The sequence below is a fragment of the Pristiophorus japonicus genome, chromosome 10 (assembly GCF_044704955.1).
Source record: "Pristiophorus japonicus isolate sPriJap1 chromosome 10, sPriJap1.hap1, whole genome shotgun sequence".
NCBI classification, from domain to species: Eukaryota; Metazoa; Chordata; class Chondrichthyes; family Pristiophoridae; genus Pristiophorus; species Pristiophorus japonicus.
The window spans coordinates 94,234,418-94,378,596 of record NC_091986.1 but is presented as its reverse complement, the minus strand read 5'-3'; the positions used below and the strand labels follow the sequence as shown (position 1 = coordinate 94,378,596).

The 144,179-nt window shown below is 45.9% G+C and overlaps 1 protein-coding gene across 9 annotated transcripts; it reads left to right on the top strand.

Annotated features, from left to right (window-relative positions):
* The first annotated feature begins 35,355 nt into the window (after window positions 1-35,355).
* On the top strand, window positions 35,356-141,813 carry LOC139275031 (cilia- and flagella-associated protein 300-like). 9 transcript variants are annotated; one of them, XM_070891915.1, is made up of 7 exons: window positions 35,356-35,445; window positions 36,001-36,082; window positions 44,788-44,863; window positions 54,135-54,304; window positions 65,797-65,969; window positions 135,331-135,397; window positions 141,256-141,813. In XM_070891915.1, exons 2-7 carry the CDS (start codon window positions 36,005-36,007, stop codon window positions 141,385-141,387), a joined length of 696 nt encoding a protein of 231 aa, XP_070748016.1. In that variant the 5' UTR covers window positions 35,356-35,445; window positions 36,001-36,004; the 3' UTR covers window positions 141,388-141,813. The 9 variants fall into 9 exon arrangements, with proteins under 9 accessions (XP_070748016.1, XP_070748015.1, XP_070748012.1 ...); XM_070891914.1 differs by lacking the exon at window positions 35,356-35,445 and adding an exon at window positions 35,453-35,536; XM_070891907.1 differs by lacking the exon at window positions 35,356-35,445 and adding an exon at window positions 35,474-35,627 and having other exon boundaries at window positions 54,138-54,304.
* The last annotated feature ends 2,366 nt before the right edge of the window (window positions 141,814-144,179 follow it).

Genomic DNA, 144,179 nt, shown 5'->3' with positions numbered 1-144,179 from the left:
CCCAATGCCTAACTCTGACTAGGTTAAACTCGAGGGCAAACAGGGATTATGCTCACCAATCCTTTATTATCCATTGTCGGTGGTTCGCGATTTTGGGATTCGCTGGACTCTGTAGGTTCTGCTTGCTGTACCCCGAACATCGTAGAGGACTTCTGACTGCGTAGTCTTTAGTTGGGTGGTGTCCGCTGGTGCGGTAGGGCACGTATTGGACTTATGGGGTGAGTACCCACTTTCTTCCATTAGAAATAGGTTTTAAAGTCTTTTTAGGTAATGTTTTACCTGTTGGTAGCTAGGACTAGATTGTAGAGTGGAAACTTTCGAATCTTCGGTTTCTTCTTGAGGAGTTTTGGTTTCGGGATTGGTCGATCGCGGTGCTTTCAATGTTACCACATTGGCTGTGGTCAGTTTTGCCGCGATGGCGGTGTCCGAAGCTACTGGGAGCTGCTTTCTACCGTGATGATGTTCTTCCTTCTTCTTTCGGTAGTAGGGCAGTGTGGCCCAGGATTGTCGTCGAGGTTGGAGATATTGGTGCTCAGAAGAGCTGCATAAACTGTTGCGGTGGTCTTTCTCTGTCCTTCCCCTCTTCGAATAGATGAATGCCTGCTCGCTCTCTTGCCTTCCTTTTTTCGTTAAAAACCAGGCCCCAGTCATACTTTTGAAGCCATTCTAATCTTCACGCCAAATCAGCCCTGATTCTTTGTTTTAATTTTGGCGGACTAACCTGTCTCGGATGTGCTGATCGTTTTGAATTTGTTTCTCGATTGGGAAGAATTAGCTTTGGTATTTGCAATGTCTGCCTAGGCCTGGGTTTCCATGTGGGCTGGATGGACCATTAACATTATGTATGCGCTGGATGGGTTTCCTGCTCAGGGTGATGGCTGGCTATTTCTGGCTTGATTATTGCTATGTTAATGTCTCCCGGGGAGAAGGGTTTTCAAGTTTACACAATTCCCCAGACAATTTGTTTAGCTTCAATACCCCAGACAGCTTCAATACCCAAACTGGTTTCTTCTTGAAGGATAGTTATCCTTTCGTTTTCAGCCCTTTCCACACGGACTCAATCTGCTTAGTAGAATCCTAAATTTGATTAAAAGTCGTAGTTTCTTCCATGTGCACTCTAGGATCCCAAACTTTCTGGTTGACAGTTCCAAATTAAATTCCCTTTCCAATGAGTCCAAACACTGGGGGGGTTTTCCCACAAATTTTGCAATCCTACAACAGTGAGTCATATTTCTCTTACACATTCGCTGGATGACACTCTTGGTGCTGCAGCCCTTGCATACATAGTCTTTAAAGCGGCACTGGTGAGCCCTGTGATTCCCTCCGCAATGCCAGCATGGAGCTACTCGATTAGCCCCCCTCGACGGACTCTGAGTTAAGGGACTCAGAGGCCTGTTCTCTCTTCCCCGAGAGGGTTCGCGTTCTACAGTCCAGCCTCTAAAAGGCACCACTCGGTGCACAGTACCTGCCGGGTTTGAGTCCTGAGGGTGAGGCAACTGCCTAGAACCGTAGGTCGAGGTCATGAATGCCTGGCTCACAGGGATGGCCTTCTGCAGTGTGACTGTGGTATCCGCTGACAGTAGCTTATGAAGAAGGCCCTCATGGCCAATTCCAATGACAAAAATGTCTTGCAGCGTTTCATTGAGGTGGTCGCCAAAAACACACGGTGCCACCAGCCTCCTGAGGTCTGCGGCGTATTTCATGATTTCCTGGCCTTCAGGCCGTCGGTGGGTGTAGAAGCGCTGTCTGGCTGTGAGGATGCTCTCCTTGGGCTTGAGTTGCTCATGGATCAGTGTTACGAGCTCCTCGTACATCTTGGTCATTGTCTTCGCTGGTGTCAGCAAGTCCCTGATGAGGCTACAGATGGTGGGCCCAAACTGGTTAGCAGGATAGCTCTGCGCTTATCAACCAGTATGGCCAGGTCATCTCCTGCCAGGTTGTTTGCTGTGAAGAAATGGTCGAGTCTCTCCACAAAGGCTTCCCAATCATCACCATCGGCGAACTGCTGCAATGTACCAAGGGTAGCCATTTTCGCGTGAAAGTCCGTAATCTTGTCGCCAATTGTTATGTCCTTGGATGCTCTAATAATGACTCCATGAGACAATGTGTTGTACTTGAACTGTAGTGACTTTAGTCCTTTATTTGTTAACTGCAGAGGGAGGATCACACCTGGTGGCCTGCCTTTTATACTAGGCCAGGCATACCTGTACAGGTAACCTACAAGTCTCCCACTGCTGTGCCCTCTGGTGGCACACCTTGTGATAGTACAAACAGTAGCCATGTAGGATACATGACAAGAGGGAACTCAGGAAAGACGGGTCATGTTCTTACAACCATCTACAAGGGACATTGTTGGAGTGGATGATAACCAGAAGTCATAACACTGTCACGATTCACTTCATACCCAATAAACCTGTTAACAATCCGTACACAATGCCTGCCCATCTATGGTTGGGGGGGGGGGGCGGGGGGGAAGAGGAAGCACTTGCGATGGGGTAAGGCACTTTGGCTGGGGAGGCAGCACTTGGACTGGGGTAAGGCAGTTTGGCTGGAGGAGGTTTCGGGTGTGGCTTATCCTCCCAGGGAACCAATCATAGATAAAGGGTGGAGCATGGTGGCCATTTTGGCAGTACAAATAAGCACGTGTCCATTTAAAGCGAGGAAGGAGGAGCGATAATCAGAGGTCGCATTGAGTGCAATGTTCCGCAGAGCGTACAGCATGAACCTCTGACTTTAAAGCAGCAGATTTATCTGCCATTACAGTGTCCTTACAACTTGAATGAAATCATTTAATGGGTGCATTATTAGTTCGCCAGCGTTGCCTATACCATGATCTTGCTAGGCGGCATCAAGATAAAAGGGCTGTTGGCCATGTTGGGCCACAAATGGGGAGAGGCCATAGATGCCTGGACAAGAGGCCTTGCCCCCCTCATGGGTTTAAAGGCAGCAATGCTCATATCTCCACCTCTCTGAGGAGCAGTGTGTGAGAAGGCTGCACTTCTGAAAGGAAGTGCTGACAGAGATATGCCATCTCCTATATGCAGACCTGCAGCCTCACATCGACACCAGGACTGCGCTGCCGGTCCCAGTGAAGGTCACTGTGGCGCTGGCCTTCTACGCCTCCGGCTCCATCCAGGCTGCATCAAGGGACATATGCTGCGTCTCATACGCCACACATCGCTGCATTCGCCACATCACAAAGGCTCTCTACGCCCACAGAATGGACTTCATAATGTTTCCAATGAGCAGGCAGAGCTAGAATGAGCAGGCATGTGGGTTTGGCAGGATTGTGGGCTTCCCGCGGGTTCAAGGAGTCTATTGACTGCACACGCATGGCCCTGTGAGCACCATTTGAGAACGGCGAGGTAGTCAGAAACCAAAAGGGATACCACTCCCTAAACTTGCAGCTGATGTACGACCACACACAGTGCATCCTCGCCGTGAATGCCTGCTATCGAGGGAGCACACATGATGCGTTCATCTTGTGTGAGAACACTGTGCCATGATTGTTTCAGCCACCATAGGATGGGCGTGGCTGGCTGCTCAGGAACAAAGGATACAGCCCAGCCACATGGCTAATGACCCCCCTCAGCAACCCCACCACACAAGTGGAGCATCGCTACAATGACAGTCATGTGGCCAGCCGCAACATCATCGAGCAGACAACAGGGGTGCTCAAGCAACGTTTCCGATACCTGGACCACTCTGGAGGCAGCTTTCAATACTCCCCTCAACACGTCTCACAATTCATTGTGGTGTGCTGCATGCTACACAACTTGGCCATAATGAGGGGCCAAGCATTGCCAGTGGGGATTGCAGCCCCACACCAGTAGGAGGAGCAGCAGCAGCCACGGTGGAGGCAGCGTGGCAATGCTGCGGGTGCAAGAGCCACATGGCAGCGGCTCATAATGCATCAGTTCTCTTGAATGGAGGAAGCTGAGGGATGCAGCTAATACTGACTGTGCTATGTGCCATGGCACATCTCTGTGAAAGTCCACAATCATACACAAGACGCCAATGCTAAACGGTCAAGCTAGTATTTTATGAACGGCACCAAAATAGTCACCTCAAACTACACAACAAAACCCCTCACCAGCAATTAAAAAAATAAGTTGCATCATTCCATTGAAACACCATCACACACAAATCAACTTAAACAATGTCTGGACAAAGGCCCCTTCCATTAGTCATCACAGCAGCAGCCATGTGACATATTAGCACACACACTTACGACAATAGGATGCATCAAACAATGCAATGACATATTTACAACCATTATTTACACGATGAGGACATCTGTCCATGATGGCCAAAGTCTTCAGTCAGACTTCCTGTGGCATTTGCCATCCCTTACCTTGATCCCCCCCGCCCCTCCCACGTCTAGTGCTCCCCCTTAGTGCCTGCAGCAAGGCTGCTTGAGGGCTGCTGTGTGTGTGGGGGAGACAGTACAGACGGCCTCGCAGGATGCCCTGGACCAGCTCTGGGCCTGGAAGGCCCAGCTACAGACTTCATTGTCTCAGCAGTGGCGGCAGCAGTCTTGGATGACTCGGGTGCAGATAATGGCAGGTGCAAAGGCAGTGGCAGGAGCCGGAATGCTGTCATCTTGAGGAAGGACAGTGTCATGTATGTACATGCTGTTTGTAGCCACCAGATGGTGTCATTGTTGGAGGCCACTGAGCAGCATGCACATGGTGCTGCTCTGGTATAAAAGGCCTGCCATTTTGAGAGTCAGGCACTTTGGGCCTAAATAAAGCAGACAATACCTTCCATTTCCAGCGGCCCACAGCCACTCACCCGGGCCAGAGCATCAACATCCAGAGCAATATGTGTGAGCAGACATTGCTGGCCTGCTTCGGCACTGTCACTTTCCCGTTGGACTGTGGGGAATACAGAGAGGATGGCAGCAGTCAGTGTGTGCATGACATCACTCAGCGACTGACTGAGAGCACACTGAACCTGAAACGCAGCAGTCTGAGAGTTCAGCAATCACTGACAGCATCACATCACAAAGTCCTTGTGTGGCTTGGGCCTGTGATGCAATAGCTGCTGCCACGTCAACCATGGCACACGCCATCCCCTCTGGGACTCCACTGTCACTCGTTGAGTCCAGCTCCTTCTGTAAGCGGGCAAGGATGGGCTCAGTGGATGCCTAAGAGGCACGGGCAATGCTTGAGGCGGCCTCCCCCAACCTCAGAGCAAGTGCATCCTTCTCCAATGCACCCACGAGCTTGCGGTGCATTTGCATGGACTCCCTGGACATAGCCTCCAAGTCCAGGTCCACATCTGCCTGTCTCTCAGCAGGACTCCTGGGCCGACTCACCCTCCGGGGAGCTGGCCTCCAAGCTTCCCTCACACTGTGCTTTGTTGTAGGCCACTGGGGCCAGGAGCCTCAGACTCTTCGATCCCCAGGAATTCAAGGTCTTCGACCCATGTGGTGTCCCCATTTGGTGGGACTGATGGAGGGTCCCACTCAGTCAACAAACTTTCGTCCCCTCCTTCGCCATTTCCCCCTTTGGCTGCTGTTAACAGATCACGGGCAGACTGCTGCGCTTCTGGCTTATCATCTGTAAGCACAAAGTAACAGACGTGTGGTTAGCAGCAGGGGAGTGGGCAGGGAGGTAAGAGGAAGGTGGCGTTGGATATTTATATGTAAAGAGGGTAGGCCATTTGCTATCAAGGATAACGGATCTCACATAAGTCGCAAATGCCATTCACATACTGTCACTATCCACAGGGGGCTCTGCTTCGCCACCCGCCACCGCACGAACTGGTGTGCCCATGAGGGCAGACACTTGCGCCTCGACCACAGTGAAGTGCAGTCTTTCAGGCTCCCCACCTCTGGTGCGCTGCTGCTCTCTGTGATTGTGAGCCACTTTCACCTGCAATAAGAAACAAAAGAAGATGTGAGTGAGTGTGCAGCTCATCATGTGATACATGTGCCTTCCATAGTAGAGTAGTTCCTACTGTCTGGAGGTGCTTAGATGTCTATTAGAATCTGCGTGGCTGTGCATAATGCATGTGGGAGCGGTGGGATGAGGTGAGAGCCACCTAGGATTACGGATCAAGCCGACGTTTTGCAAACACATATCAGGAGTGAAAGGGTAGTGCGGGGAAGAGTGAGTAGAACAAGACAGTGTACGACACTTACATGTGCAGAGCATGGATGGTGAACTGAACCTCCATTTTCAGGTGGCTTCACCAATCAAGACCATGGCCTGGAACACATAGAGAAGGGGCAGGTACTGCAAATACTTTTGATTGTGTGGGACATTGAGGTTCACATTATGGCATTGGTGCATTAATAGAAAGTGTACTCACCCTGATGACCCTAGTGAGGTCGTTGAACTTCTTGCGACATTGTGTCACAGTTCGCGGCACCGTGTCTCTTGCAGAAACATCCTGGGCCACCATCCTCCAAAGTCTGCGGAAAACTTGTGGGATGGGCCTCCTTCCTCCTGAGAACTGTAGCACATGCCACCTCCTTTCAATTGCCTCTATCAAGGCATCAACGGCCATGGCCGAAAGGCAGTGTGCATGCTGGTGACATTTCTGCTTCTCTATTTTCCCGCTCTGCTCAGAATGCACAGTTGGAACAGCGCATGCGCATACTTATCGCACCACGCCTTTAAGAATCGTCTGGGCCCGGGATCGATAGCGGCCTTCGGAACTTGCTCATTTTGTCTTGCATTTTAGTGCAGAGATTTTCAGTTGGAATGCCTGAGGAGAGTTGTGGAATGCTTGATTTAGCGCCCCCTTTCCCTCGGTGCGATTCAACCAAATTTCTCAGTCAGAGGCACAAACTTTTGGGGGGCACTATACTTTCCGCCCAGTCACGAATAACGCCTCAAAATGAGTGTTATGTCTTTAAATGCTCTGATAATGACTCCACGAGGCAAAGTATTGTACTTGAACTGTAGTGACCTTAGTCCATTTACTATAACTCAAGAGTGAGGATACCAAATGGTGGACTCCCTTTTATACCTGGGTACCTGTGGTGTACAGGTGACCCCTGGGCCTCCACCAGCCGCACCCTCTGGTGGTGCCAGCATAGTGTATACAGTGTGAACCTTGTTAATGGTACCTCCAGTAAACAAGTCTCCATCTTATGCAGCTATACAGTGACTACACAGAGAGTATATCTATAGTATACATATATAACATCACTCTCCCCCAAGTCTTTTGTGACAATACCTTTGCACTATGTGCTCTGGCTTAGCTCTCCCCAGACTTAAGTGCCAATAGCCCTTGCACCTTGGCTGTGCTTTAACTTGGCTCAATCCCTGTTAACCCCCAAGTCCTTATTGCCACAACGTTGGGTAGTGGTTACCAGTTAGGATGGTTCGATGATGCAGTGGGCCTTCAGTGGGTTCTGGGTGCTGGGTGTGATCCATGGGTGTGTCCATGGCTACATACATCCATTCCCCCCCGCCCCCCCCACACATGTAGATCATCCCGGTGGCTCATCACATTCAAGTCCAGAAAAGGAAATTTGCATTTACATCATTGCATTTGTGGTACAGTTGTGAGGCAAGTACATTTGACTGGTGAGATACATTGATGATACATCTTTGGGATCGGTGCTGGAGTCAGCACCGGTGCGTGAGGACAAGCTAGTTCCAGGGCTGCTGGATGGTGTCCAGGTAGCCTGGTGGCAGCGCGTTGCCCGGTGCTGGCAGTGGGAACCCGGTTGGCTCGAGTTGCCTGCTCTCGGGACCTTTGCCGTTGCTCCGAGCATCGGGCATGTTCACAGATGCCTGTGACCTCCCTGTCCTCTCTTTGTGCCCCGGGTCGCTGCTGCTCCCAGAGGAGCTGTCATCTAGCAGTGCACAGGGAACTGCTAACTCGCTTGCCTGGGCATTATTTCGTTTGGGATGCTGGCTGGTCCCAGTCCCAATTGGGAAAACCGTTGCAGGTGACCCTTCGTTCCCCGGTGTTGCCTTGGTGGCGATGGGGTCTGGGGGCTGCGCCTTAGCACAGTTTGCTCTTTCAGACTCGTGGTGGTTGGTGCCATCGGGTGCCTGAGAGGTGGAACCGATCAGGGGCAGGGTATCGATACCAGTGCCGTTGCCCTCCTGAGATCGCTTGCCCTGCAGCTTGTCTATTTTAGCTGCTTGTGGCCACACCCTGTGGTGCATCGCTCTGGTCCCGGGGCGCAGGCTCCAGCATCGGGTAGCCCGCTGGACCTGTGTGCTTCCGATGGGTGTTTGCCTGCTACATTATCAGAATACAGTTGAAATCCTGCATCGCACAACGTTTCATTGCTTATTGTAGATAAACTGTAGCTCCGATCACAATCACCCGACTTTTCTTTTACACATTTGCTGAAGGTGGCCCTTTGTGCTGCACCCTTTGCACACATAGTCCTTAAAACGGCACTGGTGAGCCCGGTGATTTCCTCCACAACGCCAGCATAGTGCTAACCGATTAGCCCCCCTCAGCGGACTCAGAGTTAAGGGACCCAGTGGCCCGTTCTTGCTCCCCTGAGGAGATTCGCGTTCTCTCGAGGAGTCCTGCTCTAAAAAGCACCACTCTGTGCACAGTACTTGCCGGGTTTGAGTCCTGAGGATGAGTCATCCGCCTAGAGCCACAGGTCGAGGTCATAGACATAGAAACATAGAAACATAGAAAATAGGCGCAGGAGTAGTCCATTCGGCCCTTCTAGCCTGCACCGCCATTCAATGAGTTCATGACTGAACATGCAAATTCAGTACCCCCTTCCTGCTTTCTCGCCATACCCCTTGATCCTGCTAGTAGTAAGGACTTCATCTAACTCCCTTTTGAATATATTAAGTGAATTGGCCTCAACTACTTTCTGTGGTAGAGAATTCCACAGGTTCACCACTCTCTGGGTGAAGAAGTTTCTCCTCATCTCGGTCCTAAATGGCTTACCCCTTATCCTTAGACTGTGGCCCCTGGTTCTGGACTTCCCCAACATTGGGAACATTCTTCCTGCATCCAACCTGTCTAAACCCGTCAGAATTTTAAATGTTTCTATGAGGTCCCCTCTCATTCTTCTGAACTCCAGTGAATACAAGCCCAGTTGATCCAGTCTTTCTTGATAGGTCAGTCCCACCATCCCGGGAATCAGTCTGGTGAACCTTCGCTGCACTCCCTCAATAGCAAGAATGTCCTTCCTCAGGTTAGGAGACCAAAACTGTACACAATACTCCAGGTGTGGCCTCACCAAGGCCCTGTACAATTGTAGTAATTCCTCCCTGCCCCTGTACTCAAATCCCCTTGCTATGAAGGCCAACATGCCATTTGCTTTCTTAACCACATGCTGTACCTGCATGCCAACCTTCAATGACTGATGTACCATGACACCCAGGTCTCGTTGCACCTCTCCTCTTCCTAATCTGTCACCATTCAGATAATAGTCTGTCTCTCTGTTTTTACCACCAAAGTGGATAACCTCACATTTATCCACATTATACTTCATCTGCCATGCATTTGTCCACTCACCTAACCTATCCAAGTCACTCTGCAGCCTCATAGCATCCTCCTCGCAGCTCACACTGCCACCCAACTTAGTGTCATCCGCAAATTTGGAGATACTACATTTAATCCCCTCGTCTAAATCATTAATGTACAGTGTAAACAGCTGAGGCCCCAGCACAGAACCTTGCGGTACCCCACTAGTCACTGCCTACCATTCTGAAAAGTACCCATTTACTCCTACTCTTTGCTTCCTGTCTGACAACCAGTTCTCAATCCATGTCAGCACACTACCCCCAATCCCATGTGCTTTAACTTTGCACATTAATCTCTTGTGTGGGACCTTGTCGAAAGCCTTCTGAAAGTCCAAATATACCACATCAACTGGTTCTACCATGTCCACTCGACTGGAAACATCCTCAAAAATTCCAGAAGATTTGTCAAGCATGATTTCCCTTTCACAAATCCATGCTGACTTGGACCTATCATGTCACCTCTTTCCAAATGCGCTGCTATGACATCCTTATTAATTGATTCCATCATTTTACCCACTACTAAGGTCAGGCTGACCGGTCTATAATTCCCTGTTTTCTCTCTCCCTCCTTTTGTAAAAAGTGGGGTTACATTGGCTACCCTCCACTCGATAGGAACTGATCCAGAATCAATGGAATGTTGGAAAATGAATGTGAATGCATCCGCTATTTCCAAGGCCACCTCCTTAAGTACTCTGAGATGCAGTCCATCAGGCCTTGGGGATTTATCGGCCTTCAATCCCATCAATTTCCCCAACACAATTTCCCGACTGATAAGGATTTCCCTCAGTTCCTCCTCCTTACTAGACCCTCTGACCCCTTTTATATCTGGAAGGTTGTTTGTGTCCTCCTTAGTGAATACCGAACCAAAGTACTTATTCAATTGGTCTGCCATTTCTTTGTTCCCCGTTATGACTTCCCCTGACTCTGACTGCAGGGGACCTATGTTTGTCTTTACTAACCTTTTTCTCTTTACATATCTATCGAAACTTTTGCAATCCGCCTTAATGTTCTCTGCAAGCTTCTTTTCGTACTCCATTTTCCCTGCCCTAATCAAACCCTTTGTCCTCCTCTGCTGAGTTCTAAATTTCTCCCAGTCCCCGGGTTCGCTGTTATTTCTGGCCAATTTGTATGCCACTTCCTTGGCTTTAATACTATCCCTGATTTCCCTTGATAGCCACCTTCCCTTTTTTATTTTTACGCCAGACAGGAATGTACAATTGTTGTATTTCATCCATGCGGTCTCTAAATGTCTGCCATTGCCCATCCACAGTCAACCCCTTAAGTATCATTCACCAATCTATCCTAGCCAATTCATGCCTCATACCTTCAAAGTTACCCTTCTTTAAGTTCTGGACCATGGTCTCTGAATTAACTGTTTCATTCTCCATCCTAATGCAGAATTCCACCATATTATGGTCACTCTTCCCCAAGGGAATTGCTAATTAATCCTCTCTCATTACACAACACCCAGTCTAAGATGGCCTCCCCCCTAGTTGGTTCCTCGACATATTGGTCTAGAAAACCATCCCTTATGCACTCCAGGAAATCCTCCTCTACCGTATTGCTTCCAGTTTGGCTAGCCCAATCTATGTGCATATTAAAGTCACCCATTATAACTGCTGCACCTTTATTGCATGCACCCCTAATTTCCTGTTTGATGCCCTCCCCAACATCACTACTACTGTTTGGAGGTCTGTGCACAACTCCCACTAACGTTTTTTGCCCTTTGGTGTTCTGCAGCTCTACCCATATAGATTCCACATCATCCAAGCTAATGTCCTTCCTAACTATTGCATTAATCTGCTCTTTAACCAGCAATGCTACCCCACCTCCTTTTCCTTTTATTCTATCCTTCCTGAATGTTGAATACCCCTGGATGTTGAATTCGCAGCCCTGATCATCCTGGAGCCACGTCTCCGTAATCCCAATCACATCATATTTGTTAACATCTATTTGCACAGTTAATTCATCCACCTTATTACGGACACTCCTTGCATTAAGACACAAAGCCTTCAGGCTTGTTTTTTTAACACCCTTCGTCCTTTTAGAATTTTGCTGTACAGTGGCCCTTTTTGTTCTTTGCCTTGGGTTTCTCTGCCCTCCACTTTTCCTCATCTCCTTTCTGTCTTTTGCTTTTGTCTCCTTTTTGTTTCCCTCTGTCTCCCTGCATTGGTTCCCATCCCCCTGCCATATTAGTAGTGTACCTCCTCCCCAACAGCACTAGCAAACACTCCCCCAAGGACATTGGTTCCGGTCCTGCCCAGGTGCAGACCGTCTGGTTTGTACTGGTCCCACCTCCCCCAGAACCGGTTCCAATGCCCCAGGAATTTGAATCCCTCCCTGCTGCACCACTGCTCAAGCCACGTATTCATCTGCGCTATCCTGCGATTCCTACTCTGACTATCACGTGGCACTGGTAGCAATTCCGAGATTTCTACTTTTGAGGTGCTACTTTTTAATTTATTCCCCTCACAATTGAATCCCCTATCACTATCGCTCTCCCACTCTTTTTCCTGCCCTCCTGTGCAACAGAGCCAGCCACGGTGCCATGAACTTGGCTGCTGCTGCCCTCCCCTGATGAGTCATCCCCCGCAACAGTACTCAAAACGGTGTATCTGTTTTGCAGGGGGATGACCGCAGGGGACCCCTGCACTATCTTCCTTGCACTGCTCTTCCTGCTGGTCTTCCATTCCCTATCTGGCTGTGGACCCTTCACCTGCGATAAGACCAACTCGCTACACGTGCTACTCACGTCATTCTCAGCATCGTGGATGCTCCAGAGTGAATCCACCCTCAGCTCCAACTCCGCAACGCGGTCCATCAGGAGCTGGAGGCGGATACAGTTCCTGCAGATGTAGTCGTCACATGGTACAGGAGGAGCATATCACATGACCGAGCTCCCCTGCCATGACTTAATCCTTAGATACCCTTAAATTGACAACAACAATGTTAAAAGTTACTGACTGATATAAAAAAGAAAAAGAAAAGCTACTCACCAATCACTAGCCAATCACTTACCCCCTGGGCTGTGACGTCACCTTTTGATTTCTTTGTACTTCTTTTATGCCTTCTCTCCCAGCTGGAGCTGTACAAGCCCCGCCTCTCTCGACGCTCCCCGGACTGCCCGACTGCTGAGCCTTTATAGGCCGCTACCTCTCGCTGATTCCCGCCTCTCTCGACGCTCCCCGGACTGCCCGACTCCTGAGCCTTTATAGGCCGCTGCCTCTCGCCGACTCCCGCCTCTCTCGACGCTCCCCGGACTGCCCGACTGCTGAGCCTTTATAGGCCGCTGCCTCTCGCCGACTCCCACCTCTCTCGACGCTCCCCGGACTGCCCGACTGCTGAGCCTTTATAGGCCGCTGTCTCTCGCCGACTCCCGCCTCTCTCGACGCTCCCCGGACTGCCCGACTGCTGAGCCTTTATAGGCCGCTGCCTCTCGCCGACTCCCGCCTCTCTCGACGCTCCCCGGACTGCCCGACTGCTGAGCCTTTATAGGCCGCTGTCTCTCGCCGACTCCCGCCTCTCTCGATGCTCCCCGGACTGCCCGACTGCTGAGCCTTTATAGGCCGCTGCCTCTCGCCGACTCCCGCCTCTCTCGACGCTCCCCGGACTGCCCGACTGCTGAGCCTTTATAGGCCGCTGCCTCTCGCCGACTCCCGCCTCTCTCGACGCTCCCCGGACTGCCCGACTGCTGAGCCTTTATAGGCCGCTGCCTCTTGCCGACTCCCGCCTCTCTCGACGCTCATGAATGCCTGGCTCATGGTGATGGCCTTCTGCAGTGTGACTGTGGTATCCGTAGATAGTACCCTGTGAAGAAGGCCCTCGTGGCCGATTCCGATGACAAAGATATCCTGCAGCGCTTCGGTGAGGTGTTTGCCCAAATCACACGGTGCCACCAGCCTCCTGAGGTCTGCAGCATATTTCGCGATTTCCTGGCCTTTGGGCCGCCGGTGGGTGTAAAACCAGTGCCTGGCTGTAAGGATGCTCCCTTTGGTCTTGAGTTGTTCTTGGATCAGCGTTACAAGCTCCTCATACGTCTTGGTCGTTGTCTTCGCTGGTGCCAGCGAGTCCCTGACGAGGCCATAGACGGTGGGCCCACAACTGGTGAGCAGGATAGCTCTGCGCTTATCAGCCAGTGTGGCTGGATCATCGCCTGCCAGGTCATTTGCTGTAAAGAAATAGTCGAGCCTCTCCACAAAGGCATCCCAATCATCCCCATCGGCGAGCTGCTGCAACGTACTAAGGTTAGCCATTTTCATGTGAATCTCGTCGCCAACTGTTATGTCTTAAATGCTCTGATAATGACTCCATGAGGCAAAGTATTGTACTTGAAATGTAGTGACCTTAGTCCATTTAATATAACTCCAGAGTGAGGAAACCACATGGTGGAGTCCCTTTTATACCTGGGTACCTGTGGTGTACATGTGACCCTTGGGTCTCCACCAGTTGCACCCTCTGGTGGTGCCAGCATAGTGTATACAGTGTGAACCTTGTTAATGCTACCTCCGGTAAACAAGTCTCCAGCTTATGCAACTGTACAGTGACTACACAGAGAGTATATCTATAGTATACATATATAACAATGAGTGACACTGAATTTCCAGCCCCAAGTGCCTACCCTTGCGTGTTGTTAGTTGGTACGATTGGACAAGGATGAGGGTGAGTGTGAGTGGTGGCTAGTGAGATGAGGATGTGATAAGGTAGATAGAGAGGGATGGGTGGAGGTGCAATATAAGTTGGTGTGAGTAAGGATGTGCAGGAGTAGGGTAGGAAAGGCAGAGTGATTGGGATGTGATGAGTGGCACAGCAGGATGAGGTTGAGTGTGGCTTTGCAGTAACGTTTCATAATCTATTGAAAGGTTTGCACCACTGCAGCCAGGTCCTCGTGACGACGCCCTTCCTTGTGCCCTCCTGTGCAATGTGCAACCAGTCTGCGTTAGTGTCCTCGAGAGGTCTCTTCTGCCCATTGTAAGGGAAGAGAACATCCCTGTGTGCTGTGACTCCTTCCATAAGAATATGGAGGGAATCATGGGAGAGCCTGGGAGCAGCCGTGCACCTTTGTGCAGTGCTTTTCAGTGTTTACAGCACCTCACTGCTGTAGAACACTGACAGCACAACTTCAAGTGAATGTGGACATGGTCCCTTTAAAGAAACCAGCTGATGAGACATCATCAAATTATGTCATCAGAGCCGCTTCCTTTTAATTGGCCAGGAACCTTGCAGGGCGGACTTAACAAGCCTCATCAGGGGAAAATTGGCATGGAGATAGCAGAAGGTTTGCAGCACGCCACCTACCTTGGCTGCACTGAGCCTGGGCAAAATCACGGCCTGAGGATCACCCTTCAGGCTGTTTCTGCACTGCTTGAATATCTCTCTTCTTTCTTGGTGACTAGACTGGATGTAGAATTTTAGTGTAGTCTGACCAGATCACGATATAGTTCGATTACTATTGGCTCTGACTTCTATTCTACTGTTTTGACTATGTAGTTCAATATCATTTTGGCTTTGATGATTGGTGCCCTGCATTGAATTGACATGCTGAGTATTAAGTCTACTAAGAATCCTTGGTTTAATTCAACCTCAGTCTTAGCTATTCCAATACCATTCCTTTCTATATTTATCACTTTACATTTGTCTGCATTACATTTCATCTGCCATTGTACTGCCTACTTACATATCTTGTCCAACACATTCTGTAATTTCTGAGCTGCCTTTTCTAATTCCAGTACCCTTTTAGTTTGGGATCATCTGCAAATTTGATCATTTTGTATTGAGTTTCTGAATCCAGATAATTTATGTAAATTAAAAACAGTGGTCCCAGCACTGAACCTGGAGCACACAGCTCAGTATTTCACCCACTCTGCTAAAATTCCTCTAATGAGTATTTGTTATTTCCTACCCATCAGCCAGCTTCTTATTCACTCCCTGGGTTTACCCAAAATCCTCATGGCTTTGAGTTTAATAAATAGCCTTTAATGCTATTTATATCCTTTTTGGAAGTTGAGGCACAGTACAACATAGAGCTTACCATATGCCACTTGAGTTGTTACTTCCTCAAAGAAGTCAAGGTAATGGGTCACGCAGGATCTTCCCCTTCTGAATCCCCAGCTGACTGCTGTTAACTCAGTTATTGTTGTACTAATGATTACTCTTGATAATCAATTCCATTATTTAACATGGAATGGAAGCAAAACTAATGGGGTTGTCGTTGCCTGTGTCTGTTTTGTTACCCTTTGAGAATATGGGCACAATATTAGCCTATTTACAATCTACCGTTACCTCCCCAATGTGCGTTGACTCCCTGATAATTATCACTGTCTCACAAAGCTTCTCCCTTGACCCTATCAGCATTCTGGGATAACAACATCTATCCACGGAGATTTATTTGTTTTTAGCCCATTTAGCCTGTCTAGGACTTCCATCTCATTTATAGTGAAGTCATTGATTTTACTTGGGATATCAGAATTGTGTACCATTGTACTTAACCTCAGCTGCTCTTCCAAGGTTTGCTCTTTTGATCATCCTTTTAAAAATGTTTCTGTATTATCTTGTATTGAGTGCCTTTTCCTTTGATCCTGCAGGATTTGTATAGGCTATCTGCTTTTTTAACTCACTTTTTTAATTTGATAATCAAATTAGGGCCACATTTGTTTAATCTGAGCTTGTTGATTTTGGGAATATATTTTTCCTGATTGTTCAGCATTATATCCTTAAAAGTGTCCACTTTCCTTCTGATGAAGTATTATTGAATAATCTCACCAAATTTATTTACTTAAGCTGTTCCCTATTTCATCAGCTTTGTTTCATTTAAACTCGTAGGACTGCTCCTGGGCACAGCCAAGGGTGCCATCAGCCGGTCCAGGCAGCGGGTGGTCGAGGGGATCGTTCAGCCTGACTGCCTGCCTCTCTTCCGTGCCTACATCCGGGCCAGCGTGTCCTTGGAGATGGAGCACGCGGTGTCCACCGGTACGCTCGCAGCCTTCCGCGAGAGGTGGGCGCCAGAGCGGCCGGAGTGCATCATCACCCCCGGCAACCAAATTTTCATTTGATTTTATGTCTTAAAGTTTAATTTGTTTTAATTGCCGGGTTTTAGTGTCCCCCTCCCCTTTTATAGGGGGCACTTGTAAATTATGGTTTTAGAGCCCCAAAAAAACACACAAAAAAAAACTACAAAATACAAAAAAAAACAAAAACAAAAAAAAAAGGGCCTTCGGAAATGTTTGGAATCTCCCCCCCAGATCGGGGGGCACTTGATCTAATGTTTATTTTGTTTACTCTAAAAGAGTCGTTCCATTTAAAGTTACCTGGCTACTGGCCTTAGGTATATTTGACTTCCAGATCATGCTAATGTTATCATTCTGTGGACACTGTCCCCCGTGATGTTACGATTTCCATTTCATTTCCTGGGTGACTGGAGCACCAGATCAAGATGAGCATTACATTCTGTGGTTTCCTTGACACCTTGGGTCACTATATCTATTAACTCTGACACTAAACCACTTGAGTTTCCCCAGTTTATATTAGGTTCATTGAAGTATCCCATTAAAATAACTTTCCTGTTTTCACATGACCTACAACTCTACATGGAGCACGTTGTCCTTTTGATTCTGATCAGTGGTTGGACTTTTTAGCATCGGAGATGTCAAACCAATATAGTTCATTTTAAGTCTTTAATCTCCCACAAAATTTTTTTTACACATAGAAACATAGAAAGTAGGTGCAGGAGTAGGCCATTCGGCCCTTCGAGCCTGCGCCACCATTCAATAAGATCATGGCTGATCATTCCCTCAGTACCCCTTTCCTGCTTTCTCTCCATACCACTTGATCCCCTTAGCCGTAAGGGCCATATCTAACTCCCTCTTGAATATATCCAATGAACTGGCATCAACAACTCTCTGCAGCAGGGAATTCCACAGGTTAACAACTCTCTGAGTGAAGAAGTTTCTCCTCATCTCAGTCCTGAATGGCCTATCCCTTATCCTAACACTGTGTCCCCTGGTTCTGGACTTCCCCAACATCAGGAACATTCTACCTGCATCTAACCTGTCCCGTCCCATCAGAATCTTATATGTTTCTATGAGATCCCCTCTCATCCTTCTAAACTCCAATGTATAAAGGCCCAGTTGATCCAGTCTCTCCTCATATGTCAACCCAGCCATCCCGGGAATCAGACTGGTGAACCTTCACTGCACTCCCTCAATAGCAAGAATGTCCTTCCTCAGATTAGGACACCAAAACTGAACACAGTATTCCAGGTGAGGCCTCACCAAGGCCCTGTACGATTGCAGTAAGACCTCCCTGCTCCTATACTCAAATCCCCTAGCTATGAAGGCCAACATACCATTTGCCTTCTTCACCGCCTGCTGTACCTGTATGCCAACTTTCAATGACTGATGAACCATGACACCCAGGTCTCATTGCACCTCCCCTTTTCCTAATCTGCCGCCATTCAGATAATATTCTGTCTTTGCGATTTTGCCCCCAAAGTGGATAACCTCACATTTATCCACATTATACTGCATCTGCCATGCATTTGCCCACTCACCTAACCTTTCCAAGTCATCCTGCAGCCTCTTAGCATCCCCCTCACAGCTCACACTGCCACCCAGTTTAGTGTCATCTGCAAACTTGGAGGTATTACACTCAATTCCTTCATATAAATCATTGATGTATATTGTAAAGAGCTGGGATCCCAGCACTGAGCCCTGCAACACTCCACTAGTCACTGCCTGTCATTCTGAAAAGGACCCGTTTATCCCGACTCTCTGCTTCCTGTCTGCCAACCAGTTCTCTATCCACGTCAGTATATTACCCCCAATACCACGTGCTTTGATTTTGCACACCAATTTCTTGCGTGGGACCTTGTCAAAGCCTTTTGAAAGTCCAAATACATCACATCCACTGGTCCTCCCTTGTCCACTCTACTAGTTACATCCTCAAAAAATTCCAGACGATTTGTCAAGCATGATTTCCCCTTCATAAATCCATGCTGACTTGGACCGATCCTGCTTTCCAAATGTGCTGCTATTTCATCCTTAATAATTGATTCCAATATTTTCCCCACAACTGATATCAGGCTAACCGGTCTATAATTACCCGCTTTCTCTCTCCCTCCCTTTTTTTAAAAGTGGTGTTACATTAGCTACCCTCCAGTCCACAGGAACTGATCCAGAGTCGATAGACTGTTGGAAAATGATCATCAATGCATCCACTATTTCTAGGGCCACTTCCTTAAGTACTCTGGGATGCAGACTCAGGCCCCGGGGATTTATCGGCCTTCAATCCCATCAATTTCCCTAACACAATTTCCTGCCTAATGAGGATATTCTTCAGTTCCTCCTTCTCACTTGATCCTTGGTCCCCTAGTACTTCTGGAAGATTATTTGTGTCTTCCTTCGTGAAGACAGAACCAAAGTATTTGTCCAATTGGTCTGCCATTTCTTTATTCCCCATTATAAATTCACCCGAATCCGACTACAAGGGACCTACGTTTGTCTTCACTAATCTTTTCTCTTCACACATCTATTTCAGCTCTTCTTGATATATAGAGCTACATTTCCTTTTTTTGTGCAACCTGTCCTCTCTAATAACTCTAAGGGCTCAATTATCGGCACTGTTTTTTTGGCATGCACTGTTTTGTTTTGGAGTAAATAAAAATCTCCAAGTTTCCCCAAAGTTTCTGCGCCAGCGTAAGTCACTTAAGTACGATATTTTTGCGTCATAGGGGGCATAACCTGATGTCTGCGCCAGTTTTTGACATTTAAGCAAATTTGGCCAACTTACATTTTTCCGAGGACAGCATATGTGACCACTCCCAAAAAACCTTCTGGGCACTTAACAAAAATCAGCGCACATTAAAAAATTGCCGCAGAAAGGCACCATTGTTTTTAGCCAAAGTTTTGGAGGGAGTGAAGAAGGCAGAGAATATGCATTATAAATGATTTTTTTCACAGTCAAAAGGGAGAAATTGTAAGTGTAATGCAATTTTTGAATATTTGATTTTTTTTCGAAGTACCATCCCACCATCGAACGTCTCCTCGCCGGGCTCGAGGGTCGGAGCGTCGGCTGGCAGAATCGCTCCCTCGACCAGATACAGGACCTCGGGGCTTGGCTTCAAAAGAAGCACGGGGTGGGGGGTAGAAGCCATGCCCCTTTAACGATTGCTCAAGCCTTGCGCTAGCAGCTCATCCGTGAACGCTTTTCTGCCTGAAGGCTCAGCGGCAACTATTCAAAATGGACCATGTTTACTGTTTGGACCTGTTCCATAATGTTGTGTTGTGTTAATAATGGAACAAATAATGTAAATGATTCAGTTATAATTTAAAATATATATTTTATTCAAAATTTTAACTTGTTTGTACTTAACTTTAATTAAAATATTCTAGTATCAAACTTTAAACTATTAAGTTAAGATCACTTACAAACTTGTAAATTTACAGCACTTACAAAAAAAACTTTTAATGTGAGAACAGATACAACAGTAAGAACAATAATAATAACGACAACAGCAGCAAACAAAGGCTGCACCCATCTCTCTCCCACCTTATTCTAAGACAGCCCTCGGTGCTTGGTCTTGGTGACTCCACCCCTGCCCGCAGGCGGTAGTGCAGCGTTTCTCAGGTTGGTATCAAGCTTATTCTTTCGAGCTTTTTGGGTAATGCGCACATCTTGTGGGGCGGGCGGGGGGGGGGCATAGGCAGGCGGTAATGTGGAAGGCCCGGCTTGGGCCTCTTCAGAGGTTGGTCTGGGGATTGGAGTGGGAGTGGCAGTTGATTCCGTCAATGACCGCGGGGTCTGGGCGTGTTCCCTTTTGCCGCAGCTAGCTCCGACATTCCCTCACACTGTCGGTGAACATGGGGATCAGCTGCCTGCGACATTCCATCCCGAATGTGCCCGAATAGTGTTCCCATTTCTCGTGAGAGTGTTATTACTTCTTCCGACAGTCCCAATACCTCATCACCCACCCCACCGATGGTGTCTAGGAGTGATCGCGTAAGGTCAATGCTCTCCTCACTCATTGCCGTCATATAAACCACATCTGTTACATCCTGCATCTCAGGAGTGCTTTGTCGAGCTCTCCTTCCCCTCCTCGCCCTGAGTGTGGTTTGCTGCACCCCACTGGGCCCCACAGCCTTGGACGGTGGGGCCCTGGGTGTGGCTCACTGCATCCCACTGGAATCCGCAGCCTCGGACAGTGTGAAACCATGAAATGTCCCAACACTCGCACCACTCAGGAAAGGGGCTGGCACCTCAATGGGCGGCACCAGCACCTCCTCCAGAGTGAGTACAAGAGTGGGGGCTTTATCCTCACCCTCACCCTCATCCAATGCACTTGGTCAGATTGGAAGATGTTCTCCTCTTCAGGCTTGTCCATGTCTGAATCTTCTTCTGCATCGGCTTCAGCCTCGTCAGGGTTGGCCTCAAGTTCTGCAAAATATAACAGAACAGGCAAATGGTTAGCAGCAGAGGAGGGGGCAGGGTGACATGAGTAGACTCACACAGCACAGGCAGCAGGCTGATTTGAAGGACCACGATGAATGATAGCACATTGCATCAACCGAAACGTAGCTGACAGAGACAACCCCATGAACTGAAGCATGGCTAGCCCGCGCAGTATTTAACATTTAGCAAAGCCAGACTGTGGAATTTGCAGGACTTGCCCTCTCCCTCGAGTGTGGGTCCAGCTTGTGCAGTGGTGGTTATTTTCTCCAGGCAGGACCCATCAAAGCAGCGACCCTCTCTTCCACGGGTGTCAATGGATGCAGATTGGCTAGGCCTCCTCCTTTGTTGTGGGCCACCTTCCTCTGCAAAGGTGAAAATATAACTTTTTAGAAAGGGTGTCTTTCTGCTGGGTGGGACCTATACAGATGGTCACATTTACAATTGCAATTCCAGCGAATAAATGAAAATATTACTTACACTAACTGCTTGACCAAGGTGCTGCCACTTCTGTTTGCATTGGCCTCCAGACCTCTGGATGGTCACCATTGCACAGTAATCTTGTGAAAGATGGTTCCAGCGTTTCTTCATTTCTTTTGGTGAAATTTTTATTAGACCTCTGCTGGTGTCCAGCTCGTGTCATCTGGCCTCAATTACCAGGGCTTTCACTTTGTACTGTGAGAAATTCTTGGTCCTTGAGCCACATTGCATATTGTATTGCAGCTTCAATTTTTTCCACTCAGGATAAAAGTTTTCACATACAACTGGCTCTTTAAAAATGGCTGAATGCAGACCGGGAGGTGGTACTGGGCATGTGCGCCCATACCAGTCATGTAGAAAAAGCCTTTTTTTTTTCCATGCCTGCGCAGAAGGGGTGAGCCTCCTTTTTTCGGCGCAGACCTTAGATTCCACCCCCTCAAAGCAAAAGGACAGGCTGTGCGACAAAAAAATGGCGTAACTCTTCAAATGCGCAAAACAGGGCATTGGGGAAAATTGAGCCGTATACCCTTGAATTGTATATTAATTTCCATTGTTTGCATTTAGCCATGTTTCTAATATTCCCACTGCATTGTAGTTCACTACTGCAGTTCCGGCTTCCTATTTCCAATGTTTCTAGTGGGCATCTGCAATCATACCTGCCTGCTGACTGCCTTCTACCCTATGACATGTCTCGGCTGAGATTCTTCCGTGATCTTCCCTCCACCATTCATTTATATTCAATGATTTTCTGTTGCTACCTCTATGTTCCTCAGACGTCGCTTTGTACAACTTTAGTTTAAAGGAAGACCATTTTTGCTGTCGCAGTTCTTTTCATTCTGGAAGAATGCAGTTATTTAAGCTGTATATTCCAAAAATTTATTTTACTGGGATTAATATAATGAAGCTGAAATCACCACAGAAAATAGACTGAAAAAATATTGTTTGTGACTAGAGTTTACAAAAAGTTCCAGCAGGTCTAATTAGTCCCGTCCGCATCAGTCTTTCATGAAAAGCACAATAAAAGTTGGCAGTGTATCCGCATCTGCATGTTGTGCACTGTTGTTATTTTTGCAGCTTCTGAAACTTCTTGTAGCAGGACAGATAATGGGCAGAGGTGCAAAGCCACTTGGGAACGTGCTCTGCCATATACTCATTTTCCTGCTAATTTACAGGGGTCAGTCCAGTTGGGTCACAATGTGCTCACCTTATGGTAACGACATACAAATGAGGAAAACATGACTTCAACAGTAACATCTTGCATTTATATAGCACCTTTATATAACATAGTAGAATGCTCTAAGGTGCTTCACAGGAACGTGTTAAGAATGCCACTATGTTTCCCACCACTTTCACTCTTAAACCTGCAGTCTAGTGTCCAGAGCTTGGTGGAGGGCACCTTGGATCATAAAGTGAAGAGGTGCCTGTGCAAACACTCTGAGCATCTTTGTGCACTGAATCTTTTATCCGAATAAAAAAGGTTTATTGGAATAAAACAAATTTTGTACAGACAACTTTGTTCCACATGGGGCAGAGTGGGGCAGATGGAAGGAATGTTTGTGGACTACCACAGCAAATCTCTGTCTGCATGCAAATGACCATGGTGCTAGAAATATGGCCAGGGTCAGTTAATTAGCAAAACTGTCAGCAATTTGGGAAGCTGAGATGTAGAGCTAGTCTTAGTAGAGGAATCTGCAGCAGTAAATGTTGAGGAGCTGGGAGATACAAATCTGAGGCACTACAGTGCCACTACTGGTGGATGGGTGTAATGATAATGTGACAATATATTTTACATTAACGATTTGGACTCAGGAACCGGGAGTACAATTTCAAAATTTGCCGATGACGCCAAATTGGGAGGGTATAGGAAGAATGTAACAAAATACAAGACATTAATAAACTTGCAGAATGGGAGTATAATTTCAATATTGGTAAGTGTGAGGTGGTGCATTTTGGTAGGAAGAATAAATTCAGCCCAATTTGGAAGATTTGGAAGTGATTATTACCCATTTATAGAAAGTACCCTGTCGATGTGAAACTATTATCACAAGATTTGTCAAATGCATGAACATTGAAATGCTGGCATGAACTAGTTGGGCCGAATGGCATGTTTCTGTGCCATATATCCCAAGTAAATATTAACAGGTTGCTTAATTCATGATGTACAACCACCATTTAAAACTGTGTGTGTAATTTTCCTGTAAAAAGCATACTGACACATTCGATAGAGCTCCGAATAGAACAACTTGCATTTATATAGCACCTTTAATTTTTTTTTATTCGTTCCTGGGATGTAGGCATTGCTGGCAAGGCCAGTGTTTATTGCCCATCCCTAATTGCCCTTGAGAAGTTGGTGGTGAGCCGCCTTCTTGAGCCACTGCAGTCCTTGTGGTGAAGGTACTCCCACAGTGCTGTTAGGGAGGGAGTTCCAGGATTTTGACCAAGTGATGATGAAGGAACGGCGATATATTTTCATGTCCGGATGGTGTGTGACTTGGACGAGAACTTGCAGGTGATGGTGTTCCCATGCGCCTGCTGCCCTTGTCTTTCAACCCACTTAGGACCTGGACCATAGTTGAGCACAAACATCGGATCATTCACATCATTATCACGAATTACAGCCGCGTGGTCATGATACATGCTCTGCTTTTGCTGCCGGGTTTCCACATACTCAGAGGTCTGGGTGGACTAGGGAGAGCCTTGTCTTGAGGGCCCTCTTCATAAGAAGTTCGGTGGGTGGGACCCCTGTGAGTGAGTGGGGTCGTGTCCGATAAGCGAGCAGAACGTGAGACAAGCAGGTCTGCAAGGAACCATCCGTCACTTGCTTCAGGCTCTGCTTTATCGTTTGGACTGCCCGCTCCGCTTGGCCGTTGGAGGTGGGCTTGAAAGGAGCAGACCTGACATGCTTGATGCCGTTGCGAGTCATGAAATCGCTGAACTCTGAGCTAGTGAAAGAGGGTCCATTGTCACTGACAAGGACGTCGGGCAGGCCATGGGTGGCAAACATTGCCGTGAGGTTTTCAATGGTGGTTGTGGACATGCTGGATGACATTATCACACATTCAATCCATTTAGAGTTGGCATCCACAACTACGAGAAATATTTTCCCGAGGAAAGAACCGGCATAATCCATATGAATCCTGGACCATGGTTTGGACGACCATGACCACAGGCTCAGGGGAGCCTCCCTGGGCACATTGCTCAGTTGTGAGCAACTGTAGCATTAGTGCACGCATGATTCAAGATCTGAGTCGATGCCGGGCCACCACACATGCGATCTGGCAATGGCCTTCATCATGACTATGCCTGGGTGTGCACTGTGGAGGTCGCGTATAAAGGTCTCCCTGCCTTTTTTTGGCAAAACCACGCGATTGCCCCATAATAAGAAGTCAGACTGAATAGAAATGTAATTGCGGCGGTGAAAAGGCTTAAATTCTGTGATGTATGTAGCACTCAAATCACTGACTCCACACAGTCTGGTGTTGTAGTAACTGCTGTGACCTTGGTCCTTTATTGTGTGACTCCAGAGTGCCTCTCAGGTGTGGTGGGCAGCCTTTTATACTCTGACTCGCAGGTACTTTTGGGTCTCCCACCACAGTGCCCCTTGTGGTGCACCATTGTAACTATACATTTAATGTACATGGACAATACATAACATCTCACTCCCCCCCACCCCAGTTCCAAAAGCAAATTGCCGATAACCTCGGCCTTATTCGTCCTGGTTGATTTGTGAGTGTGAGTCCATGACCATCCACTTCCCTCTTCGCCCCGATGTAGAGATTATGCTTGCAATCCGGTGCAAGCATATGGTATTTACAGTCCTTGCATGAGTGATACAAGTACACAAACATAATCTCCAGTAGAAAGCAGGTACACATGGACAGTACATTAGTATGCATTGAAGAGTTATATCAAAAGGTTGCAGGTACACTGAACACTAATTAAATCTCAACTCCACTGGGTGAGGTGTGGTGGCGGTATACTGCCCCTTTTTGCCCGAGGTTATGGGCTGCGCTGAGACAGGGTATGGCAACTGGTGTGTTGCCTCTGTTCTCAGAAAATAGTTGCCTTTTGCGGCTTGTCTGCAGCTGCTGAACAATTGCATAAATCACATAAAATCAGAAATCGCATTAATCCATTGTTAGTCACAGATCCATTAACCCTTTTAACTGTGCATTGTGATATTAACTCTTTTCCCCAATCATCTCAATCATTTTAATCACAGTAATCATTTTAGTATCAAAATATTAACTCTTGTCTTAAATCACGTCATTATACAAATCACAGTAATCATTTTGATGCTAAAATTATTACAGTGATTAAAATGATTGAGATGATTGAGGAACACCAAAGTGCCCTTCAGATGTGGTGGTCAGCCTTTTATACTCTATCTCGCAGGTACTTTCGGGTCTTCTACCACAGTGCCCCTTGTGGTGCACCATTGTAACTATACATTTAATGTACATGGACAATACATAACAAATTCATCCTGCATTTCCTCGTGAATGGCTGACCAGTTTCCGCTTAGGACACAACTCTTTACTTAAGATAGCACAGGGTCCTGGCTGGTCCAGATTTTGATCTGGCTAGCCGTGACAGGTGACCACTCGCTCTCAAAAGCTTCCATAACCATTACCAAGTCTGCGGGCTGTTCCATTTCAACCCCGGTGGTGGGTAGTGGAAGCCGGCTGAGTGCATCAGCACAGTTGTCGGTGCCTAGTCTGTGGCGAATAACATAGTTGTACGCGGATAGTGTCAGTGCCCATCTTTGGATGCGGGCTGAAGCATTGGTGTTTATACCTTTGCTTTCAGAGAACCGTGAAATTAGCGGCTTGTGGTCAGTTTCCAGCTCAAATTGCAGGTCGAAAAGGTACTGGTGCATTTTCTTAACTGCATAAGCGCACGCTAAGGCCTCTTTTTCAACCATGCTATAGGCTCTTTCAGCCTTGGAAAGGCTCCTGGACGCATATGCAACCGGGTGGAGCTTCTCCGATACATTGGCTTGCTGCAGCACACAACCGATCCCGTACGATGAGGCATCACAAACTAGCACTAATCGTTTGCATGGGTCATATAGTACGTAACTTATTAGAGCATAACAGGTTCCTAGCTTTCTCGAAGGCTGTGTCTTGAGATTTACCCCAAACCTAGTCATTACTCTGATGTAGCAACATGTGCAAAGGTTCTAACAACGTGCTCAACCCAGGTAGAAAGTTACCAAAGTAATTGAGGAGTCCCAGGAATGAATGCAGCACCATCACATTTTGGGGTCTAGGTGCATTCTTGATGGCCTCCGTCTTGGAATCCGTGGGCCTGATGCCTTCAGCTGCGATCTTCCTTCCCAAAAATTCAACCGCTGGCACTAGGAAAACACACTTGGAGCGTTTCAGCCGGAGTCCCACTCTGTCCAGGCGATGCAGGACTTCTTCCAGGTTGTGTAGGTGTTCTGTGGTGTCACGACCGGTGATCAGGAAGTTGTCTTGGAACACGACAGTCCTCGGGACGGATTTTAGCAAGCTCTCTATGTTCCTCTGGAATATTGCAATAGCCGAACGAATCCCAAAGGGGCATCGGTGGTAAATAAACAGTCCCTTGTGCATGTTAATACACGACAGCTTTATCGAGGATTCAGCTAGCTCTTGAGTCATGTAGGCGGAGGTCAGGTCCAACTTGGAAAACGACTTCCCACGTTGCAAATAGGTCATCTGCCTTCGGTAGTGGGTACTGGTCCTGTAGCGAGACTTGGTTGATTGTCACCTTGTGATCGCCTGGGTGATCGTGATGGCTCTGCTCAGGTCTAGGTTTTCGGCAGCCAGCAGCTTGTGAAGAATAACCTCGTGGCTGATTCCCAACATGAAAAAGTCCCGCAGCATTTCCCCCAATGCAACTCCGAATTCGCAGGGCCCAGCAAGACGTCGCAGGTCGGCGACAAATCCCGCCACGTCCTGCCCCACAGCGCAATGGTGCGTGTAAAAGCGATACCTGGCCATGAGGATGCTCTCCTTCAGTTTTAAGTGGTCACGGACCAGCGTGCACAGCTTGGTGTAATCCTTCTGTGATGGTTTCGTTGGGGAGAGGAGATTCTTGATGAGTCCGTATATTTGGACCCACAAACGGTGAGGAGGACAGCCCTGCGTTTAACGGCGTTGTCGGCTCCTTCCAGTCTGTTGGCCACGAAGTACTGGTCGAGGCAATCAATGAAATCTTCCCAATCTTCTCCTTCAACAAATCATTCTAAAATACCAATGGCAACCATGGTTGCATGAAAGTTAATATTTCTTTACTCTTTGCCAATTATTGTGTATGAAATAATCTCACGAAGCTGAGTACTGTAAGCTGAAACTAGTATAACCTTGGGCTCTTTATTATAACTCCAGAGGGCCTAAACAACAAGGTAGCAAGCCTTTTTTACCAGCACAGCATGAGGTGTGGGTGACCCATAGGACTCCCGCAGTCATGCCTTCTGGTGGCATCTATATATAATTACATACATGACACAGATGAAAGGTCATCGGCCTGAAACATTGACTTTGTTTCTCTCTCTACAGATGCTGCCTGATCTGCTGAGTATTTGCAGCATTTTCTGTTTTTATTTCAGAGTGGTTGATTGGCATTGCATTTGTTGTGTATGCAATAACTGTTAGACTGAGTACTGTTTTAACTCCGAGAGGTATGACCTTGGCTCAGCTTTATTAAGGCCCAAAGTGACTAATATACAAAATGGCTGGCCTTTTATACTTGGGCTGCACACAAGTGCGTGCAGCCCAATGGCCTCCAACAGTGACGCCATCTAGTGGCTAGTGATCCCAAAAGTATGTCATGACAATATTCCCTCTGAGATATTGAGACGGTCCGGTGTTTTAAGCTCCCGGGTTGACCGTCTCAGTTCAACTCCAGCCTTGGGTGAGTGTTCAGAGTCTATTGTGACTGGTGGCTGGGTGGCTGACCTGGTGGGAGTGGCAATGGCCATGTCAGGGATTGAAAGTCCATTTTCATTGAACATGTCAGTGATTGAAAGTCCCGATTCACTGATGACCACTGAATCCTCTGATGACTGGGGATAGGTTGGTTGGTCGTCGATTATCTCTTCCTCTAACTGTTCCGGTTCATCTGTGTGCCGCAGCTTTGTCTGATCCATATGTTTCCTGCATGTTTGCCCATTTTTGAGATTGACAACAAATACTCTGTTGCCCTCCTTGGTCATGACCGTACCCGCGATCCACTTGGGACCCTGACCATAATTCAGAACATATACAACATGATTCTATATTCAACATGATTATTCAAGTCAGGGTTACAAGAAATAGCTTGGTCTTAAGACCTCTCTTCTTCATTAGTTCAGCACGCGAGACCCCGGTAAGCGTGTGTGGTCTTGTCCTGTAACTAAGCAGTATGCATGACAGGCAGGTCTGCAGTGACCCTTGAGTTACTCGCTTCATACTCTGCTTTATGATTTGGACAGCATGTTCTGCTTGCCCATTGGATGCAGGTTTGAACGGTGCTGACCTTGCATGTTTGATACCATTGAGTTTCATGAACTCTTGAAACTCCTGACTGGTGAAGCACGATCCGTTGTCGCTAACAACGATGTCAGGCAGACCATGTGTCGCGAACATGACACTGAGAATCTCAATGGTAGCTGTGGATGTGCTGGATGACAGGATTATACACTCTATCCACTTCGAATATGCATCCACTACAACTAAAAACATCTTCCCCAGGAAGGGATCTGCAAAGTCTATGTGGATCCTGGACCATGGTTTGGATCACAGACTCAGTGGCGATTCCTCTAGTGCTTTGCTGAGCTGCATGCAAGTGTTGCTCTGATGCACACATGATTCCAGCTCGGAGTCAATTCCCGGCCACCATACATGAGACCTGGCGATGGCTTTCATCATTACAATGCCGGGATTTGTGCTATGTAGCTCACGTACAAATTTCTCTCTCCCATTCTTGGGCATAATAACACGATTGCCCCACAGTATACAATCCGACTGAATAGACAGTTCGTCTTTGCGACGAATGTAAGGTTTGGTCTCCTCGCACATTTGCTTGGGTATGGCAGACAAATTACCTTTGAGGATGCAACTTTTCACCACCAATAAAATCGGGTCTGGCTGGTCCAGGTCTTAACTTGTTGAGCCGTGACAGGGGTTCCTTCACTCTCAAAAGCATCCATAACTAACAATAGGTCTGCCGGTTGTGGTGTTTCCACCTCCGGTGTGGGCAACGGCAGACAGCTCAAAGCATCGGCACAATTCTCGGTGCCAGGTTTATGGCGAATGACATAATCATAAGCGGATAATACCAGCGCCCACCTCTGGATGTGGGTTGAAGCATTGGTATTGATACCTTTGTTTTCAGAGAACAGTGAAATGAGCAGCTTGTGATCTGTCTCCAGTTCAAACCGAAGACCAAACAGGTACTGATGCATCTTTTTAACCTCATACACACAGGCTAGTGCTTCTTTCTCTATCATACTGTAGGCTCTTTCCGCTTTGGACAAACTTTTTGAAGCATATGTGACTGGTTGGTTTACCCGACTCATTAGCTTGTTGGAGTATGCAACCAATTCCATACGACGAAGCATCACAGGCCAATACTAAATGTTTACATGGGTCATAATGTACCAGCAGCTTGTTAGAGAAAAGCAGATTAGTGGCTTTCTCAAAATCTCTGTCTTGAGATGCACCCCATACACAGTTGTTGCCTTTTCTTAGCAGCATGTGCAGTAGTTCTAATAAGGTGTTCAATTTAGGTAGAAAGTTACCGAAGTAGTTGAGTAGACCCAGGAACGAACGCAGCTCCATCACATTCTACGGCTTGGGTGCATTCTTGATGACCTTGGTTTTCGCGTCCGTGGGCCTGATGCCGTCAGCAGCAATTTTCCTCCCCAGGAATTTGATCTCTGGTGCCATGAAGACACACTTCTAATGTTTCAGTCTGAGTCCCACTTTGTCCAGATGATGTAGAACCTCTTCCAGGTTGTTCAGATGTTCCTTGGAGTCACGACCTGTGATCGAGATGTCACTTGGAACATGACGGTTCTGGGCACGGACTTCAGTAGACTCTCCATATTCATCTGAAATATTGCTGCAGCCGAGCGAATTCCAAAAGGACACCTGTGATAAGTAAACAGTCCTTTGTGCGTGTTAATGCACGTAAGTCTCTTCGACGTCTCATGTAGGCCGACGTCAAGTCCAGTTTGGTGAACAACTTCCTCCCGGCTAGCGTTGCAAACAAGTCATCAACCTTCGGTAATGGGTACTGATCCTGTTTCAAAACCCTGTTGATTGTAGCCTTGTAGTTTCCACAGATTCTGACTGTGCCATCACTTTTCAGCACAGGAACAATGGGACTGGCCCATTCATTAAATTCAACCGGTGATATGATCCCTTCACGCTGCAGTCTGTCCAGTTCGATTTCGACCTTCTCGCTCATCATATACGGAACTGCCCGAGCTTTATGATGGACGGGTCTTGCATCCAAGTCCAAGTGGATCTGCACCTTGGCTCCCATGAAGTTGCCGATGCCTGGTTCGAACAACGAGGGGAAGTTGCTAAGTACTTGGGCACATGTATCTTTCTCCGACAACAAAAGCCTTGATGTCGTTCCAATTGCATCTGATTTTTTCAAGCCAGTTCCTGCCGAACAGCGTTGGGCCATTGCCTGGGACAATCCATAGCGGTAACTCGTGAACCGCACCGTCATACGACACTTTAATTGTGGCATTGTCAATCACCGTTCTGAGTTCTTTGGTGTATGTGCGCAACATGGCATTGACTGGACTCAGCCTGGGCCTCACAGCCTTAGTATCCCACAGATTGTCGAATGCCCTCTGGCTCATTATTGATTGACTCGCCCCCGTGTCCAGTTCCATCGATACCGGCACCCTATTAAATTTCACATTGATCATTATCGGTTTGCTCTTAGTTAGGAACGAGTATAGTCCATACACTTCTTCGTCTGGTATCTCGGATTGCGAATCCGGATCCGCGCTAGTCTGACCATCATCCGCCATGTGTCGCAGCACGCTTGCTCATCTGTGGACACTTGCGCTGGAGATGTCCCACTCTCAGACAGCCTTTGCAACTATATTGCTTAAATCGGCACTGCTGGTGCCGGTGATTTCCCCCACAATGCCAACACAGAGAAATCGGATGCCTCCCCGCTAGTGGACTTTGGGCAGCCACAGGTTTCGCGTACGCAGTCAGGTAGGCCCTGCCATGTGCTGCTCTGCCGAACGCCGAATCAATCATATTTACAGTACTTGCCGAGTTTCAATTTTTTACTGATATTTGCTTTATAATTCTATCCGTCGTCATGCATGACTGAGTGATCGTGATGGCCCTGCTCAACCTCTCCACCGCCAGTAATTTATGCAGGGTCACCTCGTGGTTGATGCCGATTACAAAGAAGTCCCACAGCAGGTCTGCCAACACAGCACTGAACTTACACGGTCCCACTAGACGTCTCAGGTCGGCAACGAATTTCGCCGCATTCTGGCCCTCTGAGCGAACGTGCGTGTAAAATCTGTATCTCAAGATGATGATGTCTTTGTCTGGCTTAAGGTGGTCCTGCACCAGTGTACACAATTCTTCATACGTCTTCTCTGTTGGACTCACAGGCAGGAATAGATTCTTTATCAGACCATAAATTTTTGGACCGCAAACCGTGAGGAACACCACCCGGCGCTGATCTGTGTCGCTGACCTCCTCCATTTTGTTAGCCACGAAGAACTGGCTCAAACAGCTCACAAAGTCTGCCCAATCTTCTCCTTCCACAAATCGCTCCAATAATCCAATTGTGCTCATTTTTGCATGCAAAGTTTCTTGTTGCGTTGTCACCAAATGTTGTGCATGCAATAACTGTTAGACCTGAGTACTGATTAACTCCAAGAGGTATGACCTTGGTTCAGCTTTATTAAGGGCCAAAGTGACTAATATACAAATGACTGGCCTTTTATACTTGGGCTGCACACATGTGCGTGCAGCCCAATGACCTCCAACAGTGACACCACCTAGTGGCTAGTGATCCCAAAAGTACATGCATGAAAGCATTAACAATTATGACCTTGTTAAGAACATAAGAAATAGCAGGAGTCAGCCATATGGCCCCTCGAGCATTAAAGAGGTACTTACGCTGTTAAGTTCCAGCTCTATTTATCTGCAGTGAGTTTAATGGACAATTAATGTGCAATTCCAGCAAGTTCTTAAAAAATAACAGGGAAGCTAAGGGCGAGATACCGTTTGGGTGGAACAAATGGTGGAACGGCGCAAATCAACCAACACATTCTGGAGATTCGCAACTCACGCTGTGTCTCTCAATCTCTTGAACTTGCTAGCCGATTGCATATTAATAAAGGCATGCGTCATTAACACGCTATTATTTTTCCAGCACAATTCAGGCCCATGTTTCTTTCCACAGGTGCCAAAAACATAAAAACATAGAAAATAGGTGCAGGATTAGGCCATTTGGCCCTTCGAGCCTGCACCGCCATTCAATAAGATCATGGCTGATCATTCCCTCAGTACCCCTTTCCTGTTTTCTCTCCATATCCCTTGATCCCCTTAGCCGTAAGGACCATATCTAACTCCCTCTTGAATATATCCAATGAACTGGCATCAACAACTCTCTGCGGCAGGGAATTCCACAGGTTAACAACTCTCTGAGTGAAGAAGTTTCTCCTCATCTCAGTCCTAAATGGCATACCTGTTAGCCTAAGGCTAACCCCTGGTTCTGGACTTCCCCAACATCGGGAACATTCGTCCCGCATCTAACCTGTCCAGTCCCGTCAGAATCTTATATGTTTCTATGAGATCCCCTCTCATCCTTCTAAACTCCAGTGAATAAAGGCCCAGTTGATCCAGTCTCTCCTCATATGACAGTCCAGCCATCCCAGGAATCAGTCTGGTGAACCTTCGCTGCACTCCCTCAATAGCAAGAATGTCCTTCCTCAGATTAGGAGACCAAAACTGAACACAATATTCCAGGTGGGGCCTCACTAAGGCTCTGTACAACTGCAATAAGACCTCCCTACTCCCATACTCAAATCCCCTAGCTATGAAGGCCAACATACCATTTGCCTTCTTCACCACCCGCTGTACCTGCATGCCAACTTTAAATGACTGATGAACCATGACACCCAGGTCTCGTTGCACCTCCCCTTTTCATAATCTGCCGCCATTTAGATAATATTCTGCCTTCATGTTTTTGCCCCCAAAATGGATAACCTCACTTTATTTATCCACATTATACTGTATCTGCCATGCATTTGCCCACTCACCTAACCTGTCCAGGTCACCCTGCAGCTCTTAGCGTCCTCCTCACAGCTCACACTGCCACTCAGTTTCGTGTCATCTGCAAACTTGGAGATATTACACTCAATTCCTTCATCTAAATTGTTAATGTATGTTGTAAAGAGCTGGGGTCCCAGCACTGAGCCCTGCGGCACTCCACTAGTCACTGTCATTCTGAAAAGGACCCGTTTATCCCGACTCTCTGCTTCCTGTCTGCCAACTAGTTCTCTACCCACGTCAGTACATTACCCCCAATACCATGTGCTTTGATTTTGCACACCAATCTCTTGTGCGGGACCTTGTCAAAAGCCTTTTGAAAGTCCAAATACATCATATCCACTGGTTCTCCCTTGTCCACTCTGCTACTTATGTCCTCAAAAAATTCCAGAAGATTCATCAAGCATGATTTCCCTTTCATAAATCCATGCTGACTTGGACCGATCCTGTCACTGCTTTCCAAATGCGTTGCTATTTCATCCTTAATGATTGATTCCAACATTTTCCCCACTACTGATGTCAGGCTAACCAGTCTATAATTACCCGTTTTCTTTCTCCCTCCTTTTTTTAAAAAGTGGTGTTACATTAGCTACCCTCCAGTCCATAGGAACTGATCCAGAGTCGATAGACTGTTGGAAAATGATCACCAATGCATCCACTATTTCTAGGGCCACTTCCTTAAGTACTCTGGGATGCAGACTATCAGGTCCCGGGGATTTATCGGCCTTCAATCCCATCAATTTCCCGAACACAATTTCCAGCCTAATAAGGATATCCTTCAGTTCCTCCTTCTCACTTGACCCACTGTCCCCTAGTACATTCGGAAGGTTATTTGTGTCTTCTTTCATGAAGACAGAACCGAAGTATTTGTTCAATTGGTCTGCCATTTCTTTGTTCCCCATTATAAATTCACCTGAATCCGACTGCAAGGGACCTAAGTTTGTCTTCACTAATCTTTTTCTCTTCACATATTTAAAGAAGCTTTTGTAGTCAGTTTTTATGTTCCCTGCAAGCTTCCTCCCGTATTCTATTTTCCCCCTCTTAATTAAACCCTTAGTCCTCCTCTGTTGAATTCTAAATTTCTCCCAGTCCTCAGGTTTGTTGCTTTTTCTGTCCAATTTATATGCCTCTTCCTTGGTTTTAACACTATCCTTAACTTCCCTTGTTAGCCACGGTTGAGCCACCTTCCCCATTTTATTTTTACTCCAGACAGGATGTACAGTTGCTGAAGTTCATCCATATGATCTTTAAATGTTTGCCATTGCTTATCCACCGTCAACCCTTTAAGTATCCTTTGCCAGTCTATTTTAGCCAATTTACGCCTCATACCGTCGTAGTTATCTTTCCTTAAGTTCAGGACCCTAGTTTCCGAATTAACTGTGTCACTCTGCATCTTAATAAAGAATTCTACCAAAGGGCCTCGCACAACAAGATTGCTAATTAGTCCCTTCTCATTACACATCACCCAGTCTAGGATAGCCAGCTCCCTAGTTGGCTGTGTCATTTGTAAAATGGTCGGAGTTGAAAAACTGGATTAATATTTTGAAGTTTCACACAATTACTTCAGAAGTTAAAGAGAAATTTCCCCTCGTTAACTTCTTGGAAGTTTTGCATGTCATGGACCTTCTTCCTCCACCTTAAAACAAACTGGGCACAATCTGTGCGGGCATCCCGCTTGCACTTTTCCTGTTACAAATACTTGCTTGAAATCTAGATGTGACTATGTGAACAGCTGAACAAAACAGACAACCAGGAACCGACAGGTTGGTAGCAGGAGTCCAGGGAAGTATTTGAGCGCAGCAGGACGTTTCCTAGCAACTCGCAAATTGGAGCAAAGCATGGCTGTGGATAGGGGTGCGGAACGAGCTTTTACTTTCAGGCATCTGAGTAACAAGAAGATCAACTTCATGGAAGATAATAAAATCAGAGATCTGTTTGCGAAATGGTAAAAGCTGCGGTAACGGGGGCCCCACGGCAGCGAAGTGAGGAGGGCTCAGGCTGGGGGTCAGAGTGTCCATTGAGCAGAAACATAGGCCAGGGAAGCCTTAGCAGAAAGTTCCCGGCTCATTCATTAAGTTAATAGGCTCATTTATTTATGTAACTAACGGATTATTATTATTATTTACATTTATTAACCGGCCAGAGGGAAGACTCTGAATTGAGGGCTTTTAAAGAATTGTGACTACTTTTAAAATAAAATCCCTGGCATTTTATTGCTTAAAAACGACTCAATCACCTTTTAAAAGCTGATATTGAAATGACACGCGTTGTAATAAACAATGTTCCCCCTCTTATTTTTGCATTTTCCGCCCTGTTAGGTCAATGCACGGAAGGATCACTGTCCAGATTTTCAGTTTTGATGAATACTTTCAGGCTTATGATAAGGATAAATTTGTACTGGTAAGTGCTGTTTTAACTTCCCGTTATTTTTTCATAAATGATCAAAGTACATATTTAGCCAATGGTATTTTTGTCGCTACGAAAATGTCTATAATTTATCTTCAAATGTCCTGCAACAGAATCTTGTTTAGCGATCATATAATTTTGAAAACCCTTCTTTGATTTATCGATCTCGTATCCAATAATTGTTTTGGGCTGATACATATCTAACAGTTTTTGTTTATCAGATCTCAACTCAAAATTGCTGTTAAAATTATCTTTTTAAATATAATTTTTAAAGCAGTAGTGGATAAAATAATCTCTTGAATGCTGTTATGAATATCAATGTATTATGATTAACCTGTTGCTATGATTAAGGCAAATTATTTATAATGGCTTTGATCTGTTCAGAAGTATATGGCAGTGTTAATGCAGAATTAGGCCATCAAATCACACCACATGCTGTGTGTAGAAATTAATGACGTTGCACTGCTCTAGATCACATGCTCTGACTATACTAGAACTTTTCTATCCTAGAAATTTTTGTCTACAAAATGAATAGTAACCTTTTATTGTTTGTCCTACTGAATATTTATGCCTTTCAAATTCATAGGGGTTTGTGCTCAGTAGGAAAATTGTACCAAAACTGTGCTTGAAATTGTACTACTGGTTAGGTTATAGTTCAAATTCCCAATCAAATTAATTTGCATAATTATGAAAAATCAAGGTAGTGTTTCCGCATTGGACGCAATCGACAATTCTGGTGTAAATTGGACCCAAAATTTCACCTGTTTTGAAAAGTGTTTCCCTCCCTTCCCCTGAGTTTCCGCTCAAACTTATTTGCATATCAGCCAGATACCTCCACAGTGCACCAGATACCTCCACCCTGTGTGGTGACATCATCCAGTGTACAACGCATCTTTGACGCCTCTGTCGCGATATTTGCTTTGTATGGCTGCCATACCGGCAGGCAGCTGTACAGCCTGAAAAAAGTGGCGGTTAAAGAGCGGTTTTCGGGCAGAATCGCTGAGAAAAGAAGGTAAGTTAATCTCTTTATTTATTTCTGCATGTTTTCATTAGTTTTAAGAGTGGGGAAGTGTGTGTGTGGATCGGAGAAGTTTTAGTTATTTTTTTTTCCCCTTCTGTTTTTTTTCCTCGCATGGCGGCAGCCTCCGGTTGTGAAATAAAGTTGGTCTCCTGAGCTTCTGCCCCGTTGGTGCCGAGGATGAGTGTGCAACACCACTTTTTAGCACTGCTCTCTCATCTTTGAGAGTTAAAACTGAATTTGGCAATTTGAGGCTGCACCTAACGCCCGGCGCTAAGGCGGTGACACCGCCTCAAAAATGGCGGTACTGAATTTTGACCCCTTTCATTTATATGGTGCCTTTCATGACCTTAGGATGTCCCCAAGCGCTTTATAGCCATTGAAGTACTTTTGAAGTGTAGTCACTGTTGTAATGTAGGAAACAAGGTAGCCAATTTGTGCACAGCAAGGTCCCACAAACAGTAATGAAATAACAAGATAATTTGCTTCAACAATGTTGATTGAGGGATAAATCTTCTTCTTAGACAGTCCCTCGGAGTCGAGGATGACTTGCTTCCACATTAAATATGAGTTCTGAGGTGACTGATGAGTTCAATGCGGGACCTACAGTCTCTGTTGCAGGTGGGGCAGGCGTTGTTTGAAGGAATGGGTGGGTGGGGTCTTGGGTTGCCGTGCACTCCTGCTCTCTACGCTTGGCTTCAGCTTGCTCCCGGCGATGAGATTCGAGGTGTTTGGCACCTTACCGGATGCTTCTCCACTTTGAGCGGTCTTGCGCCAGGGATTCCCAGGTGTCGGGATGATGCACTTTTTCAAGGAGGCTTTGAGGGTGTCCCTCCTGGGGTCCGCTTGCTGTGTCGGAGCTCCGAGATTTTAGGAGTCTCGTATCGGGCATCGGATGATGTGGCCCGTCCAACGGAGCTGATCGATGCTGGGGATGTTGACCTGAGCGAGCACACTGATGTTGGTGCGCCTATCCTAAGAACATAAGAAATAGGAGCAGGAGTAGGCCATTTGGCCTCTCGAGCCTTCTCCGCGATTTAATAAGATCATGGCTGATCTGATCTTGGGCTCAGCTCCACTTCCTTGCCTGCTCCCCATAACTCTTTATCCTCTTATCGCTCAAAGATCTGTCTATCTCTGCCTTAAATATATTCAATGACCCAGCCTCCACAATTCTCTGGGGCAGAAAATTCCATAGATTTACAACCCTCTGACAGAAGAAATTCCTCCTCATCTCAGTTTTAAATGGGCTGCCCCTTATTTTGAGACTATGCCCCTTGTTTTAGTTTCCCCTATGAGTGGAAATATTCTCTCTGCATCGTGCCAAAGGATTAGCAGGATCTTGCGGAGGCAGCATTGATAGTACTTCTCCAGCGCTTTGAGAACCTGCTGAACATAGTCCATGTCTTTGAAGCATATAGGAGGGTGGGTATCACTATTGCTCTGTAGACCATGAGCTTGGTGCTGGATTTGAGATCCTGGTCGTCAAACACTCTCTTCCTCAGGCGACCGAATGCTGCACTGTCACACTGAAGGCGGTGTTGGACTTAGTCATCAACATCTGCCCTTGTTGACAGTAGGCTACCGAGGTATGGAAAATGGTCCATGTTGAAAATAAATATTGACCAAGACACTGGGCTAAACTTCCCTGCTCTTCGTCGAAATAGTGCATGGGATCTTTTACGTCCACCTGAAGCGGAGAGAGGGGCCTCAGTTTAATGTCTCATCTGAAAGATGACGGGGCCGAAATTCAGGGACCCGATAAGGTTCTTTACCGCCCGTTTGTGGCAGCCTTGCGGTGGAATCCAATAGCCGCTGCTTTGCTGTCAACTGGCCGTCACGACCAAAATTTACCATGGGAGTTTTTGGGGCGTTGTCTGCTTCCGCACCGATCGGCCGACTTCCATGGCGGTATGGGGTTTGCGGCAGTGATGACGCAATCAAAGTGTGCTCCGCTGCTGCTCCGCCCCCGAACCTATTTTCAGGATAAAAAAGGCTGGCTGGTTTGTGACAGTGCCCCCGCCAGCTTTTTGGGTCGGTACACTGTTGGAGACCGTCAGCTGATGTGTTGCGATCGGGTTTTTGCTAATCGGAATTTTTCACGGATTTTTGTCCAACTTTGGAAAAACGGCAGCAGACTTGTGAGAACTTTTGCAGAGTGAGCAAACCTTTTTCACTCACTCATTAGTCGTGGCTGGTGGCCGTTATTCTCTGCTCCACAGAGGCAACGAAGTGAGCCTGCAGCTATAATGGGCTCAGTGTTGGCAGGGGAATGCCTTCTGCACATTGTCAGAGACAGGAAGGCACGGGTCCTGAGGCAACGAGCAAGGGAGGCAGCAGCCATGGCTGCCCAACACGTAGAAGGGCCTGCAGATGGCCACAGATCTCAACATCCAGAGGCTGGACAGGAGGGAAATGACGTGAGGAGGAGGATGAGGTACGCTGACCCCTCGCACCAGATAGTGGGTGAGGAACCTTGCCAACAGCAGACTGCAGAGGCTCCACAACATCAACAGGAAGAGGGAGAAGTTGCTCAACCAGCTGGCATCGGAGGGGCCCAGCACATACCTCTGACAAGGAGGCCCTTTAAGCCAAGGGTGTACCGACGTCCATTTTCCATCCTGCAGCTCAGCAACAAGCAATGTGTGCGAAGAACGAAGAACATCCTGACCGAGCTCTGCAGTATCCTGTGGTCAGATCTGGAGCCTCATACAAGGCTGAGGACAGCTCTTCAGCGTTGAGACAAAACTGACCATAGCTCTGAACTTTTACGCTACCGGCTCGTTCCAATCTGCAAGTGCAGATATCTCTAATATCTCACAGTTCTCCGCCCATTGTTCCATCTAGCAGGTCACTAATGTGCTATAAAAGAGAAGACTCCAATATATCTCCTTCCCGATGACCAGGGAGAAGCAAGTGGAGCGCCAGACCGGATTGCAGGGTTCCCCAAGGTGCAAGGGGCCATCGACTGCACACACGTCGGAACGAGGGCGCCACAACACCATCCAGAAATATTCATCAACAGAAAAGGATACCACTTCCTGAATGTGCAGCTGGTGTGCGACCACCAACGACGGATCCTGGCAGTTGATGCCAGGATCCAGGCAGCAGCCATAATGCCTTCATCCCGTGCCAAAGCAGTGTGCCCGCCCTCTTCACTGAGCCAAACAAAGATTGTGGGTGGCTGCTTGGGGGATAAGGGATATCCCCTGTCCACTTGGCTGCTCACTCCACTTCGCAACCCCAGGACTGCGACCAAGCATGCCTACAACGACGCTCATTCTGGTACCAGATGCATCATTGAGCACTGTATTGATATGCTGAAACAAAGGTTCCGTTGCCTGGACCACTCTGATGGAACATTGCAGTACTCGCCTGAACAGGTCTTTGTGGTCATCTGCTGCATGCTACATAACCTGGCTGTCATGAGGGGACAGCAGCTGGAGGTCGATCCAGCAGTACCACCGCAGGAGGAGGCGCAGGAGGAGGTGGAGGACTAGGATGCGCGTCACGAGCCACCCAGGAGGTGCCGTCGCCATCCAACCCTGTAGGGTAAGTGCAGACACTTCTGATTGCTGTTCGATTCAGATAATTTCATCCCCGAATGACCCTTCATCTTCTACTTTCCATGGCCATCCCAATGAGTGGCTTGATACATAATTGCCCACCGTCACATTATACACCTGCCCAGATATAGGTGTAAAAATGAAGATTTAATCATCAAAATCATTCCAAACAACGAACACAACAAAAAGCGGTGCAGAAAAGTAACAGATATACATCATTTGCCAGCCTTGTGCATTTCCATATAACCCCTCTTACGCGTGCCTATCCTACTACTGCGCCTCAGTGTCTCCCCTATGGCTGAATCATGGGTCTTTGAAGGCTGCTGTGTTCCCTGTGTGGAAGCTGCAGATGTCCTTCTAGGACGCCCTTGACCAGCTTTGGGCCTGGAAGGCCCGGCTGCAGACTGATCAGCACCCTCCTTGGAGGGTTCAATTTGGCTTGGCTCTGGCGAGGCCATGCGTGGAGTAACAGGTCTGGGGCCAGGAATGCTGTGATCCTGAGGGAGCACATCATCCGTATCCTGGTCCGAGGAGCCTGAGTCACTCACCGGGGGCGGCACGTTACCACCATCACCAATCTGAGGGAGCTCAGGTCGGTGCTGTGGCGCCAGACTGGAAGGTCCCCCGTGGCCCGTGGTGGACCCAGCTGCGAAAGCAACACTGAGGTGTCGGGTGGCATCGAGCTGAGACTGCATGAGAGCAGCCACAGTCTCCAAGCCACCAGATATGTCAGCACTTAGACGCTCCGCGGCCTGTTGCACAGAGTGCATAAGAGCATTCTGAGCTTCCAGGGCCGTGGCCAACTTCTCCATACCAGCCCCGATGCGCTCGTTCCCTTGCGCCTGTACTGAAATGGCAGCTGCCACATCACCTACAGGTTGCGGCATTACAGCTGGATCCACATGGACAATCTGGGAGTCCACCATCGCCTGCACACAGGCAATAATGTGCACAGAGCTGTCGACAATATGGGAGGCAGACTCCTCCACGCTCCTCACCGACAGCCTCTCCGGCAGCCTTGACATCTGGGAATGCATGGCCTCCCTTCTTTCATAAGCCCCAACATCGTTGGACTCGTCTGAGTCCTCCTCAGCAGAACTCCGGAGAGATTGCACCTGAGGTTGCCTATCCCCGTCACCATGCTGCAGCCCGCTAGGCCCCGGTGCAACACCCAATGCAGACCCCTGTACTATCTGAACTAGATCAACCCGTGTCCTCCCAGTATCTGAGCTGGCGCGTCTGGATGGAAGCAGTGATGTGGTGCTACCAGCAGTGTCCTCCTCTTCCTCTTCCTCATAGGACATGTCCCCAAAAGATGAAGTGAGATCCAGGGTGTCAGCAAGGCTGGATCCCTCAATGTCCTCAATGGTGTCAGGATGTTGATCTGTCTCATTGTCATCAAGGGTCTCCTCCAGGCCCCGCGACCATGTCTCAGCAGGAGCATCTCCCTCGCCTCGGCTGCCACTCGGCCAAGCACCAATGAGAGAAGGGCTGCCGTGAGGGGGAGGTAGGGGATTGACGCATGGAGGTTGCAACTAGCACACTTTCAGAAGGAAAGGCACAGTATGCGCTGTCGCTTTCAGGAAGAGATAGCATTGAAGGATGGCCTTCGCTTACCTATGCTGCCCACATCGGCATTGCCAGTACCGGAGGCCACGGTGGGGGGGGCTCATCTGCAAGCATAAATGGAAGAAAGGCTGCCATGAGGGGGAGGTGAGGAATTAACACAAGTAGCACACTTTCAGAGGGGAAGGCACAGTAGGTGCCTTCACAGAAAGATAGCATTAAAGAAGGGCTTTCACATCCTCCATTGGCATCGGCAGTGCCGTGGGCCACGGGGAAGACACCATTTCTGCTGACGAGCGCCTCGACCCTCGCCTCCAAGGTTGTGAGGATTTGAAGATCGGCCTCGCCACCAACAGTCCTCCTTTGCTCCATTCGATTGTGAGCAACTTTGGCCTGCAAAACAAAGAATGGTTGGTTTGTAGCACCATGATGATGCATCAGAAATGAGAGCACAAGTGTGTGTCCCTGACATGCAGCTGTAAATGTGAGATGAGAGGGCCGCCATTGCGAACATACACACACATTATGAGGCCTCAGCAATGAAATGCTACTTCAGTGACTAAATAGTGCAGGTGGGAAATAAGAGAAGGATGAAAGAGAGGCTCGCCGATGGAAGGTGAGCAGTTGGTGGAACAGATACTCACTTTCATCAAACGAATGATGTCATTCAGCCTTTTCCTACATTGGGTCGCCATTTTCCTACATTGGGTCGCCATCCGATCATAGATGGAAGTCCCTCTACACTGGAGTGACACCTCTACAGCGATCTCCCTCCAGCATTATTAAAGACTTGGCAACTTGGTCTCCCTGCATCTTGATACAGGACTCACCTCCTTCCCTCTACAGCCTACATGAGGGTCTCCAGCTCCACGTCCGAAAATCGGGTTGCCTTCCTTCCCACAGCAGCACCAGCTCTGACCTTCAATGCAAGGCCTTCCCGCCTCGTGGCCTAGCTGTAAACCTTGGCCTTTAAGAAGGCCAGGGAGCAGCTGCCTCAATGGTTGGAAATCACCATAAGGGTGAATTTCCCCATGTGAATAGCGCCCCAAATTAACCCAGCCACACCGCTGCAAAGTACCAATTCGGAAGGGTCATTACCGCTGGAGGCCATTTTTTTTTAAAAAGTGAAAATCTATACATTGGCCGTCACAACCATAGCGGCGGTAATCTGTCGCCACTGAATTTCAGCTCCGACAACTCAAACAGTGCAGCACTCCTTCAGTGCGTACTGGAGTGTCAGCCTAGATTTTTGTGCTCACCTTGGTCCTTAGAATCCCACCACGATCAGTCTCAACACCAACATCACGAAACACACCAGCATCACCACCAACAACACCAACCTTCTCCTCAATTACCTGATGCTGCACAGCATACAGAGCATCAGCACCCAATCACATTGCTGCCCAGGACGCCAGTGATGGCCTCACCATGGCTACATTTACTTCACTTCACGTTGTACACCCTGACTGTCACATGATGCGCCACGTTGGCACCACCCCACACCAGCTCCATAAAGCATTCCTGCAATGTCCAACCTATTCCTTTTACACTGATGACCATTGTGAGGGTTACCCTCATGTCTCGCCATTCACTACAACTCACTAAGCCATTTCCAAAGGTGTTCACAAATCAGTCCAAGAACCCAAAGTGCTGAAAATAAAGATTTCAATGTTTGACAACACAAAAACATTAACTACACATGAACATTGGCTAAAGGGCCCAAGTGTGGTGTTAGTTGGTATGATTGGAAAAGGATGAGGGTGAGTCTGAAGGATGGCTAGTGTAATGGGGAACTAATAATGTAGATAGGGAGTGATGGTGATGTGTTGAGTGGCACAGCAGGATGAGGTTGAGTGTGGCTTTGCAGTAACGTTTCGTGATCTACTGAGATCATTGAAAGGTTTGCACCGCTGCAGCCAGCTCTTCCAGATGACATCCCTGTGTGTGCCCTCCTGTGCATTGTGCAACCAGGCTGCGTTGGTCTCCATTGGAATGAAAGAGAACCTCCCCTGCATGCTCCATAAGCATCTGGAGGGAGTCATGAGAGAGCCTGGGTGCAGCCATGCACTTTTATGCAGTGTTTGTCAGTATTTGCAGTAGCTCAATGCTGCAAAACACCGACAGAAGAACTGTCAAAAAAAGTTGGCATTGGTCCCTTTTAAGGAAACCAGTTGATGACGCGTTATCAGATGAAGTCATCAGACTCGCTTCCAGTTAATTGGCCAGGAAACCCGCAAGTTGGGCATAATAAGCACCACCCACGGAAGATTGAAGGGAGAGGGCGGGCTGCACTACAGAGCGGGTTTCCCACGCTGCACCAATGCCGCCTGCATCAAACTCGCCCCGGCTGGAGTGTCAGCCTAGATTTTTGTGCTCAAGTCTCTGGAGTGGGACTTGAACTGACAACCTTTTGACTCGGAGGCAAGAGTGCTGCTAACTTGTCCAAGGCTGACACACTTATATTTAGAAATATCTGAGAAATACATATAATAAATATTTGCTGAATCAGTTTATTTTATTTATTCATTTTCTGTGTTTTCACCCCATAGGCATTTTTCCAGGATCCTAATGTTGTGACTAACCTGAAAGTAGTCTCGCCTTTTTCTTGTGAATGGACAACACTAGGTATGAATAGCATTGTATATTACTGCTGTCAAAGCTGCTGTAGGGAATAACTCCAATCAGCATCAATTGGTTCATTTCAATTTGATTTGATTTAAATGGAAGTCTGAATTGAGCTCCAAATTGCAGCAAACTATATATGCATTGAGATTACTTTTCTCTATATTTTAAAATACTGAATGTTTTTTCCTCTTGCAATGTTGTCTACAACGTTGGGAGTAGGAGGCATGGCCCATGTTTTGCCATTGCCACTGTTGAGCCAGCTGTTGGAAAGTGCTGAAACACAGCAAATAGCACCTTGACCTTTATGTGTTTTGCTTTGTCTACTTTCTCTCCTATTTGGAAATGACCCAAGCTGCAATCAGTAACTCCCTGGTACTGATGCACACAAACTGTCCTAGCTCTCATACAGCATCGGATTGAGATAACATGGGAGTTATAGAAGTTTCCAAGTGGCAGTGAAGATCTTCATGGTATAGAATGTAGGTAATTAAGTTTTCCTTTCATTTTCTCAGATTGGAACACATGGGTCCTGAAATTGGGATAATGGTATGAATGTTTGATGTGTTAATCCACTTAAAATAGTTCTTTTCTCGGTTATAACTTTACAATATATATTTCATTTTATATTAAAGAATTTCAATGTCAGAATTAAAGTTCCATTCATATAAGAACCCAGAGCTCAGATTCTGGTTCCACAATCAATTTTGTTTCTGTTATTGCTAACAGATGTGGTCAAATAAAATATAGTAGGCAACATGTCACCATTATATTTGGAGAGGTACTTCAATATGCAGCAACAGATTTCATTTACAAAGCTAAGCACCTTCAGAAAGAAAGACAATACTACAATGCAAGAGATTTGTTTTAAATAATATGAGAAGATAACTGAAGTTTTGCCTCTTACACAGCAGTCTGGGGATAACTGATCGCAAGTGGTGTCACAAGTAACTTTGTGATGTATTTTAAACTAAAAGTCATGCACACTGTAGAAATAAGCATTCTGATGCCTCTAGCAAAATGGGAGCAAATATCTTTATACTCCAAAGGCACTTTTATATTTAGCGTTCCTGTAGTTTGGATCACCAATGACAGACATCAAGTTGCTTGATTCACATGTTTATTTGGATAAAACTTTCTCCCTTGTCTTTTCTGTGTAAACATGGGGAGCTGGTAGATGGATGTCTGTCTAACTGATCTGAACCACAGAAGCTTTAAATGTAAAAGTGCTTGAAATGAAGCTGGTTTGCCTTTATTCAATACTGCTGTGTATATTTAGTGAAAAGCACTCTTCTATAACTTACTGATTTTTTTCATTTTGAGTATAAAACAACACCGCATTCTCAATGATTCAGTTACGGTTTTCATTGAACCCATGAATTCTGTTTGAATTTCGTAGAAAGAACTTGGGATAAAGATTGGAGAGAGACGTGTTTTGCACGTAGTTTAAACGTTATGGAGGACTGGATGGCACAGTCAGCTTCTGGGATCTGCAGTCATAACCTATTGAGAGTTCTGTGTGCCAGCCATGGCTCAGTTGGTAGCATCCTCTGTTTCTGAGTCAGAAAGTTGTTGGTTCCAGTCCCACTCCAGAGAATAGAGCACAAAAAATCTAGGCTGACACACCAGTGCAGTACTGAGGGAGTGCTGCACTGTCAGAGATGTTGTCTTTTGGATGAGACGTCTGCTCTCTCAGGTGGACATAAAAAGTCCCATGGCACTATTTTGAAGAAGAGCAGTGGAGTTATCCTTGGTGCCCTGGTCAATATTTATCTCTCAATTAACATCACTAAAACAGATTATCTGATTATTATCGCATTGCTGTTTGTGGGAGCTTGCTGTGAGCAAATTGGCTGCTGCGTTTCCTACATTACAACAGTGACTACACTTCAAAAAGTACTTCATTGGTTCGAAAGCACTCTGGGATGTCCGGTGCTTGTGAAAGGCACTATATAAATGCAAGTCTTTCTTTCTGTGCTAAAAGTGGTTTTGGCTGCAATATAAGAATTGTGCTTGAAGTTAATTTATGCAGTTCTCAAACCAGTGCTTATTGTACATGGGTGCACAATACAAAACTAGTAATGTCAACAATCTTGCAAGATAATAGACAGATAAAAGAGCCCATTCTGGCCATCTTAGCACATCCATTCAGAGATCCTAAAGTCCCCTCATAGAAACATCTAATTGATTCTTAAATGATTCCAGGATTTTTTGCTTGGACTACTCAATCTGGGAGTCCATTTCATGTGTTGATCACTCTTTGTGTGAATAAGAACTTCCTGATAACAGTACTGAATTTACCTTTTACTAGCTTAAACCTATGATCCCATGTTCCACAGTTTAATTTAAAACATTTTTAATTTACCTTTTTCCATGCTATTACCACTTTTGCAGAGTTTGATAAGATCACCTCTTAGACATCTGGGGGCCGAAATTCACCTCCGCCGGAAACTGGGCGCACCTACCTTTTTTTGGCGGTCATTACTGCCGCAATGGGTGTGGCAGCCATTTGAGCGAAATTCAGTATTTAAAAAAAAAATGGTGCCCAGCGGTATTGGTTGGTGGCAATCAGCAGTTTGCAGCGGTCTGGGTACGGAATGGTGTTTGGACTGCGAAATTCAGCTACTGCTGATTTGCTGCTAACGAGCTAGCTGCTCCCTGGCCGCCTTAAAGGGCAGCGTTTGCAGCTAGGCCCGGAGTAGGCAAGCCGTTTGAGTAGAGACCATGGCTGATGCACCAATTGCAAGGAGGGCAACCAGATTTTCTGACACTGAACTGGAGACACTCATGGAGGCTGTGGCATAAGGAGGTGCGTCCTGTACCCCGATGCAGGTAGACCAACTCGCGGAGTTTTCATGAATGCCTGGAGAGAGATTGCTGAGGAGGTCTCGGGGGCCTCCATTCATAACCACAACCCAACCCAATGCCACAGAAAGATGAATTACATCATTTGTCTGATGAAAGTGAGTACATGTTCCACTAACTCCTGACCTTCCATCTGCGAGCCTCTTCTTCATCCTCTTATTTCGCACCTTCACTACATAGTCACTGAAACAGCATTTGATTGTTGAGGCCTGCAAATATATGTGTGCGTTCTCACAATGGAGGCTCCCTTTCATGTCATAGTTACAGCTGAATGTCAGGGACACACAGTTGTGCACTCATTTCTGAGGTCTCATGACACTGCTACTCAGCAAGCCGCTTTTGTTTGCAGGCCAAGGTTGCTCACAACCGAATGGAGCAAAAGAGGACAGGTGGTGGCGAGGCTGACATACAGCAGCTCACTCCACTGGAAAAAAGGGTCCAGACGCTAATGGGCACAAATGCTGCCTTCCCTGTGGCCTCCAGTAGTACCGATCCCGTTGGGGTCAGCATGGGTAAGTGAAGGCCTTCCTTTAATGCTATCTCTCCCTGAAAGCGGCAGCGCCTACTGTGCGTTTCCTTATGAAAGTGTGCAAGTTGCAGCCTGCATGCGTCAATTCCTTACCTCCCCCTCACGACAGCCCTTGTGCAATTGTTGCTTGCAGATGAGAGGCCGGTGTGAGCCAAGGCCAGGGACATAACGCTGATGTGAGTGGGACGGCAAGCCAGGATGATAGCCTTGAGGGCACTGGGAGCTGAGGCCAGGGAGAGGCTCCTGAGGATATTGGGAGGCCAAGCCAGGAAAACACCCTTGAGGGCACTGGCAGCCATGGCCATGCGGAGACTAATGATATTGAGAGCCAAAGCCTGGATGAGAGCCAAGATGGCACTGACAGTCATGGCCATGCCAACACCTTAGAGGCCATTGGGAGCACAAGCCTGGATGACACCCTGGAGGCCACTCCATATGTTGGCGTGATGTCCGATGAGGCGGAGGAAGAGGGGGACACTGCTGGCAGCACCACGTCACTGCTTCCTACAATTACACCCGCCAGCTCAGATACTGGGAGTACGCAGTCCGATCAGTTAGAGATAGCAGAGGAGTCTGCACTGGGTGTTGTACCGGGGCCTAGTGGGCTGCAGCATGGTGAGGGGCAAAGAGAACCTCGGGTGCCATCTCTCCGGCAGGGGTGGTGGGGGGGCGGGTGTGCGTGCGAATTCTGCTGAAGAGGACTCAGACGAGCGCATTGATGGGGCTTATGAAAGAAGGGTGGAGGCCATGCTTTCCCAGATGTTCAGGACAGTGGCAAGGGTGCCAGAAAGACTGTCGGAAGTGGTCAGAAGCATGGAAGAGTCCGCCTCCTGCATTGTTAACAGCTCTGCGCACACCATGGAACCCATCATTGCTAGTGTGCAGGCAATGGTGGACTCCCAGATTGACCGTGCAGATCCAGCTGTGATGCCGCGACTCATTGGGTATGTGGCAGCTGCCATTACAGCACAGACACAAGTGAACGAGCGTATCAGTGCTGCTTTGGATAGGATAGCCGCGGCCCTGGAAGCTCAGAATGCTTTAATGACTCTGGGCAACAGGCCATGGAGCACCTTACTGCTGTCCTCTCTGGTGGCGTCGAGCCTGTGTCTGCTCTCATGCAGTCTCAGCTGGATGCCACACGAGAACTCAGTGTTGCCATCGCAGCTGGGTCCACCACGGTCCATGGGGGACCTTCCGGTGGCGTGCCATATCACCGACCTGTGCTCCCTCAGATTGGTGATGTGCTGCCCCCGGGGAGTGGCGCAGGCTCCTCGGACCAGGATGACGATGATGATGTGCTCTCTCGGGATCACAGCATTCCTGATCCCAGTCCTGTCACTCCGCCATTGCTTCAAAGTATGGACGCGCCCGAGCCAAGGGCAACTGGGTGCTGACAAATCTCCAGGCTGCCCTTCCAGGGCCAGAGCTGGTCGAGGGCATCCTAGAAAGACATCTGTAGCTTCTACACATTAAAGATCGCAGCCTTCCCAGACCAATGAGGAAGCCACAGGGGCGACAGTGCAGCATTGTAGCAGAATACATTTGCATAACAAGGAGATGCATAAGGTGAGAAATTATTGTGTATGTTTTTTGCACCTTTATTCTGTAATAAATCTTTATTTTGTGTTCCCATATCTGTGCAAGTGTATCATTTCACTGTGGGCAATGATGTGTGAAAGGACTCATTGGGATGGCTATGGAAATGCAAAAATGAAGGGTGAAGTGGGCATTAACTAATCGGAAACAAGCAGCAATGCGACGGTTTTGCACTTCCCTTGCAGGGTTGGGATGGCGACGACGCTTCCTGGGTGGCTGGCGACAAACATCCTGGTCCTCCTCCTCCTCCTGCACCTCCTCCTGAGGTGTTACTGTTGGCTCCACCTCCAATAGCTGGCCACTCATGATTGTCAGGTTGTGAACCATGCAGCAGACGACCACAAATAGGGAGACTCGCTCAGACGAGTACTGTAACCCTCCACCTAAGTGGTCCAGGCAACAGAACCTCTGCTTAAGGATCTCGATGCAGTGCTCAATTATGCACCTGGTGGCTGAATGAGAGTCGTTGTAGGCATGCTGCTCAGCAGTCCTGGGGTTGCGAAGAGGAGTCAGCAGCCAAGTGCACAGTGGATATCCTTTGTCATCAAGCAGCCAGCCAGAATTTTGGTTTTGGCCCGAAAACACGGCAGGTACACCGGTTTGGCGCAGGATAAAGGCATCGTGGCTGCCGCCTGGATACCGGGCATCAACTGCCATAATCTTGCGCTGGTGGTCGGACACCAGCTGGACGTTGAAGGAATGGAATCCCTTTCGGTTCCTGAACATCTCCGCATTGTGGCACCCTCAATGCGACGTGGGTGCAGTTTATGGCGACCTGAATCCTGGGGAACCCCGCAATGCGCAGAAATCCAGTCTGCCGTCCATCTGCTTCTTCCTGCTCATCGGGAAATAAATATATTTGCGCCTTCTCTTGTAGATAGCATCTGTAACTTGATGGATGGAGCGATGGGCGGAGAATTGGAAAATGTTCGAAATGTCTGCAGTGGCAGATTGGAAAGAACCAGTTGCATAGAAATGTAATGCTATGGTAACTTTGGTTTCCACGCACAGAGTTGTCCTCGGCCTTGTCTGAGGCTGCAGCTCTGGCCGCAGGAGATTGCACAGCTCCCTGACTATGTCCTTCCTGAATCGGAGCCTGCGGAGACATTGGTCATTCATCAGGTCCATAAAGGAAAACTGCTGCCTGTAGACCCTTGCACGATAGGGCCGCCTTCCCTCAACTCTGTTCTTGGCTCCGCCTATGGCAGCTGGCTCATTTGCCTTCTCCCTCATCCTCTTCATGCTCCTCGGCCTCTGTAGCCTGCTGCTGACAAGCATCTGCCTCATGTGCATCCTGCCTTCTTTGTATGTTACCCACTATCTGGTGCGGGCGGAAAGCGTACCTGACCCCCCACCCCTCCTCACGTTGGGTCCTTCCTGGCCAACCTCACTGCCTTCTCTATCTTGGCCATCCATGACTGCTGCCTCCCTTGCCCGCTGCCTCTGGAGCCATTGCTGATGGCGCCTCCTTCTCCTGCGTGCCTCCCTGCCGTGCACAATGTGCAGGAGGCGTTCCTCTGCCAGCATTGAGCCCATTGCCTCTGCAAGCTCAACCTTCACAATGAGACCTCTGTGGAGTACAGATTGAGGCAACCGGGCCGCGATGAAAAGGGCAAGTGAGAAAGTTTTCAGATGTCGGAAAAAATTTTGGGGAAAAAAATGGAGATGCACGCAATACCCCTTTGAACTCCGTTGGCGGTCTTGAGCCGGCACAGTGCACTAACACAAAAGGCTGTAGGCTTTTAAAAATGAATTTAGCTTCTAGGGCAGAGAGGCTGCAGTGCGCGCTCTGATGACGTTTTTAACGACGCATCTACAGGAGCGCAGCGGCAGTGGGGGGAACGGGACGGATCTCAACGTCGCTGCAGAAACTCCTGAGGAGAATTTCTTGAGCGACGGCCATTTGACAGCAAATCCGCGGCCACTCGACTCCACCGTGTGGCCGTCACTTTCCAGTCGTAAGAGGCCTTATCGGGAGGCTGAATTTCGGCCCCCTCATCTCAATATTGAAGGGCCCAAGTTTCACCAGCTTTTCCTCTTATTTAGACCTCTGATATTGTTTTATTGCCCAGGATTAAACACGTCACTCAAGGTGTGGTCTCACAGTTTGACATGACATTCTCTGATATGTATTCTGCTATTCTGGCTATATAGTTCAACATTCTATTGGCTTTACTGATTGCAGCTTTGCATTGGTTGGACATTTTGAGCCCCAAGTCCACTAAGACTTCTAGGTCTTTTTTTAACTTCATCCATATTAATTTCAACATCATTCATGGAGTATGTGTGTGGCCCATTTTTCCTTTCAATGTGTACTACTTTACATTTGTCCGTATAAAACTTTATCTACCATTGTTCTGCCTCCTTACATATTTTGTCTAGCTCATTCTGTAATTTTTGACTTGCCTCTTTTTCAATTCCTCTGACCCTCCTAGTTTGGTATATCTACAAATTTGATTAATTTGCATTGAGTTTCTGAGTCCAATTCATGAGTGTAAATTAGAACAAGAGGGCGGTGAGGGTCTGGAACTCACTGCCTGAAAGGGTGATAGAGGCAGAAACCCTCACCACATTTAAAAAGTACTTGGATGTGCACTTGAAGTGCCGTAACCTACAGGGCTATGGACCAAGAGCTGGGAAGTGGGATTAGGCTGGATAACTCTTTGTCAGTCGACGCAGACACGATGGACCGAAATAGCCTCCTTCCGTGCTGTAAATTTATATGATTCTATGATGTTTATTCAACCATAATCTGACAGTAAAGACCGCCTATATACTTCCCAGGTTAACTGCAAATCTGGCAAAACACTGCTGCTTGTATTGCTGACTGTATAGCCATATTGAATCTGCTTCATCTCAGAGGTGAGCCATGCAATATTTAGGCAATTTGGCCAAGTAACTATGGTGTTGTGATGCAAACCATATGTAACTTGTGTGAAACATGTACAGTAATCCTCTATTTTAAAAAAAAAATTGTTCACTCTGTGCACATTATAATTTTTATCCAGGTAATTATTGCTTATAGTGATATCTGCAACATCCTGACACAATCTCCTTGAAAATATACTTTTCACTAAGCATTTGCTAATCAAATGTATTTAAATTTATTTTCCTTGCCAATTTTTATGCACCAAATATGTTCCCTCAATTGAAAGTGAGCAGCTTATGTGGTGGTGCGCCTCTGGCAGTACTGCCCTTGAACTGACTATTTACAGGTGTGCATGAGTGGCCCCAAGGTGCTGTGTACTGTGGATTGTACCACCTCTGATAGCATAGTCTAAACTGGAAATTTCCTGCATGGACAATTGCATACTATCACTTCATGAGGAGTGGCTGGAATTTTCCTGTTAAAAATGAGTGAGTTTGGACTGTGGGGGCAGTTAAATTGTTAAAAATGTGAATCTTGACCTGATCCCGCCTCCAATACGCTCACTTCTGGTTTCCAGAGGTGGGACAGGGGAACAGGCGACCAACCCGCTGCCAGGGGGCATTACCTCAATTTAGATGTTGTAATAAAGCTGCAAGACTCTATTTTCCCTTCCATTTTGAATTTAGCTGCCTGTGGACGGGTTTCACACAATTCGTGAAAACTGGCAGTTAAAAAGAGTCAGGGACTGCTGCATCCAGGAGGCAAGTGAATTTATACGTACCTCCTGTATCCAGGGTCCCTATCTAACCCACCCCTGTGATCGGAGACCCCGCCACGAGGCTCCTGTCACCTTCCCAGGCTTCCCAGCCCCTCCCTCCTTTCTCCCCCCCCCCCCCGCAGTGATGATGATGAGCCCGGCCACAATCCTGTGGATCATGCAACACCATCCCTCCCCGCGATCCTCTCTGATTGCTGACCCCTTCCTGATCTTCTCTCCCCCTCTCGATTGCTGACCCTCCCCACCTGATTTCCGATCCTGTCCTGCTGATCCCGACCCCCCTCCTGCCGATCCCGACCCACTTCCGGCAATCCCTCTGCTGGACGCACCCTTCGCAACTGAGGCCTACCCGCCGACAGCCAGCCAGCTTCTTAATCTGGCTGGCCGCAGGCGGGAAGCTGAGGCCTCACATTCAGGGCCTGCGGGAAACCCGAACACCTGGGTTCCTCCCCGAACATAATTCCGGAGCCAGTGTGTTGGAGCATCAGTGGTGCTCAGTATGTTCTGTAGTTTACTTGCAGGTTAAAGCCATTGTTCATTGCAAAATCGAACAAATATTTTTTATGTAAATACGGGAAATGTATAACTTGGATTTATGAGATAATATTTCCATTTATCTTTAATTCTGTTTTAGTAGGAACGGAAGTTAAGAAAATAGAGGCTGAAGAAGTTCCCTGCAAGCAACTTTCAATGTTATTCTTTGACTGTTTGTATACTGAAGAGATTGTACGAGAAACAGGTCACATTACCAAGTGTTTGGATGAATTCTATGAGGATTTTACTATCTCCGACAAGCTTCGACAGGTAAGACATTCATGGAACAGAAAATGTCATTTTGTGTTGATGGCATCAGTGTGCAAAATTAATTCATTTCACTAATGTAAGTGGATGTATTGCTTGATTCAGCAACAAAATATTGCTGGTTTAGGTCCTAGTACTTGAATTTGCTTACCACAGTTGGGATTAATTTTCGCCTCTTAGCTTGGTTGCAGAAGCAGTGTGCTCTTCAGGTGAGAGGAAGTATTGATATTATTGATTTTAAAGAAGCATGCTTAATCCGGTCCAGACTTGTCGTGCTGTTCCCAGCAGTTACATAATTATACAGCTTATAGAGCCAGACTTTCCACATTGAAAAATAGCTCAGTTTTTTGGCGTTATTTCCGATTAATGGATGTTTTTTTAGGCTGAAATAACACCAAAAAAATAAGGCCTAGGTTTTGCCAAAAGTTTTTAAAATTTTGGCGTAGCCTTAAAATACCTTCGTTTTTAAGGACGGAGCTAAATTTTTTCACCTTAAAAATAACACCCGTTCTGCGCATGCCCAACACTCGAAGCATTTAGATTTCCAGGTTAACGTTGTTCAATGAAATGAGAGACACAATTGCAACTTGCCGAGTTTGTTCACAAAAAGACGGGGCTCTCGGCAATCTTAACGTATCCTTAAATTGCATTTTCTGTTTGCATTTCGCCCCAGCTCCTTAAACTAATAGCTATAGTAGCCTGAGTTAAACAGGAGGGATTTGTTCACAAAACCCTGAGTTGGAATGATTCCCACTGACCTGATTATGGATGGCAGAGATATCGGCCACCACAGAACTGTTCGCGTCCCATCTCCGAAACTTTCAATTGTGTTTTACTATTTCTAAATTATCTTTTGTATATTGGTTATACCTTTTGAATTAATTTGCTCCAGCAGTTATAATGGTTGACCGGATCAATTCATAATCAGATACAGGTCACGATTAACTGACTGCATTATTCATTAATCTTCACATCTCTAAATATCAACATATAGCATCTGGGGAATATAGATTTCATTGGATGTCTTTGCATAAGCAGAAGTGACACTCTATGGCATGTTTAGAGATCTCTGATTTTCTTATGTTTTTTCAGTATATCAAATCTATTTTTTTTACCACAGACTGGTACAAAATGTTGGATTTCAAATGAAGTTAAGATCCTTTCCACCGACGTTGTGGGATCACTGGTTTTCAAAAAGAGTTACGTTTAAATATTTGACAAATATGCTTTCGGTCTCAAGAGCTAAGCTCCAGTGTCTGTTTTATTTCAAAGCTGCAATTTTCTCCTGTTGCTGGTCTTGGGTGATCAATTTGCAATCCACTAAACATTGATTTTCAAAAAATCGCCCTTTAGTGACCCTCCATACTGTCCCAAGCATATCCAGCATTCATAAACACAATAACAGCATACTAGAATCTACAGTCATGTCTCTCTTTAGCTCTGTGTTGTACCATTTACTCCCTCTCAATAAAGAACAGCAACTATCTAGAATGCTGGATATACATTTGTAGGAAATGCTGTAAACATTTTTAAGTAATTTTTATATAAAATATAGGTTTTGCTCCCTCCAAAAGCTTTAACTTTTAGCTCAGTTTCCCAAGATGGCCCCGTTAACGCTGATTTCGATTGGACTCAACTAGGTAAGGCAAGTTTTTTAAAAAAATGGTATTTAGAACTGTCCTTTAAAAATATCCATCTTGGAGAAACTTGCAAAAACGGTGTTATCATTGGGTTTGACCCCAAGTTACATCACAAAAAATGGCCCTTATTTTTTAACGACAGCATTATAACATTGGCAAAACTAGCAAAATCACCGTAAATTTATATCGCTCCAAAAAAAACCTTTTAGCTCCAAAAAATGGAGCTAAATTGATCGTTACGGTGGTAAATTTCTGACCCATAGTGCTCACTGTTTGGACAGAGAATGTTGCATATCAAAGACAAGGGGATTGAACAGGAAAGTAATTTACTGAAGTGAAGTGCATGTCTGCATGACTACTAAACTGATTGTGTTGTAATAGTGTGTTCCTTGTTGTTAACACTGATTGATGCTAAGCTAATCATAAAAGCTTCCCCTTTGAATTCTCTGAATTTGATTTTTTGTTTTCAACTTACGCACAGTGGTAATTGTTCGTCAGATGAGATATTAGGATTGAAATACCTGTTTGGTGCAATTTGGGCTGGAATGCTGCAATGCCAGAAATTCCACCGACTTTTCTTGAATGGTTATTTCTCCCTAAAATTTGGTATTTGTGTGTTTTCTTTTGAATGGTGAGCCTCCATTCAAACAGCAAGCTGCCTGTCTGAGCAAGTCATGAATTTTAAAGCTCTGTATGTAACTACTTTAAAACGCTGCATTCTGCATTGAGAAACCGTTGAGGTGATGTTTCATCAAGTGAAACAAAGGAGGATTGCCATGTTTTGCACTCAAGGGCACGCTCCCCAGATTGGAGTCCTGAAAAATGCCTAGCAGCAAATAGCCTGTGTCATGAAGAAGACTTGGCTGCAAATGGGGATAGGTTACTCAACAGTTTCCTATATCAAGTATACACACACAAAATAGTTCATCTGAACCTCTTCCACTTTTATTGCTGCCCTACATAAAGCACTCAAGACAATTGGACAGAGAGGATAAAAGAATAGTATACATTTGGATAGTACATGCAAGCACATTTACAGATATTAAAAATATAAAAAAGCTTCACTTTATTTTTGTTTGAAATACCTTGCTAGGAGCAGTAAGGCAATTTAAATAAGGGGAAAATTGCTGTGAGCAAGGGCGAGAACAGTCATGGCAATATTAATCATGTGGTTGAGATGCTGCCTAGATGTTTCTCTCTGGCAAGATTGCTGCCAGAAGTGTTGCAGAATTTGTCTTCCGCCCAACCAAATGAACCTCCCCTAAATACAACATCCCCCAGTGAATCTTCCTGGGTCAGATATATTTAAATAGTTTTGGTAGACTCCCAGGTGTAAAACCGCTCTGATTAGAGGTCACCTGTTGGGACTGAGGGGGCGTGGAGTGGGCAGGCAGGAAGTGTTGTGTTACCTATAGCAGCTTAAAGGGCCATGCACACTGAAAACTAGCTTGGGACCAAATGAGGTAGAGGAAGGAGGCCCTGGTTGGGAAAACGTGCTGAAGACCCCTAACAGGGTCTGCTCAAGTCTATGGATGGGATTGTGCAATTGGTAGTTGCTGTCAGACCAGTGCGTGCCAACTACAGGATCCCACACATAGCAACTCGATGATGTAAGAAGTTCAATAGGGCTAGCTATACATAAATAATGCACTGTACCAAGCATGTCTGCCATTTACAATCACCTCCTTGTCACTGATAAAGTGCTTCAAGAGTTTACCCCCCATGCCCAATCAATCGTGCAGTGCACTTTACATTACCAACCTTCATCTGGAAGCGCTTTTTTATCTGCAGCCATACCTGAAGCAGAATTTCAATCCAGCACACAGTGATGATTTGCCAAGCCAGTCTGCTTCCACCCTTGCCAGGGCTGCACTGCTGAAGCATTCCTCACCCTGCCAAGCACCAAGTCAGAGACCTATATCTGGGGATATTAGAGGGTGAGCCAGAGGGGAGAATACAGTGTGATGTGCAGAGCACGAATGGGTATGGGGTGGAAGATGATGATGTAAACATTGTTGACTGGGAGAATCATATTATGTAGCCTTTGGCTGCAGAGTCTTTGAACCCAGATCTCACTGGTTCTGCTTTTAAAAGAAAGATGTTTGCAGAGTATCAAATGTATGTTCAGGCACAGGGGACATTTTTCTAGAATGTGCAGCAGATTGCAGATTAATTGGAGGAGCCCACTACTGGCATCTATGGCACCACAACAAATGCAGCCTGCAGCAAGTTCCTCTCGGGGCTTAGCTGCTGTTAGATGTCCCATGAGACGCCTCCGGGAGCTCAACAGCCACTTGCTCACACTCTCCTGCCACTCGGGTAGTTCCTAGGAGAAGCTTGAGGTGAGGTTTAGAAGAGCAGACATCATACAGTTGCACTAAGGGGAAACAGAGAGCGAAGAAACAGTGAACATTCATACAATATGATTTTAGATTAAAATTATGGTGTCACTATTTTTGTTGATGTAGGACCAATTTGGAAATTACCAATTTGGGATATATCTAGTAGCAATTAGTAGTCAGATTATTCTGACAGGTTTGACTCCTATTTGCAGATGCAAAATGAGACTTTGCAATTGAGTGCTGAATTATGAACAGTTTTAGCTCTTAAAATTGACTTCACTTTTAATGGATTGTCATTACTTAAAATAGCTTCCCTTAAGACCCTTATCGCCAGTAAGGAGAGGAGACTCTCATACTATCAGTCTATGATTGTATGGAGGGTAAATGCTGACAAATAAATTTGGGGCCAAATAGCCTATTTCTATGTTGTAACTTCTATGGGGCCGAAATTGCCCTTCCCCCCACCGACCAGAAAGTAAGTGCACTCACTGATTCCTTTGGTCTGTCTCTGCCCCAATCCATGGGCGGAGATTGGACCGATATTCACCTCTTTGGTGTTTATTTCCGGTCGGGGCGGTGTTGAGGGGCGGAAGTGCCATTGCAGCGGGGCGGCTGTCGCTCTGCGTTATCAGCGCCGCGCTGATGATAGCAGCGTGACACTGACGTGTCACAAAGGGAAACAAAACTGTGAACTCTCACCTCTGATCTGATTCTGCAAGGGATTGCACACCTGCATGAGGTTCTGCGAGACCACTGGGTTGTTTAGAGGTTGACCGAGCAAAAGTGATACAATCCTAGAAGTAATCTATGGAAGTAGTTGGTCCTGTTTTGCCTTGCTCTTGGCTGGCTACAGTTCTGGGAAAAAAGCTGGCATTTATTGCGTGTTTACAAGGGTTATGGCATTGGCGAAAGGGGCAGGTTGATATTTGGTGGAAGGGGTGTTAGCACAGCAAAATTCACGGAAACCAGGCCTGGCCTGCCACTCGGATTGGAAGTCAGTGCACGAGTGCAGGCTAGTGGTTGTCTGATTTGTTTTTTATTGGTGGGCAGTGAGAATGGCGACTTTGTACGGTCTTCAGCACTGATCCTGTAGGACGATGATACGGCCTCAGTTCTTGTTCTATTTTCAAATCATGGTCTGATCATTGAGGGTCACCAGGAAAGCACAGGTGAGTGTTGTTTGTGAGGAACATAATCTGTCAGCTTTCAGAACTCGATTTGGACATTTGGAACTGTGGATGGGACGAGAAAAAGACAAAACCTCAAAATGAAGGATTGAAATGAAGAGGGTTGTGAATCTTTGAAATTCTCTACCCCAGAGAGCTGTGGAGGCTCAGTCGTTGAGAATATTTAAGACCGAGATCGATAGATTTGTGGATATTAAGGGAATCAAGGGGTATGGGGATAGTGCAGGAAAGTGGAGTTGAAGTAGGCATGATCTTATTGAATGCGGAGCAGGCTCGAGGGACCACATGGCCTACTCCTGCACCTAATTCTTATGTTCTTAAAGCCCCTTCCCTTCAGTTAAAGTGGAGGTGCCGCTGCGAACTCTGCATGGGTTTCGTTAGGCCCACTAGGCCATCGGAGAGGGTTTCGGTCAGGCCAGAGGCCCGATACCCAAGAGGGAGTGCCGGGCTGCCTGTTGGTGGCCCGACCGAACCCGTGGGCACCATTGTCGGGCTGACCTGGCAGTTGGCCAACAATTAAAATAAGATGGTGACCGCGGCAACGCGCCCTCCCCTTTAAGGGTGAACGCACCGCCCAGCTACACACATCTTCCCGCAGGGAAAAGCTGTTAGTGGCAATGACTGACGGCGGTGCCGCTCCTGCAGGGCAATTTCCCACAGGGGTCGGAAAGGGGGTCGGCATGTAGCCTACGGGTGGCAGCCCTGATGGCGTGGAAACCCGATCCCGCCACTCAAGGCCTGGGGGCAATATAGGAAGGGTCTTGGAGGCGGTAATGAAGCTTAAGGAGGGGGTGCTATTCGGTCCCTATGTATTTCCATGGAACTTTGAATTGAAGCCTGGTTCCCCTTGTGAAAATGCAGTGCATTTATCTACTTTAGGAATCTCTTTCTTTTCCTTCAGCTGACCACATACACAAAGTTTGGAAGCATGTTTGTTTTGTTTTGATACTGTAATCAATTATTTTTCTCTCAAATGATGAGAAAGATGTACTCCAAGGGCTTACCCTAGGCTTTGTCACCCCCTCAAATACGGTGTATTCTTAGTTGAAACGGAAAGTATGCAGGACTCGAGAAGCGCCCTGTAAATGGAATTATTTAAAAATAAATAAATTGATCCATCCAAAAACTGACTGGGATTCATCAGGAGGTCAGTACTTCTCATTTCCAGTATGTACCCACTTCAATTCAGTTCCATTTTTAGTAGTTGGAAGCAATATGCCATGTACAAGACTGGATTTAAGAACACATCTATTTCACAACTGTATCCTACTAGTAATGAGTCTTAAATACTCTTTCACTTATGCAAGTAATGGATTTTCCCCACTTATCAAATAACTTAGTCATTAGTGAAGTAATGTACATTGATAGTGTTATGTCTAGAATAAAGCAATGTGACTGAGTAAGTGTGACCTTAGTCTCTTTATTCTAACTCCAGAGTACTGGTACAGCATGGGAGGCCTGCTTATATACAGTGCTCACAAGGGATGCTGGGATCCCTTGGGACTCCAACAGATGCGTCCTGGTGGCAGCAGAATGCTGGTTACATAGTGTTGCATACATGACATCACTCCCGCCCCCCCCCCCTCCCCCAAAAAGTCAACAGTACACTTATTTACAGGGTGAGATGCTCTGGGGCTTTCCGCTCCCTGGTCAATCGTCTCGGTACAAATGCAGGTGAGTTGGTTGGTTTTTTGCCGAGCTGCTGAGCAGCTAGCCTTGCTGGGCTGATGAGTTCAGCTTCGTGGTCAACCGTGATATCGGTTGCCGCTTGTGTGTGTGGCAGAGGATCGAAGTTGGTGGTGTCCCCTTCAGGTTGCTCGTGGCCGTCTGTGAATCGCAGTTTGGTTTGGTCCAAATGCTTTCTGCAAGTTAGTCCATTTGCGAGTTTGACTTGAAACACCCTACTCCCTTCTTTGGCTATGACAATGCCAGCAAGCCATTTGGGACCATGTCCATAGTTGAGTACAAATACAGGGTCATTGACTTCAATATCGCGTTACAAATTTGCGCGATCATGGTACATGTTTTGTTGATGCCACCTGCCCTCGACATGATCATAGAGATTAGGGTGGACTAGAGAGAGCCTTGTCTTGAGTGCCCTTTTCATGAGCAGCTCGGCTGGGGGAACCCCAGTGAGCGAATGGGGTCTAGTGCGGTAGCGGAGCAGGTGGGTTTGCAGGGAGCCTTCCAACACGCGTTTCAAGCTTTGCTTGATGGTTTGGACTGCCCGTTCTGCCTGGCCGTTGGATGCGGGCTTGAACGGGGCAGATGTGACATGCTTGATCCCATTGCGGGTAATGAATTCCTTGAATTCAGCGCTGGTGAAGCACGGCCCGTTGTCACTGACAAGGACATCAGGCAGGCCGTGCGTGGCAATCATGGCTCGTAGGTTTTCGTTGGTGGCAGTGGACGTGCTTACAGACATTATTATACACTCAATCCATTTTGAATAAGTATCCACAACAACCAAGAACATTTTGCCTAGAGACGGGCCAGCGAAGTCAACATGGATCCTAGACCACGGTTTGGAGGGCCATGACCACAAACTTAGCGGTGCCTCCCTGGGTGCATTGCTCAGTTGGGAGCAAGTGTTACATTGGCGCATGCAAGACTCCAACTCTGAGTCGATGTCGGGCCATCACACATGGAATCTGGCTATAGCTTTCATCATTACTATGCCTGGGTGGGTACTGTGTCGGTTGCTTATGAACGTTTCTTGGGCAAAACCACGCGATTACCCTACAAAAGACTGCCTGTATGGACATTTTGTCTTTACGCCACTGGAACAGCTTGATCTCTTCATGCATCTCTGCTGGGATGCTGGACCAGTTCCCATGGAGGACACAGTTTTTTTACAAGGGACAGTAAAGGATCCTGGCTGGTCCAGGTCCTGATCTGGCGGGCCATAACAGGTGACTTTTCATTTTCAAATGCATCCATCACTAAGAGCAAATCTGCAGGCTGTGCCATTTCCACCCCGGTGGTGGGCAATGGTAGCCGGCTGAGGGCGTCAGCGCAGTTCTCTGTGCCTGGCCTGTGGCGAATTACATAATTAAATGCAAATAGCGTGAGCGCCCATCTTTGGATGCAAGTAGAGGCATTGGTATTGATACCTTTGCTCTCTGAGAGTAGCAATATGAGCGGCTGAGGGTCAGTTTCTAACTCGAACTTAAACCCAAACAGATACTGATGCATTTTTTTTACCCCGTAAGCGCATGCCAGAGCTTCTTTCTCAATCATGTTGCAGGCCCTTTTGGCCTTGTACAAGTTCCTGGACGCATAAGCGACCGGTTGCAATGTTCCCGATTCGTTTGCTTATTGTAACACACATCCGACCCCGTACGAAGATGCATCGCAAGCTAGCACTAAACATTTACAAGGATCATACAGGACAAGCAGTTTGTTGGAACATAACAGATTTCAGGCTTTCTCAAAAGCTGTCTCTTGTGATTTCCCCCATACTCAGTCATCTCCCTTGCATAGCAACATGTGTAGAGGTTCTAGCAAGGTGCTTAAACAGGTAGGAAATTACTAAAATAATTGAGGAGTCCTAGGAACGACCGCAGCTCCGTCACAATTCTGTGGTCTCGGCGCATTCTTGATGGCCTCCGTCTTGGCGTTGGTGGGTCTGGTGCCATCTGCTGCAATTCTTCTCCCTAAGAACTCAACCTCTGGCGCCAGGAAAACACATTTCGAGCCTTTCAACCTGAGTCCCACACGATCTAGCTGACTTAGAACCTCTTCCAGGTTCTGCAAGTGTTCGATGGTGTCCCGACCTGTGATCAATATGTCGTTCTGGAAAACCACGGTGCGTGGAACCGACTTTAGCAGACTCTCCATGTTCCTTTGAAAAATAGCCTCGGCTGATCGAATCCCAAACGGGCATCTATTGTGGATGAACAGAACTTTGTGTGTGTTGATGCAGGTGAGGTCTTTCGAAGATTCCACCAGTTCCTGCGTCATGTAGGCCGACGTCAGGTCCAACTTGGTGAACATCTTTCCTCCTGCCAGCGTTGCAAATAGGTCGTCTGCCTTGGGTAGCGGGTACTGGTCCTGCAGCGAAAAATGGTTAATCGTTACTTTATAGTCCCCACAAATTCTGACTGTGCCATCGCCCTTGAGAACTGGAACAATCGGACTGGCCCACTCACTGAACTCCACCGGCGCGATGATGCCCTCTCGTTGCAGCCTGTCTAGCTCGATCTCCACTTTCTCTCGCATCATGAATGGCACTGTCCATGCATTGTGGTGGATGGGTCGTGTACCGGGAATCAAGTGGATCTGCACCTTCGCCCCCGAGAAACTTCCAATGCCTGGCTTAAACAACGACGGAAATTTGCTCAGAACCTGGGCACATGAGACGTCATCGACGGACGAAAGTGCTCTGATGTCGTCTCAGTTCCAGCGGATTTTTCCCAGCCCATTTCTGCCGAACAGTGTGGGGCCATCTCCAGGTATAATCCATAGTGGTAGTTCGTGCACTGCTCCCATCATAGGAGACTTTTACTGCTGCGCTGCCAATTACAGGGATCAGTTCTTTAGTGTAAGTTCTCAGCTTGGTATGAATAGGGCTCAGCTTGGGCCTGTGTGCCTTGTTGCTCCACAGCTTGTCGAAGGCCTTTTTGCTCATGATGGACTGACTTGCACCCGTGTCCAATTCCATGGATACTGGAATTCTGTTCAGTACAACTTTTAACATGATCGGTGGACATTTCGTGGTGAAGGTGTGTACCCCGTACACTTCTGCCTCCTCGGTTTAAGTCTCTAGTTCAGTTTGATCCGCCATGGATCGGTCCTCCTCTGCAACATGGTGGTTTACAGAGTTTGCAGCACGTCTGCACATTCACTGGAGGTGTCCCATTTTTCCACAAACTTTGCACGAATGGTGTTTGAAGCAGCATTGATGGGCTTGATGTTCACCTCCGCAGCGCCAGCAAGGTGACAATTGCCTCGCATTAACGCTTGATGGCGGATTCTGAGTCATTTGAGGTTGTGCATCTGCAGGCCTGTACGTTCTGCCATATGCATTCCTGCCTGAAAACGGGGTTACTTTGTGTACAGTACTTGCCGAAACATCTAAACATCTTTATGCTGCGAAATTTGTTTGGTGTTATCGCTGATGGACATAAATGCCTGGGCTATCGTTATGGCTTTGCTCAGGTTCGGTGTTTCAGCAGTCAATAGTTTGCGAAGGATAACCTCATGGCCAATGCCAAGCACAAAAAAGTCTCTTCGCATTTGCTCCAGGAATCCATCGAATTCGCAATGTCCTGCAAGGCGCCTTAGTTCGGCGATGTAGCTCGCCACTTCCTGGCCTTCAGACCGTTGACATGTGTAAAATCGATACTTTGCCATCAGAACGCTCTTCTTCGGATTTAGGTGCTCCCGGACCAGCGTACACAGTTCTTCATATGATTTGATTGTTGGTTTCACCGGAGCAAGATGATTCTTCATGAGGCCATAGATTGTTCCCCCGCAGACGGTGAGGAGGATCGCCATTCGTTTGGCAGCGTTCACACTCCCTTCCAGCTCGTTGGCCATGAAGTATTGGTCGAGTCGCTCCACGAAGGCCTCCCAATCGTCACCTTCTGAGAATTTCTCCAATTTGCTAACAGTTCTCTGCGTTTTCGCATGATGGTTCGTTATCTCGTCGCCAGTTGTTATGTCTCGAATAAAGCAATGTAATTGAGTACTGTAGATGTGAGTAAGTGTGACCTTAGTCTCTTTATTCTAACTCCAGAGTACTGGTACAGCATGGGAGGCCTGCTTATATACAGTGCTCCCAAGGGACTCCAACAGATGCGCTCTCTGGTGATGGTAGAATGCTGGTTACATAGTGTTGCATACATAACAGATAGATGCTGGGATTTTATTGAACCTGTGATTTGCTTTAGCTTGACAATATTTTGATTTTGTATTTCAACAAAATCATGCTATTTAATATTCTGTTACAAGAAAAATGAAATTCCATCTTAAACTTTTGTTGTCATAAATTAATATCATTAATTATTTTACAACTACTTGGAAATTAGGAGGAAATGTAGCTTTTATATTGTGATACTGGAACATTTAAGGAGTTGTCTAATTTTGTCAATAAACAAGTGAGCTAATTCTGTAAAAGAAACGAGGAGCCAAAATCAGTTACTATATTTTTAGCTTTAAATGACAGAGAAAGATGATGCACAGAATGGAAAAGAATGCTATTTGATAAATGTGTTAAATTATATCGTGTGTCCACCATTAATCATGTGGGCAGATGATTGAGATTTTGTTTGTTCCTAATTTTACTTTTAGTTTAACTAATGAGTATTCTATATTTAATTTAGGTATTACTGTTGGAAGATTCTGACAATTATCAAATATTCAGTAATACGGAACGTGAGGAATTTGTCTTCCGCATCTTCAAACATCTCTGCTTGGGTGGAGTACTCTGTCAATTTGAAGATAGGGTTGATCCTTATCTGGAAACGACCAAGACAATATACAAGGAATTAGTCAGGTGCGTATGATGTGCTCTCAGATTATTTTCTTTTAACACCACAGTATAAAGTTTTCAAGACTTCTCATTGCCTGTTGTGTACATTTGAAAAGTTCTTTAGTTTTCTGTTCAATGAAAACCGTCTGAAATGCTCTTGGATACATCCTGTATCCTAACAAAAGTGTAAGTATCTTTTCATGCTTCCTCATTTAACAATTCTTGTACTTTATTGTTGTTCCATATGCAATATACAAAGTACTCAGCAAAATATATAGGATCAGCAAACTTCACTTTTATTTTTTTGTTTTTAATGACTGATTCTATTGTGTGGGAGATTCAGGGAGCCATGAATTTGCAAATGCAAACAAATGCTGCATTAGAGAGGAGGAGAGCAGGAAACTGTCAGTGGTCCAGGAGGAGAAGGTGTCAGAGAGTTAGCGTCCAGCTTCTGCAATGTCGAGGTCCATTAACTAAACCACAACAGCTCCACCCTTGTCAGCAGCTTTAATGGCAATGTCTGGGTTGGACCTGAGAGAATGGATTGCTTCAAGTTCAGAAAGAAATAGATTGGAGCGAGGGGAGCAGAGAAACTGAGATGGCCGATTTCATGCTGGCCGTTCCCAATAAAAAGATCTAGAGAGGGTAAGAGTCTAGAGGGAGGGGTCGAGGTGGAATGAGAATTCTGAAGACTGGGGAAAGGGTCCGCTGTGCAGGGGATAGATTCCTGGCCAAGGAAGTGGGCGCAGAAGCAAAGGCAACTGAAGAAGAGCTCAGCATTATGACATGCCCAAAATTCGACTCGGTTTCAAATTTTACGCTGATTGGACAATTTTCCCGAGGCAGCTGAAGGGAGGCAAGGACTGCTGGATCCAGCATATTAGTACCTTTCCAATACTGTCTGTCTGTGGCCATGAGGAACAGGAGTGCTTCCTTCTGGCCCGTCAAGCTAACTTGCTTCCACACCACGCACCCCCTCTCCCTCCCGCGCTCACACCCCCCCACCCCCCCCCCCCCGCCATCAAGCCACAATCTCCCACCATCCCAGCCAATGTCCCACCCCTCATGGCCCATCTTTCCGATCCCTTCCTCCTCTGCCCTCCCTGACTACGGCCTCCAAGCTCCAATCTCCTCCCCAGACCCTTCCAATCACCCCGCTGCCGACCCTTCCGATCTCTCCCCGCCAACCCTTCCGATCTTCCCTCCCCTGACCCTTCCGATTTTCCCACCCAGACCCTTCCAATCACCCCATCACCGACACTTACGATCTCTTCCCCGCCCGACCCTTCCAATTCTCCCCGCCGACCCTTCGATCTTCCCCCTCCCAACTCTTCCAATCTGCCACCCCGACCTTTACGATCTTCCAGTCTTTCTCCCCCCGACCCTTCCGATCATCCCTCCCCCGACCCTTCCGATATCTTCCCCACCCCCCGACCCTTCCGATCTCCCCAGACCCTTCCGATCTCTCCCCGACTGGCGGGACTTGAGGCAAACTCATTCTTCCGGTTTTCCCGAATGCAAAACTGCAAACCCCTCTCCCACCCCCTCTCTCTCCCCGCCTCCCCATAAATATTGGGGCCAACAATTTATTTGTACTTTTTTCAATTTAGTATACTGTATTCGCCACTCATGATGTGGTCTTCTCTACATTGGAGAGACCAAATGCAGATTGGGTGATCGCTTTGCTGAACACCTCCGTTCAGTCCGCAAGTGTGACCCCGAGCTTCCGGTCACTTGCCATTTTAGCTCTCCTAACCGGCTGCGTTTTTCCAACATTTTCTGTTTTTATTGTATATTCCAGGCTCTCCTCATATCATGTACATCTTTTGGCTTTTACTAAAATTAGGAAACATTTGTTGAAATAATAATGGTTTTGATTTTGATTCAGCCTCTTAATATGTCTTTGAAGATTTCCTCTTGAGGAGAGGAAGTAAGTTCACCCTACTCAGTCGAAAGTTCCTTTAGTGCATCCAAGGAGACTGTCAGAACACAGGTCCTTGTGATGTGTATTGTATAACACTTGATTAGGTCTTGGTGTACTGGATTGGGTTTTGTTAATATTTTGTAGTTGTCATTGAGGAAAGATGTCACCTTTAGTATGTTTCCTTGTGAGGTCTTGCCATCTTTGTTTATCAACATGATTATAGATACTCTAAAAGTATCTCGGAGTATGTTTCTTTTCTTTTGACTCTTTACACACACCTCACCAGTATGGTGATTTATTTATATTTACTCTGGCTATGCTCTCTGACTTTCTGTTTTGTTTTCACCACCCAGGTTCTATGATGTAACCTGTAGTCTGAACAGTTCAGTTTATGCTAATTGGGATATAGCAGTTAAGCGAGAGGGACAGTGAGTAGTTTTTGTGTGAAGGAAGTAATGGCAGAGTATTTATGGAGACCAGAGTAGTGAGGAGTTGGAATATGCAGAGAGGAAGGCCTAGAAATTCACCTCGGGCGGTGGCGCAGAATGGGCAGCGCCTGATATTAAGCTCCATTGCAGTCCATTGTGGTGCCAAAAGTTGGCATAATTCACTGATTATCTCCGGAGAAAATCATAGCCTTCTGTGGGTGAATTCCATATTCCTTGGTCTGTAGAGCATCTTGCTTGCATAACCTATGTTTTAGGTGTGCCGACTTACAGGATACTTCATTCTCAAGGCTTCCTTCCTCTCCTCCTGCCTGCTCTTATCCTGTTCCTCCTCAAAGCATAGCAACAAAGGAATTCTACGAGGAAATTCAATTTTTTTTGTTATAGTGCATTTAATTTATTTGGAAGTAACAGCAACTACCTTAATATCCTGATGACGTAGTATTGCAGCATCATGGAAATCACCTCCAGTTTTCATTCTCCAGAGCTCTGCCCGTCATAGTCCTTTCATTGCAATGCAGGTATCATGCCAACTTCATGCTGCCTGCACAATTGAATGATCTCAGTGTGCAACCAGAAAACCGCACTGTTCATTGGCTGCACGCATCAGCAGGAGGCCTAAAATTGTGAGAGGCTAGCACTAGTCTTGTATCTGCAGGGGGCCAGAAGGCCCTACAGGCACACACTCAGAAGGCAGTGGGTGCAGATGGTTGTGGAGGTCAATGCCAGGAGTCCAGCCTTGAGGACCTGGATGGCGTGCCAAAGGAAGTCCAGTGACCTCACACGAGTAGTCAATATCAGTGCCACTAAAATGCCATGGGTCAGACTTTCCATTTTGTGCAGATCGCCCAAAAATGGATGTTATTTCCAGCATTGGTGGTAAATACGGGTTTTGAGATCGCCGGATTATCGCCCATTTTCAAAACCCCAACTTTCCATTTTATGAAATGAGCGTTACCGCGAGCGATCTGAAATGGACGTTAGCGTAAAACATTGTTGATCTTCTGCGTAAAGTGTCGCCGTCCATAGCAACGCCATGGCAACGGTTGTTTCCCATGTTTTCAGGAGGTCAAGGGTCATCAATACATGTGCAGAGCAGGAGAGAGAGAGAGAGAGAGAGAGGGAGCAGAGGGGAACTGAAAGCCTGTGTGGGTGTGTTGTGTGCTTGTTTGGCTGTTTTGGGAGGCAGGAGAGAGATGTACTAGCAGCAAAAGGCCTGCTGAGCACAAAGAACGTTATTGCCACCGAGTTTCTGCCAAAAAATAATATTTAAAATGGAAGGGATGGAGGAGGCGACCCAGCATGCTGTGGAGACTGACGCTGGCGAAAGCAGTGAGGTGGGAGAGGAACAAACGAGCGAGAAGATTCTCCAATGAGGCAAATGCCTCCCTCTTGCAGGAGTTGGAGTCACGCTAGGGTCAATTGACCCAAGGTGGGTGTGGGAAGCCCACTCCAAAGGTCTACCAGAGGATATGGGCCGACATAGCCGAGGTGGTCTCGTCGGCGACCAATGAGGTGCGTGAGGGCAACCAGTTCTATCAGAGTAAGTATTACATTTATCTACATGTACTTACATATTTATATAATTTGAATTGTAAGTGTAATGATTGACTAAAATCAGATGAGATGTCTTGCTCCTATACCTGGAATGTTTTACTCAAAGCCTGCGTTCACGGTGTACGTCTTTAGGTAAAGAATGATAATTATCATAATAATCATGATTACATCTGTCAGTTATGTGTTGTATCAGTCACTGTGACAGTACCTAGCAATGATCTCAAGTAATGATGTCATGCTGGTGTTACCTTTTACAGAAGAAGCTTTTGAGGAATAGGGCCGAGCAGCGGCGAACAGATGGCGGCTGCTGGCTCTAGTGGGGAGCCATCCCCGGTCGGCCACGTATGCAGCTGCAAAATCTGGTGTGATGTTACGTAAGTAAAGTATACACCATTGCGTGATGTAAAGTCAATAGATGCCACAGCCACTCAAATCCGACCAATAATATATGATACATTATTGATAAAAGTGTTCTCTAAATAATGATGGCCTCATGAAAATCATTGCAATGCAGAATTTGGTCATGGTCATGAAATGTGATGTCTGTGATAATTTTTGATAGCGGTGGTGCTTTTGTCGTGCATATGTTGTGTGTAGCATTGGAATCACCTTGTGACCCTAGCATCCCCTTCTCCTCTAATAACCTTATTTATGTTTTGTAGCTCAGCCGGCAGCGCGGCGCCATGCAACACCACCAAGTCCAGAAGCTGGGGAGCAGGGCCGGAGTCGCCAGACGATCATGCATCTGGTGCTGAGGAGCCTCGATTCTCACCCGTGGAGCTGCTGGGTGTCTTCTCCATGGATGAGAGTGCGGACTTCGAGGAGCCTCCATCGCCAAGCTCCATAATGCAGTCGACACCCATGACATCTAGTGCACCGGTGGCCATTCCCTCCTCCACCGTGGAGGTAGCGGGCCCAAGCACCTTGCCGCAGGCCACCCCAGGTGTTTCCAGGACTGCGCCGACCACACGGAGATTGGTTCGACGCAGTAGGTCTACTCCATGAGCGGCAGATCTGAGCGGCGACATGGTATACTTGTCCAGGAGGAGTGTTGACATAGGTCAGCAGATCCTACAGACAATGAGGGGCATATCCCAACAGATGGCCAGCATGTCCGCCACCATGAGCAAGTACGTGCGGAGGCCCTGAAGGTGATAGCCAGGAACACTGGTAGCAGAGGCCTCACAGTGGTCCCGGAGCGCGGCACTGGACTCCAAGGTGCCGCACCCCCATTGCCAAAGACTCATGAGAGCCAGGAGAAAGATCTTGCTTCTGGCTCGGAGCACGTTCCCATCTCGAGACCATCCTGTCCCGTATCCGTCCAAGCAGCGGTTCTGCCGTTAACCCCCCCCCCCCCAATGAAGCAGCACCTGAGGAGCCCCTCGGCCAGGCGGTTTGGAATCAGGAGGGGAAGGGGAAGGGGTAGAGGTGGGGAGGAGAAGCAGGGGGGGAAAGAAAATTGAGGTGCATGGCCGCAGGTGTTGCCTTGGTCACAGTATTTTAATGTTGCTGCTGCTATTTTGTTGGGAGGTTTGGGGTGGGGGGGGTATCTTGTTTCTTTGCATTGGGTTCTATGTTTATGAAGTGTTGTTGGAAATGTTCAACATTGAATAAAAGATGTAAAAGTTATAAATTTGTTGTGGGGTGGGGTGATTTTTACAGTTATAATTATGATTTCATACAAATGTTCTCATTAAATGTTTTTTATTTAACATAACCTTGTTGCGCATTTTCTCAGCTAGCTGCACTGTTACACACTGGTGATTCCTTAATATGAAAGGGGATAATTAAACTTAACTTCAATTAACTTAAACTTTAACTGTCACCAAGGTAATGCACAGCATCCATGTATGAGCTGCAGACACAGCAGTGTTGCAGCTTTGTAAATACGACCAACGTTATTTCAAGCAAAGCGCTCATTTATGAGTTGCTGACGTAGGAGTCTTGCAGCTATGTAGCCACCACGGGTCCTTTCCTGTGGTCTGGAGGGGGACAGGAGCATGGTTTCATCCTCAGCCTGATTGTCTGTCCTGAGGTCAGCGTCCACCTCCTTGTCCTTCTCTTCCTCTCTCTCCTGCGGTGGACCGGCAGTCCCTTCTGGCAATTCTTGTTCCCTCCTGATAGCCAAGTTGTGCAGCATGCAGCACACCACCACGAATTGAGCTACCTGCTCAGGATGGTATTGTAACTCATCTCCTGAGTGGTCCAGGCATCTAAAGCACTGCTTAAGCACTCCAATGGTATCCTCGACGATATTGCATGTGGCTCTTGTTGTATCGCTTCTCAGCTTCTGTCTGGGTGTTATGCAGGGGGGTTATCAGTCAGGTGACGAGGCCGTATCCTTTGTCACCAAGCATCCAGCATTGACCTTGTGGCTGACTGGTAAACATGTCACATACACAGAGGATGTGAGCATCATGGATGCTGCTGGGAAATTTTGCATTTACTGCCATTATAATTTGCTGGTTGTGCAACTCGTCGACTTTCAGGGAGTGGAATCCCTTTCGGTTCCGAAAAACCTCTGCATCCTGAAAAACCTCTGCATGGCGATGTGCGTACAGTCTATTGTTCCCTGCTCCTTGGGAAAGTTTACAATTCTGGAGAATCCGAGAGCCCTCTCAGTCTGTGTCTCCCTGGTCATAGGGTAGCTGATAAAGTCCGTTCTGCGTGCGTAAAACGCTTCAGTGACCTGTCGAATGCAGCAATGTGTGGAATGCTGAGATATAACGCAAATGTCGCCAGCTGAGGCCTGAATGGAACCCGATGCATAGAAGGCAAATGCTGCAGTGACCTTGACCTCGACGGACAGCGCGGTCCTGATGGTGCTGGCAGGCTTCACATCTCTCGTGATGAGCTGGCATAACTCACTGATAATCTCTTTGTGGAAGCGCATTCTCCTAAGGCACGTGTTAGCGGACAAGTTGAGGTAAGACCGCTTCTCCCTGTAAGTGCGTAGAGTGTAAGGTTTCGTCCTCCTCAGCAGTCTGGCACGTCTTTCATTGGGCACATAATGCTGCTGAATCTACCTTCTGCCATCTCTAATCTGCAGTATGTGCGTGGTCATCAAGACAGGCTGAGAAATTACAGGCCCATTATAATAACTCAGTATTATACCAATTGTTCACAAACAATAAATTTACCTGCTAAGACACCTAAAATAACTTCAAATCGTCCACAGTATGATGAGATGTTCAGAAGTTCAAATCATCTTAAAAGACCTCCAGAGTGCATCAAAACTCCCCAGATGTTGAAGCAGCCTTTTACATGAACCGACCTCCGATTTACAAAATGGCGTCCATACCGCTGGGTTTAGTTCAGGTGAGAGCAACTTCTCAGCGGCTTTTTCGGCGAGCGATATTTTCGGCGACATGTGGCCGAGGTGCCGAAAGTAACGCTTGCCGATATAATAGCCGTTAGTTTCGGCCATTCTGATCCTTACGCCAAAAAAAAATGGGCGGGCGATATTATTACATGCCAAAAGTAACGCTGGGCGATAAGTGGGCGTTAGTTTCCATTTTGTGCCTAAATGGCCGATATCTGGGCATTATACCTCATCTCAGCATTAAAATGGACATTAAGTGGGCGGTATCGATGCAAAAAAAGTGGAAAGTCTAGCATATCCCACCAACTTCACCACTAGCCTCACACACTGCTCAATGCTTCACACCCCCATCAATCACCTACCAACAATCTCTATCAATCAGGACTCATACCTAACATTCATAGCTTCATCTGACCCTCACACATTTAGCACTGCTGCAAGCCTCATCACCCACATGTTTCGGTGATGTGGCTGTCATAGTTGAAAGCTTGCACACACTGCCATCTATTCAACCAAGACAGGCACATCACCCAAACACATTGCACCTCACTCACTGACACGCTTACCCCTCTCTTGCACAACAAGATGGCGCACAACCGGAGGCAGCAGGGCTAACCGGCAGGGGATAGGCGCTAACCCCAATGGAGGAGACCGTGCTGGCTATTATTGGAATGAACATTGCTGAGGCCATGAGCAGCGGCGGGGCTGAAACCATCGAAGATGACGGTATCCTCATATCTATTTCTACCTCTCACATCCCACTTCCCACTCCCCCCTCTTCCCACAATCTCTTCTGATTTACATGCTGCAGATGGTGTAAGCATGTACTCTTCATTTCTTACCCCCGCCCCCTACTCATCTCACCACAGCCTTACCCTAATGGCATTTTCCTTTCAGATACCCAAGAACTGCAACCTGCCCAGGCAAGTGGTGGTAGAGCTAGAAAACAGTGATGATGAAGACACTCTGCCATTCAATTTCACACTTGCAGCCACCAACTCAGATACAGACAGTGCGCGTAATTTAGAGGATAGTATAGAGGCGGAACCTGCATGTGGTGAGACACCGGGCATGAGTGGCCTGCAGTCAGAACAGGGGGCAAGGACAGCGCAGGTACCAGCTCGCCGGAGGGCGAGGTCGCACATGAGTTATTCTGCAGTGGACTCAGATGATGACTTTGTTGGGGTAGGCTCCAGAAGAAGGCTGACGGGTATGCACAATGAATTGCTTGTTGCATTGGGAATCCTGCCAGAAAGCCTGCGTGCAACATCAAGGAGCATGGAGAAGTCCGGCACCAACTTGGCACAGGGCTTTGTGCAGCGCTTGGAGCCCAACTTGTGGACTGATGCAGCAGCTGCTGGCCGATGTCTCAGCTTCCATTGCAGCGCAAGCAGAAGCCACCCAATGTCTGAGTGTTGCAGTAGAGCTCAGACTGCTATCACACAAGGTCAGACTGCTGCCATCATGGCGGTGGCTACCAGTGTTCAAAGGGGCTTTCAGGGTGTTATATGTATAAACTTGTATATACCTTGTACAGCCACCAGAGGGATCATCCCCTGGAGTCCCAAGGGATCCCACAATCCCTTGGGAGCACAGGTACTTAAGGAGGCCTCACAGGCTGGAGGGGCACTTTGGAGACCTGCAATAAAAGACTACGGTCACACTTTACTTTGAGCTCACAGTATCCATTCAGACTCTTTATTCATACATGACACAGGGTGTCACAGCAGTCCAGCAATTTGTCCTCCAACAGATTACTCGGATCGCTGAGGTACTATCCCAGGGGAGTGGCAGTGGCTCTGTGGAGCACGAATCTGGTGCCCTCCCTCAGGATGGCAGCATTCATCCTTGCACGTCCTCGCCATGCGCATTGCCCCACTAGCGCCCCAGCTCCTAAATTGGGTTTTGTCCTCTGCAGTTGTACCGTGCGATAACGGCGACAGCTTCAGGGTACGCGTATCGGGCGGCTGACTGCTACCAGGGGTGAAAATTAAAGGGGAGGTGGCCGACTGCTGAAAAAAAACACCTTTTCGTTTGCTCTCATGATGTGGTTTCTTCTGATTGTGCGGCACCCCTGCTCCCCGGTGGTCCAGGCAGGTGCCGCCTTTTGCAGAGTATGCAGCGTGGGCCCTTCCATTTAGTTAAGGGAAGAACCCCTTGGACACGGCAGTGCTACGTGGCCAAGTGCAAAGCGCTGCTGAGGAGTGCGCTCCATTACACCGCCAGGAAGAAAGTGGAGCGCTTGAGCGGTCCAATTCCTTCCGGAGGCGGTAACCCAAATTTATCAAGAAGGGTGAGACTTCTACGCCTGGCACCAAGTCTTGCGTTTCCCGAGTGATACCGCCCCCAAACGGGGCAATTCCGAATTTTTAGGCCATAGTGTCAAATGGCTAATTTCAGGGCAGATATGTATTCTGAGTTTGATTTTTTTAATTATGTTTTGCACTGTCTTGAAGAATTTCATTAGCACAATTTCTTTTTCTTTTTTTAATTTAATGTTTTTGCCTCCCAACATTTTTTTAAAGATTAACTTTCATCCTTTTAAATTATATCTATCTTTATTTTAAACTTGGAACTTTAATATCTAATATTACATGCTTACTTCCTGAAGCACCTTTTCTCTTATCCAATTTCCTTCACACTATTTCTGTCATGTTGGAACTTACCTATTCATTTTAATATAAGAACATAAGAACATAAGAAATAGGAGCAGGGATAGCCTGTTCTGCCATTCAATAAGATCATGGCTGATCTGATCATGGACTCAACTCCACTTCCCCGCCCGCTCCCCGTAACCCCTTATCCCCTTATCGTTTAAGAAACTGTCTATTTCTGTCTTAAATTTATTCAATGTCCCAGCATCCACAGCTCTCTGAGGCAGCGAATTCCACAGATTTACAACCCTCAGAGAAGAAATTTCTCCTCATCTCTGTTTTAAAAGGCTGGCCCCTTATTCTAAGATCGTGCCCTCTAGTTCTAGTCTCCCCCATCAGTGGAAACATCCTCTCTGCATCCATCTCGTCAAGCCTCCTCATAATCTTATACATTTCGATAAGATCACTTCTCATTCTTCTGAATTCCAATGAGTAGAGGCCCAACCTCATCAACCTTTCCTCATAAGTCAATCCCCGGAATCAACCTAGTGAACCTTCACTGCAAGTATATCCTTTTGTAAATATGAAACCAAAACTGCACGCAGTATTCCAATATTGCTTGAATCCCGCCCCACTTCCACCTTTCAGGAGATGGTGCTGCATGCAGTCCTTCTGACTTGCAGCTCCAAGGTGACTGGCTATGCATCTATAGCACCACCCATCTGAGGTTAACTACATTTTGATCTTTTTCTCTTGATGTTGCACCAGTTCCTGAGAACCCAGCTGTAAGTTTTATAAATTACTTGAAATAAAAGAGTTAAAGAATTTTAAATATTAATAATCAATATTTTCTAACCGCTTAAGAAACTTTAATGCCGGATTTCCACTCACCAGCAGGAACTGGCTTTTGGTAGAATGGAGTTGGTAAGGATTTGTTACAGGACTTTCCCACTGTAAGGAGACCTGTGTTATTTACACAGCATTGTTTGTTGTTTAAAGAATATAGGGACTTCCACAGTGGGAAAGTCCTACAGATTTTTAATTCTGGGACAGAGAGAGGAATAATTATCCTTTACTCCAACCCCTGGCTCTGTCCTACATCTGCCCGCATCTTCCTTCCAACCTCACTCCATCCTATTGCTTTTCATCACCCCATCTCCAGTGCCCATGACTTTCCCCCATCCCCACTCCTTCCTACTACCTCTTGCCGCTGTTTGCCCTACTGAGCAGCCATGTCTTTTTACCGTTCCTCCTACTGGTTCTCACTGGACCTGGATACTCTTGCCTTTCCTACTTCCTTGTCATATTTCCCACCCTGTGCCTGATCATTTTACTCCTCACCACTCCACACTTTCTGCTGCTGCCTCTTCCCCTTGCTGCACCAAGCACCCATACCTTGCACCCACCACCCACTGCCAATCTATCTGTGATTTAAAAGCGTGTATCACTGTGCTACTCTCACATCAAGCGAATACCCTTTTCACCCTGCCATTATGCTCCCAGACCCTGACATCCTACTATCAGTTCTACAGCATATGGGTACCTTTCCCCTAACTGCTGCCAGATCCTGCAAAGCACCTCCCAGTTCTCCAGTACCTTGACACCCAGCTCAGTGCTTCCAGACCCCAACCTTCCCATCACTCTCACACTCCAGGATCCCTTGCCAGTACTTTGAGATCCAAACATCACACCCCAGCACCAACTTCCCAGCATAATGTGACTGATTCATATTTTGGCATAAAGCAGTAGTTGAGTTTAAGTGAAATGCATTATGAATGGCAGTACTGCCATTTGGTTTACGTGGGTATAAGTAGGATTCTGTTCAACACACAATATAGAACTTTAAACAATTAGCTGAATATAGGCAATTGTATACTCAAGCTTGGAAGTCTTGGGTGTTTATCATAATTAATCACAATACCATAAATAAGGACATTAGCTTGGATGATATGGAATCTGTATGGGTAGAGCTGTAGAACACAAGGGCAGAAAATGCTAGTGGGAGTTGTGTACAGATCACCAAACAGTAGTAGTGAAGTTGGGGATGACATCAAACAGGAAATTAGGGATGCATGCAATAAAGGTACAGCAGTTATCATGGGCGACTTTAATCTGCATATAGATTGGGGCAACCAAACTGGTAGCAATACGTTGGAGGAGGATTTCCTGGAGTGTATAAGGGATGGTTTTCTAGGCCAATAGGTCGAGGAATCAACTAGAGAGCTGGCCATCCTAGGCTGGGTGTTGTGTAACAAGAGAGGATTAATTAGCAATCTTGTTGTGCGACGCCCCTTGAGGAAGAGTGACCATAATATGGTAAAATTCTTCATTAAAATGGAGAGTGACACAGTTAATTCAGAGACTAGGGTCCTGAACTTAAAGAAAGGTTACTTCCATGGTATGAGACGTGAATTGGCTAGGATAGACTGACGAATCATACTTAAAGGATTGACGGTGGATAGGCAATGGCAGACATTTAAAGATCACATGGATGAACTTCAACAATTGTACATCCCTGTCTGGCGCAAAAATAAAATGGGGAAGGTGGCTCAACCGTGTCTAACAAGGGAAATTAGGGATAGTGTTAAATCCAAGAAAGAGGCATTTAAATTGGCCAGAAAAAGCAGCAAACCTGAGGACTTGGAGAAATTTAGAATTCAGCAGAGGAGGACAAAGGGTTTAATTAGAAGGGGGAAAATAGAGTATGAGAGTAAACTTGCAGGGAACATAAAAACTGACTGCAAAAGCTTCTATAGATATGTGAAGAGAAAAAGATTAGTGAAGACAAACGTAGATCCCTTGCAGTCAGAATCGGGTGAATTTATAATGGGGAACAAAGAAATGGCAGACCAATTGAACAAATACTTTGGTTCTATCTTCACGAAGGAAGACACAAATAAGCTTCTGGAAATACTAGGAGACCGAGGGTCTAGCGAGAAGGAGGAACTGAAGGAAATCCTTATTAGTCAGGAAATTGTATTAGGGAAATTGATGGGACTGAAGGCCGATAAATCCTGATAGTCTGCATCCCAGAGTACTTGAGGAAGTGACCCTAGAAATAGTGGATGCATTGGTGGTCATTTGGAATTTTTTGACGATGTAACCAGTAGAGTGGACAGGGGAAAACCAGTGGATGTGGTGCAATTGGACTTTCAAAAGGCTTTTGACAAGGTCCCACACAAGAGATTGGTTTGCAAAATCAAAGCACCTGGTATTGGGGGTAATGTACTGACGTGGATAGACAGACAGGAAGCAGAGAGTCGGGATTAACGGGTCCTTTTCAGAATGGCAGTGACTAGTGGAGTGCCACAGAACTCAGTGCTGGGACCCCAGCTCTTTACAATATATATTAATGATTTAGATGATGGAATTGAGTGTAATATCCCCAAGTTTGCAGATGACACTAAACTGGGTGGCAGTGTGAGCTGTGAGGAGGACGCTAAGAGGCTGCAGGGTGATTTGGACAGGTGAGGTGAGTGGGCAAATACATGGCAGATGCAGTATAATGTGGATAAATGTGAGGTTATCCACTTTGGGGGCAAAAAGACGAAGGCAGAATATTATCTGAATGGCAGCAGATTAGGAAAAGGGGAGGTGCAGCGAGACCTGGGTGTCATGGTTCATCAGTCATTGAAGGTTGGCATGCAGGTACAGCAGGCGGTGAAGAAGGCAAATGGTATGTTGGCCTTCATAGCAAGGGGATTTGAGTATAGGAGCAGGGAAGTCTTACTGCAGTTGTACAGGGCCTTGGTGAGGCCCCACCTGGAATATTGTGTTCAGTTTTGGTCTCCTAACCTGAGAAGGAACATTCTTGCTATTGAGGGAGTGCAGCGAATGTTCACCAGACTGATTCCAGGGATGGCTGGACTGACATATGAGGAGAGACTGGATCAACTGGGTCTTTATACACTGGAGTTTAGAAGGATGAGAGGGGATCTCAAGAAACATAGAAGATTTTGACTGAACAGGACAGGTTAGATGTGGGAAAAATGTTTCCGATGTTGGGGAAGTCCAGAACCAGGGGACAGTCTTAGGATAAGGGGCAGGCTATTTAGGACTGAGATAAGGAGAAAGTTCTTCACTCAGAGAGTTGTTAACCTGTGGAATTCCCTGCTGCAAAGAGTTGTTGATGCCAGTTCATTGGATATATTCAAGAGGAAGTTAGATATGGCCCTTGCGGCTAAAGGGATCAAGGGGTATGGAGAGAAAGCAGGAAAGGAATACTGAGGGAATGATCAGCCATGATCTTATTGAATGGTGGTGCAGGCTCGAAGGGCTCGGATGACCTATTCCTGCACCGATTTTCTACGTTTCTATGTTTCCAACATTCTATTGACTCTGCATCAATTCCTATGGATTGGAGGGTAGCTAATATAACCCCACTTTTTACAAAAGGAGGGAGAGAGAATTATCGACTAGTTAGCTTGACATCGGTAGTGGGCAAAATGTTGGAATCAGTTATTAAAGATGTAATCGCAGCGCATTTGGAAAGCAGTGACAGGCTCGGTCCAAGTCAGCATGGATTTATGAAAGGGAAATGCTTGACAAATCTTCTAGAATGTTTTGAAGATGTAACTAGCAGAGTGCACCAGGGAGAACCAGTGGATGTGGTGTATTTGGACTTTCAAAAGGCTTTTGACAAGGTCCCACACAAGAGATTAGTGTGCAAACTTAAAGCATATGGTATTGGATGTAATGTATTGACGTGGATAGAGAACTGATTGGCAAACAGGAAGCAAAGAGTAGGAATAAACGGATCCTTTTCAGAATGGCAGGCAGTGACTAGTTGGGTACCGCAAGGTTCAGTGCTGGGATCCCAGCTATTTACAATATACATTAATGATTTAGACGAAGGAATTGAATGTAATGTCTCCAAGTTTGCAGGTGACACTACGCTGGGTGGCTGTGTGAACTGTGAGGAGGATGCTAAAAGACTGCAGAGTAATTTGGACAGGTTAGGTGAGTGGGCAAATGCATGGCAGATGCAGCATAATGTCAATAAATGTGAGGTTATCCACTTCGGTGGCAATAACAGGAAGGTAGAATATTATCTGAATGGTGACAGATTAGGAAAAGGGGAGGTGCAACGAGACCTGGTACATCAGTCATTGAAAGTTGGCATGCAGGTACAGCAGGCGGTGAAGAAGGCAAATGGCATGTTGGCCTTCATAGCGAGAGGATTTGAGTATAGGAGCAGGGAGGTCTTACTGCAGTTGTACAGGGCCTTGGTGAGGCCACACCTGGAATATTGAGTACAGTTTTGGTCTCCTAATCTGAGGAAGGACATTCTTGCTATTGAGGGAGTGCAGCAAAGGTTCACCAGACTGATTCCTGGGATGGCAGGACTGACACATGAAGAAAGACTGGCTTATATTCACTGGAATTTAGAAGAATGAGAGGGACTCTCAATAGAAACATATAAAATTCTGACAGGATTGGACAGGTTAGATGCAGGAAGAATGTTCCCGATGTTGGAAGTCCAGAACCAGGGGTCACAGTCTAAGGGTAAGGGGTAAGCCATTTAGCACCGAGATGAGGAGAAACTTCTTCACTCAGGGAATTGTGAACCTGTGGCATTCTCTACCACAGAACGTTGTTAGGTATATTCAAAAGGGAGTTAGATGTGGTTCTTCCGGCGAAAGGGATCAAGGGGTATGGAGAGAAAGCAGGAATGGGGTACAAAAGTTGCAAAAATGATCAGCCATGATCATATTGAATGGTGGTGCAGGCGCGAAGGGCAGAATGGCCTACTCCTGTACCTATTTTCTATGTTTCTATAACATCACTCAGCTGCTTTATGTGTATACATTGGGCACAGTGCCTGGTTCCCATGTCACTGCTTTTGAAGGGAGGCCCTACCCTTGACTTTATATTTTTTTCCCTATGTAATACTCATACATAGAGCCTTTCCAAGTCTAGTTAGGGACTGGAAATAATGTATAGTTTTCATATAATACCATAAAGACTAACACAATCTTCAGCTTCTGAGATAAAGTAAACCCATGTTTAGTAAATGGGTTTGATCTAACAGCTAATACAGAGTCGTGGTTGCAAGGTGACCAAGGTTGGGAACTAAATGTTCCAGGGTACTTGATGTTTCAAAAAGAAAAGCAGAATGGTAAAGAACGGGGGTAGCCTGATAATAAAGGATAACATTACAGTGGAGAGAAAGGATCTCGGCTCGGAAGATCAGGAAGAATCAGTATGGGTGGAGATAAGGAATAATAAGGGGCAGAAAACACTGGTGGGATTAGTATGTAGACCCCCTAACAGTAGCTATACCATTGGACAGAATATTAATCAAGAAATAGTAGGAGTTTGTAACAAAGGTAATGCAATAATTGTGGGGACTTTAATCTTCATATGGACTGGACAAATCAAATTGGCAAAGGTAGTCTGGAGGACGAGTTCATGGAATGCATTCAGGACAGTTTCCTGGAACAATACGTCATGGAACCAACCAGGGAACAGGCCATTTTAGATCTTGTATTGTGTAATGAGACAGGGTTAATTAGCAATGTCATAATAAAGGATCCTCTGGGGAAAAGGATCATAGTGCGAAAGAATTTCATATTATGTTTTGAGAGTGACTTGCTTAACTCTGAAACTAGAGTCTTAAAAGGTTTGGTAGTAGATAAGCAGTGGCTAGCATTTAAAGAAATATTTCATAATTCTCAACAAAAATACATTCCATTGAGAAACAAAAACTCCACAGGAAAAGTGATCCATCCATGGCTAACTAAAGAAGTTAAGGATAGCGTTAGATTGAAAGAAGAAGCTTATAATGTTTTGAAGAATAGTAGTAAGCCTGAGAATTGGGAGAGTTTCAGAAACCAACAAAGGGTGATGAAAAAATTGATAAAAAGGGAGAAAATAGACTGAGAGAAAACTAGCAAGAAATATAAAAACAGATTGTAAGAGTTTCTACAAGTATGTAAAAAGGAAGAGAATAGCAAAAGGTTCCTTAGAGGCTGAGGCAGGAGAAATTATTATGGGTAATAATGAAATGGCAGAAACGTTAAACAAATATTTTGTAGCTGTCTTTACATTAGAAGACGTAAAAAGCATACGTAAAATGGTAGGGAACCAAGGGTCTAATGAGGGTGAAGAACTAAATGTAATTAATATAAGTAGAGAAAAAATACTCGAGAAACTAATGGGACTAAAAGCCGATAAATCCCCTGGACTTGACGGCCTATATCCTCGGGTTCTAAAAGAGATCGTGGATGCATTGGTTTTAATCTTTCAAAATTCCATAGATTCTAGAACAGTCCCAGCGGATTGGAAGGTAGCAAATGTAACACGCTATTCAAGAAAGGAGAGAGAAAACATGGAACTACAGGCCTGTTAGCCTGACATCAGTCATCGGGAAAATGCTGGAATCCATTGTTAAGGAAATGGTATCAGGGCACTTAGAAAATCATAACAAGATTAGTCAGAGTCAACATGGTTTTATGAAAGGGAAATCGTATTTGACAAATTTATTAGAGTTTTTTGAGGATGTAACTAGCAGAGTAGATAAAGGGGAACCAGTGGATGCAGTATATTTGGATTTCCAAAAGGCTTTCGATAAGGTGCCACATAAAAGGTTATAATACAAGATAAGGGATTATGGGATTGGAGGAAATGTATTAGCATAGATAGAGGATTGGTTAACAGACAGAAAACAGAGTAGTGATAAACGGATCTTTTTCAGGTTGACAGGCTGTAACTAATGGGGTGCCGCAAGGATCAGTGCCGTGGCCTCAGCTATTTACAATCTATATTAATGACCTAGATGAAGGGACCAAGTGTAATGTATCCAAGTTTGCTGACGGTACAAAGTTAGGTGGGACAGTAAGCTGTGAGATGAACACAAAGCATCTGAAAAGGTGTTGTGTATGCAATAACTCAATAGACTGAACACTGTAAACTCCGAACAGGTACAAACCTGGCTCTACTTTATTAAGACCCAAAGTGATTACATTACAAGATGCCTAGCCTTTTATACCTGGGCCACACACACGTGTGCACAGCCCAATGACCTCCGACAGTGGCGCCACCTGGTGGCTAGTAAACCAAGCATACATAAATGACAAAAGGAATAGAGATAGACTAAGTGAGTGGGCAGTAAGGTGGTAGATTGAGTATAATGTAGGGAAATGTGAGGTTATTCACTTTGGTAGGAAGAATAGAAAAACAGAATCTTTTTTTAAATGGTGAGAAACTTTTAAATGTTGGTATTCAGAGATTTGGATGTCCTTGTGCATGAAACACAGAAAGCTAGCATGCAGGTGCAGCAAGCAATAACAACAACTTGTATTTATATAGCACCTTTCATGTAGTGAAGTGTCCCAATGCGCTTCACAGGAGTATTATAAGGTAAAACAATTTGAAACCGAGCCGCATGAGCCGACCAAAAGAGGTAGGTTTTAAGGAGCATCTTGAAGGAGGAAAGACAGGTAGAGATGCGGAAAGGTTTAGGTCGGGACTTCCAGTGCTTGGGGCCTAGGCAACAGAAGCCACAGCCACCAATGGTTGAGTGATTATATTCAGGGATGCTCAAGAGGGCAGAAATTAGAGGAGCGCAGACATCTCGGGGGCAGCGGGGGGGCGGGGTGGGGAAATGTGGGGCTTGAGATTTGTGAGATGGGGAGAGATTTGAAAATGAGGATAAGAATTTTTAAATCGAGGCGTTGCTTAACTGGAAGCCAATGTAGGTCAGCGAGCACTGGAGTGATGGGTGAGCGGGACTTTGTGCAAGTTAGGACATGGACAGCCGAGTTTTGGATCACTTCTAGTTTACATAGGGTAGAATCTGGGGGAGGCCAACCAGAAGTGCATTGGAATAGTCAAGTCTAGAGGTAACAAAGGCATGGATGAGGGCTTCAGCAGCTGATGAGCTGAGGCAAAGGCGGAGACAGGCAATGTTACGCAGGTGGAAATAGGCGGTCTAAGTTATGCTGCAGATATGTGGTCGAAAGTTCATTTCAGGGTCAAATATGACACCAGGTTGCAAACAGCTTGGTTCAGCCTCAAACAGAAGTTGGGGAGAGAGATGGAGTCAGTGGCTAGGGAACGGAGATTGTGGGGGGGACCGAAATGGCTTTGGGTCTTCCCAATATTCAGTTGGAGAAAATTTCTGCTCATCCAGAACTGATGTCGGACAAGCAGTCTGACAATTTAGAGACTGGAGGGATCGAGAGAAGTGGTATTGAGGTACATAAACATAAGAACATAAGAAATAGGAGCAGGAGTAGACCACACGGCCCCTCGAGCCTGCTCTGCCATTTAATACGATCTTGGCTGATCTGATCATGGACTCGGGTCCATTTCCCTGCCCGCTCCCCATAACCCTTTATTCCCTTATCGGTTAAGAAACTGTCTATCTCTGTCTTAAATTTATTCAATGTCCCAGCTTCCACAGCTCTCTGAGGCAGTGAATTCCACAGATTTACAACCCTCTGAGAAAATAAATTTCTCCTCATCTCAGTTTTAAATGGGGCCTCTTATTCTATGATTATGCACCCTAGTTCTAGTCTCCCCCATCAGTGGAAACATTCTCTCTGCATCCACCTTGTCAAGCCTTCTCATAATCTTATACATTTCGATAAGATCACCTCTCAATCTTCTGAATTCCAATGAGTAGAGGCCCAACCTACTCAACCTTTCTTCATAAGTCAACCTCTTCATCTCCAGAATCAACCTAGTGAACCTTCTCTGAACTGCCTCCAAAGCAAGTATATCCTTTCGTAAATATGCAAACCAAAACTGCACGCAGTATTCCAGGTGTGGCCTCAGCAATACCCTGTGTACCCTGGGATTCATCGCATACATGTGGAAACCGACGCTGTGTTTTCGGATAATGTCGTCAAGGGACAACATGTAGATGAGAAATAGGAGGGGACCAAGGATAGATCCTTGGGGGACACCAGAGGTAACAAAGCAATGGGCGGATTTTGGCAGACAAGTGCAGGACCCGATGGTGCTTTATGTGGTCCAGCCATATCTGGAGTGAATGGCTAAACCAGTTGTCCGCTACATTTAAGTCTGCGTCCGTTGGACTTAAGTGAGCGAAGATCAGGGCTGTAACAAAGGGAACCACCAGGGTGAGAGAGAGTAATGTTTTAACAGGGACTAGGGCATCAAAGATGGTGGTAAGGGTGTGATTGAGCAGATCGGTAGCTGCAGAAATGTCATGGCAAATGGAGGGCCAAAGGCTGGACAGTTGGGAATTCATAAGTGCAGTTGTAAGAGAGTCGGGAGAGAGTTTTTTCCGGGGGGGTGGGGGGACACAGAAGGAGGTAGGGTTGGGGGGGAGATGGAAGGGGGGATGTGGGTGGAGAGCGACACGAGGATGTAGTCAGAGATGGCCTTATCTGCAATTGAGACCATGGGAGTAGCGAGGCCATGAGAGATGGCAAGGTTAAGGGGGGTGACCGTGAATATGGGTTAGTGAGTTTACATGGAGGGAGAGATTAAGGGAGGATAGGAGGCTAGTGAACTCAGCGAGAGAGTATGATGAATTGAGATGGAGGTTGAAATCACCAAGGATGAGAAGTCGTTCGATGCAGAGGGAAGAAAGTAGTGAAGAAATATCGGTAATAAAATATTTCTGATACTTGGGTAGGTGGTAGAGAATGAAAATTTTAAATGAAAGGGGTGGAATAGGGTGAGATGCCCAATGGAGGAGAAATTATCGGAGGAGTAGGGGGACAGACCAAGGTGTGATTTGCTGATGAGAGCCACACCGCCACCACGGCGGTGGAAGGTATAACCAGGCTGGGAGGCTTCATTTAAGGGGAAGGTGTCATTGCCCTTCAACCAGGTTTCCGTCAGGGCCATGATGTCGATGCAATAATCCACGATAAGCTCATGGATGAGAAGGGCCTTGTTTGCAAGCGAACGGACGATCTGGATGGAGATGTGGAGACGGTCGGTGACGGCTGCCCCACTGCCTGCAACCACAGGATCCGCGCTAGAGTGGGGTAAGTTGGAAGACAAAAATGGCATGTTGTCCTTTATTGCTTGGGGGTTGGAGTTTAAGAGTAAGGAAGTCTTGCTACAATTGTAGCATGCCTTGGTGAGACCACACCTGGAGTACTGTGCACATTTTTGGTCACCTTATCTAAGGAATGATATACTTGTCTTGGAAGTGGTGCAACAAAGGTTCACTAGATTAATTCCTGGGATGAGAGTGCTGTCTTATGAAGAGAGATTGTGTAGAATGGGCCTATACTCTCTGGAGTTTAGAAGAATGAGAGGTGACTTCATTGAAAAATACAGGATTCTGAAGGGGATTGACAGGGTAGATGCTGAGAGGTTGTTTCCCCTGGCTGTAGTGTCTAGAACTAGGCGGCACAGTCTCAGGATAAGGGGTAGGCCATTTAAGACAGAGGAGGAATTTCTTCACTCAGGTTTGTGAATCTTTAGAATTCTCTGCCCCAGAGGGGCTGTGGATGCTGAGTCTCTGAATATATTCAAGGCTGAGATAGATAGATTATTGGAGTCGAGGGGAATCGAGGGAAAGTGGAGTTAAGGTTGATGATCAGCCATGATCTTATTGAATGACGGAGCAGGCTTGAGGGGCCATATGGCCTACTCCTGCTCCTATTTCTTATGTTCTTAAGAAAGTGCTCTTGTATTCATTTCAGGAATTCCTTCCCCTCTTTGCCCTTAACACTGTTATTTATCTTATGTAGCTCACCACATTTATTTATTGCAACATGATCCTTAGGAGCCAAGCTTTTTCCATGTTATAACATATTGAATGTTATAGTGAATGCCTTAAAATATTTTAAGGGCTGGATTTTTCACTTATTCTTAGTCAATGAGTAGAAAAGCTATTCTAAATTGTTGTGAAAAGATTGTGAGCCAAGGTCCAGGAGGCTTGTAAATGTAAAGACAGGCATAGATGTTATGTTGAGATCTTTATCACTAAACATGATTAATATTACAGGCCAATGCTAATGTTATTCATCTGCATGCAAAATGTGCAGTGTTTTTATTTACCCCATCTACAGTGAGACATGATATTTGCTGCACAGTGTTGTGGAAGTGACAGGGACTTTATTAAAATAGCCCTGCAGAATGTAACAACAGAATGCCTCTGCCATGACAACATCACCAGGTAACATATTAGTGACAATATGTGCCAGAAACCTGGTTTAATTAGTTTATTAATATTGGCACTATTCTAATTTTGTATTGCCAAATATGTTTTTGAGCATAACCTATTGACATTCGCACAAAGACAAACATTACTGATAAAACGTAAGTAGCCCTTCTAGTGACGATAAAGAAATCTTGCAGCTTTAGTGTATGCTATTTTCTTTGCCACTAGGTGACAGCTGTCCAGAATAGTGGGCAATAGTAAAGGAAGTTTTACGTGCGTCTACTTTGTCATATGCTGACATCTGGTAACCAATATGGAAAATGTTCCATTTACAAGAAATAATATCTCTCAGCTTGATCTACGAGCACCCAAACCAAATGTTTCCAATCTACTTTCGCCTTTTAAACTGTAATCCCACTTCTAGCATTTCTCCCTCCATTTATTTTGTGAACACTGAACAATAACAGTTAAGTACTTCAGCAAAATCTCTATCTTTGACATCATTTCTACATTGTAAATTTTATTGGGCGGACCCCTCTTTGCACCCATTGTTTATTCCTGATGTACTTGAAAGTTTTACTGTTCTGCTTTATGTTTTCCTATTCATTCCTCTTTGCAGCCTTTATCAGTTTCTTGGCATTCCTCAGCCAATCTTTATAGAGCTCTCTATCCTGTTCGTAGAATGGTTATAGCATGGAAGAAGGCCATTCGGCCCATCAAGCCCATGCCGGCTCTATGGAAGTTCACCTCAGCTAGCCCCACTCTCCCGCCCTTTCCCCGTAGCCCTGCAATTTTTTTTCTTTCAGGTACTTATTCAACTCCCTTTTGAAAGCAGTGATTGAGTCTGTCTCCACCACCCTTTCAGGTAGTGCATTCCAGATCCTAACCACTTGCTATGTAAAAAAATGTTTTTCTTATGTCGCCTTTGGTTCTTTTGCCAATCACCTTAAATCTGTGTCCTCTGGTTCTCGACCCTTCTGTCAATGGGAACATTTTCTATCTACTATGTCTAGACCCCTTATGATTTTGAACACCTCTATCAAATCTCCTCTCAATCTTCTCTGCTTGAAGGAGAACAACCCCAGCCTCTTCAGTCTATCCATGTAACTGAAGTCCTTCATCCCTGGAATCATTCTTGTAAATCTTTGCTGCAGGCCTTCACATCCTTCCGAAAGTGCGGTGCCCAGAATTGGACACAATGCTCCAGTTGAGGCTGAACCAGTGTTTTATACAGGTTCAACATAATTTTCACGCTTTTGTACTCTATACCTCTATTCATGAACCCAGGATCCCGTCAGTTCTTTTTACCGCTTTCTCAACTTGCCCTGCCACCTTCGACGATTTGTGCACATATGGACATGTGCACTAGGTCGCTCTGTTCATGTATCCCTTTAGGATTTTACCCTTTAGCTTATATTTTCTCTCCTCATTCTTTCTATCAAAATGTATCACTTCACACTTTTCTGCTTTAAACTTCATCTGCCACGTGTCTGCCCATTCCACTAGCCTGTCTTTGTCCTTTTGAAGTCTATCACTGTCCTCCTCACTGTTCACTATACTTCTAAGTTTTGTGTCATCTGCAAATTTTGAATTATAAGAACATCAGAATTAGGAACAGGAGTAGGCCATTCGGCCCCTTGGCTGATCTTCCACCTCAACTCCACTTTCCTGCACTATCCCCATATCTCTTGATTCCCTTAATATTCCAAAATCTATCGCTCTCTGTCTTAAATATACTCAACGACTGAGCATCCACATCCATAGGGGTAGAGAATTCCACCATCCACTGTGAAGAAATCTCTCCTCATCTCAGTCCTAAATGGCCGACCCCTTATTCTGAGACTTACTCCTGGTTCTAGACTGCCCAGCCAGGGGAAACATTCTCACTGCATCTACCGTCAAGCCCTGTAAGAATTTTGTATGTTTCAATTAAATCATCTCTCATTCTTCTGAACTCTAGAGAATATAGGCCTAGTCTACTCAATCTCTCCTCATAGGACAATGCCCCCCACTGCCCCCCCCCCCCCCACCATCTCAGGAATCAGTCTGGTGAATCTTCGTTGCACTCCCTCTATGGCAAGTATATCCTTCCTTCGGTAAGAAGACTAAAACTGTACACAATACTCCAGGTGCGGTCTCACCAGGGCCCTATATAATTGCAGTAAGATGTTTTTACTCTTTTACTCAAATCCTCTTGTAATAAAGGCCAGCATACCATTTGCTTTCTTAATTGCCTGCTGTCCCTGCATGTTAACGTTCAGTGATTTGTATACAAGGACACCCAGGTACCTCTGAACACCAATATTTCCCAATCTCTCACCATTTAATAAATACTGTTTTTCTATTTTTCCTACCAACTTGGATAACTTCACATTTCTCCACATTATATTCCATTTGCCATGCTCGTGCCCACTCACTTAGCCTGTCTTTATCCCCTTCAGGTCTCTTTGCATCCTCCTCACAACTTGCATCCCCACCTAGCTTTGTATCATCAGCAAACTTGGATATGTTACATTTGGCCCCCTCATCCATATCATCGATAAGATTGTGAATAGCTGAGCCCAAGCACTGATCCTTGCGGTACCCCACGAGTTACAGTCTGCCAACCTGAAAATGACCCGTTTATTCCTACTCTCTGTTTTCTGTCCGTTAATCAATCCTCAGTCCTTGCTAGTATATTACCCTCAATCCCATGAACCCTAATTTTGTTTAATAACTTCTTGTGTGGCACCTTACTGAATGCCTTCTGAAAATTCAAATACACCATATCCACTGGTTTCCCCCTTATATATTCTGCTAGTTACAACCTCAAAACACTCAAAACAGATTTGTCAAACACGATTTCCCTTTCATAAATCTGTGTTGACTCTGCCCAATCCTATTATTATTTTCTAAGTGCCCTGTTACCAAGTCCTTAAAGATAGATTCTAGCCTTTTCACTGCAGATGTCAGGCTAACTGGTCTGTCTCTCTCTCTCTCTCTTTTCTTAAATAGCGGGGTAACATTTGCTACCTTCCAATTCGCGGAATCCTTTCTAGAATCTAGGGAATTTTGGAAGATGACAACCAATGCATCCACTATTTCTATAGCCACCTATTTCAAGACCCTAGGATGTAGGCCATCAGGTCCAGGAGATTTATTGGCTTTCAGTCCCATTAATTTCTCCAGTACTATTTTTTTTACTAATACTAATTTCTTTCAATTCCTCATTCTCGCTAGACCCTTGGTTCTCCACTATTTCTGGGAGGTTTTTTGCATCTTCTTCCGTGAAGACAGGCACAAAGGGCTGGAATTTTGGTCTTCTGCTGCCCCTGTTAGTGCCCTGGAGGGATGGCAATGACGGCGGTAAGTACTTCCACGTGGGTGGCCAACTTCCAGTGCCCTGCCGGGACACGAGGGGGCACGGAGCTTTACCGCCCAAAGATGGCAAGCTGGTGTGTAGTGCCCCTCGTTGTGACACTGGCTCAATATTTGGATTGTGCCCGACTCATAGAGCCCTATCGTGCCCAGGTGGGAATGTCTGTGGAAGCTGGCATTCCAAGCTGTGGCGGCTGCAGTGAGGTAAGTAATGTCGGCCTGAGGTAAGTGTGATTTTGTTTTTTTTGTGGTGGCGTGAGTTATTTGTTGGGAATATTTCTGGAAGTTTTTTTTCAGATTTTTCTTTTTCCCCCCCAAGGCCTCTCTTAAGTCGCTCAGAGGCCGGCTGTTAAGCTCAGGATTTTCACTTGCTCAGCCGGCCTAGTGCCTTAACAGATGTGTGTTACTTCTGTTAAGGCACTCCACTCCCTTAGCACTCCACTTCAAACTCACGGCCCAGCTGATTAATTTTGCAGCGGCAGACACAACCTATTTGCCAGCACAAAATTTACCCCTCTGCCTGGATTAACGCCGTAATAGAAGCGAGACCGAATTTCCACCCCAAAGTATTTGTTTAATTTCTCTGCCATTTCCTCATTCCCCATTATACTTTCTCCTGTCACAGTATGTAAGTGACCCACATTTACAGTCGCTAATCTTTTAATTTTTACATACCTATAGAAGCTTTTACGGTTTTTATGTCTCTCGCTAGTTTATTCTCATATTCTATTTTCCCTTTCTTTGTCCTCTTTCTTGGTCCTCCTTTGCTGAATTTTAAAATTCCTTCCAATCCTCAGGCTTACTGCTCTTTTTGGCAACAATATAAGCCTCTTTTGAACTTCTCTTGTTACCCATGGTTGGACCACTTTTCCTGTATTTGTGCCTTAAAGGAATGTATATTTGTTGGAAATTATGTATTCTTTAAATGCTAGCCATTGTTTGTCTACTGTCATACAATTTAATGTAGTTTCCCAATCTACCTAAGCCAACTCGTCCCTCATACTTAACCTAGTTTGCTTTGTTCAGATTTAAGCCCCTAGTTTCGGATTTAACTAAATCATTTTCAAACTTACAATAAAATTCTTTCATATTGTGTTCATTCTTCCCTAAGTGACCCTTTACTACAAGTTTATTAATTAACCCTTTCTCATTGCACAATACGAGATCTAAAATAGCCTGCTCCCTACTCGGATCCTCAACATACTGATCTAGAAACCGATCTTGTATGCATTCCATGAATTCGTCCTTCACATTTTTACTACAAATTTTGGTTTGCCCCGTCTATGTAGATTAAAGTCCCCCATGATTACCATATTACCCTTGTTACATGCACCTCTAATTTCCTGATATATACTCTGCCCTAGATTACAACTACTGTTTGGGGGCCTATAACAACTCCCACCAATGTTTTCTGCCCCTAGCTGCTTTTTAGCTCCACCCAAATTGATTCTACTTCTTGATTTTTGGAGCTAAGATTCTTTCTCTCAACTGTCTTTATCCCATCCTTTAATATCGGGGATACCCCACCTCCTTTTCCAATTTGCCTATCTCTTCTAAAAGTTAAGTGATCGGTCTTGAATAAAGAGCCAGACTAGATACTGCAAGCTCAAAGTAAGTGTGACCATAGTACTTTATTACAGATCTCAGAGTGCCTCTCCAGCCTGTGAGGTCTCCTTATATACAAGTGCTCCCAAGGGATTGTGGGATCCCTTGGGACTCCAGGGGATAAGCTCTCTGGTGGTTAGACATGGTAATTACAGGTTTACATACATAACAACACTCCTCACCCAAAGTCAATAGTGTAACTATTTACAATGTGAGTCGATCTGGGGCCTTCCTTTCCCTGGTTGATCGTCTCGGTACAAATGCTGGTGTTGGTGAGTCACTTGTTGGGCCTTCGCTGGGCTGCTGCGCAGCTGGCCTTGCTGGACTGCTGGAGGTGATGGGCTCTGGATAGTCCGTAAATCTGAGTTTGGTTTGGTCCAAGTATTTTCTGCAGGTGAGTCCATTTGTGAGTTTGATCACAAACACCCTACTCCCCTCTTTGGCCAAAACAGTGCCAGCAATCCACTTGGGACCTTGTCCATAGTTCAACACAAATACACGATCATTTACTTCAATTTCACGTGACACATTTGTGCGATCATGATGTGTATTCTGTTGAAGCCACCTGCTCTCTACCTGTTTATGTAGGTTAGGGTGGACTTACGAGAGCCTTGTCTTAAGTGCCCTTTTCATCAGCAGTTCAGCAGGAGGGACCCCGATGAGCGAGTGGGGTCTTGTGTGGTAACTAAGCAGGACTCGGGATAAGCGAGTCTGCAGTGAGCCTTCAGTTACCCTTTTCAAGCTCTGCTTGATTGTTTGAACTGCTCGTTCCGCCTGACCGTTGGACGTTGGCTTAAACGGGGCAGACGTGACATGTTTGACCCCATTGCGGGTCATGAATTCCTTGAATTCGGCACTGGTAAAGCACGGCCCATTGTCACTTATAAGGACATCAGGCAGGCTGTGCGTGGCAAACATGATCCGTAGGCTTTCAATGGTGGCAGCAGACGTGCTTGCCGACATTATCACATGTTCAATCCACTTCGAGTAGGCATCTACAACCACTAAAAACATTTTTCCCCATACCCATTCATCTCCTTCACGCAGTAAAGTGTGCAGGGGTTCTAACAAAGTGCTAAGACCCAGTAAGAAGTTACCAAAGTAGTTCAGGAGTCCTAGAAATGACCGCAGCTCCGTCACGTTTTATGGTCTTGGTGCGTTTTTAATTGCCTCCGTCTTCGAATCGGTGGGTCTGATGCCGTCCGCTGCGATTCTTCTCCCCAGGAAACGTAGAAACGTAGAAACATAAAAAATAGGTGCAGGAGTAGGCCATTCGGCCCTTCGAGCCTGCGCCACTATTCAATAAGATCGTGGCTGATCATTCACCTCAGTACCCCTTTCCTGCTTTCTCTCCATATCCCTTTAGTCGTAAGTACCATATCTAACTCCCTCTTGAATATACCCAATGAACTGGCATCAACAACTCTTTGCGGTAGAGAATTTCACAGGTTAACAACTCTCTGAATGAAGAAGTTTCTCCTCATTTCAGTCCTAATCGGCTTACCCTTATCCTTAGACTGTTCCCCTGGTTCTGCACTTCCCCAACATCGGGAACATTCTTCCTGCATCTAACCTGTCCAGTCCCGTCAGAATGCTATATGTTTCTATGAGATCCCCTCTCATCCTTCTAAACTTCAGTGAATACAGGCCCAGCTGATCCAGTCTCTCTTCATATGTCAGTCCTGCCATCCTGGGAATCAGTCTGGTGAACCTTCGCTGCACTCCCTCAATAGCAAGAACATACTTCCTCAGATTAGGAGACCAAAACTGAACATCATGTTCCAGGTGAGGCCTCACCAAGGCCCTGTACAACTGCAGTAAGACCTCCCTGCTCCTATACTCAAATCCCCTAGCTATGAAGACCAGCATGCAATTTGCCGCCTTCATCGCCTGCTGTACCTGCATGCCAACTTTCAGTGATGTACCATGACACCCAGGTCTCGTTGCACCTCCCTTTTTCCTAATCTGCCATTCAGATAATCTGCCTTCGTGTTTTTTCCACCAAAGTGCATAACCTCACATTTATCCACATTATATTGCATCTGCCATGCATTGCCCACTCACCTAACCTGTCCAAGTCACCCTGCAGCCTCTTGGCATCCTCCTCACAGCTCACACCGCCAGTCAGCTTAGTGTCATCTGCAAACTTGGAGATATTACACTCAATTTCTTCATCTAAATCATTGATGTATTGTAAATAGCTGGGGTCCCAGCACTGAGCCCTGCAACACTCCACTAGTCACTGCCTGCCATTCTGAAAAGGACTCTTTAATCCCGACTCTCTGCTTCCTGTCTGCCAACCAGTTCTCTATCCACGTCAATACATTACCCCCAATACCATGTGCCTTAATTTTGCACACTAATCTCTTGTGTGGGACCTTGTCAAAAGCCTTTTGAAAGTCCAAATACACCACATCCGCTGGTTCTCCCTTGTCCACTCTACTAGTTACATCCTCAAAAAACTCTAGAAGACTTGTCAAGCATGATTTCCCTTTCATAAATCCATGCTGACTTGGACCAATCCTGTCACTGCTTTCCAAATGCGCTGCTATTTCATCTTTAATAATTGATTCTAACATTTTCCCCACCACCGATGTCAGGCTAACCGGTCTATAATTGCCTGTTTTCTCTCTCCCTCCTTTTTTAAAAAGTGGTGTTACATTAGCTACCCTCCAGTCCATAGGAACTGATCCAGAGTCGCTAAAACTCCACTTCAGGCACCAGGAAAACGCACATCGAGCGTTTTAGCCTGAGCCCCACACGAGTAAGCTGATTAAGAACCTCCTCCATTTTCTACAGGTGCTCAACGGTGTCCCGACCTGTAACCAAGATGTCGTCCTGGAAGACCACGGTGCGCAGGACCTACTTCAGCAAGCTTTCCAAGTTCCCCTGGAATATCGCCGCGGCCGATCGAATTCCAAACGGGCATCTGTTGTAAGCGAAAAGACCTTTGCGCTTGTTGATGCAGGTGAGACCTTTCGAAGATTCCTCCAGATCCTGCATCATGTAGGCTGAGGTCAAGTCCAGCTTTGTAAACGTTTTCCCTCCCGCCAGCATCGCAAATAGGTCGTCTGCCTTTGGTAGCGGGTATTGATCCTGCAGTGAGAAACGATTGATAGTTACTTTGTAATCACCACAGATTCTGATGGTGCCGCCTCCCGTGAGGACTGGAACAATCGGACTGGCCACTCATTGAATTCGATCGGCGAAATGATGCCCTCTTGTTGCCGCCTGTCCAGCTCGATCTCCACCCTCTCATCATGAAAGGTACCACTCTCGCCTTGTGAAGAATGGGTCGCGCCCCCCCGGAATCAAATGGATCTGCACTTTTGCTGCTTGGAACTTCCCGATGCCTGGTTTGAACAGTGCGGGGAACTTGCTTAGGACCTGGGCACGAGGTGTTGGCGACAGACAAAAGTGCTTGGACATCGTCCCAGTTCCAGCGTATCTTTCCCAGCCAACTCCTGCCGAGCAGCGTGGGACCATCGCCCGGTACCGCCCAGAGTGGTAAATCGTGCACTGCTGCATCGTAGGAGACCTTTATGGTAGCACTGCCAATTACGGCAATCAGTTCCTTTGTGTACGTTCTAAGTTTGGTATGAATGGGAGTCAGGACTGGCCTTGAGGCCTTGTTGCACCACAGTTCGAAAGTCTTTTTACTCATTATGGACTGGCTTGTGCTCGTGTCCAGCTCCATGGACACCCGGAGTCCATTTAATTCAACCTTCAGCATTATCGGGGGACACTTTATCGTAAATGTGTGCACCCCATATACCTCTGCCTCCTCGGTCTGAGGTTCTGGTTCGTCATGATCCACCTCTGCAACATGGTGGTTTGCAGGGTTTGCAGCTTGCCTGCACATACGTTGGAGGTGTCCCATTGTTCCACAGTCCTTGCAAACGTATTCTTTGAAGCGGCATGAATGGAACGGATGATCACCCCCGCAGCGCCAACAAGGTGTTAATTGCCTTGTATTCACCACCCTTGATGGCGGACTCTGAGTCATCTGCGGATGTGCAGCTACAGGCGTGTAAGTCCTGCCGTGTGCATTTCGATTTGAAAACAATGTTACTTTGTTCACAGTACTTGCAGCAGCATTAGTGTGCTGGGAAATTTGTTTAGTATTGTCACTGCTGGAGATAAATGCCTGGGCTATCGCTATGGCTTTACTCAAGGTTGGGATCTCTACAGTCAAAAGTTTGCGAAGTATTACTTCATGGCCAATGCCAAGTACAAAGAAGTCCCTGAGCATATGCTCCAACTGTCCTTCAAATTCACAATGTGCCTGCATGGCGCCTTAGCTCGGCGACGTAGCTCGCCACTTCCTGGCCTTCAGACCTCTTGTACATGCAGAACCGATACTCGTCATCAGAACAGTTTCCTTCGGGTTTAGGTGCTCCTAGACCAGTGTGCACAACTCATTGTACAACTTGTCTGTGTTTTGCTGGAGTGAGCAGGTTTTTCATGAGGCCACATGTTGGTGCCCCGCAAACGGTGAGGAGGATCGCCCTTTGTTTGGCGGTGTTCCTTTCTCCTTCCAGCTCGTTGGCCACGAAGTATTGGTCAAGTCGCTCCACGCAGATTTCCCAATCATCTCCCTCTGAAAATGTCTCCAGGATGCCCACAGTTCTCTGCATTGTTGCGTTGGGGTTCGTCATCTGTATCTCGTCGCCAGTTGTTAGGTCTTGAATAAAAAGCCAGATAGATACTGCAAGCTCAAAGTAAGTGTGACCATCGTCCTTCATTACAGATCTCAGATTGCCTCTCCAGCCTGTAAGGCCTCGTTATGTACAGGTGCTCCCAAGGGATTGTGGGATCCCTTGGGACTCCAGGGGATAAGCCCTCTGGTGGTTAGACATGGTAATTACTGGTTTACATACATAACATTTAGTGTCCTGGAATATTTGGAAATTGTGCCCTGTACACCCACATCCAAGTTATTAATATATATCAAGAAAAGCAGTGGTCCTAGTACTGACCCCTGGGGAACAGCACTGGATACCTTCCACCAGTCTGAAAAACAACTGTTCACCACTACTCTCTGTTTCCTGTCACTTAGCCAATTTCACATCCATGCTGCCACTTCCATTTTATTCCATGGGCTTCAACTTTGCTGGCAAGCCAATTATGTGGCACTTTGTTGAACGCCTTTTGGAAATCCATTACACCATGTCAGCCCCATTGCATTCATCAACCCTCTGTTATCTCATCAAAAAACTCTATCCAGTTAGTTAAACACGATATGTCTTTAACAAATCCATGCTGGCTTTTCTTAATTAATCCACACTTGTCCAAGTGACTGTTAATTTTGTCCCTGATTATTGTTTCTAAAATCTTCCCCACTGCCGATGTTAAACTGACTGGGCTGTAGTTGCTGGGTATATCTTTACACCCTTTTTTGAATAAGGGTGTAACATTTGCAATTCTCCAGTCCTTTGGCACCACCGCCGTTTCTAAGGAGAATTGGAAGATTATGGCCAGTACCTCCGCGATTTCTTCCTTCACTTCCTTCAGCATCCAAGGATGCATCCCATCCGGTCCTGGTGACTTGTTTACTTTAAGTACAGCCAGCCTTTCTAGTACCTCTACTGGGAGCATGATGCTCAGGTTCCTGTTATCGGGGCCCTGGGCTCCAACATACAAAAAAACAATAAGAACACCTTTTATATAGCACCTTTTAATGTAAAAAAATATCTCACTGTCTACCTGGACCTCAGAGTGGAAGTCTTTGTTGTTCATGAATGTTTAGGGATTAAATGTCCACATAGTTTCCAATAATAATGCCCTATACTTTGGGAAATCCTGCAGCGTGGAAGAATTGCACTGCTCTCTTATTCTGTTGTTTTCCCTGGGAAACAAAGCATAACCTAACTTGCTGGGCCAGCAATAGAAAGTGAAATGGGATGAGGTGCAGGATGGGCAGCCAATCTGATAATGCCAGTTTCCAGTCAGGTAGGTTAGGTTAGATATTCCCTATAGCAATCCTGAGATGCAGCAATTAAAGCTATTGACCTTGACTCCAACTGGAAGTGCACTCCTTGTGGTTGAAGTTGGCTGCAGCTTAGCTTCATCATAGGCAGTCCCTCGAAGGGAGGATGACTTGCTTCCACGCCAAAAAGGGATGAGTTCACAGGTGTTTCAATGAAAGACGTAATATTCCAGATCCCGAACCACATCGTGAAGGGTGGAAGATGCCTGTGCTTGAATTTTTTAATGTGTGGTGGCGAGCTAGGTCTTGGTCCAGTGGCAAAGATTACCCAAGACTAACTGGAGACCAGCTCTGCTGCAGAGACCTAGCGCGCACACATATAAAAATAAAACGGGGCAGGTGGTTCAACCGTGGCTAACAAGGGAAATTAAGGCAGAGGCATATAAATTGGCCAGTAAAAGCAGCAAACCTGATGACTGGGAGAAACTTAGAATTCAGCAGAGGAGGACAAAGGGTTTAATTAGGAGGGGGAAAATAAAGTATGAGATGAAGCTTGCCGGGAACATAAAAACTGACTGTAACAGCTTCTATAGATACGTGAAGAGAAAAAGATTAGTGAAGACAAATGTAGGTCCCTTGCAGTCAGATTCAGGTGAATTTATAATGGGGAACAAAGAAATGGCAGACCATTTGAACAAATATTTTGGTTCTGTCTTCGCGAAGGAAGACACAAATAACCTTCCGGAAGTACTTGGGGACCGAAGAACTGAAGGATATCTTTATTAGGCAGGAAATTGTGTTAGGGAAATTGATGGGATTGAAGGCCGATAAATCCCCCGAGCCTGATAGTCTGCATCCCAGAGTACTTAAGGAAGTGACCCGAGAAATAGTGGACGCATTGGTGATCATTTTCCAACAGTCTCTTACTCTGGATCAGTTCCTATGGACTGGAGGGTAGCTAATGTAACACCACTTTTTAAAAAGGGAGGGAGAGAGAAAACGGGTAATTATAGACCGGTTAGCCTGACATCAGTAGTGGGGAAAATGTTGGAATCAATTACTAAAGATGAAATAACATCGCATTTGGAAAACAGTGACAGGATTGGTCCAAGTCAACATGGATTTATGAAAGGGAAATTATGCTTGACAAATCTTCTGGAATTTTTTGAGGATGTGACTAGCAGAGTGGACAAGGGAGAACCAGTGGATGTGGTGTATTTGGACTTTCAAAAGGCTTTTGACAAGGTGCCACACAAGAGATTGGTGTGCAAAATTAAAGCACATGGTATTGGGGATAATGTACTGACATGGATAGAGAACTGGTTGGCAGACAGGAAGCAGAGAGTCGGGATAAACGGGTCCTTTTCAGAATGGCAGGCAGTGACTAGTGGAGTGCTGCAGGGCTCAGTGCTGGGACCCCAGCTATTTACAATATACATTAATGATTTGGATGAGTGAATTGAGTGTAATATCTCCAAGTTTACAGATGACGCTAAAATGAGTGGCAGTGTGAGCTGTGAGGAGGATGCTAAGAGGCTGCAGGGTGCCTTGGACAGGTTAGGTGAGTGGGCAAATGCATGGCAGTTGCAGTATAATATGGATAAATGTGAGGTTATCCACTTTGGGGGCAAAAGCACGAAGGCAGAATATTATCTGAATGGCGGCAGATTAGAAAAAGGGGAGGTGCAACGAGACCTGGGTGTCATGGTACATCAGTCATTGAGAGTTGGCATACAGGTACAGCAGGCGGTGAAGAAGGCAAATGGTATGTTGGCCTTCATAGCTAGGGGTTTTGAGTATAGGAGCAGGGAGGTCTTACTGCAGTTATACAGGGCCTTGGTGAGGCCTCACCTGGAATATTGTGTTCAGTTTTGGTCTCCTAATCTGAGGAAGGACATTCTTGCTATTGAGGAGTGCAGCGAAGGTTCACCAGACTGATTCCCGGGATGGCTGGATTGACATATGAGGAGAGACTGGATCGACTGGGCCTTTATTCACTGGAGTTTAGAAGGATGAGAGGGGATCTCATAGAATCATGTAGAATTCTGACGGGTTCAGACAGGTTAGATGCAGGAAGAATGTTCCCGATGTTGGGGAAGTCCAGAACCAGGGGACATAGTCTAAGGATAAGGGGTAAGCCATTTAGGACTGAGATGAGGAGAAACTTCTTCACTCATAGAGTTGTTAACCTATGGAATTCCCTACGGCAGAGAGTTGTTGATGCCAGTTCGTTGGATATATTCAAGAGGTAATTTAGATGTGGCCCTTACGGCTAAAGGGATCAAGGGGTATGGAGAGAAAGCAGGAAAGGGGTACTGAGGTGAATGATCAGCCATAATCTTCTTGAATGGTGGTGCAGGCTCGAAGGGCCGAATGGCCTACTCCTGCACCTATTTTCTATGTCTATGTTTCTATGTCGCAGTGTGGGCTGGCCCATGCTGCCCCTGGGCCCTCACCTCTTCTGGAGCCCAGATTCACGCCTCTCCTGGGCCCCGGTCACTTCCTTCGATGGACGTTTGCCGCTCCTTCGTCCCTCCTGCTGTGCCTGCCCGCAGTGCAATCAGCGACCTGGCTTCGTAGCCGTTGCCCTCCTGCAGCAGCACGCGCTGCTCCCTGCAGTGGTATGCCGCTGCATGCTGCTCCCTCCAATGGCCTCGGCCTGCTGATGGCGCAGCGTAGCTTACAACAGATTGCATAAATCTTATCACTGCCACCCTGGTGAACCATAAAGGGGAATTTTAGCATGGAGGAATGTGTGGGCTTGGGTGCAGGTGGGGTGTTAAAACCAGAGAAAATGGCAGCAGACTGAGAAGCCAGCTCCAACCCACCAACTTCCACATTTCACTCAAGTATGTTGGGCTGTGTGCACACATCTCACTCGGGAGAGGCGGGTTGTCAATTAACATACGTTAATCGCTCAATTAGAGGATATCTACATACACTTCTGAGTTTAACATCGGGTCCAAGAGTTTCCCAGGGTTCCTGAACCTCACCAGTGAAAAGAAGGTGAGAACACAGCGGCAATTGGGGGGGGGGGGGGGGTTCCAATCAATCTCAGAAATAGGGCAATAAAAACTCAGTACTCAATAACAACAACAACTTGTATTATATAGCACCTTTAACTTAGTAAAACGTCCCAACCAATGTTGCTGGGCAAATGCGCAGTAATCTACAAGGTCCCGCACAAGCTGCTCACAAGCTTTAACATTGGAAATACTGCGCATGCGCAGAAATTTAAAGGGACCACGCATTGAAAGAAACAGGCTGTGTCGAACAAAACGCAGCTTACAGGGAACATTGGTCCCAAGGTGCTTCACAGGAGTGTTATAAAACAAAATTTGACAGTGCTCCACATAATGAGATATTAGGGCAGATGAGTATAAGCTTAGTCAAAGATATAGGTTTTAAGGAGCGTGTTAAAGAACAAAAGCGAGATGAAGAGGTTTAGGATTGGAATTTCAGAGCTTAGGGCCTTGACAGCTGAAGGCACAGCCACCAATGGTGGACTGATTAAAATCAAGAGGCTAGAATTAGAGGAGCGTAGATATCTCGGGGGTTGTGGGGCTGGAGGATACTACAGAGACAAAGCAAATTAGCGAGGGTAGCCTTGAGGAGAGTGATAAGGGAAATGCACCCCCAGCTAATCACATTGCTGCCAGGATACCAGAGATGACCAAGGTTTACTTAGGTTGCACCAGTGGACCCATGTCACCCACGTCATAAGCACTTGTTCCGTCCCCCACCCCCAATACCACCAATACAAAGCAGTCCTGCAAATAACCAACCACCCCTTTCACATCCCCCCATTGGTCCCCGTTAATTCATGTCTGCCCATTCATCAACGAACAAGTTAAAATGCGACTTGCCATCCAGCACCCAAGAATGGACAAGATGGGAAAGTGGTGCTAAATAATATTTATGTAACCTAACAATACAACAGAAACTTAACAACACAACATTTTCTCATACCCCCATGTGCATACCCTTATGCAACTCTTCCTTTTCCTACTATTCCTATGTGGTGCAACACCTGTTGCTTGAGCAGAGGTAGAGGCAGGCTGCTGAGATCCCTGCTCTGCCTGCTGAGATGTTCTTGGCCACCTGTGCAGGGGTAGACTCGGCCATTGGGAAATGAGGAAGCTACTGATTGAGGGGTAGGGTGGCATTTGGTGATGTGGAAGCATTTCCATTCCCACTTCCATGTCCCCTTTTGACATCATCCTTCTCATGGTCCAGCTGCATTTGACTGCTACCACTGTGGTGGTGAGCACTTTGGTGCAGATTCGGGGAGCATTGTAAGACCAAGACTAAGGTATCTGTCATCCTATTTAAAATAGTAGACATGTTGGCATCCAGAGTCTGCACAGCCATGGTCAAGACATGCATGGACTTAGTTGATTACTGCCTTTAATGGTCCATGGAGTTGGCCACACTATCCATGCAAAAAGACATCATTGCAATCCCATGTGATGCTTGAGGCAGACTCCTCCATTCTCTCTGCAATCCTGGTCAGTGATCTTGGAAGTTCTGTCTGTCAGTGCATCGTACATTGTCAGCTGCTGCTCAATAATTCTTTTCATCGACAGCCGCCGGGTACAGCATCTGTGTCCACCTGAACAGAGCTTGAAGAAGGTTGCGTCCTCCGACACAGACTCTCCACTGCTGACCCTGTCACCAACATCTGCTCTTGCTCACTTGTGAAGTGTGAGTCACCAACTCAAAATCCAACTATTGGGCGATGTGGTCCCATCGAAGTGCGATTATCTGAGCTGGTCCATGGTATGCATGAATCCTGTGACGGCATACCCTTAGAAGGACTCAGTTCCTCTGAGGAATTGTCGCCGGTGACTTTCATCAACATCTGATACATGCATGAAGGTCCTATCAGAGATAAAAGACATGAATTAGTCCTGGCAAGGTAAGAATATATTACGTCATCATTGTGAAGATAATCGTATTTTACTCACTGTTGAAATCGAGTCTGTTGTGTATCTGTAAAGCATGCACTCTCATGTTCCGCCATCAGGGAGCGCATCCCCTGAAGTCCCAAAGGATTCCAGCATCCCTTGGGAGCACTGTATATAAGCCGGCCCCTAAGGCCTGTTACTCTGGAATGTCTTAATAAAGACTGAGGTCACTGTTACTTTAACCTCCCTGTGTGCAGTCTCATCTGTGTTAGGAACACAATAACTGGCGACGAGTACACAAATCCAATGCAAAGATGCAGCAAACTGTGGGCATCCTGGAGAAGTTCTCGGAGGGTGAGGACTGGGAAGCCTATGTCGAACGTTAGACCAGTACTTTGTAGCCAACGAGCTGGACGGAGAATGAAGCGCTGCAAAAAGGTCCTCCTCACAGTCTGTGGGGCACCGACCTATAGCCTCATGAAGAATCTTCTGGCTCCGGTGAAACCTACAGATAAGTCACATGAGGAGCTGTGTACACTGGTTCGGGAGCATCTTAACCCGAGGGAGAGCGTGCTGATGGCGAGGTATCGGTTCTATATGTACCGGCGATCTGAAAGTCAGGAAGTGGTGAGCTACGTCGCCGAGCTAAGGTGACTTGCAGGACAATGTGAGTTGATGGCTACCTGGATCAAATGCTCAGAGACTTTTTTGTACTGGGCATTGGCCACGAAACGATCCTACGAAAACTTTTGACTGTAGAGACACTGACCCTCAGTAAGGCCATTGCGATATTCAGGCGTTAATGTCCACCAGTGATAACACCAAACAAATCTCTCAGCACACAAGTGCTAGCAATGTTCATAAATTAACTGGAACTGCGAGCAAAAATGTACAGGGCAGAAACCACGAGTCTGCAACTGCCAGCAGGCCTCAGGTGACCCAGATGACTGAGTCCGCAACAAAGGATGAATGCAAGGCAATTCACACCTTGTTGGCGTTGTGGAGGCTTCCATTCAGCCTATTCATGCTGCTTCAAAGGGTTTGCAAGAGCTGTGGAACAATGGGGCACCTCCAAGCTCTGCAAAACCTGCTAACCACTATGTGGCAGAGGAAGATCGGTCGATGGTGGACCAAAGCAATTTCGAGCCTCAGAGAGAGGAGGCAGATGCTGAAGTACACGGGGTGCGCACATTTTCGACGAAATGTTCACCTATAATGCTAAACGTAAAATTGAATGGCTTACCAATAACCATGGAACTGTGGACATTGGCGCTAGCCAATCCATCATGAGTAAAAAGATGTTTGAGAGACTGTGATGCAACAAGGCACTCAGACCAGCCCTGAGCCCCATCCACACGAAACTGAGAACGTACACCAAAGAGCTTTATCACTGTCCTGGGCAGCACCATGGTCAAGGTCACCTACGAGGGCACGGTGCACGAACTGCCACTCTGCATTGTCCCGGGTGATGGCCCCACACTGCTTGGAAGGAGCTGGCTGGGCAAAATCCGCTGGAACTGGGATGACATCAGAGCGCTATCACATGTCCAGGTTCTTAACAAATTTCCTTCCCTTTTTGAGTCAGGCATTGGAAACTTTTCCGGGGCGAAGGTGCGGATCCACTTGGTCCCAGAGGCACAACCCATTCACCACAAGGCGCGAGCAGTACTTCACGTGATGAGGGAGAGTGGAAATCGAGCTGGACAGTCTGCAATACGAGGGCATCATCTCCCCAGTGGAATTCAGCGAGTGGGCCAGCCCGACTGTTCCAGTACTAAAAAGTGACGGCACGGTCAGGATTTGCGGCAATTATAAAGTAGCTATTAATTGTTTCTCGCTACAGGACCAATACCCACTACCGAAGGCAGACGACCTATTTGCGATGCTGGCAGGAGGCAAGACATTCACCAAGCTCGACCTGACTTCGGCCTACATGACGCAAGAGCTGGAGGAGTCTTCGAAGGGCCTCACCTGCATCAACAGGCACAAGGGACTGTTCATCTACAACAGATGCCTGTTTGCAATTCGGTCGGCTGCAGCGATCTTCCAGAGAAACATAGAAAGCCTACTCTAGTCAGTATCACGCATGGTGGTTTTTCAGGACGACATATTGGTCACGGGTCGGGACACCGTCGAGCACCTACAAAACCTGGAGGAGGTCCTCCAGTGACTGGATCACGCAGGGCTGCGGCTGAAGAGGTCGAAATGCGTCTTCATGGCAACAGAAGTGGAGTTTTTGGGGTGAAAGATCGCGGCGGACGGCATTCGACCCACAGACGTCAAGACAGAGGCTATCAGGAACGCGCCCAGGCCACAGAATGTCACGGAGCTGCGGTCGTTCCTGGGACTCCTCAACTATTTTGCTAAATTCCTACCGGGGTTAAGCACCCTCTTAGAGCCCCTACATGTGTTATTGCGTAAAGGTGAGAACTGGGTATGGGGAAAAAAACAAGTAATTGCTTTTGAGAAAGCAGAAACATTTTATGCTCCAACAAGCTGCTTGTATTGTATAACCCATGTAAAAGACTCGTGCTAGCATGTGATGCGTCGTCGTACGGAGTCGGGTGTGTGTTACAACAAGCTAACGTTGCGGGGACGTTGCAACCTGTCGCCTATGCTTCCAGGAGCTTGTCTAAGGCCGAGAGGGCCGACAGCATGATTGAGAAAGAGGCATTAGCGTGTGTGTTCGGGGTAAAGAAAATGCTTCAATACCTGTTTGGCCTCAAATTTGAGGTGAAACCAATCACAAGCCCCTCATATCCCTATTCGCTGAAATCAAGGGGATAAATACTAATGCCTCAGCCCACATACAAAGGTGGGCACTCGCGCTATCAGTGTATAACTATACCATCCGCCACCGGCCAGGCACCGAGAACTGTGCGGATGCTTTCAGTTGGCTACCATTGCCCACCACGGGGGTGGAAATGGCGCAGCCTGCAAACTTGTTGATGGTGGCGCAGCCCGCAGACTTGTTGATGGTCATGGAAGCATTTGAAAATGATAAATCACCTGTCACGGCCCACCAGATTAGGACTTGGACCAGCCAAGATCCTCTGCTGTCCCTAGTAAAAAAACTGTGTACTGCATGGGAGCTGGGCCAGCATCCCCGTTGAAATGCAAGAGCTAATCAAGCCGTTCCAGCAGCGAAAGAACGAGCTGTCCATTCAGACAGACTGCCTGTTGTGGGGTAACCGCGCAGTGCTAACCAAAAAGGGGAGGGAGACGTTCATCTCAGATTTCCACAGCACACACCTGGGTATAGTAATGATGAAAGCGATAGTCAGATCCCACGTGTGGTGGCCCGGTATCGACTCTGACTTAGAGTCCTGTGTACGGCAATGCAGCGTGTGTACTCAGTTGAGCAACGCGACCAGAGAGGCCCCGCTAAGTTTGTGGTCCTGGCCCTCCAGACCATGGTCAAGGATCCATGTCGACTAGGCGGGCCCATTTCTCGGTAAAATGTTCCTGATGGTGGTGGATGCTTTTTCAAAATGGATTGAATGTGAAATAATGTCGGGAAGCACTGCCACCGCCACCATTGAAAACCTGAGGGCCATGTTTGCCACCCACGGCCTGCCTGACAAACTGGTCAGTGACAATGGGCCATGTTTCACCAGTGCCGAATTTAAAGAATTTATGACCCGCAATGCGATCAAACATGTCACCTCGGCCCCAATTAAACCAGCCTCCAATGGGCAGGCAGAGCGGGCAGTACAAACAATCAAACAGAGCCTTAAACGAGTCACAGAAGGCTCACTCCAAACCCGCCTGTCACGAGTACTGATCAGCTACCGCAATAGACCCCAATCGCTCACAGGGGTGCCCCCGGCTGAGCTACTCATGAAAAGGACACTTAAAAGCAGACTCTTGCTGGTTCACCCCAACCTGCATGATCAGGTAGAGAGCAGGCAGCAGCAACAAAACGTAAACGATGGTCGCGCCACTGTGTCACGGGAAATTGATCTGAATGACTCTGAGTATGTACTAAACTATGGACATGGTCCTAAGTGGATCGCGGGCACGGTGATAGCTAAAGAAGGGAATAGGGTGTTTGTAGTCAAACTGGACAATGATCAAATTTGCAGAAAGCACCTGGACCAAACGAGGCTGCGGTTCACAGACTGCCCTGAAGAACCCACAGCAGATACCACCTTTTTCGAGCCCACAACACACACCCAAAGGATCAACGACACCACACCGAACCAGGAAATCGAACCCATCACGCCCAACAGCCCAGCAAGGCCGGGCTCACCCAGCAGCCCTGCAGGGCCAACAATACGCCAGGCAACACACCAGAACAGACATTTGTACCGAAGCGGTCCACCAGGAAAAGAAAGGCTCCCGACCGCCTCACCTTGTAAATAGTTTTCACTTTGACTTTGGCAGGGGAGTGATGTTGTGTATCTGTAAAGCATGCATTCCCATGTTCCGCCACCAGGGAGCGCATCCCCTGAAGTCCCAAGAGATCCCAGCATCCCTTGGGAGCACTGTATATAAGCTGGACCCTGAGGCCTGTTGCTCACTCTGGAGTGTCTTAATAAAGACTGAGGTCACTGTTACTTTAACGTCCCTGTGTGCAGTCTCATCTGTGTTACGAAGACAACAGAGTTAACATAACTGAGTGCTATATGACATGTGGGTCGCTGATATTTAATTGTGTCACCAGCTAGCTTGGAGCTCCCTGTCTCCCCATCTCTGATGGACAGGGACACCAAAACTCTAATGATTTCCAGTGCCTGCTCCTTTGCGCTTGACAGTTGTGAGATGTTTGGAGGACCAGCTCCAGTTGTCTCCCTCTCCCTCATGTTCTGTGTTCTCTTCTCCTGCAACAAAGGAAAGAACATACCTATGAGTGAGGGTAATGGCATGTGTTCACATGAAGATATAGTGCATTTGGTGAGGGTGAGTATCCGGGAGAGGCATGAAATTGCATAAGGTTGAGGGTGAGTAGCAGTGATGGATGGATAGATGGGGATGTGAGGAAGTGCATAGACAGAGAATGATGGATAAGCGTGCAAGGTAAGTTGATGTAAGGAGTGATGTGATAGCGTAGGCTTGAGAAGGCAGAGTGAGGGGTTGGGATGATGCGCACAGCAGGATGTATGTGAATGTGCAACTGCACTCACCTCTCCTGACCTGGTTCGGTCATTAAAGCACTGCATCCAGGAGAGTGGCACTATGTTCCTGCTGCTCACTTCCTGGGCAACCTCCAACCACACATTCTTCATTTCTGCCACTGGTTTTCTCCTACCCTTGCTGGGGAATAGTATGCCCCTCTGGCTCTTCACAGCCCCCAGCAGCACATTAAGGGAGGCATCAGTGAACCAGGGAGCATCCTTTGAATGTCTTGAATCTGTTGTTGAAGTTGATCCTCTATTACCTCCAACTCCTCCAAATTACATCTTCGGTTGGCACTTTAAATGCTGGAGTTGCGATTACGTCATGTGGGTCGTCATCACGCCCGCTGCCACGGTTTGGACAGCAAACCTAGAAGAAAAATTATAATGAGGTGGCTGAAATAAAAAGCCACTAACCGAAGCGCTAAACTTACTTTTGGGTTTCCCATGCGATATCAGACCCCCCCCCCCCCCACCTCACATTATTTTCCCCACTCCCAGCTCATCTCCCCGTTAATATTGGTCCGTGGGGTTAGATTTTACATTTTTGTGCTTATCGCCCAAAAATGGGCGTTATTTCCGGCGTGGGCGGTAAAAATGGGTTGTCAGATCGCTGGCTTCTCGCCCATTTTCAAAGCACCTAGTCTCCATTTTTTAAAATGGGCGTAACCGCGAGCAATATGAAATGGCCGATAGCGTTAAATCTCGCTGGCCTTCTGCCGTAAAGTGTCGCCGTCCTTAGCAACGGCATGGCATCGCTCGATTCCTGCGATTCAGGAGGTCAAAGGTCATCATGACATGCGCAGAAGAGTAGACAGAGAGAGGGAGATGAGAGGGACTGAAGGCGTGTCTTGGTTTGGTGTGGCTGCTTCGGGAAGAAGGAGGGAGACTTTAGAGCTTCACAGGAAATAGGGAAACAAAAATTAGCTGTTACCAGCCACATATTTGGCCTGTAATGGAGAAGAGGAGAAGACATCACAGCACGCTGTGGAGACTGATGCTGGAGAGAGCAGTGAGCTGGAAGAGGAGCACATTGGAGGGCGCAAAAGAGCAAGGAGGTTCTCGGATGAGGCAAATGCCTCCTTCCTGTAGGAGGTCGAGTTACGCTGGGGTGATTTGTCACAGGGAGGGTATGGGAAGCCCACTCCAAAGACCGACCAGAAGATATGAACTGAGATAGCAGAGGCGGTCTCGTCGGCGACCAACGAGGTGCATGAGGGCAACTAATGCCGCAAACGATAGAACGACCTTGTGGGATCCGCAAGAGTAAGTATTTCATTGATTTACATGTACTTATGTATTTATATAATTTGATTTGTAACAGTCATAAGTGACTATCAGCAGATGTGAGGTCTTCCACTTTTACCGGGAATGTTGTACTCAAAGCCTGCGGTCACGGTGCACATCTTTAGGTAAAGAATGATAATTATCATAATAAGCATGATTACATCTGTCGGTTATGTGTTGTATCAGTCTCTGTGACAGTACCTAGCAATTATATCACGCAATGATCTCATGCCATGTCGTCCTGTCACCTTTTACAGAAGAAGCTATCTCCATCTGGGTGTATGCAATTTGTTGTATGGGGGGAGGGGACCACCCTCCTGCTTTGCCTTTTTATTCTGTGTTGCTGGACATGTTAAACATTTAATTGATGTAAATGGTGGAAAAAATAGGGTGTGGGCGGCAGTTGGCTGTTGTTGCCTGTGATATTTATGATTTCAGACCAATGTTGGTATAACATTTTTTTAATTGAATGTATCCTTGTTGCGCATTGTCTCAGATAGCTGGACCGTTACGCACTGGTGATTCCTTAACATGAAAGGATTAAATAAAACGTAAGCAATCAACGTAAACTTTAACTGGCATCAAGGTGATGGGCACCATTGATGTCTGAGCTTCACACACACAGCAGTGTGTCAGCGTTGTCATTCACATCAACGTTCTTTCAGGCAAATCATTCAGCTATCAGCTCCTCACGTAAGAGTCTTGCAGCTATGTAGCCACCACGGGCCCTTTCCTGCGGTCTGGAGGGGGACGTGGGCATGGTTGCATAGCCAGCCTGATTGTCTGGCCCTAGGTCAGCATCCAGCCCCTCGTCCTCCTCTTCCTCTCTCTCCTGAGGTGGAGCATCAGTCCCTTCTGGCAATTCTTGTCCCCTCTTGATAGCCAGGTTGTGCAACATGGAGCACACGACCACGAATTTACCTACTTGTTCAGCGTTGTAATGTAGCTCCCCTCCTGAGTGGTCCAGGCATTTGAAGCGCTGCTTAAGCACAGTTATTGTTTTATGGACCACATTGTGTGTGTCTCTGTGGCTCCGGTTGTATCACTTCTCTGCCTCGATGTGGGAGTCATGCAGCGGGGTCATCAGCCAGGTGGCTAGGCCATATCGGTTATCACCAAGCATCCAGCATTGTCCTTGTGGCTGACCTTTAAAGATGTCAGAGACAGCGCTTTCACGCAGGATGTTAGCCTCATCGAAGGTGCCCGAACATTTGGAATTCACTGCCAGTATGATCTGGTTGTGGTCGACAACTAGTTGGACCTTCAGGGAGTGAAAATTCTTTCTGTCATGAAAACGCTCCGGGTCCTGAGAAGATGGCCGCATGGCAATGTGAGTGCACTGTATAGCTCCCTACACCCTGGGGAACTTAGTAATGCGGTAGAATGCTCCAGCCCTGTCAGTCTGAGCCTCCGTGGTCATGGGGAAGCTGATAAAGTCCATCCTTCTCACGTACAGGGCTTCCGTGACCTGTCTAATGCAGCGATGGGTTGCATGGTGAGACAGAGGGCAAATCTCAACCGCGGAGGCCCGAAAGGAACCGGACGCCTAGAAAGACAGTGCTGTGGTGACCTTGACCTTGGCCGACACTGATGTCCTGATGGCAGGCTGCATATCTGGCCTGATGAGCTCACATATTTCATTGATCACCACCTTGTGGAAGTGCAGTCTCTGACGGCAGGTGTGGTCGGACACGTCGAGGTAAGACCTCTTTTCCCTGTACGTGCGGAGTGTGTATGGTCACGCCCTCCTCCTCATTCTTGCATGTCTTAAATTAGGGACATAATGATGCGCATCACACATTGAGTCATCTGCACTCTGCAGCATCTGCGTATTAATCGATGCAGGCCCCATTGCAATGAAAGTATAATAGCGATTGATCAAAAGCAATAATTTCCTCACTAAAATACACCTAGAGTAAACCCCTAATAGTCCAAAGTCAGAAAATATGTCTGTTGAGATGGTCACTTCACCTGAGAAGAACTCCAGAATCAATGCAAACTCCCCCGAAGTTGAAGCAGCCTTTTGAATGAAGCGACCTGCGATTTTAAAAATGGCAGCCACACCGCTGGCTTTAGTTCAGAACAGTTCCACTTTTTGTGGGCGTTTTTTTCAGAGAGCGATATTGTGGGCAATATTTGTCTGAGGTGGTGAAAGTTTTGGGCGGTCTCCTGGGTGTTAGTTTCGCCAACTGTGGTTTTTACGACAAAATAAAGTGGGCGGTCGGTATTATTGAATCTCGCCGTTAATTCCATGCAGAAAGTAATGCTGGGCGATATTATGGGCGTTGATTTTGCTCACTCTGATGATTCCGCCCAAAAACAGTGGGCGAGCGGTAATATTTTTTCCCGGCGTTAAGCACGTGGGGAAAGTAACGCTCGTCGATAAGTTTCCGAAAAATGCCCGTCAGTTTCCATTTTGTGCCAAAATGGCCGATATATGGGCGTTGCATGTCATTTCAGCATTAAAATGGATGATAAGAGGGCGTTATGCATGGCACAATAATGGAGATTCTAGCCTGTGGTCTTTGAAGGTATTTCTCTTTGGAATTCCCATGTACTTGTACCTAAATATGTAAACTTGGCTCAGTGGCTAATACCAGGTGCAGTATCCTGTGCAGATTAACCAACTCCTGTGCAGATTAACTAAAATAACATGACTTCATTCATCTTCTATTGCTTCCTAGATAGAGGAGCATTGAAGGCAATACCCATTTTGACAATTTTGGTTGTAGCAATCAAAATTTTAACAGCTCACCTTTAAGAAGCCACTTCCTGAAAACGATGAACATGACTCGCCTTTAATGCCCATATTATAGGGCATCCCAGGAGATTTATTTGTTTTGAGCTCAGGTGGCCTGTCAACAACTTTCACTTCATTTATGGTTGATTATACTGAGGATATCTTTGTTTGAAGAGGGTGGGGGCTGAAGTGGATTGCCCCCCAAAAACAGGCACGGGGATCGTGATGCATGATTATCCCGTGCTCATTCAGTGTAATGCAAGCAGCACGCCAACTTTGTTGCCGCTTTTCGTTGGCTGCACGCAAGAGGCCCAATATTGTTACTTGCTACCACTACTTAATGCTAGCCTGCATCTCTTAAAGGCAAGGTGCATTGTGGCTGCTGGAGGTGCTGAGATCACTGGGAATAGTGCTGTGCCACAAGCAACAATGGCTAATCGTGGGAGAGAATGTGCACTAAGGCTTTCCGACGCTGCTCTAGAGGTGAAAAGGAGGAGGGATATCCTGTATCCACAGGGGGGGCAGGGAGGCCCTCCTGACACACGATGAGAAGGCAGTGGGGACAAATAGCTGTGGAGGTCAATGCCAGGTGTTCAGACCCAAGGACCTGGATGCAGTGCCGCAAGAAGTTTAATGTCCTCACACGCGTGGTCAAGGTCAATGAATGCATCTTCAAATGCCGTATCCTACCAACTGCACCACTGGCCTGAGCCACTGCTCAATTCACCACACCCACCACTCACCTATCAACAATCTCTATCATTACTCATACCTCACATTCATATGCTTCACCTCACCCTTATAAATTTAGCACTGTTGCAAGCCTCACATCCACATCTCACACCTTGCACATACTACCAGCTATTAAACCACATCACCCAAACAAATTGCAGGACACTTACTGATACACTTCCCTTGCAGGAGAAGGTAGCGCACAGCAGGAGCTAACCGGAGGGAGAGACGTGCACCTGCATGTTTTAACCCCCCATGGAGGAGACAGTATTGGCCATTGTGGGAAGAGCCATTGCAGAGGCCATGGCTACTTACTGGGCTGAATCCATTGAAAATGACGGTATCCTCATACCTAATCCTCCTTCTCATATGCCACTTCCCTCTCATCCCACAATCTCTTCTAGCTTATAAGCTGCAGATGGTGTAAGCATGCAATTCTTACTTTACGCTATCTCCACACCACAACCTTACCCTTGTCTCTTTTTCCTGTCAGATAGCAAAGAACTGCAACCTGCTCAGGCAGTGGAGGAAGACCAAGACGACAGTGATGATGAAGACACACTGTCACTCGATTTCACACTTGCAGCCACCAGTTCAGATACTGACACTGCACATAATTTAGAGGATAAGCATAGAGGCGGGATCTGCACATGGTGAGACACTGGGCACAAGTGCGCTGCAGCCAGGACAGGAGGCAAGGATAGCGCATGTGCCAGCTCACTGGAGGATGAGGTCGCACACGGGTTCTACTGCAGAGGATTCAGATAAGGACTTCGATGGATCAGACTACAGAAAAAGGCTGATGGGTGTACACAACAAAATGCTTGGTGCATTGGGAAGACTGCCAAAAAGCCTGCGTTCAATGTCAAGGAGCAGGGAAGAGTCCAGCATTAATTTGGCACAGGGCTTACTGCAAAGCTTGGAGCCTATCCTTTCCAGCATGGAACTAGTGGCTCCAACACCAGTTCAGATACTTGTGGAACCAATCATGCTGCAATGCCTGATGGCCAATGTCTCAGCTTCCATTGCCGCACAAGCAGCTTCCACCAAAAGTCTGAGTGCAGCAGTGCAATCTCATATTGCTGTCATGCAACCTTAGCTTGCTGCCATGTAATCTCAGACTGCTGCTATCATGGCTCTGGATACCAGTATTCAAAGAGGCTTGCAGGGTGTCACAGCAGTCCAACAATCTCCTCCAGCAGCTTACTAGGATTGCTGAGGCGCTGCCCTGAGGGAGCGGTAATGGCTCCGTGGAGCACGAACCTGCTGTCCTCTCTCAGGATGCCAGCATTTGTATTCCCACTCCGGCACTCCGCCAGTGCCCTTGCTGTTGCCTGTCAGCCAGCCCAGACTGCTGCTGCTCATGCCAAGATGGTGCATTCTGAAGCTGGGCTAAGCCCAGAGATGCTCAAGATCCAAGGCCATCTGCAGTCTTCTCTACTGAAAGTCAGCAGCATTCTACCATCCATGCTGTAGCTACTGGGGTAGCATTTCGTAGGAGCACTAGGACAGGCAAAGGCACACGGAAGACATCAACTAAGGGAATGCACAAGGGTAATTAGTTTCATTTTGTATACAATATGGCATGATTTAATTTCTAAATATGGTTTGGAATGTGTATTTTGTGTTGAGTTTTATTTTTGCGTTGTGGCCAAGAGGACGATGTGATGGTCAATGACAGAGGGAAGGTAAGAAGTGTGGGATTGTTGGTGAATGGGGAATTGGGGTTGAAGTTACTGGTATTGCACTGGAATTAGTTCTTCATATACAGCCACGCAGAAAAAGGCTGTCTAAGTTGCAGCCTTTCCTACCTCTTCCTCCTCCTCCTCCTCATGCTCCTGTTCCTCAGCTTCTTGTCTGATAGGTAGTGGCAAGGGCTGTTCCCTCATGATGGCAAGGTTGTGCAGCGGCAGCATATCACCACAAATCTTGAGACTCGCTCAGCCGAGTACTACAGGGCTCCTCCAGAGCGGTCCATGCAGCAGAATCGTTGCTTCAGCATGCCAATGGTCTGTTATTTCAGATTTCTTGGAGCAGAATGGCTCTCATTGTATGCATGCTACGCATGTGTGCTTGGGTTGCGAACCGGATTCATGAGCCATAACGTCAGTGGATAGCCTTTGTCGCCCTTTTGGTTTGCCGTGGTGACTGAAATACAACTGGGACATCGGACTGCCACAGAATTAATGCATCATGACTGCCGCCAGGATACTGGGCATTGACCTACATGATGCTCTGCCTATGGTCACACATTAGCTGCACAGAGAGAATGGAATCCCTTTCAGTTCAGGTACATTTCAGAGTTGACATGTGGCGCACGCAAAGCAATGTGCATGCAGTCAATGGCACCCTGCACCATGGAGAAGCCTGCAATCCTTGCAAATCCTCGAGCTCACTCAGCCTGCTTCCCTCTGGCAATAGGAAATGAAATGAAGTTACCTCTCTTTGAATAGCGAGCTGCAATGATCTCCCTTATGCAACACTGCATGGCAAACTGTGAGGTGTTGCTAATATCTCCAGCACCAGCCTGGAAGGAGCCAGACGCGTAAAGGTTCATAGCCATGGTCACCTTCACAGCCACTGGCAATGCAGTACTTGCCCTGCTCTGAGATTGGAGTTATAGCTGCAGCAGTTGGCAGATTTCAGTGACAAACTCCTTAGAGAAGCGCAGACATCTCAAACATTGGTCGTCGCTGAGGTTCAGGTAGGTGAATTTCTCCCTGAACACCTGAGTAGAATAGCCTCCAGCTGAGAGCCCTTCTCTTCCTCCCTCTTCTAGCAGCTTGTCCTGCTCTGCGTGATCTCTGCTCATTCTCTCAGTCATGTTCGATTCCAAGAGGAAAGACTACGAGTGCACCCATATCTGGGAACAACTGGTTTGTGCAGAAGCGTTGAAGTCATGAAAGTTGATGATCCTTTTAAATAGCTTTGCTGGGGGGAATGTTCCCTATAAGTTTTTTTGGCGCGGGCCATTCAAAATACCATGTATGTACGGGGGTTTTCATATTCTAAATCCGGCTGCGTGGGAGCCTTGGAGCACCACGTGGCCACGCAACTTATAGGGAACATTCGTGGGGGTTCCTTCATGCTGCTGAACGCTTGTTCAGCTGTGCACAGTTAATAGAGGACATTGGCTTGAGCTGGCATCTCCAAAGTGGCAGCACTGGCATCAAATCAGCGTTGCACGCTGATTGACGTCATGATCTGCTTTCTCTGCATACTTCCGATAGACATTAAGAGCTAGAAATTGCGTCGCACCCTGTGTGGGACGATAACTTCTGCAGCGCAAGAGTATCGCCGGGCGAAAAATATTTGCAGCTGATGGATACTTCCACTTTAGCGCTCCAAGAGGGTAGTGAAGTGCTAAATCAAGCGCTACCATTTCCCTTAGAGTGCTAAAGGGAGTGAGAGGGGTGGTATCGGCAGAGCGCTGAGCAATGTTCAGTGCAGCGCTGCTGTCTGTACAGGCTCCTTCCCTCCCTTAAAGGGAAGGGCCAATGTGGGGGTGAATGAGTTTTCATGCTGCCTATGTTGGGCCACGTCACCTGCACTACGTGCATAGCAGCCCAAAGCACTCTAGGAGAGTGCTGGGCTGAGCAATTGCTGAGGCTAAGGAAATCAGGAGGCACCAGAATGGGGAGATAAATACATTTTGCCTTACCTGACCACTACTGCCTTTAATTAGCACTTTCCAAGCAGCCAGTCGAGGTGACAATGCCTCCTGCAGCTGCTGTTGTTGATGCCCAGCGATGCTGCAAGGGGCGGGAACGAATATCACATCTGGGCTAGTAACGGGGCGCTGCGCACCGGATGATGTCATGATCTCTGGGGTACAAAAGAGCGAGGCGGTAAGTGTTAGCGCCTGCGTAAAACCGCCTGGGTAGTTTGCTAGCGTCGGTGATTTCACCGTGCCCTGTCGGTAGCCCCTTCGTGCCCCGTTACTGCCCCCGCAGGCTTTAATGGGAGGCACAAACCAGGCCAATTTCTCTCCCTAAGTGTGTGTGCACTAACCCATTTACCAATATGGTGCCAGTGCGCTTCGCATCAGAAATGTGTGTGCTGCGATCGCCATTTTGGAACCCTATGGGGCCTCAGCACACCCCTGGCGTGTTGCTCGCGTCTTCCCTTGTGAATACTTGGAAGAAGTAATCATTCAGAATATTTGTTACTTTGTGCTGTTTTGAATCCAGTTGTATCTTTTATGGTTTTCACCTTTTCTCTGACCTCTTGTAATATGGCACTGAATTTTCTTTTACTCTTAAGCTTAACCTCAGCTGCTATGCTTTTTTCCAGATCTTTCTTTGTCACTCTAATCACCCTTTTAATGGGCCAGATCTTGCTGGAACATCTCGTGGCATCTCTCTGTATCTCACTTTTAATTTGTTTGCTAATCTATTTAGAGTCACATTTTCTTGTTGCTTTTGGCGATGTAATTATCCTACAAGCAATGTTCCCATTAAGCTGTGTGGCTCTCCAGGGGTCCCGTGCAGCCGATTTGCCAGCTTTTAAATAGAAAAACCATGCATGCACGGTATTTTGAACAGGCCACGCAGCCTCTTAAAGCGGCTACGTGGCCCTCCAAAAAATTACAGAGAATATTGCCTTCGTGCTTAGCATTTTACCTTTAAAGGTGTTTCGCTTAAGTGTTGTTGAACAAACATCTTCAATTTATTTGTTTTAGTTGTTCCCTCATTTCATTGAATGTAGCCCTTTTAAAGTTATGTACCTGTCTCCTGGTCTTGGTTATTTATGTCTCTTAGATAATGTTAACGGTTATCATTCTCTAGTCATTGTCTCTCGGGGGCACTACAGCCTACATTTGTGTACATTTTTGCGTCATTAATGAATACCAGATTAAGTAGAGTATTGCTTTGAATTTTTAATATTAGAGTTGTCAAAATAGAGTAATTCATTTTGTAGCCTTCTATCTCCCACAAGATCAAATTATTTTACCTCCCAGATGTCCCTGATATATAGGGTTACATCACCTCCTTTGGTGTCTATTTTGTCTTTCCTAAACATTCTACACCTCGAATGTTGTATTAATTTCCATCCTCTGGATTTAGCCATGTTTCTGATGTTTCCACCAAATCGTAATTCCCTATTGCCACAACAGGCTCCAGTTTCTACATCTTATTTGTAGTGTGTACATACATCATATTATATATTTGCCTCCTCTCACATTCCTCATTATCTGCATATTCCTGGTCTCCAGTTCATGTGACCCTTTGAGTTTCTGAATCCATACCAGCTAGTTGATTCAATCTGTGATTCTGCTTTCTTTCTGCCCATCCCTCCCCCACACCTGTCTACGTTAAATCATTTTTGTTGCCTTGATGTCTTTTTGACAAGTCTTTTTGTGCTTACTTGGTTTAACTGTAGTCCATCTTTGCTGTACCAGTCCATTTTATTCTGGAAGGATATCCAGTTATTTATGAAGGAAGCATTGTTTTTCTCACACCATGCTGCCAGCTACTCGTTTACCTCCTCAATTATTCAGCTGTACTTCTCTCCTTTCCCTAACACTGGAGGTACACCAGAAAACATTACTTTGCCTTCTCTACCCAATCCTGATATATTTGGCCTTTAAGGCCCCTATATATTTTCCTATGTTATTTAAACCTAGAAGACTATCATTACTGAATCTCTACCTGAATCCTTCAGTATCCATTCTAACCTTTCCACAATATGTACTGCTCTAGCTCCAGGTAGATAACTCACCATCTTATAAGCAGTGTCCTTACAACATACATCACCATCTACTTTCCTGAACAAAGAATCACCTATGACTCTATGACCTGCAAACCATAGCCCTAATTAAAACCTAACTCACCAGCAGAAACGGGGCTATGTCTTTTTTCCAGGCAGTCTTCTATGGCTTTCTAACTACCTTTTTTTTCTAAGACCTTATTACCTTCTATAGTGTTGGACAGTGCCTTGTATCTGTTAGTTAAAATAATCTCATGGGTAGTTATGCAAAGATTCCTACATTTGTTGCTTCTTTTATCAGACTTAATCCAGGTCTGATGCTAATCTGATAATATCACTTAACCTGAAAGGAGTCTCACTTCTGCCTGTCCTTGTAAGTTCCTGTACCTTGACCTCTTAGGGCATAACTTTTTCCTTAGCCTCACTGATTAACAGACAGATTTTGCATCTCTTCACTCCCTCTATTGTATTTGACCTTCTCGTAGGTGAACATCTCACAGCAAACACTTCATGGTGTCTATTGTGTTCCGAACACAGATGAAACTGCACACAGGGAGGTTAAAGTAACAGTGACCTCAGTCTTTATTAAGACACTCCAGAGTGAGGAACAGGCCTCAGGGGCCGGCTTATATACAGTGCTCCCAAGGGATGCTGGGATCCCTTGGGACTTCAGGGGATGCGCTCCCTGGTGGCGGAAGATGGGAGTGCATGCTTTACAGATACACAACATCACTCCCCGCCAAAGTCAAAGTGAAAACTATTTACAAGGTGAGGTGGTCGGGAGCCTTTCTTTTCCTGGTGGACCGCCTCTGTACAAATGTCTGTTTTGGTGTGTTGGCTGTGCCCTCGCTGGGCTGGCGTGTTGTTGGCCCTGCAGGGCTGCTGGGTGATCCTGGCCTTGCTGGGCTGTTGGGTGTGATGGGTTCGATTTCCTGGTCCGGGATGGTGTCGTTGATCCTTTGGGTGTGTGTTGTGGGCTCGAAAAAGATGGTGTCTGCTGTGGGTTGTTCAGGGCAGTCTGTGAACTGCAGCCTCGTTTGGTCCAGGTGCTTTCTGCAAATTTGTCCATTATCTAGTTTGACTGCGAACACCCTACTCCCTTCTTCAGCTATCACCGTGTCCGCGATCCACTTGGGACCATGTCCATAGTTTATCACATACACAGGGTCATTCAGATCAATTTCCCGTGACATAGTGGTGCGACCATCGTTTACATTTTGTTGCTGCCACCTGATCTCTACCTAATCATGCAGTTTGGGGTGAACCAACGAGAGTCTGGTTTTAAGTGTCCTTTTCATGAGTAGCTCAGCCGGGGGCATCCCTGTGAGCGAGTGGGGTCTCGTGCGGTAGCTGAGCAGTACTCGGGACAGGCGGGTTTCGAGTTAGCCTTCTGTGACTCGTTTAAGGCTCTGTTTGATTGTTTGTACTGCCCGCTCTGCCTGCCCATTGGAGGCTGGTTTAAACAGGGCCGAAGTGACATGTTTGACCCCATTGCGGGTCATGAATTCTTTAAATTCGGCACTGGTGAAACATGGCCGTTGTCACTGACCAGTATGTCAGGCAGGCCGTGGGTGGCAAACATAGCCCTCAGGCTTTCAATGGTGGCGGTGGCGGTGCTTCCCGACATTATTTCACATTCAATTCATTTTGAAAAAGCATCCACCACCACCATGAACATTTTACCAAGAAACGGGCCCGCATAGTCGACATGGATCCTCAACCATGGTCTGGAGGGCCAGGCCCACAAACTTAGTAGTGCCTCTCTGGGCGCGTTGCTCAACTGAGCACACACGCTGCATTGCCGTACACAGGACTCTCCTAAGTCAAAGTCGATACCGGGCCACCACACGTGGGATCTGGCTATCGCTTTCATCATGACTATACCCGGGTGTGTGCTGTGGAAATCCGAGATGAATGTTTCCCTGCCCTTTTTGGGTAGCACTACGCGGTTATCCCACAACAGGCAGTTTGCCTGAATGGACAGCTCGTCCTTTCGCTACTGGAATGGCTTGATTAGCTTTTGCATTTCAACGGGGATGCTGGCCCAGCTCCCATGCAGTACACAGTTTTTTTACTAGGGACAGCAGAGGATCTTGACTGGTCCAAGTCCTAATCTGGCGGGCCGTGACAGGTGATTTATCATTTTCAAATGCTTCCATGACCATCAACAAGTCTGCGGGCTGCGCCACCATCAACAAGTTTGCAGGCTGCGCCATTTCCACCCCTGTGGTGGGCAATGGTAGCCGACTGAGAGCATCAGCACAGTTCTCGGTGCCTGGCCTGTGGTGGATGGTATAGTTATACACTGATAGCGCGAGTGCCCACCTTTGTATGCTGGCTGAGGCATTAGTATTTATCCCCTTGTTTTCAGCGAACAGTGATATGAGGGGCTTGTGATCGGTTTCCAGCTCAAATTTGAGGCCAAACAGCTACTGATGCATTTTCCTTACCCCGAACACACACGCTAATGCCTCTTTCTCAATCATGCTGTAGGCCCTCTCGGCCTTAGACAAGCTTCTGGAGGCATAAGCGACAGGTTGCAACTTCCCTGCAATGTTGACTTGTTGTAATACACACCCGACTCCGTACGACGACGCATCACATGCTAGCACAAGTCTTTTACACGGGTTATACAATACAAGCAGCTTGTTGGAGCATAAAATGTTTCTGGCTTTCTCAAAAGCAATTACTTGTTTTTTTTCCCCATACCCAGTTCTCACCTTTACGCAATAACACATGTAGGGGCTCTAAGAGGGTGCTTAACTCCGGTAGAAAATAGTTGAGTTGTCCCAGAAACGACTGCAGCTCCGTGACGTTCTGTGGCCTGGGCACATTCCTGATAGCCTCTGTCTTGCCGTCTGTGGGCCGACTACCGTCCGCCGCGATCTTTCTCCCCAAAAGCTCTACTTCTGTTGCCATGAAGACAAATTTCGACCTCTTCAGCCGTAACCCTACGCGATCCAGTCGCTGGAGGATCTCCTCCAGGTTTTGTCGGTGCTCGACGGTGTCCCGACCCGTGACCAATATGTCGTACTGAAAGACCACCGTGCGTGGTACCGACTTGAGTAGGCTCTCCATGTTTCTCTGGAAGATCGCTGCAGCCGACCAAATTCCAAACGGACATCTGTTGTAGATGAATAGTCCCTTGTGCGTGTTGATGCAGGTGAGGCCCTTCGAAGACTCCTCCAGCTCCTGCATCATGTAGGCCGATGTCAGGTTGAGCTTGGTGAACGTCTTGCCTCCTGCCAGCGTCGCAAATATGTCGTCTGTCTTAGGTAGCGGGTATTGGTCCTGTAGCGAGAAACGATTAATAGTTACTTTATAATCGCCGCATATCCTGACTGTGCCATCACCTTTGAGTGCTGGAACAATCTGTCTGGCCCACTCGCTGAATTCCACTGGGGAGATGATGCCTTCGTGTTGCAGCCTATCCAGCTCGATTTCCAGTCTCTCCCTCATCATGTGAGGTACCACTCGCGCCTTGTGGTGAATGGGTCGTGCCTCTGGGACCAAGTGGATCCGCACCTTCGCCCCGGAAAAGTTTCCAATGCCTGGCTCGAAAAGGGAAGGAAATTTTTTAAGAACCTGGGTACCTGGGTACATGAGGCCTCATCGACATATGATAGCGCTCGGATGTCATCCCAGTTCCAGCGGAATTTGCCGAGCCAGCTCCTTCCAAGCAGTATGGGGCCATCACCCAGGACAATCTAGAGTGGCAGTTCATGCACCATGCCCTTGTCAGTGACCTTGACCATGGCGCTGCCCAGGACAGTGATAAGCTCTTTGGTGTACGTTCTCAGTTTCGTGTGGATGGGGCTCAGGGCTGGTCTGAATGCCTTGTTGCACCACAGTCTCTCAAACATCTTTTTACTCATGATGGATTGGCTAGCGCCAGTGTCCAGTTCCATTGCTACGGGTAAGCCATTCAATTTTACGTTTAGCATTATAGATGGACATTTTGTCGAAAATGTGTGCACCCCGTGTACTTCAGCATCTGCCTCATCTCTCTCTCAGGCTCGAAATTGCTTTGATCCACCATGGACCGATCTTCCTCTGCCACATGTGGTTAGCAGATTTTGCAGAGCTTGCAGCTAGTCTGCAAGCTCATTGGAGGTGCCCCATTGTTCCACAGCTCTTGCAAACATACCCTTTGAAGTGGCATGAATAGGCTGAATGGAAGCCTCCACAACGTCAACAAGGTGTGAATTGCCTTGCATTCATCCTTTGTTGCGGACTCAGTCATCTGGGTCACCTGAGGCCTGCTGGCAGTTGCAGACTCATGGTTTCTGCCCTGTACATTTCTGCTCGCAAACACAGTTCCAGTTAATTTATGAACATTGCTAGCTCTTGTGTGCTGAGAGATTTGTTTGGTATTATCACTGGTGGACATAAACGCCTGTGCTATCGCAATGGCCTTACTGAGGGCCGGTGTCCTTACAGTCAAAAGTTTTCGTAGGATGGTCTCGTGACCAATGCCCAGTACAAAAAAGTCTCTGAGCATTTGCTCCAGGTGGCCATCAAACTCACATTGTCCTGCAAGTCTCCTTAGCTCGGCGACATAGCTCGCTACTTCCTGACCTTCAGATCGCTGGCACGTGTAGAACCAATACCTTGCCATCAGCACACTCTCTCTCGGGTTAAGATGCTCTGAACCAGGGTACACAGCTCCTCATACGACTTATCTGTGGGTTTCACCGAAGCCAGAAGATTCTTCATGAGGCTGTAGGTCGGTGCCTCGCAGACCGTGAGGAGGACCGCTCTCCTTTTTGCAGCGCTTCCTTCTCTGTCCAGCTCGTTGGCTACAAAGTACTGGTCTAGCTGTTCGACATAGGCTTCCCAGTCCTCACCCTCCGAGAACTTCTCCAGGATGCCCACAGTTTGCTGCATCTTTGCGTTGGATTCGTATTCTCATCGCCAGTTGTTGTGTTCCTAACACAGATGAGGCTGCACACAGAAAGGTTAAAGTAACAGTGACCTCGGTCTTTAATAAGACACTCCAGAGTGAGGAACAGGCCTTCGGGGCCGGCTTATATACAGTGCTCCCAAGGGATGCTGGGATCCCTTGGGACTTCAGGGGATGCGCTCCCTGGTGGCGGAACATGGGAGTGCATGCTTTACAGATACACAACAGTGTCCATTTTAGTTCTACTTTTCTCAGCTGTTTCCTGTCTTGTTGTATTTCTCCGATTGCTTCCTTTCGGTTTAACTTTATATCCCAGATGTTCCCTTTTGATTCTACTTCGCTCAGGTATTCTTATTTATTTTAGCTTGTTTCGGATGATGTCCTATGTTATCTAATTCACACAGGTGTCCTCTTTCACCTTTATTCATCCCTCCAGCATCCCTTTAATATCTACTTCTGCCTATGCTTCTGGGGTGTTTTACCCTCTCTGCTATTGTATTATATAACAGCTGAAGTTTTGGGCTGTTCTGAAGATTTGGAGAAACAAATGCATAATTTCTTGCTTGAAACCTATTGGTGGGAACACTTAACAGTTTCCCAATCATGCTGAAACTCATATATTTGTTGGAGGATTCCAAGAGTCCTCCTGGAGTAGAGCTGTTTCATTGTATCATCATTATTTATGTTCTTATCAATATTCACAGTTCCACATAGAATCTATGGTCCGCTTGGTGGTATTTTATTCTTTGCAATCTGTGCACCCCAATGTTTGGCAATGGTTTTGAAAGTCAGCAAATTCCATTGTATTGTGCGCCCATTAAAGGGATATGAGTAGAAGGTAGAATGGTAGGAATGAGATCAACCAAAAGGGGCAGACATTTTCAAATGTCCTACTTTCTTATATGAATCTGTAATGTACATTGGACTTTTTTGCCCTTTTAAGTTTCTTGGTGCATGTTGCTATTCTCTGTCATATTTTAGCATCACTGCAGCTGAATAAGATCTATTTGTAGGTCGGTCTCTGGGAAATCTTGAGTTAAGGCAGCAGGTGATATATGTTTCTGCATCATTTCTTGCTTGAAATCTATTGGTGGGAACACTCCCACCAGGTGGAAAGATAGAAACATAGAAAACATAGAAAGGAGTAGGCTATTCGGCCCTTTCAGCCTGCACCATCATTCAATATGATCATGGCTGATCATGCAACTTCAGTACCCCACTCCTGCCTTCTCTCCATATCCCCTGATCCCTTTAACTGTAAGGGCCACATCTAACTCCCTTTTGAATATATCCAATGAACTGAACTCAACAACTTTCTGTGGTAGAGAATTTCATAGGTTCACAATTCTCTGGGTGAAAAAGTTTCTCCTCATCTCAGTCCTATATGTCTTACCCATTATCCTTAGACTGTGACCCCTGGTTCTGAACTTCCCCAACATCGGGAACATTCTTCCTGCATCTAACCTGTCCAATCCCGTCAGAATTTTATATGCTTCTATGAGACCCCTTCTCATTCTTCTAAATTCTAGTGAATATAAGCCTAGTCGATCCAGTCTTTCTTCATATGTCAGTCCTGCCAATAGCAAGAATGTCCTTCCTCAGATTAGGAGACCAAAATTGCACACAATACTCAAGGTGTGGTCTCACCAAGGCCCTGTACAACTGCAGCAAGACCTCCCTGCTCCTATACTCAAATCCTCTCGCTATAAAGGCCAACACGCCACTTGCTTTCTTTACTGCCTGCTGTACCTGCAAGCCTTCTTTCAATGACTGATGTACCATGACACCCAGGTCTCATTGCACCTCCCCTTTTACTAATCTGTCATCATTCAGATAATAATCTGCCTTCCTGTTTTTGCCACCAAAGTGGATAACCTCACACTTATCCACATTATACTGCATCTGCCATGCATTTGCCCACTCACCTAGCCTGTCCAAGTCACCCTTCAGCCTCTTAACATCCTCCTCACAGCTCACACTGCCACCCAGCTTAGTGTCATCTGCAAACTTGGAGATATTACATTCAATTCCTTTGTCTAAATCATTAATATATATCGTAAATAGCTGGGGTCCCAGCACTGAACCTTGCTGCACCCCACTAGTCACTGCCTGCCATTCTGAAAAGGACCCGCTTATTCCCACACTTTGCTTCCTGTCTACCAACCAGTTCTCTATCCAGGTCAATACATTACCCCCAATCCCATGTGCCTTAATTTTGCACACTAATCTCTTATGTGGGACCTTGTCAAAAGCTTTTTGAAAGTCCAAAAACACCACATCCACTGGTTCTCCCTTATCCACTCTACTCGTTACATCCTCAAAAAATTCTAGAAGATTTGTCAAGCATGGTTTCCCTTTCATAAATCCATGCTGACTTGGACTGATCCTGTCACTGCTTTCCAAATGCGCTGCTATTACATCTTTACTAATTGATTCCAGCATTTTCCCCACTACCAATGTCAGGCTAACCGGTCTATAATTCCCTGTTTTCTTGCTCCTTTTTTTAAAAGTGGGGTTACATTAGCTACCCTCCAATCCATAGGAACTGATCCAGAGTCCATGGAATGTTGGAAAATGACCACCAATGCACCTACTATTTCTAGTGCCACTTCCTTAACTACTCTGGGATGCAGACTATCAGGCCTGGGGATTTATCGGCCTTCAATCCCATCAATTTCCCAAACACCATTTCCTGACTAATAAGGATTTCCCTCAGTTCCTCCTTCTCGCTAGACCCTCGGTCCCCTAGTATTTTCGGGAGGTTATTTGTGTCTTCCTTAGTGTAGACAGAACCAAACTTTTTGTTCAATTGGTCTGCCGTTTCCTTGTTCCCCATTATGAATTCACCTGATTCTGACTGCAAGGGACCTACAATAGTCTTCATTAATCTTTTTCTCTTCACATATCTATAGAAGCATTTGCAGTCAGTTTTTATGTTCCCTGCAAGCTTACATTCATACTCTATTTTCCCCCTCCTAATTAAACCCTTTGTCCTCCTCTGCTGAATTCTAAATTTCTCCCAGTCCTGCTGCTTTTTCTGGCCAATTTATATGCCTCTTCCTTGAATTTAACACTATCCCTAATTTCCCTTGTTAGCCACGGTTGAGCCACCTTCCCCTTTTTATTTTTATGCCAGACAGGGATGTACAATTGTTGTAGTTCATCCATGTGATCTTTAAATGTCTGCCATTGCCTATCTACTATCAACCCTTTAAGTATCATTCGCCAGTCTATCCTAGCCAATTCATGTCTCATATCATCGAAGTTACCTTTCTTTAATATCTTCCGTAAAATAAGATTTCTTATGCTCCTAGGATGATAACTGGAACACAGAATTTAGTCATGCATCAGTTATTCAATCAGCCTCTCTAATAGAAGCGAAAATTATATTTCATAGGAAAATTCTGGATATCCTCTACAACAGGGGTCCTCAACCTTTTTGCTTCTGAGGCCTTCCCTCCCGTGGTATAAAATTTCCACAGACCCCATGTGGCGGGGCGGGGGAGGATGGGTAGAAGGGGATATGGGGAAGAAAAGGGAATGGGGGGAGGGGGGTGGTTGGAGGGAATGTGTGAGCGGTGGAGATGGGGGTTCATCTCACATGGTTGCTATTAGCTACTATCAACGTTCACTAGGTCTTGGCCCCTCAACACAAAGAGGGATAACTTTCCACCCACTTTACGCCACCTGAAGGTGCTCACGTCCAAGCCCCAGGCCTCGCTCATCCTCCAACAGATCTTTGATGTACTTGAAGATGATCTCGAACTGAAATGGGTTGAAAACCAGCAATGGGTTGTCCAGAACCAACTCGTTGCACATTCACTATGGCTCCTAACGGGTCATTTTGTGGGTTTTTCTTTCCCTCGGCCCCACCCGCACCGATTTAAAACAGAGACCGAGGCCTTGGGCTGGCTTGGCAGTGTGTGATGGGCCCCAAGTCTTTGCTTTCCTGCAGAAGTTCTGTCCAATCCTCCTCCTCCAACTGCAGGTTCAAAAGAGCACCCACAGGCAGTGCGTGCCTCTACTGTTGCCGAAAGCTTGGGGGGCCTAGGCTTGGCCGCTGACCTCCCTGCATGACACCACCTGCAAACGGCAGCAGTGAGGTGGGTCCATCCATAGCCTCCTGCTAAAACAAGTCAATCTCCCATAGTGTGGTAGCCTTAAATCTTCCCTAGGGGTCCACTGAGACCCGGTTGAGAACTCCTGCTCTACAATATACATCAACAGGTACGAGGTTCTTGCAGCCTGTGTGGGCAAGAGCAGGGACTGCAGGGAGGATGAGCAAACTGAGCACAGCACCGTAGTGTGGGGGCCATTCAAGCTGGGGGAGTAAAATGTAGTAGTGGTAGGAGACAATATCGTTGGAGGGATAGATACTGTTCTCTGCAGCCGAGAACGTGAGTCCCAAAGGCAGTGTTCCCTGCCCGGTGCCAGGGTTAAGGACATCTCCTCTAGGCTGGAGACAAACTTGGAGTGGGAGGGGGAAGATTCAGTTTTCGGGGTCCACATAGGTACCAACGACATAGGTAGAACAAAGAAAGAGGTTCTGCTGATGGAGTGTGAACAGCTAGGGGCTAAATTAAAAAAGTAGAACCATAAAGGTAATAATCTCTGGATTACTACCTGAGCCACGAGCAAATTGGCATAGGATCAATAAGATCAGAGAGATGAATGTGTGGTTCAAATATTGGTGTGGGATAAATGGGTTTCCATTCATGGGGCACTGACACCAGTACAGGAGAAGAAGGAACTGTTCCGTTGGGGTGGGCTTCACTTGAACCATGCTGGGACCAGTGTCCTGGCAAATCGAATAACTAGGGCTGCAGATAGAGTTTTAAACTAAATAGTGGAGGGGAAGGTTCAGGTGAGGGGAAATTTAAAAGGTCAAATAGTAAGGAGAAGGCAATAGAGCAGGGTAGCGATAGGGGTAATGATAATCAGAGTGTGACAGGAGAGAACAGAGCATATAAGCACAAGAATGCACCAGAGTCAGAGTCGGGAAAAATGGTAAAAAGTCAAATTTAAAAGCTCTTTATCAGAACGCAGGCAGTATTCGGAACAAGATAGATGAGTTGACGGCACAAATAGAAAGAAATGGGTACGATTTGATAGCCATTACAGAGAAGTGGTTGCAAGATGACCAAGGCTGGGAACTGAATATTCAGGGGCATTTGACATTTCGGAAGGATAGTCAGAAAGGAAAAGGAGGTGGGGTAGCTCTGTTAAAAAAAGATGAGATCAGTGCAGTAGTGATAAATGATAGTGACTCAGAAGATCAAGATGTAGAATCAGTTTGGGTGGAATTAAGAAATAATAAGGGAAAGAAGACACCGACGGGAGTAGTCTAGAGGCCCCTTAACAGTAGTTACACTGTCGGACAAAGTATAAATCAAGAATTAATGGGCAATTTTAATCTTCATAGAGATTGGACAAATCAAATTGGCAAAAGTTAGCCTTGAGGATGAGTTCATAGCGTATTCAGGATGGTCTCTTAGAACAATATGTTGTGGAACCAACCAGGGAGCAGGCTATTTTAGATCTGGTAATGTGTAATGAGATAGGATTAATTAATGATCTCACAGTAAAGGATTCTCTAGGAAAGAGTGATCATAGCATGTAAGAATTTCAAATTCAGTTTGAGGGTGAGAAACTTGGGTCTCATACTAGTGTCCTGAACTTAAATAAAGGCAATTACAAATGTAATAAAGACAGAGTAGGTTAAAGTGGACTGGGAAAATAGATTAAAGGGCAAGACGGTAGATAAATGGCAGACATTTAAAGAGATATTTCATAACTCTCAGCAAAGATATATTCCAGTGAGAAAGAAAGACGCTAAGGAAGTTAAGGATGGTATCAAATTGAAAACAAAGGCATACAATGTTGTGAAGATTAGTGGTAGGCCAGAGGATTGGGAAGTTTTTAGAAATCAGCAAAGGATGACTAAAAAAATAAAGAAGGAGAAGATAGATGATGAGAGTATAAAAACAAACAGTAAGAGCTTCTACAGGTACATAAAAAGGAAGAGAGTAGCTAAAGTAAATGTTGGTCCCTTAAAAGATGAGACTGGGGAATTATTAATGGGAAACAGGGAAATGGCAGAGACTCAGTAGAAGACACTAAAAGCATCCCAATAATAATAGATAATAAAGGGGCTAGAGAAAAAATACTCAGCAAAGTAATGGGACTAAAGGTAGGCAAGTTCCCTGGACATGATGGCCTGCATCCTAGGGTCTTAAAATAAGTGCCTGTAGAGATAGTGGATGCATTGGTTGCATTCCCTGGATTCTGGAGAGGTCCCAGCAGATTGGAAAACCGCAAATGTAACACCCCTATTCAAGAAAGGAGGGAGACAGAATGCAGGAAACTATACACCATGGTGAGCGGGAAGTAGCAGCAGGATATTTAGAAAATCATAATACAATCAAGTAAAGTTAGCATGATTTTATGAAAGGGAAATAGTGTTTGACAAATTTGCTAGAGCTCTTTGAGGGTGTAACAAGCAGGGTGGTTAAAGGGGAACCAGTAGATGTAGTGTATTTGGATTTCCAGAAAGCATTCGATAAGGTGCCACATGAAAGGTTACTGCACAAGATAAGAGCTCACGGGATTGGGGGTAATATATTAGCACAGATAGAGGACTGACCAGCAAACAGAAAACAGGTTAGCAAACTGTAACAAGTGGGGTGCCATAGGGATCAATGCTGGGGCCTCAACTATTTACAATCTATATTAATGACTTGGATGAAGGGACTGAGTGTAATGTAGCCAAATTTTCTGATGATACAAAAATAGGTGGTAAAGCAAGTTGTGAGGAGAACACAAACAATCTGCAAAGAGATATAGATTGGTTAATTGAGTAGGCAAAACTTTGGCAGATGGAGTATAATGTAGGAAATTGTAAGGTTATCCACATTGGTAGGAAGAATAAAAAGTAAATTATTAGGCCGAAAATTGCAGCCTCGCCAGGTACGTACAAAGTGCGCACGCATCCGGTGAGGCCTTGCAAAAGCCGGTTCTCAGCGTGCAATGTGCATGCACTGAGAACCGGCTTTTCCGATCTGTCAAAATTTCTTTAGACAGATTCTACGCATCCCCGCAGGAAGGACATCTGCGCAGCAGAGATTGAGCTATATGCCCAGCGAATGTCCTTCAAACTTTTACGCCTGGTAAAAGCAGGTGTATAAGAACATAAGAAATAGGAGCAGGAGTAGACCATTTGGTCCCTTGAGCCTACTCCGCCATTTAATAAGATCATGGCTGATCTGATCATGGACTCGGCTCCACTTCCCTGCCTGCTCCCATAACCCTTTATTCCCTTATCACTCAAACATCTGTCTATCTCTGCCTTAAATATATTCAATGACCCAGTCTCCACAGCTCTCTGGGACAGAAAATTCCACAGATTTACAACCCTCTGAGAGAAGAAATTCCTCCTCATCTCAGTTTTAAATGGGCGGCCCCTTATTCTAAGATGATGTCCCCTAGTTCTAGTCTCCCTTATCAGTGGAAACATCCTCTCTGCATCCACCTTGTTAAACCCCCTCATAATCTTATACATTTCAATAAGATCATTCTTCTGAATTCCAATGAGAAGAGGCCCAAACTACTCAACCTTTCCTCATAAGTCAACCCCCTCATCTGTGGAATCAACCTAGTGAACCATCTCTGAACTGCCTCCAAAGCAAGTATATCCTTCCTTAATATGGAAACCAAAACTATACGCAGAATTCCAGGTGTGGCCTCACCAATACCCTGTATATCTGTAGCAAGACTTCCCTGCATTTATACTCCATCCCCTTTGCAATAAAGGCCAAGATTCCATTGGCCTTCCTGATAATTTGCTGTACTTGCATACAAACCTTTTGTGTTTCATGCACCACACTTTGCAATTTTTCTCCATTTAAATAATAACTTGCCCCTCGATTTTTTTTTTCTGCCAAAGTGGATAACCTCACACTTTCCAACATTATACTCCATCTGCCAAATTTTTGCCCACTCACTTAGTCTATGTCCTTTTGCAGGTTTTTTGTGTCCTCCTCACACATTGCTTTTCCTCCCATCTTTGTATCATCAGCAAACTTGGCTATATACACTCGGTCCCTTCATCCAAGTCATTAATATAGATTGTAAATAGTTGGGGTCCCAGCGACACCCCACTAGTTACTGATTGCCAACCCGAGAATGAACCATTTATCCCGACTCTCTGTTTTCTGTTTGTTAGCCAATCCTCTATCCATGCTAATATATTACCCCCAACCCCGTGAACTTTTATCTTGTGCAGTAACCTTTTATGTGGCACCTTGTCAAATGCCGTCTGAAAGTCCAAATACACTGCATCCACTGTTCCCCTTTATCCACCCTGTTCGTTACATCCTCAAAGAATTCCAGCAAATTTGTCAAATCTTATACATTTCAATAAGATTCCCCTTCCCCTTCATAAATCCATGCTGATTCTGCCTGACTGAATTATGCTTTTCCAAATGTCCTGCTCCTGCTTCTTTAATAATGGACTCCAACATTTTCCCAACTACAGATGTTAAGCTAACTGGTCTGTAGTTTCCTGCTTTTTGTCTGCCTCCTTTTTTAAATAGGGGCATTACATTTGCAGTTTTCCAATCTGCTGGGACCTCCTCAGAATCCAGGGAATTTTGGTAAATTACAACCAATGCATCCACTATCCCTGTCGCTACTTCTCTTAAGACCCTAGAATGCAAGCCAGGGGTTTTATCCACCTTTAGTCCCATTATCTTACTGAGTATCACTTCCTTAGTAATTGTGATTGTGTTAAGTTCCTCCCCCCCTATAGCCCCTTTTCTATCCACTGTTGGCATATTTTTAGTGTCCTCTACCCTAAAGACTGATACAAAATATTTGTTCATAGTTTCTGCCATCTCCATGTTCCCCATTACTAATTCCCCGGTCTCGTCCTCTAAGGGACCAATATTTACTTTAGCCACTCTTTTCCTTTTTATATACCTATAGAAACTCTTGCTATCTGTTTTTATATTTCGTGCTAGTTTACTTTCATAGTCTATCTTCCCTTTCTTAATAATTTTTTTAGTCATTCTTTTCTGGGTTTTAAAAGCTTCCCAATCTTCTGTCCTCCCACTAGTTTTGGCCACATTGTATGCCCTTGTTTTTAATTGGATACCATCCTTTATTTCTTTAGTTAGCCACGGATGACTATCTTTTCTTTTACACCTTTTCCTCCTCACTGGAATATATTTTTCTTGAGAGTTGTGAAATATCTCTTTAAATGTACGCCACTGTTCATCAACCATCCTACACTTTAATCTATTTTCCCAGTCCACTTTAGCCAACTCTGTCCTCATACCTTTGTAGTCTCCTTTATTTAAGCTTAGTACGCTGGTTTGAGATCCAACTTTCTCGCCCTCCATCTGAATTTGAAATTCAACCATGCTATGATCACTCATTCCAAGGGGATCCTTTGCTAGGAGATTGTTTATTAATCCTGTCTCATTACACATGATCAGATCTAAGATAGCCTGCCCTCTGGTTGGTTCCGTTACATACTACTCAAGGAACCCGTCCCTTATGCACAACAAACTCTTCCTCAAGGCTACCCAGACCAATTTGATTTGTCCAATCAATATGAAGGTTAAAATCACCCGTGATTATTGCTGTTCCCTTTTTACAAGCCCCCACTATTTCTTGGTTTATACTCCGACCAACAGAGTTGCTACTGTTAGGGGGCCTATACACTACGCCCATCAGTGACTTTTTCCTCTTATTCCTTATTTCCACCCAAACTGTTTCAACATCCTGATCATTTGAGCCAATATCGTTTCTCACTATTGCAGTGATTCTATCCTTTATTAACAGAGCTACTCCACCTCCTGTTCCTTTCTGTCTGTCCTTACGAATTGTTAAGTACCCCTGAATGTTTAGTTCCCAGACTTGGTCACCTTGCAACCACGTCTGTGTTATGGCTACCAGATCATACCCATTTGTAACTATTTGTGCCGACAGCTCATCTAATTTGTTACGAATGCTGTGTGCATTCAGATAAAAAGCTTTTAAATATGTTTTCTTCCCATTTTTTCCTCTTTGAAGCACCTAGGGATGTTTTTCTGCATTAAAGATGCTATATAAATATAAGTTGTTGTTTCAGAACTATTGGAAGAAATCTGGGGACAGGTTGCCCACCTACTCATTTGACCACATGTACTGAAGGGTCTGGATGGAAGGATGGGGTGGAAAATCCCTTAAAAAGAGGGAAGCAGTCCTAAACCCCCAAAATACTAACATTAAAAAACTTGAAATAATTAAAAAAGAAAGCATGGAGCAAGTAGTAATCATTCAATCCGTCAAACCTGTTCCTTCCACAGACCATAGTTCTATCATGGACTTTATCCAATTTATTTAATCTCCTGATGAACAATTTACAGGGTTTCTCTCTGCCTATCAAATTAAATAGAAGAATATCTATCCAGCCATACAACCTACGTTATTCATCTTTAACATTGCCTTACAGTGAAACCTATTTAAGTAAATAGCTGATGGATGAAAGATCTGTTTGAATGAATAAAACAAATACTTCTCTTATAACTCCCCATGTTTTCCAGATCATTTAAGTTAATTAAAATATTACCAGTTACAGCTGAACTGCACAATTAAACTCTACCAGGAATCTACATTACCTAGAAGAGGCTTTCAACATCACAGTGAACTAAACAGTGGATCACTTAATGTGATGTTTTCTACATGCGGTTGTGCCTCTCCTTCAGTTCATTCACTTAATTTTGTTTTCTTTTTCCAAGCTCATCCCAGGTATAGTACATTCATCCCATTTCGTATCTTTGTTAGCCCTTTTCTTGCCTGAGCGCTGTATTTTAACATTTCTTTCAGCGTGCATTTGTCTCAGCCAGCTCACCGCAGTAGTCCAGAATAGCTAACTTGTCAGTTCTTTTGTCAGCTGTGATGTTGAAAATTGTTGGACTAATTTAAAATGGCACGAGCAACAGAAGTAATTGGAAAATGGCAAGATTGTTTTGAATCATCCAGATAAATTAAAAAGTTTTGTTGGTAAATAGCCTATTAATTTAAAAAGGCTCTTGCTCCAGCATCTCAGGAACAGATGCCACACAGAACTTTCACTGATATCTGTACTGTAAAATACTGAACTATTACTTTTATTGCAGCGTACAGAAAGATCCTGATACAAAAGATATACGTGTCATCTCTACAGTGTTCAAGGTTACAGCCAATGTAAGTATCAGTTACTGTATTTTAATTTCCTTGAAATTATGTTGACTACTGCATGGGTTGAAATGCTGACTTAAGGACCGAAGCCTTTAAATTGCACTTGGCAATATTAGAGGATGAACACTTAATTTGGGCTAGAAATTCGGCGATTTTGCGACCGGGTTTTTTGATGCTATTTCACCTTTTTTGGCAAATACCCAGTCGGTGGAAAATTCAGCTAAGTTTTGCGGCAGTGCTTTTCAAATACCATTGGAGAGAGGAGCGCCGCCGTGCAAGACTCGAAATATTGCTTTCGCCAAAAATGTGGCTCTGAGCGCACCCATATTTAGGATGAACAAAAAACACCAAGTAAAAAGCTGCGATGTAGCCCTGAGAACAGCAGTAAGTATGAAGACCTGCAAAAAAGGTAAGTTGAAGTTTTTATTTTTAAATTCTTTTGCAGCGATAAGCATCTTGTAAATGTATTATGATTTTTTTTTCCCCAGTTTATTTTCAGGTGTTTTTCTGCCCTCCCTAGGCCCTAGGCCTCGGACTAAAGTTGGTGAGGATCGCGGTTTTTACTGCTGCATAAATTAAACCTTGAATTTACTGCCTCATCGCAATAGCATTGCAATAAAGATAATTTTGGCGAAAAAATACAATTATAGCTGAGAACCGAATTTCTAGTCCAATATGTACATACGAGATACCTATTCACTACTTTAATGGAAGTGTTAACCCATTTAAAATAAGAGCATTAACATCTGGGTTAAAGTAGTAGACAGAAGAATGTCAAACAGCTGTGTTAAGTGTTTGTCCATTATTATTATCAACCAGTAATTTCTCACCTCTTGTCAAATCAAACCATTGAAAATAAATTGTTTTGTAAGTTCTCGAATGGCCCTGGTGAATAAATATGTTACTGACCCATAGTAAAATGTAAAGATGGGAGCAGGAAGTTAGAAGACGCTCCTTAAAACCTACCTCGTTGACTAAGCTTTTGGTCACATGCGCTAATTTCTATTTATATGGCTCAGTGTCAAATTGTTTTATCATAATACTCCTGTGAAGCACTTTGGGATGTTTCACTACTTTAAAGGTGCTATATAAATACAAGTTGTTGTGGTAGAGCTAGACCATTCGGGAGTGAAGTTAGGAAGCATATTTCCGCACAAAGGGTAGTGAAACAGGCTCAAGGGGCTGAATAGCCTACTCGTATTCCTATGTTGACCCATACAGAACAGGAAGGCCCTGGGTTTGATCCTTGGTTTGTGCTGAATTAGCTGATTCCATCTATAAGTACTATAATTGACCTAATGTTCTTGGACCAGTCACTGGTGGGTGCAGTTTATAGGCCCCCAAATAATAACTTCACGGTAGGGCGGACAATAATCAAGGGAATAATGGAGGCATGTGAAAAAGGAATGGCAGTAATCATGGGGGATTTTAACCTACATATCGATTGGTCAAATCAAATCGCATGGGGTAGCCCTGAGGAGGAATTCATAGAATGCATACAGGATTGTTTCTTAGAACAGTATGTTACAGAACCTACAAGGGAGGAAGCTATCTTAGATCTGGCCCTGTGTAATGAGACAGGAATAATAAACGATCTCCTAGTAAAAGATCCTCTCGGAATGAGTGATCACAGTATGGTTGAATTTGTAATACAGATTGAGGGTGAGGAAGTGGTGTCTCAAATGAGCGTACTATGCTTAAACAAAGGGGACTAAAGTGGGATGAGGGCAGAGTTGGCTAAAGTAGACTGGAAACACTGACTAAACGGTGGCACAATTGAGGATCAGTGGAGGACCTTTAAGGAGCTCTTTCATAGTGCTCAACAAAAATATATTCCAGTGAAAAAGAAGGGCGTTAAAAGAAGGGATAACAAGCCGTGGATAAACAAGGGAATAAAGGAGAGTATCAAATTAAAAACAATGCGTATAAGGTGGCCAAGCTTAGTGGGAAACTAGAAGATTGGGAAAATTTTAAACGACAGCAAAGAATGACTACGAAAGCAATAAAGAAAGGAAAGATAGATTACGAAAGTAAACTTGCGCAAAACATAAAAACAGATAGTAAAAGCATTTACTGATATATAAAACGGAAAAGAGTGACTAAAGTAAATGTTGGTCCCTTAGAAGATGAGAAGGGGGATTTAATAATGGGAAATGTGGAAATGGCTAAGACCTTAAACAATTATTTTGCTTCGGTCTTCACAATGGAAGACACAAAAACCATGCCAAAAATTGCTGGTCACGGGAATGTGGGAAGGGAGGACCTTGAGATAATCACTATCACTAGGGGGGTAGTGCTGGACAGGCTAATGGGACTCAAGGTAGACAAGTTCCCTGGTCCTGATGAAATGCATCCCAGGGTATTAAAAGAGATGGCGGAAGTTATAGCAGATGCATTCGTTATACTCTACCAAAATTCTCTGGACTCTGGGGAGGTACCAGCGGATTGGAAAGCAGCTAATGTAACGCCTTTGTTTAAAAAAAGGGGCAGACAAAAGGCAGGTAACTATAGGCCGGTTCGTTTAACATCTGTAGTGGGGAAAATGCTTGAAGCTATCATTAAGGAAGAAATAGCGGGACATCTAGATAGGAATAGTGCAAAATCAAGCAGATGCAACATGGATTCATGAAGGGGAAATCCTGTTTAACTAATTTACTGGAATTCTTTGAGGATATAACGAGCATAGTGGATAGAGGTGTACCGATGGATGTGGTGTATTTAGATTTCCAAAAGGCATTCGATAAGGTGCCACACAAAAGGTTACTGCAGAAGATAAAGGTACGCGGAGTCAGAGGAAATGTATTAGCATGGATAGAGAATTGACTAGCTTACAGAAAGCAGAGAGTCGGGATAAATGGGTCCTTTTCGGGTTGGAAATCAGTGGTTAGTGGTGTGCCACAGGGATCGGTGCTGGGACCACAACTATTTACAATATACATAGATGACCTGGAAGAGGGGACAGAGTGTAGTGTAACAAAATTTGCAGATGACACAAAGATTAGTGGGAAAGCGGGTTGTGTAGAGGACACAGAGAGGCTGCAAAGAGATTTAGATAGGTTAAGCGAATGGGCTAAGGTTTGGCAGATGGAATACAATGTCGGAAAATGTGAGGTCATCCACCTTGGGGGAAAAAAAAACAGTAAAAGGGAATATTATTTGAATGGGGAGAAATTACAACATGCTGCGGTGCAGAGGGACCTGGGGGTCCTTGTGCATGAATCCCAAAAAGTTAGTTTGCAGGTGCAGCAGGTAATCAGGAAGGCGAATGGAATGTTGGCCTTCATTGCGAGAGGGATGGAGTACAAAAGCAGGGAGGTCCTGCTGCAACTGTACAGGGTATTGGTGAGGCCGCACCTGGAGTACTGCGTGCAGTTTTGGTCACACTTAAGGAAGGATATACTAGCCTTGGAGGGGGTACAGAGACGATTCACTGGGCTGATTCCGGAGATGAGGGGGTTACCTTATGATGATAGATTGAGGAGACTGGGTCTTTACTCGTTGGAGTTCAGAAGGATGAGGGATGATCTTATAGAAACATTTTAAATAATGAAGGGGATAGACAAGATAGAGGCAGAGAGGTTGTTTCCACTGGTCGGGGAGACTAAAACTAGGGGGTACAGCCTCAAAATATGGGGGAGCCAATTTAAAACCGAGTTGAGAAGGAATTTCTTCTCCCAGAGGGTTGTGAATCTGGGGAATTCTCTTCCCAAGGAAGCAGTTGAGGCTAGCTCATTGAATGTATTCAAATCATAGATAGATAGATTTTTAACTAATAAGGGAATTAAGGGTTATGGGGAGCGGGCAGGTAAGTGGAGCTGAGTCCACGGCCAGATCAGCCATGATCTTGTTGAATGGCAGAGCAGGCTCGAGGGGCTAGATGGCCTACTCCTGTTCCTAATTCTTATGTTCTTATGTTCTAAGAATAAAGTCCATTAGGGTCTATGGTTCTGATCACTAAACCTGCTGGGCCTTTAGTCCCAAACATTTGAGGCACTCATCCTCTTCTTTTATCTTCCGTTGTGAAACTAATATAGATACTGTGCCAGCCTATCACCATATCGTTGGCATTTGCTTTGATTGCATTGGATATACAGAGAAGACTGTCGGAGATCAGTGATCTGACTGAAGCCCTATCCATTCGGTCTCCCAGCCTGTCCAAGGCAGAGGAGGTGGTTGAGGCCAGAGCTTCCAATTATCCCAGCATAAGTATCCCTGAGAGATGCTATTACAAGTACCATAGATTCTTCAAGGGAGGGCTCAGTTGCAGTATCCATTGAGGTGACAACACATCATGGTTGAGTGTAGTGTTAATGCCACGTGGCAGAACCCCACAGAAGTTGGTAAGGGACTCCTCTACACTCTTCAACAAGTTGCAGAAGATCCCTGCAAGGCAGTCCAATTCTTTATACAATTGCTGCTGTACAGAAAGCTGCTTTCCTTTTAAAGATTGGGCCTCTGAAGTCTGCACCTCTGTCCTCTTCGGCAGACCAAAGATACAAGCTTGCATTCTGTTGAACTATTGTTAGCCGATCAATGTCCAAGGGGGCATTCTTCATGTGTAAGCCCAGAAAGTGAGCAACAGCAGGCTATTTGACAGCGGGAGATATCACAGCTGAGCACAATGGGACAGAATTTGCAGTGGGTATGACGGCGTATTCCGTACTCCGCCTTAGAAATGGACAGCGCTAAATTCCGAATTTGCGATGTCATGTTCTGACTTGACAGATTATCTGCACCAATATTGAAAACCTCATTGCTGGCACAAAGTTGGGCTAATTGCCCCCCAACTGCCCAGCAATTACGTACGGAAATGTTACTGCTGATTTCCACAGCGTAAGAGACTACCCATCAATAAAAAATCTTCATCTAATGCTTTATTACTGTATTGAAATTTTAAAAATGCTTTTTTTTCAATTAGATGACATTCAGGAACGTATAAAGTTGTAGAACCTGAGTGTCTCATTTGGGACAGCACCTGGAGAAAATGTGGAATATTAGCACAAATTGACAGGCATACACACAAAATCATCTAATAACTTATGGAGGATGTTGTTAAATTTGTGTTTCTTGAAAAGAAATGGGAATATAGATGTTAATTTAACTGAATTTCGCCCTGATTCTCCTGAGTGCCATAAAACCACTGGAATCTGCCTCTTTTCCTTGGACTTATTTATTATTTACCTGTTTTTATTTCCTTTATTCTTTCTCTGAGAAAGTTTCAAAGATCAATTCTCCAAATATAAAGCTTCAAAGATCAATTCTTCCAATATTTTGCTTCTGTTTCCTAATTGGAGCACCGGCCCACGTGATCCCAGATACGCTTCCGCACACGCTGTGGGTCACTACGCTGCCCTCTACTACGCAGCGTCTGCCAGCAAGTTCACGAAGGAGGATCCCCATCAGATAAGTGCGCATTATATTCGGATGCTGGCGACGTACTTCGTAGGAACGCCTCCAACCGCAAAATCCAGACCAATAATATTTTCACCTGACATTGGCACACTTCCAGCAGTGGTCTCTATATATGCAGAAATTCAGGCTGAGTTTTTTTCTTCCCTCTGGCCTACTGGTGCTAATACCAATTGTACCCATTTACTCCCAGAGCTGAGATCAGCGACTCAGCACAGATTTGTATAACTGTGCTATACCAGACAGTGCTTTTACACACTAGGCCACTGGAGAAAAAGCTATTTTTCTCTAATAAAATCCTAAATTTAAAAAATTTATTTATTTGGGTATTAGCATGATTATTTGCAGTATTTCACGACCAATATTGTCTTCCAAAATTATGTTGTTTTGTTACTTTTATTTGTGAAAATGATAAACTGGGATACTAATTGCTCACTACTGTCATTTTAAATTAGGATGATTATGGCACATGTTTTCCTTCCACCCAGAAGCATGAACAGAATTTTGCCTATCTGATTGTGGATCCCCTAAAACGTCATGTGCATGTGCTATACCACTGCTTTGGAGGAGGATTATTCTGCAATTAATACCTACCGTGTCTCACCGTGAATTTGCTGGAACACTAGTACTAGTCAATTATTTAGCTGAAGATGTCGTGTGGTGAAAACTTTGTGTGTTGTAAGGAGAAAAACAAAGGATTATCTGTTACAATATTTGAGACTTTCCTTCTTTTCACATCTGTATTTAATTATAATTTGCAGTAAAATGAAGATGAAATGCAGGTAGCTTCAAAGAATCCTCCAGGTACAGCTGTTTAGCCAAGTTGTTCATTTGGCTAAACAGGCAAGTTTGTTAGTGACTCTTTTATCATACAAGTTTTGTTCTGAGATCATTTATAAACAATTACATCTGGAATTTCTGAATCTTAGTAATTATAGGTATGCTGTAACTTAACTTTTTGTTGTATTTGTTAAATTATATGGATGTAACTCAGTTTTACTCATTTAAAAACTTTCAATAGAGTTTAGATCTTTTGCATCTGTTTTTTATTACTTCAGTTTCTTATTTGTGAGTTAATAAAAATGAGTATGTAATGTAAACTATGCATGCTTGTACTATGTTTGAAATTTTTGTACCTTACTTTAACAATTTTGCTTTATATATACGCAAAGTGAATTGGCAAGTTTACACTGGAACTGTTTATTATGGTAGCTAACCCAGCCCTAAATGCAGTAGTAGTTTTAAACCTTAAAACAAAAATGTGTTTGTGATTTCATGACCAGTTGTGCAATAGTATTTTGGGAGTTCCAGTTCCACCTGCACTTACAACAGATAACATCATGAATAGTTGCTGTTCTCATGACCACTGCCCCCATGACTTAGCAGTCAAGCGCATGGTGTAGCTCTGAACCATAAGACCCCACAGTTGGATGCTTGGTCTGTGCTGAATTAGCCAAATTCAATCAGGATTGCAGTGGGGTTGTCACTGAACTAGGGGGCAGATGAAATGGACCAGGATTTCCACAGAATGTATGTATGTACAGAACAGATTTGGGCTCTAATACAAAAGCAAAATACTGTGGATCGGGATGCTAAAATAAAAACAGAAAATGCTGGAAATATTCAGCAGGGGTCAGGCAGCATCTGTGGAGAGAGAAACAGAGTTAACATTTCAGGTCAATGATCCTTCATCAGTTCTGAGGAAGGGTCATCAATCTGAAACTATAGCCCAGAAATCCCGGTCGGCTGCTTCCCGCAGGCGATCGGGTAAAAAACTTTTAAAAGATGCGCACTTATCAGAAGCTGCTGCGCCCACGTGAGTTTCCGGTCCTGAAGCCTCCACTGACTGCGCGTCGCAACGCGTGCACGTCCGGACGTGCGCAGGACTGGAGCTGCAGTCACATGGCTCTGGGCAGCCAATCAGGTAAAGTATCTTCTCATTCATAATAATGGGAACTCCATAAGTTGGGAACTCCATAAGTTGGAGTTCCCATTATTATAAATGAGTAAGCCCCCCCCAAACACACAAAGCATTAATAAAAAAAATAGGAAAAAAACACTGCATATTTAACATTAATTTAAATTAAAGTTATTTATGTATTATTAAAAATATATATTTTTCCAATTTTTAAAGTTTAAAAAATTTTATTTTTTATGTTTTAAAGTGTGTTTTAAAACTCTTACACCTGTAAAAGTAGGCTATGTGCCTGCTTTTATCAGATGCAAGAGTTTTGAGGACATTTGCTGGGCAAGATATGGGTAAACACCGCAATCTTGCCCTTGCAAATGTCCTTTCTGCCGAGATACGGAAGATCTGTCAAGCTCCAGCTTGATAGATCGGAAAAGCCGGTTTTCAGCGCATGCGCATTGTGCACTGAAAACCGGCTTTCGCGATCCCTTCACGGGTCCGTACACACTCAATACGGACCCGGGAGGCTGGAATTTCTGCCCTATTAACTCTGTTTCTCTCTCCACAGATTTGGCCTCTGCTGTGGTAGTGGTACTTATCTGCCCAGGCTTACATATGAAGAGTGCCACTAAAAGAGTTAATGGACAGCTGATAGCAGGGGAAATAAATAACCACCTTCAGGTGAGGACAGGTAAAAGGAAAAGTCCTGGATGTTTCCATCATCATAAGTTGCCACTTTACAAATTCGGTCATAGTGGAGACATATATGTGGGAATTTTACTGAATATGCTTTATTCCCCTCCCACAACTTGAAGAGCTAACTTGCAATCTTCAATATATTGTAAAATCATTATACAAAATCATTATTGATTAAACGTAAAAGTACAATTTCCTTGTCAAATTTGAGTTTTATTTTGAAAACACATGGGCAAAATTTACTCTATGTGACATGTGTAACAAAATCATAAACCCGTTCTTTATAGATTAGTTTATTATTTACTTACACAAAGCACACCTAAGAAATCTTTACACCCGCCCCCCCCCCCCCACCATAGTATAAACTATCCAAGAAGCCCATCTGGACATCTATAAGAATTGATGGGTGCGAATTTGGTCTCCTTCCACCTAATCACTGATTTTACAACATGCCTGATTTTTTTAGGGACATGATTCCTGGCAGCCAGAGCTCTCATCTGATACACGCATGACTATATTTGAATCGTGGTCAAGTGACAGTGTTACAATGCCGAAGCTATTTTCTGACCTTATCACACGACTGAAAGGGAAATCATGTTTGACACATTTGCTGCAGTTCTTTGAGGATGTAATGAGCAGGGTGGATAAGGGGGAACCAGTGGATGTAGTATATTTGGATTTCCAGAAGGCATTCGATAAAGTGCCACATAAGAGGTTACTGCACAAGTTAAAAGCTCACGAGGTTGGGAGTAATATATTGGCATGGATAGAGGA

Bases quoted from the DNA above. Each gene is read 5' to 3' on its own strand.
- LOC139275031 (XM_070891906.1), top strand. From the start codon at position 35,521: ATGGCTGTGGATAGGGGTGCGGAACGAGCTTTTACTTTCAGGCATCTG. The intron at 54,305-65,796 runs GTAAGACATTCA...TATTTAATTTAG, and splicing joins TCTCCGACAAGCTTCGACAG to GTATTACTGTTGGAAGATTC. The intron at 65,970-135,330 runs GTGCGTATGATG...CTTTTATTGCAG, and splicing joins ATATACAAGGAATTAGTCAG to CGTACAGAAAGATCCTGATA.